Below are 134,208 nucleotides of genomic sequence, written 5' to 3'. Positions count from 1 at the left end.
TATTTTTTTTTTTTTTTTTTTTTTTTTTTTTTTTTTTTTTTAAGAAATCAAAGATTAAATTTATTTATTTTTTGTTCAAGTAGTACATATTTACAAAGTAATAAGACAGAAATTATAGGATAAAAATGTAAAAAGAATATACAATGAAAATAAAAAATATAACAAAAAACAAAGTACATTATCACTTAACATGATTTGTATCTTTTCTGATTATTTCAGGCTACAAGTTTCCTTGAGCATTAATTTCAACCCCTCAGCCAACTCTTGAACAAGTAATTTGAGTAAAAATCATACAAACTTACACTAGTGTCAAGTTTAGCAAGAGTTATGAATCGTAGAAATAGTTCACATCCTGAGACTACCGCTGTGACGGGACAGTCTGTATTTTTCATGACTTCTATGGCGGCTTGTAGGTTGCTATCTAGCTCTTGCACTGTTTCGGCTGAAAATAAAAATAAAAGAAATGTGTAAAGACAAGTACAAAGAATTTGAAACTTCCACTTTTGTGCTGTCCATTGATTTTCCAGTAGAACTGCATTGCGCCAGTGCTAGTGCTTGAGTGATAAAAACTGCAAGCACTTATCAGGGCAACGGAAAAGGAAAATACGAAGAAAGCAAATCCCAAATGGTCGGGGTAAGATTTTGTCCTATTCATTTTGATATTTCTGTCAAAATTACATCACTGTGTCTACAACAATCTGGTTGCTTCCTTGTAGTCTGAAGGGAATTTTCATGGACTTTTTGACACTCTTGAGAAAAGTTCAGATTGAATCCTTAGCAAATTCTGAAAAAACACCAACTGAAATTACTTATAAGAACTCTACATTTAAGAGGTCGTTCCCACCCGTAAGCAATATAATTTGAATGAGAGTGTTTCCACTACACACGACACGATTTTTTCCTCCCAACGACAAGTGGGAACGAGCTCTAAAGTCGAAAATCTTCAAGGAGGAATGTGTTGATTTTTTTTTGTCTGTTTCACCATAGCTGAAAAGGTGTCTGGTCTGATGAACTTTCGAAAAATCATCAATACATAAAGGTACTTATTGGGCAATATCGTTAATTAGGTACATGTTACTTGTTAATTACACGTTACACATTAATTACATGAAAACAAAACTTAACGTTTTGTTTTCAATAGAACTAATTAGTAAAGAATTGGTTGGAAATAATTTTATTATGTTGCTTCTTCCTGTAATAACAAAATTGACATTTTTTTGTCCTCTGTTGACCCATTTGTAACTTGTATTATTGGGTCAGAGACCCATTAGGTATTTTTGGTGTTTTAAAAAAATGGTAAAATTTGAACGTTAGAGTTTTACCTGTTCTTTTTCTTTCTCAATAATGGTGATGCGTTCTTTCTTTTTCACAAACACGGGCTTGAGTCTAGGTCCTGTTTCTTCTTCAGAGTCTGTATATTCTTCATACTCTGATGATTCTTCTTCACTCTCTTCAGCCGAGTGTTCCTTCTCATCTTCTTTTTCTAAAACCTGAGGATCGAGTAAAAATTGGATTTAATACAGCATACAGCCTACCATTAAAGTTTTCTTCTTCCTAGCCTTTTCCTATTTAAATAGGGGCGGCGTTAATACCTTTAAAATTAAAGTATATTATTAATGAATTTGATGGCACATTCGTTTTCTTTTGACAAAATTTTTGATGGCAAATTCGAGGAAATCAGGCTGGTGTCGTAAATTATGACCTGAGAATCGAGTAAAAATTGGATTTAATACAGCCTACCATTAAAGTTTTCTTCTTCCTAGCCTTTTCCTATTTAAATAGGGGCGGCGTTAATACCATTAAAATTAAAGTATATTATTAATGAATTTGATGGCACATTCGTTTTCTTTTGACAAAATTTTTGCAAATTCGAGGAAATGTCGTAAATTATTGGTGTAAAAAAAAGTGGATATAACTTTCGAAATTTTTTGATATTGGCTTGTTACAAGCGCATATTTCGTGAACAGTAATGATCTTATTATATTAAACTGGCTCCTGTAACACTCCTTTGTTTGGAGCTCAGTCAATAAGAGACTTTCTAGTCCAATTTTGTATAATGAACTTTCTCTCTCTCTCTCTCTTCATGCTCCCTACCTCTTGCCTTTCTATTCCTACATCTTCCTTCCTTCAGCTCTAGCTCTCTCTTCCTTTTTTCCTCATCTCTTCTCTTATTTTTCTATATATAAATTCCTCAATCTCTTGCTTTCATCATCTGATTATGTTTTTTTCTTCTCACCTCTTCTTCTTCCTGTTGTTTTTTCTCCAGTGCTTTCTTCTTGAGCATTTCTCGTCTCCTCTCAATTTCATCATCACTGAGATCCTCCTCTTCATCTTCTTCCTCACTGGAACCTCCAACATGTCGACCAGTGTATCGGTCCCGATCTGAATATTCTAAATTATAGAAAGTACTGTGTCTCTTCTTGTCCATCTGATGAGATACATACTTGTATGTATGTACTATGGGATAGTTACCATCTGGGACATCAAGTTTTACCTTACCAGCTATTATGGAGTATAATCAGCCTCGTGAGAATCATTCTTTGGTCATAGTTTAACAAGTGATCTCCTGATTTTCATTCCAGAGTTCAGCCTCGTCAGTCAATCATCAGCCCCAGTTTCGATTTTAACAAGATGGGGATAGGAGGTTTGGACAAAGAATTCACTGCCATCTTTCGACGAGCCTTTGCCTCACGAGTATTCCCACCTGAAGTTGTAGAACAGCTGGGTAAGTAGCACTCTACCTTGATAATGTAGTGGTTAAGGTTGACTTAATGGAATAAGTAGCACATAACCTACTTAACATAGTGATTAAGGTTGACCTTTTCCTGGGCTTTTAACATAGCAAAGAGTGTCCATGAACTCTCAAGAATATGTAAGGTTGACCTTAATGTTGCAAATGAAGTAGCAGTGGAAATATCCAAATTCTGCTATCGTATCCTGAGGTGTTTTCAGACTTGAAAAGTGAGTAAGTGGTTAAGTAAGGTGCTGGTCTAGTTAGCAGAAAGAGCTGGTTCAAATGCCAAGAAAAGCATAAATAGGAGGGCGTAGGTTCAATTTCAACCGAGTTATAGAAATTCCCATTAGAAGACCAGGAATTGTCACGTTCATGAGAGACTCTAGTAAGTCTAGTATGTCTCTCAAGAGATGAGCGAGAAAAGAGACTATACCTACTTGCCTGATTCTCATGTACATAATTGCTGGATCAGCACAAGAACACCAGAAAATAAAGATAGGTTGTGGTTATGTACCGGGATGGGTTAGGTTCGGACTGGTTGAGACAGGATATTATTTCTACATACAGTTTAGCATGGTAGTGGTAACTTAAAAGCAAGGTTAGTTTACAAACCTTGCCTAACCCAACCCGGTACTTACCATAAACTTTATTATAAGATAGACTTTATTACAATCTAATTTGTTATTATTTTCTATCCCCCAGGGTGTCAGCACGTGAAAGGTATTCTTCTGTACGGACCACCAGGTACAGGTAAAACCCTCATGGCGAGACAAATCGGTCAAATGTTGAACGCCCGGGAGCCGAAAATCGTGAACGGACCGCAAGTTTTAGACAAGTATGTGGGCGAGTCCGAAGCTAATGTGCGGCGACTGTTCGCTGATGCTGAGGAAGAAGAGAAACGGGTAAGCCACAAGTGGTGATAGATTTTCAGGCATACTCCTTAATAATCTTATTATATTAAACTGGCTCCTGTAACACTCCTTTGTTTGAAGCTCAGTCAATAAGAGACTTTCTAGTCCAATTTTGTATAATGAACTTTTCTCTCTCTCTCTCTCTTCATGCTCCCTACCTATTGCCTTTCTATTCCTACATCTTCCTTCCTTCAGCTCTAGCTCTCTCATCCTTTTTTCCTCATCTCTTCTCTTATTTTTCAATATATAAATTCCTCAGTCTCTTGCTTTCATCATCTGATTATGTTTTTTTCCTCTCACCTCTTCTTCTTCCTGTTGTTTTTTCTCCAGTGCTTTCTTCTTGAGCATTTCTCGTCTCCTCTCGATTTCATCATCACTGAGATCCTCCTCTTCATCTTCTTCCTCACTGGAACCTCCAACATGTCGACCAGTGTATCGGTCCCGATCTGAATCTTGGTCACTTTGATCACCCTCATCACCACTGCCTTCGAGAACTTCTGGTTCATGGATTTGTCTGGTGGACAAAGGAGAATATGATAAAATAAGGTACAATGGGGAAACTCATCTATTTGTTAAAATAAATAAATAAGCACACTAATTTTATCGGTAACATACTAGATCTTTTTTTGTTAATCACTAATTTGTTTGTTTGTTTGTTTGTTTTTTTTTTTTTTTTTTTTTTTTTTTTTTTTTTTTTTTTTTTTTATAGATTTTCAGGCATACTCACTTAATCTCGCATGTTTTTAGTTAAACTAAAAATAAATTACTCACGCTATACCAATCACTGAAGTTCAGTAACGTTGCGCGTGGTTGATATCCGGATGGGTCACCATTTGGACAATCTCGTCCTGCTAGCTTTTCCCGGCCCTACTCAGACTGAGTGGGATTAATATGAGGTGGCGAGTAGGTTGTCACCGAGTAACGTTGCGCGTGGTTGATATCCGGATGGGTTACCATTTGGACAATCTCGTCCTGCTAGCTTTTCCCGGCCCTACTCAGACTGAGTGGGATTAATATGAGGTGGCGAGTAGGTTGTCACCGAATGGAAGGTAAAATCCTCGTAACTAAAATCCTTAGTAGTTCAGTGAAGTTAAACCCTTTAGGTAAATATACATAAGGCGATGAACTTCCAGCTTTTAATATATATTTTTTAACAGTGTTTCCCTTGGCTCTATTAATTCACAGGCGGGTCCCAACAGTGGCCTCCACATCATCATATTTGACGAAATCGACGCTATCTGTAAGGCTCGAGGTACAGCAGGAGGTAATACTGGAGTTCATGATACCGTGGTCAAATAATAAAGCCAGGTAATACACCAGGATAATGAATAAAGCCAGGTAATACACCAAGATAAAGAATAAAGCCAGGTAATACACCAAGATGAAGACAAGTAATTTAGCAGAATAAAGACAGCACATAACATAGTGATTAAGGTTGACCTTTTCTTGGGCTTTTAACGTAGCAAAGAGTGTCCATGAACTCTCAAGAATATGTAAGGTTGACCTTAATCCTTAATGTTGCAAATGAAGTAGCAGTGGAAATATCCAAATCCTGCTATCGTATACTGAGGTGTTTTCAGACTTGAAAAGTGAGTAAGTGGTTAAGTAAGGTGCTGGTCTAGTTAGCAGAAAGAGCTGGTTCAAATGTCAAGAAAAGCATAAATAGGAGGGCGTAGGTTCAATTTCAACCGAGTTATAGAAATTCTCATTAGAAGACCAGGAATTGTCACGTTCATGAGAGACTCTAGTATGTCTCTCAAGAGATGAGCGAGAAAAGAGACTCTACCTACTTGCCTGATTCTCATATGTACATAATTGCTGGATCAGCACAAGAACATCAGAAAATAAAGATAGGTTGTGGTTATGTACCGGGTTGGGTTAGGTTCGGACTGGTTGAGACAGGATATTATTTCTACATACAGTTTAGCATAGGAGTGGTAACTTAAAAGCAAGGTTAGTTTACAAACCTTGCCTAACCCAACCCGGTACTTACCATAAACTTTATTATAAGATAGACTTTAAATATTGTCCTAGAATAAAGCCAGATAGTATACCAGACTGTCACTAACGTTGTTCTCTCACAGAGACATGCAACATGATTAGCTCTTTTATGAATTATGACAGCTAATTTCCCTCGGTGTTGCAGAGTATTCGTGGGCATCAGGAAACTGCTAGGCCTGATCGATATGGCACGCCAAATTGAAGAGAACTACCGAGTCATGAAATTCCTCACCAAACTAGAAGACGAAGGCTGTTTGGATATGGGCACGTCTATTCTTCACTAAGTGAATCACCCGGTATAATCTTGATGTGAGTGGGACATCCTGTATAAATCAGGTGAGTTGGTCATTGGAGGGTGGAATGGAAAGATCGGTACCGGTAGATATCGCTAAAGGTGGAGGAAATAGACGTCACTATCGGTAGTTAAGTTATCGATGGTTTTCTACTTCTTCTATTGAAGAGAAGTTTTTCCGTCCTACGCCGAAGAAAGACCGTGTTCCGATTTTCTGAATATTTGAAAATCGGAATAGGATGTTGAAATTTTATCAAGTGGTGATTTGTTCTCCCGAATACTTGTAAAACTTTGTAGAGAGGATCAGTATTTCAGATTTGCCAAATCTGTCAGTTACAACAGGAAGAACAAGTTGTTAGTTTTGTCAATTCAGATAATATTTTAGTTGCCTTCTATACTTTCGTACATTCCCGTATTATTTTCGTTTTTCTTCGTAGAACGAAGTCTATTTTTTTTATTCAGCTTATTATTGACTGTTGGTAGCTCATTAAATCCTCTTTATTAGCTCCACCCAGAAAATAAATACATACTAATTTTTTTGTCAATCAGTTGCTGTCTAAAATGGATGGCGTGGAGCGATTGAACAATATTCTGGTCATTGGAATGACTAACAGACGGGACATGATTGATGAAGCCTTGCTCAGACCTGGTCGTCTTGAGGTAAGTGATAGGCGATAGAGAGTAGTATGGGATATAGGACCACAATGGGATTAAAAATAGATAAATACAAACGAAGAGATTTCATAGAGGAAACTAGAACAAAGGAGATCTTATCGTCCCGAAATCGAAGAGAGAATGAATACAAGATAGGAGAAATGCACCCGTTCCGAGAACGAACCTAATGTGTTTAGAATAAAGTTCGCCCCTCGCGGAAATCGAACCCGCTACCTGGCGCTTACAAGGCAGGTGCATTATCCTCCACGCTAACTAGGTTGGCACTAACATAATACATTTTGTTTTCTCAGCTACAAATGGAAATCAGTCTTCCCAATGAAGACGGGAGAGTTCAAATCCTGCAGATTCATACGGCGAAAATGAGATCCTATAAGAAGCTAGCTGACGATGTTAACTTGAAGGTAAATTAAATGAATTCCCATTTTATATCCCCTTTTCATTCTACGAAATTTCCCTGAAGAAATTTTCCCATTCTGTTCTATAAATCACAGGAATTGTGAATTTTCATTGTACAAATTCCGGGAATTTTTAAAATTTATCCTATAAATTTAAGGAATTTTCACATTTTATTCTATAAATTCTGATTTTTTTTTTCAAATTTCAACCAATAATTTCCGGGAATTTTCACATTTTATCCCATAAATTCCAATTTTTTTCCATTTTATTATCTAAATTCCAGGAATTTTCACAGTTTATCCTCTAACTTCCAGGAATTGGCAGCTTTGACCAAGAACTTCAGTGGTGCAGAGCTGGAGGGTTTGGTGAGGGCGGCTCAGTCATGCGCTATGAATCGTCTGATCAAGGCAACCAATAAGGTAGAGGTGGATCCTCAAGCTTTGGAAAAGTTGTGCATAACACGAGCCGACTTCTTGCACGCCCTGGAAACCGATATTAAACCGGTAAGTATAAAGCCAGCTGGTGCTAAATTATGACATGAGATTATTGAAAAAGAAAAAAAATCGTGTATTTCCAATTTGAAAAGCTTTTACACAAAATATATATTTAAAGGATATATCAGGTTACTAACTTGACAACCTGCAAAGGTCATTTTCTTTCTACATTTACTATTTTTAAAGGAAATTATCAACATTTTGTTTTATGGGCAACCATTTCTTGGGAGTAAAGATAGAACGATTAATTCACGTTTTTAAACCTATTGAGCCTAGTTCTTTGAATCGGCCTCACAAGAAAACTAACCCGAACTATAATTCGACTTCCAGGCATTTGGTTCAAGTGATGAATCTCTCGAGCATTTCCTATCGCGTGGCATTTTGAACTGGGGCACTCCGGTGCAGGAATGTTTGGAAGCAGGCAGGATATTCATTCAGCAATCCAAGGACACGGAATCTTCAGGCCTTGTGTCTGTACTACTGGAAGGTAAGATCGCTGTCCTATTTTATGGGGAATCTAGGACAAAATGGTTTGTTGACAGTATTCTAGTGTACTTCCCATTTTAAGAAATTGGAATAAATGGGTAATGTATCTATTTTTCAATTTCAGATCATGAAGATGAAAGTGGACAAAGTTCCAACCGATGAGCTGTCACTCTCTAACTTTGCAGCAGCCAACAAAGATGACTTTGTTGAAGACACCAAGTATGTGCTCTATTCCAACCCTAGTGAATGTAGAGGAAAACTAGCAGCCCTCATAAAATCACCAGTGACTAATACTGTATCTATTTTATTTATTCAGTTACTTTGTGATTTGGTAACTTAACTCCAATAGTTGGATTATTGTGGATTTTCTCAATTTTGTTTCAGACTTACTTAATTGAGAATCTAGAGGTTTTAATTTCTGAGGGGGCACTTATTTCTAGTAAGTAATGGTTTGGAATGATGAAAAAATCAGGCATTTCAATATATTTGAAGGAAAAAAATTGTGATAATAATTTACCTATAACCTGTAAGATGAGATTACTTGTTAAATAATTCAAGTTACTAAACTGCTTATTCTCCCTTCTCTACAGACACATTGAAGTCACAACGGGTCCAGGGAGGCATTACATATTTACCCTCGCCTACAGTCCTGATGTCAAAAGAGGGTTTATTGGTTTCTCACTACTTCAAAGAAAATGGGCGGAGCTCTCTTTACATCAGGACATTGATGTCAAGCCTTTCTTCTTCAATCCAAAAAACACATCTGAGTTCCTATGCACCATCATTCTGGAAGTTGATTTCCTTTTTTTCTCTCTCCCCCCTCCTTTCAAACTATTGAAGACATGATAAATTCATAATTATAAAGAAAACCTACAAACTACAAAAATCTACATATAAATACTAAACCTACTTGTTGCTAAAAATGGAATGAACAAGTACATCATATCGATTTGAGCTTTGAAAATAGAAAAGTTACTGATACTATTTCTGGCAAATTGATGTATGTAGAATGCATGTTTTGTGACGATAAATTGACATGAGTTAATGTCCGTAGAAAAGTTTAAATTCTGCCCGAATTCTAAACTCCAAACTGATTGTCACTTTAAAAAGCACAATAAAAGTTCACCAATACTCTTTGAGTATAAATATTTTATCAGAATACAAATAAATTCGAGAAAAATTAAATTATAAGAGGCGAAATAGGATTCTCCTTAATCCTTATCCATAGCATTCAATTTGGCCAAAATCCATTTTAGAACCTTTCCAAAGCTTTTGACATACATCAACGTGGATTGTGACAGATGGGAGAAACAAATGGAACCTTGATAATAGCACTGCCTGCCACCTGGAGTATTTCTGGGGCTCAAGTATCCGTAGGTTCCTCCCAGGCTGTCGAATACATACTGGAGTAACACAGGGATGAAAACTTGCCCCCCCAAGGTTCAGAACCTGGTCGTCTTTTCCTTCTCGTTTTCAATAGTCGCGACGAATGTCTTTTTGTGCGTTCCCGTGCCTTTTTGTACGGGATTAGCTGCCGAATCGTTCCAGGCTTGGATTTTAGCCGTTCCCAAGAACAAATAGAGGAAGCCGGGGAAGCTTATGACAATGGCGGACACGATGAATACGTTACGCCACTGTTCCATGGTTTCCTGGAAACAAAATCACATTCAGAATCATATCGAGAAGCTTTTGAGTGATCCAAAGAACACAAACCCAACCCAAACTTAAAGCCGGGGAAGCTAATGACAATGGCGGACACGATGAATACGTTACGCCACTGCTCCATGGTTTCCTGGAAACAAAATCACATTCAGAATCATATCGAGAAGCTTTTGAGTGATCCAAAGAACACAAACCCAACCCAAACTTCGGGCTTTGCCACAAGATGAATAGCTCATTCCTGAAGTAAATATAACTGAAAATTGAATCTCTTTTATCTCTTAAGAATTGAATTGGTCCGTCGCTTATTTCGAATAGTTTGACTAAAGATGAGGTTTTAGATTCTTAGTTGATAACAAAGCCGTTGGGACAGTACTTACATTATTGTGAGTGAAATAGGCAACCACTAGAGGTGAAATGAAACCAGGAATAACACCGAGCATACCACTGACACCTTGCAAAACACCTGGAAATAGAAGATTACAATTTAGTAGATCTAATAAACGATCTAATGTTCGGATATTAGCAGTAATCAAATCAGTAATTACCTTACTAGTGGCTCAGAGCAACCGAATCAGAATGAGGGACTCTGAGACCTCCGAAGGTCAAATGAGATCCAAAACTAATCGATAAATTCCTCTTGTATTGAACAGTTTAACATACAAGATGAATAGCTCATTCCTGAAGTAAGTATAACTGAAAATTGAATCTCTTAAGAATTGAATTGGTCCGTCGCTTATTTCGAATAGTGTGACTAAAGATGAGGTTTTAGATTCTTGGTTGATAACAAAGCCGTTGGGGCAGTACTTACATTATTGTGAGTGAAATAGGCAACCACTAGAGGTGAAATGAAACCAGGAATAACACCGAGCATACCACTGACACCTTGCAAAACACCTGGAAATAGAAGATTACAATTTAGTAGATCTAATAAACGGCCGAATGTTCAGATATTAGCAGTAATGTCAAATCAGTAGTTACCTTACTAGTGGCTCAGAGCAACCCAATCAGAATGAGGGACTCTGAGACCTCCGAAGGTCAAATGAGATCCAAAACTAATCGATAAATTCCTCTTGTATTGAACAGCTCCCATCAAAGCCAGCTGGTGCTAAATTATGACATAAGATTATTGAAGAAGAAAAAAATCGTGTATTTCCAATTTGAAAAGCTTTTACACAAAATACATATTTAAAGGATATATTAGGTTGTAGGATATATCAGGTTACTAACTTGACAATCTGCAAAGGTCATTTTCTTTCTACATGTAAGTACTATTTTCAAAGGAAATTATCAACATTTTGTTTTATGGGCAACCATTTCTTGGGAGTAAAGATAGAACGATTAATTCACGTTTTTAAACCTATTGACGTCAAACCCTTTAGGTAAATATACATAAGGCGATAAACTTCCAGCTTTTAATATATATTCTTTAACAGTGTTTCCTTTGGCTCTATTAATTCACAGGCGGGTCCCAACAGTGGCCTTCACATCATCATATTTGACGAAATCGACGCTATCTGTAAGGCTCGAGGTACAGCAGGAGGTAATACTGGAGTTCATGATACCGTGGTCAATCAGTTGCTGTCTAAAATGGATGGCGTGGAGCGATTGAACAATATTCTGGTCATTGGAATGACTAACAGACGGGACATGATTGATGAAGCCTTGCTCAGACCTGGTCGTCTTGAGGTAAGTGATAGGCGATAGAGAGTAGTATGGGATATAGGACCACAATGGGATTAAAAATAGATAAATACAAACGAAGAGATTTCATAGAGGAAACTAGAACAAAGGAGATCTTATCGTCCCGAAATCGAAGAGAGAAGGAATACAAGATAGGAGAAATGTACCCGTTCCGAGAACGAACCTAATGTGTTTAGAATAAAGTTCGCCCCTCGCGGAAATCGAACCCGCTACCTGGCGCTTACAAGGCAGGGACATTCGTACATTCCCGTATTATTTTCGTTTTTCTTCGTAGAACGAAGTCTATTTTTTTTTATTATTCAGCTTATTATTGACTGTTGGTAGCTCATTAAACCCTCTTTATTAGCTCCACCCAGAAAATAAATACATACTAATTTTTTTTTATATAATAATGTGATTTCCCTTACTAACCATTCTAGAGTTCCATAACAGAACGGTTGGAAGATGTTTATAATAACTATGAATTGTGGCAAAATTTCCCCTTTTTATTATTTAATAATATTATATAACTTTCACTGAATATAATAATATTACTTAACCCTGTACACAACAATATGCACAGGGTGTTTTTTCACCTTGTATATTTTATTTAATAACTAGCAATATTAATTAAATAATAATAAATTGATCTCTAATAGGTATCTGTTGGTACAAAATTTGTTTGTCCAAGGAATATCATAATGATGATAATGAGAACGCATTTCTAGTTTTTACTTTTTTTTTTTTTAACTAGGTGAGTGAGATATAGTCTGTTGAAGTTAGTAGTCTTGTGACTCTGCTACTTGTCATGAATAAAATAGTCTGTACAACTTCTCAATTTTCCGTATATTGAGAGTGCACATCCAAGTAAACTTGCTGTTCTTCAAACTTTAGCATAACACAAAGAACATTATCGAAAATGAGTAGCGATAATTGTGACATTTTTTGAAAGTTTCTACTTGGAAACTTCATCAAATCTCAACTCTCAACATCCCTAGAACAACAGTTTAACCAAAATCAATTGTGTCATCAGTGTGCTATCTTTATAATCACAATCAGTTTGTCATGAAATAAATATCGGATTTTATTATTGTGAAATTCTAGATAATCAACAACTAGTGAACTCTGGTCACTAGTGACTAATGTAGAATAGAATGAATCACTCAAGAAAAGATGGATAAATAAACATTCTTTACAAACTTTAGCATAACACAAAGAACATTATCGAAAATGAGTAGCGATAATTGTGACATTTTTTGAAAGTTTCTTGGAAACTTCATCAAATCTCAACATCCCTCCCTAGAACAACAGTTTAACCAAAATCAATCAATAGTGTGTCATCAGTGTGCTATCTTTGTAATCACAATCAGTTTGTCATGAAATAAATATCGGATTTTATTATTGTGAAATTCTAAATAATCAACAACTAGTGAACTCTGGTCACTAGTGACTAATGTAGAATAGAATGAATCACTCAAGAAAAGATGGATAAATAAACATTCTGCAGGAAAGCCAAGCCAAACATATTGTGTGCGTTTGCTAACAGTTCTCTCAGCTACTAACAGAGCTTTGTCGGGTATTTCAATTTTAATTCCAAATGTATTTATTTTATAGCTTCTATTTAATTTATTTCCTTATTTATGTAGATTATAATTTATAATCTAGAAAGATATTTTATCCTGTACTGTAACTAATAAGGTCTGCCCGGAACCACAATCATACTTTGGCAAGTTTTGAAAGATTTTGTTGAGATGAAAATTTCGTAATTGATTTTATTCAACTGCGATTGTTTTCAATACTGGAATTGTGTAATATATGAAATCCTCTCTTTAAATAAATGTTTAAATAGGGAAAATATGACTGTGGTTCCTAGCTAAAAATATAAGTAGGTAGTTGTTTGTTAAATATTGTGTCGACTTCAGTTGTCAAAAACATTTCTTGTTATAAGTATGCGGTAAAATCGTTACTTATACTTAATGAATTTCACTAAGAAAGAGAACACCAAGGGACAAGTTCGAATGGGGCGAAAAACTAACGAACAAAGTTCTTGAGTTGTTGATCTTCTTTGCCAGATTCCATCCAAATAGATCAGTTGCGCTTACTAGGGTGATGTTTTAAAGTCATAGAGCAGGAAAAATGAGGACCAAAGGAATTTTTCTTTTTCTTCTACGATTTCTAGATCCCGGGATAAATCGATTTAAAAAATACCGGTAAATCGTGAACTTTGACGTCACGGCATACGCTCCCGTACACGATGACGTCACATCAAATGTTCCGAGCAAAGCTGCCTCGCAGGCAACACATTAATGTGTTTGTGCGCATACGTTTCTGCGCATTTCTTTCTGCTCCTCCGTAAGCGTGCTTGCATACTAACGCTACCTAGTGGACGAAAAAAACAACTGCGTAAAGTCTGACGTCACACATCTTTGAACTCTTTCATTAGAACGGAAAATGAAAATTGAATTTTCGACCTTTTACAGTTATTTTTCCGGAGTTTTGACCTCGGATTTGGATTTTTCTCAACTTTTTACAAAGGAATCGACCGTTTATTTATAATTTTTACCCATTTGCAACTGCTCCATTGTTTAATATTACCCTCCATTCAGCTACGAGCTATGAGCCTCCTCACATTAATCTTACCCAGCCTGGGTGAGCTGGGGAAACCCCTATGGTCAGTCACTCATCCGGATACAAATACGTTGCATTTTGCATAACTTCAGTGATCCGTTCGGGACTGGTGCGTTCAACGTATTATCACCACTGGCGAATCGAAAGATTGAGACATGTGTTTATCATGGAACCGCGACGGCGCAGTCTAAATCACATCGTTACCAACCTACCTTTTTAGCGGACACCGTATTGCCAAGCGCCTGCTGAATATATTCCTTCTCCTCTGCCGATACCCGTGGGTTTGTTTGTTAAATATTGTGTCGACTTCAGTTGTCAAAAACATTTCTTGTTATAAGTATGCGGTAAAATCGTTACTTATACTTAACTAACTTATCGGTTTTTATTTTTCTTTGGAGAGTTATTTTAATTTTATTCTAAAACCAAAACATTCTGTACATAAGATTCTTCCTTTTATTTCCCAAGTAATTTTTTTTTTTTTTTTAACTGTTATAAATATCTAAATAATTTTATCATAGTGTGATATATTATCTACTAACTTTATTGTTAATTGTTTTTTCTTCTTCTTCCTCTTTACCTTTTCCCACTCAAGTGGGGTCGGCATTTTTAGACAACAATTTCCAGTTTATTGTTCATTGTTATTCCTAGCAAATACATCAACGACTATGTAGATACGTTCCACATTGTAGATGCAATTTTTGAAAAAGAAAAAGTCTTTTTAGTTTGAAAATTTTTACTGTGCACTTTTTTGTCTTGCCGTAGAGCCCTTTGAGGGTATATCTTAATTTTTTTATTACTTCTATTGATACTATCAATTTATCAAATTATGGAGCTATCAATCGAAATAACAAAGCACTACTTTCAGATTTTTATCCCTCTCAGTAAGTCCTATCATTAAATTAATTACTATCATTAAATTTTGTTTGAGAGTAGCATAATTATGTTACACAGCACATAAGGCTCTTATTGACTTCTACCTTTTCCCACTCAAGTGGGGTCGGCATTTTTAGACAACAATTTCCAGTTTATTGTTAATTGTTATTCCTAGCAAATACATCAACGAGTATGTAGATACGTTCCACATTGTAGATGTTCTTTTCATTGTAGATGCAATTTTTGAAAAAGAAAAAAGTCTTTTTAGTTTGAAAATTTTTACTGTGCACTTTTTTGTCTTGCCGTAGAGCCCTTTGAGGGTATATCTTAATTTTTTATTACTTCTATTGATACTATCAATTTATCAAATTATGGAGCTATCAATCGAAATAACAAAGGACTACTTTCAGATTTTTATCCCTCTCAGTATGTCCTATCATTAAATTAATTACTATCATTAAATTTTGTTTGAGAGTAGCATAATTATGTTACACAGCACATAAGGCTCTTATTGGCTTATATAAGACTCACATAGGCCTTTTATAGGTCGAAAATTCTATGTAGATTTTTATGTTGTGAACTTCAGAAGTAGTGTCACTTATTTTACATTTTAATTATAACACTTTTTTCTTCGTTATTGAATGTTGACCTTAGCTTTTCAAGGCACATTATTCTTTATAATTACATGGTTTTACTTAATTTCACTAAAAGTGATCTCTTGTTGCACTTGTACATTAACTATAGTCTGGCTATATTTCATAGGTTTCGAACTCTTTGTACACAATAGTTATTATTTATTGATTTATTTTAAATAATGGATTATTTAAATACTTTTAAAACATCTTCATGGTATTCTAATTTATAGTTAGCCCAAACAAGTTTTCTAACCCAAGGCTGGCCACTCATGTCAGGTTTTGGATGTCATTTATGCCTGAGAGGCATAACCCTGACGCGAGTGCCCGGCCTAAGGGTAGGAATACAGTAGTCATTTCTTCTTTCCAAGTTTCCAGAGGCAACTATAACAATGTGCCCAAAATACATTTTCTCCTTCAACTAGACTAAATTCCATTGACTTCTCTCAAAGGTTTCATTGGGACTTCGAAAGACTTTCAAAGTTCTTCAAAAGTTGAAATAGATTTTCAAAATTCTTCTCTAGGCATAATTTTTAGTTATTAAAAAAAGCGTAAGAAATTAAAAGACACCAATTTAATAATGATGTTAAACGTTTATTTCTTATGTCGTATTTTTTGTTGGTTAAAATTTCAAATATTTGCTTTTAACATAAATTATTATTGTATTACTAAATTAAAAAAAAATATATATATATAAAATATAAAAGTTTATGTAAACTTCTGAATAAATATACTAAACAAAGTTATTGAACAATGTCTTAATACAAGTTAAACATGTCTCAATTGTTTATTCTCGATTCTTGTAGAAAACATTTGGTTAAAATGAAGTTTTGTTTTAGGGATCGAAGTATACATGCTGCTCGAATTACGACCTCTCTCTCTCTCTCTCTCTCTCTCTCTCTTTTTCTCTCTCCCCCCTCCTTTCAAACTATTGAAGACATGATAAATTCATAATTATAAAGAAAACCTACAAACTATAAATACTAAACCTACTTGTTGCTAAAAATGGAATGAACAAGTACATCATATCGATTTGAGCTTTGAAAATAGAAAAGTTACTGATACTATTTCTGGCAAATTGATATAGAATGGATAATGTTTTGTGACGATAAATTGACATGAATTAATGTCCGTAGAAAAGTTTAAATTCTGCCCGAATTCTAAACTCAAATACTGATTGTCACTTTAAAAAGCACAATAAAAGTTCACCAATACTCTTTGAGTATAAATATTTTATCAGAATACCTAGTTGTTAAACAAATAAATTCGAGAAAAATTAAATTATAAGAGGCGAAATAGGATTCTCCTTATCCATAGCATGCAATTTGGCCAAAATCCATTTTAGAGCCTTTCCAAAGCCTTTGACATACATCAACGTGGATTGTGACAGATGGGAGAAACAAATGGAACCTTGATAATAGCACTGCCTGCCACCTGGAGTATTTCTGGGGCTCAAGTATCCGTAGGTTCCTTTCTTTTTATTATTATCTATTTATTTTTTGCATAGGTACCTAAGGTACTTAAAATCATCGTTACAGGTACGTAGACTACCTATTTCATTATCTATGAACTAACAAACCCTTAAGTACTTACTTCCACTGACGATGACGCCATGATGTCAGGGTAATTACCTACCTAATGCCTATACAATACACACTTTTACACCCAAATTTGAACGCGTCATCTTACACGATATTTCAATTATAGCGTCATCAGGTTCGTATCAATTAATTTTAGGGTATGCTGAAGGCTACTCCTATCTTATCATTTAAGAGCAGTTATAAGTGACTTTTAATAGCTCATATGTCACTCCAATAATGACCTCTTTTTTTCGTTGATAGGTCTACCAGATGGGTAGGTAATAGGTAGGGAACTACTTGAGATAAAAACCCTAAATGTTTATCTGTTACATTACGGAGGCTTAACACTAAACGGCACACGGTAATAACCACAGTAAAATTTTAATCCCTTAGTTGATTTTCGTGCCTAACTAGGATTACAAAAAATTTATATACCTACTGTATAAGTGAATTTCATTGCAAGGTGACACACTTGACTTTTTATCTCCTGGCTTACAATCAGATTGCATAATCCATTTTTTGGCATGTGGGTATCTGTAGGTACCAAGAACAACCACTTACCCCTATAACGCCCTGCACAATCCTTAACCCTGCCATGGCCTTGTAGTCCCAGTACGCAGCCGCAGGAAGAGCAAACGAAATGAGAAACATGGCCAGGTTGCTCACGCCAAAAACGACCTTAGTGCCGAGGGATCGCGCTAGAACACCGCCCGGGATTTGCGTGGACCAGTGCAACCAGAAGAAAGAGCCGAGAACCAGGTTCTGTACGTTGGAGTCCCAGTGGAACAGGGAGCCGGAGTCGCCATCTTGCTGAAACAAAACTCCACGTGAGGAGAGGGAAATAGGGGACTGCGAGGGACTTTTCAGTCCTGTTTTTGCAGGATAATGAAAATATTTTCTACATGCCTATAACGGTTACATTACATTACATTGAAATGGGGATCTTTTCTGACGAAATTCCTGTGTGTGGAGTCCAGTATGTTAGGATTATTTCACCCCTGCTAATAAGAGTTACAATGTTTTTGGTCCTTCGGGCCGGATATACGAGTTTGTAATTTTCACTAAACGATGAGTACCTAACTATCAAACGGTATTGTCCGCATTGTCTAATTTGGATGAGTCATACGCATTTCAAGGAGCAAATTGTGCTATATGTATTCTCTTAGTGCTCATAGTATGGAGATATGGCCCTTTGTTTCTTAGTTGGGCATGCAAAAGAAGAATAAAAAGAAGAAGAGGAGGAGGAAGAAAGTAAAAACTATCTGTAGGCTGTAGGTAATAAAACAGTGAACAAAACTAATAACGCTACTGTTATCTATGTCATAAAGTCATTAAATAAAGACGTACTGAAATAGTCAGTAGACTTTTTATCTATTGTTCAATTTGTGTGTCAGCACTAAAATACTGGGTAACTCATGAGTAAGTAAATAAAGTACAAACACATGGATACCTTTAGAAACCTACCCAGGGACGTGTCGTGAGATTATTAGAGGGGGAAGCTATAAATACAGTATGCATGTATACCGATCTGAGAATCCAGGTTGAATAACCAGAAATAAAAATCACTTAGGGTCGGGTCCACCAAGTGAGTTTAAAGTCCTTTTAAGCGGAGGTGCGAAAAATCGTAGAAAGAAAGTGAACAGTGTTTCCCAAGGTTCAATGGAGACCACACTACTGATGTTTAGGCTCAGTAACTCATTATTTATAAACTGAGTCATTGATTTCATTACTAATTAAATCAATCACATCGGGTAATTAGTGCATTTTAAATCATTCAAGGTCGTGATCGATCAGTCTTTCCCATCAATCCCAACAGTTAGAAATTACCTTATTTATACTGTCTGCTAGGAGTGGATAGTGTCATTCCCACAGTCAACGAATCGAAAATGTGAGTAGAATAAAATTAAGGCCTAGGTACCTATTTACCTATAGGTTTCCTCATCCATGGAGCTATTTCTCGTGTAGAATGTAAGGTTGTAATACTCTCGTAGTATGTAAAGTTGTAAACTAGAGGTTCAGTAAAATAATGGTTCAGGGTGTGGTTATGTACCGGGTTGAGATGAGCTCGGCCCCCTCTCCCCTCCTCTCCTATAGGAAGGACAGAACCATTGCAGCAACGGTTGACTGGTTCATTTTATTTATGGGATGATTTTTTATTTCTTCCCGTGGAAAAGTAAATAAATTACCTACCTATGTACATATGTATGTACCTACCCTAGCTATGTAGTAATAGTAATGTATGTATGTATGTACTATATGTGTAGCTTGTTAGTTTTTGGTCAATTGAGCACACACATGTTGGAATTGGAATTAAATGGAGAGAAAGACAACTGCAGAGGGAGGGGTATATTGGAGGAAGAGAGAGCTTGGAGGGAGAAAGGGAAATATCTACCACTGGAGAGGGAGAGAGAAAGAGAGACTGCAGAGGAACCCCTCACTTTGCAGTGGAGAGAGAGATAAAGAGAGAAAGGAAGGTAGGAAGGAGATAGGGGAAGAAGGAGGATAGAGAAAGAATGAAGGAAGAGAAGGACAACCAGTGAAGAGAGAGGGAGAGACCACTGCATAGAGAGAAATGGATGAAAGAGTGGCAGAGGAAAATGGATAGGGAGGGGAGACAGGATCTAGATGAATGGAAGGGAGGGAGGAAAAGAGAGAAGAATGGATGGGGAGAGGTAGAGAGAGAAAAGAGATGGAAAAAGACAACAGAAGAGGGATGAGCTATTTCATTTGATGTATTGTTTTCATTTTCTATATTCTATTACGTTGTCTGATTAAAAAAAACTGTCTCCAAGTACAGAGTTGCCAAATCTATAGGTACTACATGTGCCCTAAATCACCAAAGTATGGAAAAGTATTTACAATTCCATATTTCGATATGATTCGTCCAAATTCAAAATTCTGCTTTTCCATTGGCTATTACACTTGTAAGACAGGTACTTTTCCATACTTTGGTGATTTAGGGCAATGGTCTCAAGGCCCAACCATACGTAAAAAATAGACTTAAGTAGGTACCTACTTACTTCTACCATAAAAAGAGCAAAAATTTCCGTACCTAAGATAAACAAACAAGTGCCTATCTATTTACTAGGTACTAAAGGTAATAAAATTTCGATAGTTTTTTTACTTTCTTTTTATTATTATCTATTTATTTTTTGCATAGGTACCTAAGGTACTTAAAATCATCGGTACAGGTACCTAGACTACCTATTTCATTATCTATGAACTAACAAACCCTTAAGTACTTACTTCCACTGACGATGACGCCATGATGTCAGGGTAATTACCTACCTAATGCCTATACAATACACACTTTTACACCCAAATTTGAACGCGTCATCTTACACGATATTTCAATTATAGCGTCATCAGGTTCGTATCAATTAATTTTAGGGTATGCTGAAGGCTACTCCTATCTTATCATTTAAGAGCAGTTATAAGTGACTTTTAATAGCTCATATGTCACTCCAATAATGACCTCTTTTTTTCGTTGATAGGTCTACCAGATGGGTAGGTAATAGGTAGGGAACTACTTGAGATAAAAACCCTAAATGTTTATCTGTTACATTACGGAGGCTTAACACTAAACGGCACACGGTAATAACCACAGTAAAATTTTAATCCCACAGTTGATTTTCGTGCCTAACTAGGATTACAAAAAATTTATATACCTACTGTATAAGTGAATTTCATTGCAAGGTGACACACTTGACTTTTTATCTCCTGGCTTACAATCAGATTGCATAATCCATTTTTTGGCATGTGGGTATCTGTAGGTACCAAGAACAACCACTTACCCCTATAACGCCCTGCACAATCCTTAACCCTGCCATGGCCTTGTAGTCCCAGTACGCAGCCGCAGGAAGAGCAAACGAAATGAGAAACATGGCCAGGTTGCTCACGCCAAAAACGACCTTAGTGCCGAGGGATCGCGCTAGAACACCGCCCGGGATTTGCGTGGACCAGTGCAACCAGAAGAAAGAGCCGAGAACCAGGTTCTGTACGTTGGAGTCCCAGTGGAACAGGGAGCCGGAGTCGCCATCTTGCTGAAACAAAACTCCACGTGAGGAGATGGAAATAGGGGACTGCGAGGGACTTTTCAGTCCTGTTTTGCAGGATAATCAAAATATTTTCTACATACATGCCTATAACGGTTACATTATATTACATTGAAATGGGGATCTTTTCTGACGAAATCCCTGTGTGCGGAGTCCAGTATGTTAGGATTATTGCACCCCTGCTAATAAGAGTTACAATGTTTTTGGTCCTTCGGGCCGGATATACGAGTTTGTAATTTTCACTAAACGATGAGTGCCTAACTATCAAACGGTATTGTCCGCATTGCCTAATTTGGATGAATCATACGCATTTCAACGAGCAAATGGTGCTATATGTATTCTCTTAGTGCTCATAGTATGGAGATATGGCCCTTTGTTTCTTAGTTGGGCATGCAAAAGAAGAAGAGGAGGAGGAGGAGGAGGAGGAGGAGGAGGAGGAAAAACTATCTCAGATTGTACAAGTTGCGGAAAAAAAATCAAATTTGAATTTTTTGAATGAGCAAATTTGTGAGTAAATTGATGAGTAAAACATCTTCTGATTTGAATTTTTTGAATGAGCAAATTTGTGAGTAAATTGATGAGTAAAACATCTTCTGATTTGAATTTTTTGAATGAGAAATTTGTGAGTAAATTGATGAGTAAAACATCTTCTGATTTGATTTTTTTTAATGAGTAAATTTGTGAGTAAATTGATGAGTAAAACATCTTCTGATTAATTTTTTTTGAATGAGTAAATTTGTGAATAAATTGATGAGTTGGTAGTACTCATATTCAAAAATCTACGCTTCAAGACCTACTACTGATAGGGTATGGGGAGATTAAAGGATAAGGAAAGTAAAAAACTCACTTCTCTCGTCCCGTTCTGCACGGGACTCCTGACGAGGCGCAGAGCCTCCACTTCATTTTCCAAACTCGACACAAGCCGCATAGCCGCCAATTCATTCCCCACTCCTCCACCAGATGTCGCCAGACACTCGCTTACAGAGCTATCTTTGTTGACGGGGCGGCTGTGTACCATGGCTGTGATGGCGATGTTCAAGTTGACCCGAATCATGTAATTGCAGGCGAACCCGAAGAAACAGATGTACCAGTAGCCGCGCCGCACTGAAAACAATACATTGTCAGCTTAGTTCCTCTTCTTCTCACGCTTTTTTCCGTGTTCAGACGGGGTCGGCGTTTTTCGTCACCCTTAACTTAGGGTTATTGCTTGGGGCTGACTTCGTTCAATAAACTGTATAACTTACTTAGAAGTAGGGCCTCCACAGGGCTCCGAAATGTTTATAAAGGAAGGACGTGCTAAAAAGGTATAAGGTACGGGCTATTGTATTCGCTTCGGTGTCGTCTGTCTGTCTTTCTGTCTGTCCCCATAGAAGGACTTATCCAAACCTGGTCGACCTATATATCAAATTAAAGGTTGGTGCAAATTTTGTCCAAAAAACCATAGAAAAGCGAGAAAGTTTTAGATAACACTTCAGTCGATCATTTAAGACCGGATTTAGGGTCACCTTTGTTAAGCTACGCCGAGAAAGGCCAATAATTGATGGGTGACTTAAACATTATATTGGGAATAAAGGGAGAACGGGCTCTAGTCTTTATTTTAAATCATTACATGAAAGTAAAATCAAAAAATCAAATCAAGAATGATAATAAACTGAATATTAAACAAATTAGGAAAAACGAGAAAGTTTTAGATAACACTTCAGTCGATCATTTAAGACCGGATTTAGGGTCACCTATGTTAAGCTACGCCGAGAAAGGCCAATAATAAATTGATGGGTGACTTAAACATTATATTGGGAATAAAGGGAGAACGGGCTCTAGTCTTGATTTTAAATCATTACGTGAAAGTAAAATCAAAAATGATAATAAACTGAATATTAGATAAACAAATTAGGTAGGTACATAGGTACTGATTTTCTTTAATCACGATCGAATAAACTACGGGCTAAAAAATTCCCGGAGGGACATGCCCAGCTTGTTTGACTTGAGCTGTCACCAGGCTTATGTACGATATACCTAGGAGTAGGATATATGTACAGGAGGAAAATCTTACCTGTCCAGGCCATGATTGCTTCAAATAAACTACGGGCTAAAAAATTCCCGGGGGGACGGGCCCAGCTTGTTTGACTTAAGCTGTCACCAGGCTTATGTACGATATACCTAGGAGTAGGATATATGTACAGGAGGAAAATCTTACCTGTCCAGGCCATGATTGCTTCTTATAATCCTGCCTAAAGTAGTAGGTAGATGTAGACTCTCTAAAAAATAAATAATATTAAAAAAATAAATAAGGTTATGAAATTATTTACAAACAATAAAAATAAAAACAACTCTGATAGGAGATATTATTATTACAATACATACTAATTACCTAATATTGGTAGATTAGATAAGATACACAATAGGTACTTGAAATTTTATTTATTTAATAATTGATATAGGTATTTCTTAATGTTTATAAAAATGGGATTATGGTATACTAGCTGAATTCCGTCGCTTCGCTCCGGAATCCCGCTAGTTCATCCCGAGGCATGGCCAAACTTGTAGAAAAGGCATGGCCGAACTTGTAAAAATAATAAGAAATACGGTCGCGCGCAGCATGGCCAAACTTGTAGAAAAGGCATGGCCGAACTTGTAGAAATAATAAGAAATACGGTCGCGCTGCGCGCTCCCTAGATTATGGTAGGTATATTAAGACACACAATCACAAAACAAAGACCTAAGTTTGAGAAAATTTGCTCAATTTTTCTTAAAGAATCACGTGGGCATTAATTAGAGGTGAATTCAAATGAGTCTAATTATTCAACTATTTACAAATCGGAAACTACTTTATTTACAAATTGAAATATCGTACAAAAGTCATTGTATCCGAGAACACCGGGGAATGAACAATGAGTTCTATTTAAAGACACACAATCACAAAACAAAGACCTAAGTTTGAGAAAATTTGCTCAATTTTTCTTAAAGAATCACGTGGGCATTAATTAGAGGTGAAATCAAATGAGTCTAATTATTCAACTATTTACAAATCGGAAACTTTGGAAACTACTTTATTTACAAATTGAAATATCGTACAAAAGTCATTGTATCCGAGAACACCGGGGAATGAACAATGAGTTCTATTTAAAAGAGGAAAAAACTTCATGATGGTTTGGATGTAATCAGAAATCACCTGCCAACGGACGTGTGATAAAACAACAATTTTTCTACGGGCTAAAAAATTCCCGGAGAGACGGGCCCTCTATTTAAAACAATAAGAAATTCTGTAACATTTCTCTAGTTGTTGCATAATGATTTAATGAACTAAAAACACCGAGAAAGCGAATATATCGTTAACAAGCCGCGCGAGACAAGAACAGGCGACGGAAAACGAAACAATACAATCCCATCGGTCAGCCCAAAACAAATAGACTCCCCGATGTTGAAATAATTACACGAAATATGAAAATGAGACCAGCACGCAATCAACTCAGATATAAAAGCATAAATGAGATATCAAAACACATGTGAGATGCGAGAGACACACAAACGCGCGTTTTATCAGGAGGGACAGACGTAACGTAGAAACTATCATGTCGAACGAGATAAAGCGATGGGTCTGTTGGCGAAAGAGGTGCTCGCCTGGTAAGCGGGAGGACGCGGCTTTGAATTCCAACATGGGTAATAAATTTAATGCCCGCCAGCGGTCAAAATACCGCCAACCACAGCACCTATTTTAACCAAACGTTTTGTGTTGCATCCTTGTCACATTTGTGAACTACATACCAAATTTCATGTCTCTAGCTTATACCGTTCCCGAGATATTGTTAAATTACACCGAAAACCGCCAAAAAGCGGTAAAATGTTGGTCGAGAGTGGAACATTTCTCTCCCGCAGTCTCTGCACTCTGTGTATTTCTTATTGAGATTTTAGCGATCAAAAATATTGATCATATCTCAGGATCGGTTTAGATTTTCGCAAAATCCTTTCTTATTGCACACCTAGACCATAATAAACGGCACACGGTAATAACCACAGTAAAATTTTAATCCCTTAGTTGATTTTCGTGCCTAACTAGGATTACAAAAAATTTATATACCTACTGTATAAGTGAATTTCATTGCAAGGTGACACACTTGACTTTTTATCTCCTGGCTTACAATCAGATTGCATAATCCATTTTTTGGCATGTGGGTATCTGTAGGTACCAAGAACAACAGACGGGCCCAGCTTGTTCTGTATTCAGTCTATCTTCGCATTTTGTCAAATAATTAGCTCTCTTTCAGATAGTTTTCCAGGTCAAACTTACATAAGACTTTTTCTTGTCAATTCATAAAGCTCATAAAACCTACTAAAACAATAAAATTTAATGCCCGCCACTAAGCTCAGACCAGGGTCTGTCACACAGACGGAACATGTGTGGCAGAAAAAGCTCGAGATCTATGGGTCTGGCAGACTGCGGTCTGAAGCTTTTTCCCCCACATACACTCAGACAGAATAGCATGAAAATCGGTGAAATCGGCATCCCTATATTGGACGAAATCGTCACAGTTTCTAATTCCGATTCCTCTTTTGTACCTATACTACTTGGAGGAAAATGGGTACCTAATAAAAACATTTACTTTCGTACGCACAATTAGCACGCTAATTTATTGCTCGTGAGCTTTTACCTCATAACTTTTTATGTTGGTGAAAAATGACTCATTGGTGTAAAATTCTCAAATCCTAAATCGGATGGAATGGTCAGGAACTTATTCCGTCGCTTCGCTCCGGAATCCCGCTAGTTCATCCCGACGCATGGCCAAACTTGTAGAAAAGGCATGGCCGAACTTGTAGAAAAAAATCTGGTGTGAACATCACACGACTTTCCTTATCCTATTGAATGATGCTATTTGGGTGTTCTGTTGTAACATTTACAATATCTCTAACCGTTTAGTCGATATAGCTGAAAACCGCCAAAAAGCGGTGAAAATACCGCCAACCGCAGCACCTATTTTAACCAAACGTACCAAACTACATACAACTACATACCAAATTTCAAGTCTCTAGCTTATACCGTTCCCGAGATATTGTTAAATTACACCGAAAACCGCCAAAATGTCAAATAAAAAATTAGCTCTCTTTCAGATAGTTTTCCAGGTCAAACTTACATAAGACTTTTTCTTGTCAATTCATAAAGCTCATAAAACCTACTAAAATATTTTCTATCCCATCTCATTGTTATCACAATATTCCTACATTCCCTAACCGTTATATGAGTTCAACTTCAGATATCTCAGACATCACACTGAAACTGAAACTAAATCAAGTGTTACTTAGTAGCAATCTCTCACTCGTGCGAGAGTTCAACTTCAGATATCTCAGACATCACACTGAAACTGAAACTAAATCAAGTGTTACTTAGTAGCAATCTCTCACTCGTGCGATCTGACAATGTACAATACATAGAAATCAAGTGAGTATAAACAAAGAATTGGAAATGTTCCAGAGAATCAGCCAGAGTAAGATAAATCATACTTTGTTCGATTTCATTCTACATGTACCGAATCTTTAATGTTTTACTTTCTCACGTGATATGTAAATATGAAGTACGTATGTACATACATAATCATTACTTAATATCTGCGTGTACCAACCTAGTTAACAGACTACCTACTAAGGTACTGACAAAGAAAAACTAAACATTTATTGCAACTGTCCGAATACCTATGCCCACCACTCACGCTCAGACCGCGTACCGCACAAGTACGGTAAATATTAAATACATAACATTTTAAATTTATGTACAGTGAGTACATAGTTACATACCTACATATTCATTACATAATTATTTATTATAGATAATATACCTATTATTATTATACATGTAAATCATTATTACTAATTTTAAATATTTACAGGCAAAATAAAATCAGTCAATTAATTTTGTTCGAATAAAAATGCATTATTTACGTATAGAATATTATAGTCCTTCGATAAAATAATAATCATACAAATCTAAAGGTCTTCCCTCCCTTTGGATAGGTCAACCGGCAACAAAAAGTACGGTGTCATGGATAAAAATAAAATAATGATACACAAATGTCTGAAATAAAATAATACTAATGTCTGAAAATAAAGCGTCTACACTATGGCCACTATAGTAAGGTGAAAGAATTTTTATATATAAAAAAAAATCTTCTTCTTCTTCTTTGCCTTTTCCCATGTTCAGATGGGGTCGGCGTTTGTCGTCGGCCTCACAATCAGCTTTAGAGTGATCGCTTTGAATTACACAAATGTCTGAAATAAAATAATACTAATGTCTAAAAATAAAGCGTCTACACTATGGCCACTATAGTAAGGTGAAAGAATTTTTATATATATAAAAAAAATCTTTTTCTTCTTCTTCTTTGCCTTTTCCCATGTTCAGATGGGGTCGGCGTTTGTCGTCGGCCTCACAATCAGCTTTAGAGTGATCGCTTTGAGGCCAACTGGTGTTGGCTAAACAAACTTTTCCGAGTGGGATGCCCTTCGCACTCAACCTTTGCTATTGATATAGCGTGAGGAAAATTTGGAGTAGTCTACTCCCTGTTTACAGTCCCCTAGCTAGACGCTGATCTACTTTCTGTTTATAGTCCCTCACCCAGACTAAGACGCTGATCTACACTCTGTTTATAGTCCCTCAGCCAGACTTATATATATAAAAAAATATTAAAAAAGACATATAAAAAAATAATAATAATAATGACTAGTCTACTCCCTGTTTACAGTCCCCTAGCTAGACGCTGATCTACTTTCTGTTTATAGTCCCTCAGCCAGACTTATGTTTACCTATTTATTTAGGTATATAGTACCTATTTATCTATGCCATAAAAATGAATTAAAAGTTTTATGAGAAAGCAACGAGCAATCAGCATTTCCTTCCTCTAATTGTTTCGTTTAATAATTTGCCTGAATTTAAAATTCATGAAAATTTACTGCACTTCAATTTAACAGAATATTGAAAGCACTTCCTCCTTCAACCATCAGGAAAAGCTATACTGGGTCAGGATTTTTGCAGAATATCTCCATTCCTAGGTAGAATCAAGATTCAAAATAACACAAAGAAAAAAAAAAGACAGACAGGAAGAAGAAGAAGAAGAAGAAGAAGAAGAAGAAGAAGAGAGAAAAAAAAAATTTATACCTACTCTCAACCAGAGTTCCAAAGTCAAGGATGACAACCTAGTATATTAGAGATCACATGACAACACTGTATTATTAAGACAACACTGTTTGAGGGATCTGTAGATTTAGACTCAAAGGCCCAACAAAGTCCAAAAGATAATAACATTAACAACCCCGTATTAAACTAGAAATGACAACCCTGTGTCTGATATGACAACCCTGTATTAGACTTGACATGACAACCCTGTATCATGACTACACTGTATTAGACTCGACATGACAACCCCTATAAAACTCGACATGACAACCAAGTATTAGACTTCATATGAAAACCCTGTATAAAACTCGACATGACAACCCTGTATTAGAGTATTAGACCCGACATGACAACCCTGTATTAGACTTGATATGACAACCCTGAATTAGACTTGATATGACAGCCCTGTATAAAAGTCGACATGACAACCCTTTATAAAACTCGACATGACAACCCTGTATATTCCGTGGATTAACCCGAGTTCCAGAAACATGGGATGCAGCCAAGTGGAATCAAAATGTACAAGAGATGAGGAGTTATGGCATATTAATTAAAAATTCCTACATCACAGAGTTTCGTGTCATACATGTGCCAATTTGAAGCCATTCTGTTTGTTCTAATTGTCATCTTCGATTGCAGGAGGGTCGAAATTTTGACGAATTCCTATGGGGCATCGCCTTGGAAAACGAAAACTTTATTTACCTTTGAATTCTTTATCGCATAGTTTCCGAAAATTCTCCCTCTTTTTTTGTCTTTCCTTTTTCTTGTTCAAGAGTGAAAGTTTTTCCAAGAGGGTAATAGAAAGATAAAGGAGTTTATATGAGTTTTCTTTTCCCCTTCTTTCGGGTGTGTTTTGTTGTTTGGTGAGAAAACAAACATTTTCCGAAGGTATTTTGTTTTCCGGTGAATCGTAAATTTAACTGGAAAACACACACAGGTATTATCCTGTTTGGTGAGAAAACAAACATTTTCCGAAGGAATTTTGTTTTCCGGTGAATCGTAAATTTAACTGGAAAACACACACAGGTATTATCGATTATAAATAGGGGAGGAATGATGACGAAATAAAATATTGCGTTATAGGTATTTTATACTTTTTATATTATAATCAAATAATAAAATATTACAATATACATCTGTATTTCAACAGCAATAAAATTTTGTACACTAGGGGTAGTTAAATGAAGGTGGTTGAGAACCAAGTTACACAAAATCCATTTTAGAGAAAAAATTGGATCGATTAGCAAACATTGTTTCAAGTGATCCAATAATATTTAAAATTCTAAAACAAAAGCACTAAAGGCAGTGTAGGTAATGGCCGTTCAGATTGCACAATTGCACATATTGCACACTAAGTTATTTCTATTGATAAAGCCATTTATGAGTAACAAGTCCATTTGAAATGTGATAAATAGTAAATACCACCGCTGAGCTGAAGAATTCCAAATATTATCTAAGGCCGCGCGGGATTAAACTTTGTTTAAGTTAAACTCATAAATTCTGCAATCTGATGGGTTGAGTTTAAAATTTGGATTCAAATTTAGCCAATTAGAAATCAGTCTGAAACCCAGATTCTACCCCGGTCATATGTATAGGTATTGAGAAATCCATTAACATGATACAGGAAAAAGTATTGATACTTTATGATGAATGTAAATAAACAAACAATAAAATATGTACCTAGAACCTTCCTATTAATTTGAACCTTTTTCCATTAGACGCTTTAACTAAATATGTAGTTTAAAATAGAGCGCCGCCAGCCTAGTTAGCTTAGTTTTAGTTGGTCGTGCATCTGCCTTGTAAGCGCTAGGCCGTGGGTTCGATACTAACCCTTCCATACACCTAGAGTAATTTATTTTTTATTTATTTTCATTATTTCTTCGTTCAAATTTCTCAGACCTGGAAGGGGTTAACTTCCCGGGGGTCTACGAGAATGGACTGCTCAGTCTCTGAGCTAGTCAGGACAGAAAAGCTCGGTGCTATTCGTAAGCCCAATCTCGTCTAAAGTTAAAATGGGATTTAGCTAAAACCCTAATCAAGGATCATGTGGAACAGTGGAAGCGTATAGCCTATTCTGTATAACCTTCGTAAAACTTGTTCACTGCAAGAAGAAAGTGATTTTTTCAAGCTTTTTTCCGGATTGTCAGGAAACCTTCCGCTCATTTCTTTTACTGAATTATAGGGGGAGTCAAGGGAGCCCGGTCCTGCCTCCCTCCTCGAGCTTCATTTTTTCTCCTTTACTGTAGGCCAGACTCAGAAAATTTGCATAGGTATAGGGGGAGTCAAGGGAGCCCGGTCCTGCCTCCCTCCTCGAGCTTCATTTTTTCTCCTTTACTGTAGGCCAGACTCAGAAAATTTGGACCATTCCCCCATACAATACTATTATTTTGGATTCTCAGACTCCCCTCGACAAAATGCTGGCTACGGCCCTGCCATAATATGTGATCTCATCATGACAAAATGTCACAGGGAATGTTTTTGTAGTTCTATCAAATCGGTTTTTGTTAATTACTGGCAATAGATCCCCATACAATACTATTATTTTGGATTCTCAGACTCCCCTCGACAAAATCCTGGCTACGGCCCTGCCATATAATATGTGATCTCATCATGACAAAATGTCACAGGGAATGTTTTTGTAGTTCTATCAAATCGGTTTTTGTTAATTACTGGCAATAGAACATGAGTTTATAAATAAAATAATGACAATGTGCTTGAATTCCGACCAATCAAATGGTTTGGAACCGAGGAACGAGTGTCGACAATGCTCTCCTTTGTCTAGATATGAAAACAGATGAAACCCGAGAAAAGAGTAATCGAAAACATTTTTTTATTCTAATAAGTTGAGCATGAATATCAGACGCGAATACACGGAGGGGAAACTGAGTAAAACCATTAGATTTGATTATGAAGAGAGTACAGCCGGCTATCTTATGCCTATAAAGAGTAAAAACCGATTCCCACAACGCTCCAGTTAAATGCTGTCAAAATATTCTTACTGACAATGATGGTTAAATGGAACAATGGAATATTCACACCTGTCGTTAAAGTTTGATAGCGTAAAAATTAAAAATATTATGACCAGAACAGAGAGTGGAAATTGGGCTTTGCTTTTTTTTTTCAACTCCGTCTGTGGTGCTCTGGTCCTATTGCCAGGAAAACTAACACAATCCTATGCACACCACTGTTAATACAGCACATGTATGTTATGTTAACATGTGATGTGTTAATTGTTAATACATTTCACGTGAGTATTATGTATTGCAAAATGAAGGGTTGACCCTTTAATTTATTCATTTTCTTTGAGCCTTTTGCTACTCGAGATTTCTGTAAAACTCAAGTTACACAACTTCAAAAACAATAAGGATCTAAAAGATTTCACATTGATTAGATTTTTTAGGTGAGGTTAAATTTTGGAATAAATTTCGTTCAATCAGAATTAACTTTGTGGTCCCGCCCATTATACAACTAGACTAGACTAGATTGAATAATATTTTACTCTTAATCTGAACGGCCCTGTACGTTAACCCAACCTGGAGGCCCACCTTCCTAAGATGGGCGAAGTAAGCCTTTGTTTACACACTTTATAATTTTATCTGGAAACCTCAACATGAGAATTTTATCGAATAAAACTCCGGTCTCATTCAGTCAAAGGTTAGAAGACCTTGAACCTGAGTGTACAATGTCTATAATCATCATTTTACACACACAATTACCAGAACAAAAACACAAAAAAGGACATGGGTTGCTTCTAGTTTTCGCAGATTTACGTCATAGTTTTTTTCATCGGTCTTTGCGCACTGATTTCCTGTTTTAAGAATTATAAATAGGGGAGGAATGATGACGAAATAAAATATTGCGTTATAGGTATTTTATACTTCTTATATTATAATCAAATAATAAAATATTACAATATAGGTACATCTGTATTTCAACAGCAATAAAATTTTGTACACTAGGGGTAGTTAAATGAAAGTGGTTGAGAACCAAGTTACACAAAATCCATTTAGAGAAAAAATTGGATCGATTAGCAAACATTGTTTCAAGTGATCCAATAATATTTAAAATTCTAAAACATAAGCACTAAAGGCAGTGTAGGTAATGGCCGTTCAGATTGCACAATTGCACATATTGCACACTAGGTTATTTCTATTGATAAAGCCATTTATGAGTAACAAGTCCATTTGAAATGTGATAAATAGTAAATACCACCGCTGAGCTGAAGAATTCCAAATATTATCTAAGGCCGCGCGGTATTAAACTTTGTTCAAGTTAAACTCATAAAATTCTGCAATCTGATTGGTTGAGTTTAAAATCTGGATTCAAATTTAGCCAATCAGAAATTAGTCTGAAACTCAGATTCTACCCCGGTCATATGTATAAGTATTGAGAAATCCATTAACATGATACAGGAAAAAGTATTGATACTTTATGATGAATGTAAATAAACAAACAATAAAATATGTACCTAAGAATGGAATAAAATTGAATAAAAGCTGTCTACTTTGTGCATATGTACATGAATACACTCTTTGTTTGTCACTCATAATAGATTACGTAGAACAAAATGTATAGTTGTATACCTATGTATTTGATCATACACAGACTACTGGTTCAGCGAACAGTATTATTCACTCAGAAAAAAAGGTCTCTACGGAATCTCCATAGACTCTCAGAATCTCTTGAGAAAAATTCCTTCATGTGTTGAAGCTTTTTGCCAAATTGCATCAAAATCGCACACCACCACTATTATTACTTACCCTGGAAGGCTTCCAGCCAAACACGTATGAATAAAAGCTATCTACTTTGTGCATATGTACATGAATACACTCTTTGTTTGTCACTCATAATAGATTACGCAGAACAAAATGTATAGTTGTATACCTATGTATTTGGTCATACACAGACTACTGGTTCAGCGAACAGTATAATTCACTCAGAAAAAAAGGTCTCTACGGAATCTCCGTAGATTCTCAGAATCTCTTGAGAAAATTCCTTAATGTGTTGAAGCTTTTTGCCAAATTGCATCAAAATCGCACACCACCACTATTATTACTTACCCTGGAAGGCTTCCAGCCAAACACGTATTTGAGATAGGAAGGCCCCTGTGTCATTAGAGTGTGTAGACCCCAGCCCACTCCCCATTGTACTAACATGGTGGACCAGACGGGGATTGAGGTTAGTATAGAACCCCAAGGCACAGGGAGCTGAAAAAAAAGTGAATAGAAATGATAATGGTTCAGTGAGCTGAAAATTTCACTAAGAAAGAGAACACCAAGGGACAAGTCCGAATGGGGCGAAAAACTAACGAACAAAGTTCTTGAGTTGTTGATCTTTTTTGCCAGATTCCATCCAAATAGATCAGTTGCGCTTACTGGGGTGATGTTTTAAAGTCATAGAGCAGGAAAAATGAGGACCAAAGGAATTTTTCTTTTTCTTCTACGATTTCTAGATCCCGAGATAAATCGATTTAAAACATACCGGTAAATAGTGAACTTTGACGTCACGGCATACGCTCCCGTACACGATGACGTCACATCAAATGTTCCGAGCAAAACTCCCTCGCAGGCAACACATTAATGTGTTTGTGCGCATACGTTTCTGCGCATTTCTTTCTGATCCTCCGCAAGCGTGCTTGCATACTAACGCTACCTAGCGGACGAAAAAAACAACTGCGTAAAGTCTGACGTCACACATCTTTGAACGCTTTCATTAGAACGGAAAATGAAAATTGAATTTTCGACCTTTTACAGTTATTTTTCCGGAGTTTTGACCTCAGATTTGGATTTTTCTCAACTTTTTACGAAGGAATCGACCGTTTATTTATAATTTTTACCCATTTGCAACTGCTCCATCGTTACCAACCTACCTTTTTAGCGGACACCGTATTGCCAAGCGCCTGCTGAATATATTCCTTCTCCTCTGCCGATACCCGTGGGTGCTGATCCGGGGTATCGTACACCACAATCATCCACACCACCCACCACACCACACCCAATGCTCCTGTCACGTAGAATGCCGCCTCCCACCCAAGGGTATCGATAACCACCCCGCACAGGGGGTAGGAGAGAGCCACCCCGAAGGAAGAGCCTAGATAGGAGGTGATGAATTGGGAACGTTCCGTGGGTGGGATCCAGTGTGCTACCAGGTGATGCATGGATGGCCATGCTAGACCCTATGGGGGGAGGAGAGACTGGTTAGTCTTTGAGTACAATTTTGAACACCTAATCGTCGGTCCGGAATTGAATGCTAATACCTACATCTTTGTTTAACGTTGATTAGTTCCGATTTGGTTGACTAAAGAAAAATAGACTTTATTGGCATTGGCGAAATGTGCCCTAAATCACCAAAGTATGGAAAAGTATTTACAATTCCATATTTCGATATGATTCGTCCAAATTCAAAATTCTGCTTTTCCACAAAGTGACTTGGTGTATTTCGTAGTCTCTGTAGCAAATACTTTCCAAAAAAATTACTGTTGCTGATTTATTCGGCGTATTTATGGGGTAGTCTAAAAATGGGTGTTTTGTAGTCTAAAAATTGAGTTCAGCTTTCCTTTCCATTATGGGCATTGAACCGGGGTCTCCCAAGTGCATGTGACCTCTTAGCCTCAAAAACTGGCCATTCTGGAAGATAATGAGGTTTAAATTCTGCACAGAGCGTACTATACTGATAAGACAATAGCGCTGATAATAGTGGCTCAATGTTGCCAAATTTGGACATGAGGAAAAAACTTCATGATGGATGTAATCAGAAATCACCTGCCAACGGACGTGTGATAAAACAACAATTTTTCTACGGGCTAAAAAATTCCCGGAGAGACGGGCCCCAGGTACTTTTCCATACTTTGGTGATTTAGGGCAATGGTCTCAAGGCCCAACCATACGTAAAAAATAGACTTAAGTAGGTACCTACTTACTTCTACCATAAAAAGAGCAAAAATTTCCGTACCTAAGATAAACAAACAAGTGCCTATCTATTTACTAGGTACTAAAGGTAATAAAATTTCGATAGTTTTTTTATTATAATCTATTTATTTTTTGCATAGGTACCTAAGGTACTTAAAATCATCGGTACAGGTACCTAGACTACCTATTTCATTATCTATGAACTAACAAACCCTTAAGTACTTACTTCCACTGACGATGACGCCATGATGCCAGGGTAATTACCTACCTAATGCCTATACAATACACACTTTTACACCCAAATTTGAACGCGTCATCTTACACGATATTTCAATTATAGCGTCATCAGGTTCGTATCAATTAATTTTAGGGTATGCTGAAGGCTACTCCTATCTTATCATTTAAGAGCAGTTATAAGTGACTTTTAACAGCTCATATGTCACTCCAATAATGACCTCTTTTTTTCGTTGATAGGTCTACCAGATGGGTAGGTAATAGGTAGGGAACTACTTGAGATAAAAACCCTAAATGTTTATCTGTTACATTACGGAGGCTTAACACTAAACGGCACACGGTAATAACCACAGTAAAATTTTAATCCCACAGTTGATTTTCGTGCCTAACTAGGATTACAAAAAATTTATATATTGTATAAGTGAATTTCATTGCAAGGTAACACACTTGACTTTTTATCTCCTGGCTTACAATCAGATTGCATAATCCATTTTTTGGCATGTGGGTATCTGTAGGTACCAAGAACAACCACTTACCCCTATAACGCCCTGCACAATTCTTAACCCTGCCATGGCCTTGTAGTCCCAGTACGCAGCCGCAGGAAGAGCAAACGAAATGAGAAACATGGCCAGGTTGCTCACGCCAAAAACGACCTTAGTGCCGAGGGATCGCGCTAGAACACCGCCCGGGATTTGCGTGGACCAGTGCAACCAGAAGAAAGAGCCGAGAACCAGGTTCTGTACGTTGGAGTCCCAGTGGAACAGGGAGCCGGAGTCGCCATCTTGCTGAAACAAAACTCCACGTGAGGAGAGGGAAATAGGGGACTGCGAGGGACTTTTCAGTCCTGTTTTTGCAGGATAATGAAAATATTTTCTACATGCCTATAACGGTTACATTACATTACATTGAAATGGGGATCTTTTCTGACGAAATTCCTGTGTGTGGAGTCCAGTATGTTAGGATTATTTCACCCCTGCTAATAAGAGTTACAATGTTTTTGGTCCTTCGGGCCGGATATACGAGTTTGTAATTTTCACTAAACGATGAGTACCTAACTATCAAACGGTATTGTCCGCATTGTCTAATTTGGATGAGTCATACGCATTTCAAGGAGCAAATTGTGCTATATGTATTCTCTTAGTGCTCATAGTATGGAGATATGGCCCTTTGTTTCTTAGTTGGGCATGCAAAAGAAGAATAAAAAGAAGAAGAGGAGGAGGAAGAAAGTAAAAACTATCTGTAGGCTGTAGGTAATAAAACAGTGAACAAAACTAATAACGCTACTGTTATCTATGTCATAAAGTCATTAAATAAAGACGTACTGAAATAGTCAGTAGACTTTTTATCTATTGTTCAATTTGTGTGTCAGCACTAAAATACTGGGTAACTCATGAGTAAGTAAATAAAGTACAAACACATGGATACCTTTAGAAACCTACCCAGGGACGTGTCGTGAGATTATTAGAGGGGGAAGCTTTAAATACAGTATGCATGTATACCGATCTGAGAATCCAGGTTGAATAACCAGAAATAAAAATCACCCAGGGTCGGGTACACAAAGTGAGTTTAAAGTCATTTTAAGCGGAGGTGCGAAAAATCGTAGAAAGAAAGTGAACAGTGTTTCCCAAGGTTCAATGGAGACCACACTACTGATGTTTAGGCTCAGTAACTCATTATTTATAAACTGAGTCATTGATTTCATTACTAATTAAATCAATCACATCGGGTAATTAGTGCATTTTAAATCATTCAAGGTCGTGATCGATCAGTCTTTCCCATCAATCCCAACAGTTAGAAATTACCTTATTTATACTGTCTGCTAGGAGTGGATAGTGTCATTCCCACAGTCAACGAATCGAAAATGTGAGTAGAATAAAATTAAGGCCTAGGTACCTATTTACCTATAGGTTTCCTCATCCATGGAGCTATTTCTCGTGTAGAATGTAAGGTTGTAATACTCTCGTAGTATGTAAAGTTGTAAACTAGAGGTTCAGTAAAATAATGGTTCAGGGTGTGGTTATGTACCGGGTTGAGATGAGCTCGGACGAGGTGACATAGGTAGGATATTGTTTCTACAGTTTTGCATTGGAGTGGTAACTTAAGCAAGGAATGAAAAGTATAATATAAACGTGCAAACTCGAGATAAAAAGTAAAAAAAAAAATCCCGCAAAAACTTGGTTTTTTGGCTTTATGGTTTTCTGGACAAAATTTGCACCACCATTTTCGAGATCCTGGTAAAAAGACCTTCTTCTATGGGGACAGACTGACAGACAGACACCGAAGCGAATACAATAGTCCGTCCCTTATACCTTTTTTATTACTATTGTAATAATAAAGTATTTTTTCTAACCCTCTGTCCCGGCGGCCATGTTTAAAATTCATTTTATATTTATTTTTGTTTGCTTTGTAATTCGCTTGTTTGTAATATCTAATATAAATGAAAAGTATAATATAAACGTGCAAACTCGAGATAAAAAAAAGTAAAAAAAAATCCCGCAAAACCAGTTTTTTGGCTTTATGGTTTTCTGGAAAAAATTTGCACCACCATTTTCGTGATCCTGGTAAAAAGACCTTTAATTTGAGTCCCTTCTACGGGGACAGACGGACAGACTGACACCGAAGCGAATACAATAGTCCGTCCCTTATACCTTTTTTATTACTATTGTAATAATAAAGGAAGGACGGACTAAAAATGAATTCAGATTGTACAAGTTGCGAAAAAAAATCAAATTTGAATTTTTTGAATGAGCAAATTTGTGAGTAAATTGATGAGTAAAACATCTTCTGATTTGAATTTTTTGAATAACCAAGAGTTTGAATTTTACCTCTCAAATTATGTCCCTAAGCCATTTTGTAATTCACCACTTGTTTTCACTTCTGTTTTCTAAAATATATTTTTGGTAAAATGTGAGCAATATTATTAAACTTCAAAGATCTCCTGCATGTTTCTAATTGACATTTTTTAGAGTTTCAAGTTAATCGGAGTTTTGGAAGTTTAATCTTGCTAGACAAATTGCTCCAAAAGTTATTCTAAAAACAGAGGTGTCTTGTTATTCTGGCCATCCGGTATATCTCATATTTTTGTTACCATTTTTTTATTTGATTATATATTCAAATGTACAAATACAGTTATCGTTAAATGTGTATTTTTATACAGTTTCAAAATGCCTATATATATCCGGCGCGAACGACATGCATAAAACATAGTTAAAGCGCCTAATAGAAAAAAAAGTAGAAATGCCTATCTTTTTAAAAACTGAGGTTTCAATTGCGAAAAAACTTTCGTGAATACTTTGCCTATAGGAACCAACTTTGCATGGTATAAAGCAGAATCCTTTTACCTACCTATTTAGTTTGAAAAATTACGGTATCTTTCAAAGTTAAATGGTCGCATTTCCTCATTAAATGAGGGCGTCAACAATTTTATTTCTGAACTAATGGATGGATGGACTTAAAAAAATGTATTTTTTTACCCCCACGTTAAACATCAATATTCATAAAAGGCCCATTAAGCTAGTTGTTTGAAGTAACTATATTTTTTTATATATTTCTTGTTTTAACAACAGTAGACCTTAGAACACCTACTATAAAACTTTTTATATAAATATTTCTTATAAGAATTATATGTTTATATTATTTATATGACTTGTTACTTTCCCCCCAAATATAATTTGTACATAATAAAAAGTACGTTTTGTACCATAAAATAGATTTGAAAGAAATGACGATCTTCTTTATCATTTTCCTAAGAATTTTCTACAGGAATCACAGGATTAAAAATAAATCATCCCCATGGTGGTCACTCCTTCAATTTTTTTCTCAATCTTCCTTCCAAAAAAAAATCAAAGTTTATTATTTCCCATGAATTCGGAATCTGGATTTGGAGCTCCGGGAATAAGAAGGAATAAGGAAGAGCAAAAGACAAGGCACGCATCTTAAATAACGCGTGGAGGCTCTGGTGTCATTGACCCTTTACGCGTATACTATGGGATTATGACGGAGTGATAACGTACGATTCTAGGATGGGTTGAAAATGAGGAGTAAGGAAGATAATGTTTTGTGTACATTTTATCCCCCCAAAAACTCTTCGCGGTGCATTGAACGCCAAGGCAAAAAAAAACAGGAATTTAAATCGTGTTAAACATTCTTAAACACTTATCACAAAACCTGAGGAAGTACTAGTGGGAAGAAGAGGAGGAAGTACTTTCAGGTCCCAGGGAATACTTTAAAAAATGCTTGCCACAAAAGTCGTTCCTCACTTATCTACCTACCTAATTCTCCATTAGTCCGACTTTGATGAAATTTGGTAACCATCTTCAACACTTGTTCTTTTTGGCATTCGGTAGTCCCTCAGTCCCTGTGAGATCTTTTCGTCGGTCTCAGAGAGGTTCTAAATCTAAAGTTCTCTGATTTGTTTCTAAACCGGGGTTCTCAAGTTATAGGAAAATTCTTCTCTTTGAATCAGAGTCTGAGAATCATTCATCGAGCTCTTAGCGATGGAGATTTTCTTATCTCACGCATGGATTTTTTTCTTATTTTTCCCAAATGGGATTGACGTAGTTTTCTTTGTTTTGACCTTAAAAAAAATAGCATCGGTGGGAAAAAACACATGTGCTGAGAGATTATTTACCTATATCATGATTGTACGTGCCTTAAGCAGAATCAGGAGATCTATGAAAGGTAAAAGAAAGCAAACACCGTAGCCTAATAAAGGTCATAGGGGGGTCAAAAAATCGTTCACTCAGCCTTGTGAGGACAACTGACGTCCTTATTAAATAACGAAATACTGGCATAAATTTTATGAACGAAATACTGGCTCTCAAGTAGCACTGAAGTATCAATTCTAAACATTTCAAAACAAGAACATCTCATTGGCGAAAATTAACTTCAGACTGACTTGAGAACGAGATTTTTGTTCATAAATATGGGTGGAAGACTTGTATGAGAGCAGAAATCAATGACAACTTTAGGTGCCCGAGTATACAAGAACCAAGTTGTATTTTGAGCATTTACACAAGAGCAATATTAATATAGGAAAAAAAGAACGTCTTCACTTGACTAGTAACTTTGGAAACTGTAGGCAATTTTATTTCTACAAGAGATGAAATTTCAAAACAAGAGCAATATTTATCACATTTTTCGGGGATATAAAAATGTACATAGGTATAGGTTATAGTTCCGTTAGGTATAGGTATCACTGTGGAAAGAAAAAAAAATGCAGCCGACTGACGTGACGTATTCTTGGCTACATCACTAAAGTTAAGCGACATCGAGGATGGCCGGTGTTCTCCGGGTGACCAAGACGGTGGATAAAAGGTGAGTAGTAAGTTAGGTAAGTATGAAGGTATATAAGTAAGAAGTAAAAAGGACTAACGGATTCATTGCTTCACTCCACCATAGTGAACCATATCAATAAATGCAATTCAGTAAAAGAAATGAGCGAGCGGAAGGTTTCCTGACAATCCGGAAAAAAGCTTGAAAAAATCACTTTCTTCTTGCAGTGAACAAGTTTTACGAAGGTTATACAGAATAGGCTATACGCTTCCACTGTTCCACATGATCCTTGATTAGGGTTTTAGCTAAATCCCATTTTAACTTTAGACGAGATTGGGCTTACGAATAGCACCGAGCTTTTCTGTCCTGACTAGCTCAGAGACTGAGCAGTCCATTCTCGTAGACCCCCGGGAAGTTAACCCCTTCCAGGTCTGAGAAATTTGAACGAAGAAATAATGAAAATAAATAAAAAATAAATTACTCTAGGTGTATGGAAGGGTTAGTAGTAATAGTCCTATTAAATCAACTCATCAACCATAATAATATGTTTTTTATTATGATTTTTTTTTTTTTTTTTTTTTTACTTATCTCCGATTGATTTCAAATTCAGTGGCGCAGATGATGGACAGGTAGAACGATTCATAAAATGCTCAGTAAACGCTGAGAGCAAAAAAAATCAATGCTGAGGGCAGAAAGGAAGAAAATTTGGGACAATTTGCCTTCGAATTATTCTTTTCCCCGAACTAGGGACGCGGTAAAACAGGCTTCAAATGTAGTAGCCCACTGCTGGAGTAAAGGGACTTTTCAGTCCTATGCGAGCAGTATAAATAAGCACTATTATATTATTATTTTTATTATTATTATTTTGTTTCCTTTGCCTCTGGGTCTTTTGGACCTAGCTTTGGATATTAAAGGTGTTATCCAGGGCTCTGGTTTTTAAAACTCAGGATCAAAGGGTATGAAATTGCGGCAGCATTTGAATATGACTGTAATGGTAGGGAGTGTAACATAATTTTATTATCTAAGTACCTACAAATCAAATTGCGAAAGACGAATTAAAAGTGTTGTAAAACACAGTAGATAAGGAAAAAATCGGTATTTGTAACACATCCACTAAAACATATATCCCTCTCTCTCTCTCCCTCCCTTTCAATTTCGAAGACCCAATGAACCCTCGAAAAGGACATATAGGTTGTACATGGAATTTTGAAGACTGTTCTCATAAAAAAAGCCTAAGAATGACCCTAAAAAGGCTCATGTTTACACCACTGGTCAAATGAATAATAAAAGATAAGCTTTTGAGTCATAGTGAGAAGTGATATAAATCTCTTACGCATTTGATTTATTTATAAAGTCATAATAATGAACTAATAATAAGGCTTATTAAATAAGTCAATAGTGTAATGATGATTAGTGTTAAGAATGCACGCCACTCGATGTCGATGTTTTCTAAGATGAGTTCTGGATTTAGGCGAGTTTTGCCTACGATGCTTGTGAGTCAAACTCGTTTCGTGCAAGCTGCATCATCAAATTTATTTTCCCCGAATTAGGGACGCGGTAAAACAGGCTTCAAATTCACTACTTGCCTTGCGAATGCATACTCCTCTCAATTCAGCTTTAGGCTAAAAACAGAGTGGAGCGAAGAGCTTAGAGCATGGCGCATAGAGCATCGAACAGGGAAGGGACGACAGCTGAAAGCGACGAGTTCAACTGCATTGAGCTGAGGGAAAAATGTACTCCTCTAAATTCAGCTTTAGGCTAAAATAAAAACAGAGTGGAGCGAAGAGCTTAGACTCTTAGAGCATGGCGCATAGAGCATCGAACAGGGAAGGGACGACAGCTGAAAGCGACGAGTTCAACTGCATTGAGCTGAGGGAAAAATGCTCCATACTCTTTGCCCTCAGCTCAATGCGAATTGAATTCGTCCCTTCTCTGTGTCGTCCCTTCACTCTGCGTGTTCAATGCTCTATGCTCTTTGCTCTCTTTTCCTCTCTGTGTTTTCTTTAGACGGGATTGATGGTCTCAAGACAAAAGGGTTCTGGTGACATATCCCCCCCTACCGGGCATTGAACCCAGGACCTCCGAAATGAAAGCCTAATAATGTGAAATGAGTGCACTCTGCCATAGAGGTTACTCGTACCTAGGAACCTAGGTATTGTATGCAAATTATTATCGAAATAAAGAAATTGACAAGAAATCAAAGACTTCATTTTAAAAAAAAAAAAAAAACTTTAATTGGGAGTGATAAAATAGAAAATTAGGTATTGAAAAAAAAAATCCCTCCCTACTTAAGAAATCAAATTAAAATAATTATTATTACAGGTACTTATCGTGCGTATTGGCATGTGAAAACAAAACTCGATAATGCGTATAGATATTGAAGTTAAGATAGAGGAGAAAAAGTCCCCCTTTTTCATCGAAGCAAAAGTTGCGCAACTTATGCAGTTTTTTCGACACAACCCTTACCATAGCCTACACACCTAGATTATATTGCTTTAGGAATGAGCTCGGGATTTTCGTTTTTAACTGTGAATTCACATCTGATTTGGGTACTTTTGGAACATTTGGCATTTGGCAAAAGCTTTCAAAAGTAGGTGCCTATCTATATGTTTATGCTAATTATTGTTGTTCTTCTTCTTTTTTCTTTTTGCTGTCGTTTTGGGCTACTGAGGAACACAAAGAAGTATTATTCTAAAATTAAATAGGTAGAAAGAAAATCTTGGATTCTTTTAATTTTGATATTCCGGGTAAACTCCCATATCTTAAGAATACCTACCTTGTATAAACAGGTTCAAATCCAGGAAAATCCCAAGGTAAATTTACCCCCTCCTTGATTTTGCACAAAAAAAGACCTCCTAAAATCATAAAAGGCAAAAGAAGCTATAAAAAAATCAACTTTACACGAGTGGTTCCCTGTTTACGAGCTATAATCCCCTGGGAACAAGGGAATGCCCGTGTTCATCCCTTAAATTTTAGGGGAAGCACATCAAGGAAATTCCAAGCACAATGCTCTCAGCATATACGCGATTTTGACTTATATTGGGTGGAGTAGGACGAAAAAAAAAATATAAAAAAAAAATTGTGGACAGTTTTTTTTCAGAACGGCAACTTTTCGGGCATATCATTTGAAATACGAACCTACTTAGCTTAAGCCCTTCTAGAAAATTAAGTACAAAACTTCAAATTGTGACCCAAATAACCCACCTGAAATGTCTTAAAAGGAGATGTTATTTTAAATGCAGTTTACTCACCTATTGTAAAATCTTCTAACAACCGTGGGCTGCGAAAAAAAAAGAACACGGACAACAACTTTGTCGAACTTTCGTGTGAATGTTATTTCTCAAAAGAGCGACCTTCACCACCCCGTATGCTCCTTTGTTATTTATCCCTTCACCTTAAGATCTCACCCTAAGCTTGAGATCTACCTTTGTCTAAAATATTCCCCCCTCCAACATTAAATACCTATAGTTTTACGCGTCTTTAGTACAATTCAAGACTACTTGAAGAAAGAAAGAAATACAAAAGAAAAATCCTAAAAAAAAAAAAAAAACTAGGGTCCTGGCCTAGAACTTCTATGGGCAAAAACAAGTTTTGTTCCCATTAAAAATTTAAAATATTGGAAGGAGAATATCCTTACTATGTATGTGGGGATATATTGTTTGTACTTACTCCTTGATCTAGCTTTGGGAAACTTTGCATTTCATCGCTGGACTGGTAATCCGGGGGATGTGGTTCGAACACCAGAAAGGACTTGAAAATTTAGTAGCGTCATTTCGTAGTTGACTTTTGTAAAAGCCTGGCTTACCACCTTTCTGTTACTTCGAGTTTTAATTCAGTATCTTCTTCATAGATGGGTGCCAATTTTTTTGCTAGCTAGGCGTGGGTGTGTGGTTTGTCACGTTGCTTACACAAAGTGCCAAATTTGGTGCCAAATTAGGTTTGCTCCTTTGTCCCTTGCACTGAGGAGAAATTTGGCTTCAAAGCAGGAAGACTTACCAACTGGTTGAGGTAGGTTGCAAGGACTCAAATCTTCCCAAGACCAATCTTCCCCAAAATTTGCTCATCTAGAGGAAATTCTTCCCAAGAAATTCTCGTATTTCTGGAAGCTCGTCCTGAATTCCTATATTCCTTGATAAAAGCAATGTGCGTTCTAAATTGCGACCTGAATTCAGATGTTTATTTTTAAACTAGGTCAAGACCAATCTTCCCCAAAATTTGCTCATCTAGAGGAAATTCTTCTTAGGAAATTCTCGTATTTTTGGTAGCTCGTCCTGAATTCCTATATTCCTTGATAAAAGCAATGTGCGTTCTAAATTGCGACCTGAATTCAGATGTTTATTTTTAAACTAGGGGAATACGAGGATTCGAGAATAATTTTTGTTTCTGGTAGCTAAAGAATCTAAAGATGTCACCATGATCGTGAGTTTCTTGTTTTGTTGATTGTTTGCCTGAAGAATTCGATCTAGTAAATTTGTATGCTGCTTCCGTGTTCAATTGGAACTCCTAGAATTCAAATAGAGCTCCGACTGAAGTCTAAGCAAGAAAAAAAATCTTGTTGGTATAATGAATAAAATTGATAATGAGGTAATTTGCCAATCCAAAACCCAGGCAAAAAAAAAGAACATCTTCCTTCAAATGCTAAATGGTAGGTATCTCCGTCGAAAAAGCTTGTTTGGTAGTTAGAACTGTACAAAAGACTTTTGTCGCAAACTCAAGCCAGTTATTCATTTCAAAATGTCGAGCGATTAAAGATACATGAAACTTTAATTAGAGTCTTATATTGAAGTTGGAGTCTAAAATTGAAGTTTCGTGTCTGTAAAAACAGATTGCTCCTGACCCACTGTGCATAAAGTATCTGATGTCCTACTTCCTAGCCTACACTAGACCCACAAACTGTGTTAATAACAAACAACATGATTTGTGGTCCACTGAATTTACAATACAAACAAAATTTTGTTTAATGTTCAGTGCGATTTTAAAGGAATAGATTTGTATAGGTAAGTATATTTATGCACGTATACTCGTATTTATTTTATAAGTTTCCATTTATTGGTTTTTCAGAACAACTCTCTCATCAAATAAATAGTTAACAAATGGTATACCCATCCGTAAAAGCCGGAGCTTGTGCTTGTGCTTGTATAGTTTGGGCTAACAAGGTAGAGTAGCTCAAGTTACAGTACTTGGAGGAGGGAAAAAAAATCATATCTAAATTACAAGCATAGGGCCTAAAAAATTTGGACTCTCCCAGGAATCGAACCCGGGACCTCCAGTGTACATGTGGAAAATCGTATATTTTATTTTTATCTATTTATGTGTTTGGTTTTCCCCTACTCTGCGTTTTCTGATTCATCTGCTTTTCCAGATTTCTCAGCTTTTCAGAGTTGAAATCCATAAAACGTCGTGTCTCCGCATTGAAGTAGGTAACTTTTGTTTTCTGGGGTACCAGACAAAACGGCCATAGTTAAGTATAAGCAAACAAAAATATTTGATGAGTTTATCGTCTCAAAAAATGTTACTGATATTACTGATAAGTCTATAAGAATATTAAGCCTAATTCATCCTGAAACATAGAATCAACCTGACCTACTTAGCAGACCGTCAGATGTTCCTGTGGTCAACTTGGGACTAATCAAAACCTTGTCATGTTCATTGACATTAACACCAATTTTGTAGATGGGTCAAAGCCTCAAATTTAACAATTTTGTAGATGGGTCAAAGACTCAAGGTTAACAATTTTGTAGATGGGTCAAAGACTCAAAGTTCAACACCAATTTTCTACCGCGTGGACCAACCCCGTGGCAGCAACCAATTTCCTAGATCTGGAAGATGATTGACTGAACGTTGTCATTGACTTTAACAACAACAACAACAACCAATTTTGTAGATGGGTCAAAGACTCAAAGTTTCACAGCGCGACACAATTCCAGTTTATCTTCTCAGATAAAGCCACAGGTTTCGTAAACACAATTTCAGAAGTTCAGAAACCGCGGTTGAAGTCGCTCGCCGGTTTTCGCAATGCCAACTCGGTGAACTCTGACTAAGGTTCATTCTCACAAGAAGTTTCTGGATCTTGTTGTTCCCCTACTTACCAACTTACCATTGGGGTCATGTTCTAAGATCATCGCGGTGTGGAACCTCAACAGGGGGGGAAGGCAGCACCCTTACCATGTGGCTGTGCAGATGTCTTGTAGTAAGTACACTGAATATCTTGTAGTAAGTACTGTGGAATTATTTATTCAATGAGGATTGGTTGGTTTCAAATGTTTTGTTTCATGTTTCTAGACTGATGTTCCTATACTTATGATGGAAACTATGACGGGCACTATGTGCTCTGTCTTTGGACAGCATTTTCCCTGCACTATGCTGACGCTCCTCCACAACCTTAAAAATTGCTCTTCTAAGCATACGTATACCATGATAGCCGTCTACTTGCCGTATAGAAAAGACCAACTGAACGTAGGAACACACTGCCAGCATCCAACAATTAGTATAAGTAGTGCTTTATTTAGAATGTCAGCTTAGAACATTGTTCGACTCTCAAATCGACACATCTTTGGCAATCTCAGGGGAACGAAGAGGCACGAAAAAGTGCGTGCGTACAAACGCATATTGTGTGAGAGAGACAAGGCAGATGCTCAAAACAATAAGGACGGAGAATCCACGCGTACTGCTTAAATTAGGTCAGGCGGGACCAATGACCAACTGAGAAGTTCTTTGGCAAAGCACAATAATTCTTATCTTCTCTCGAAACGGAATGCTAAGTGCATCCCGAATGATTTAACCCTTGAGATGTTGCGCCCACTTGAGTCAATTTACGCACTACGCACTGTTTTGTTAGTGTGTGAGACCAAACTAGCTTATAGTTTTTACTTATGTAGCTAAATTTTCTTTAGGGATAAGCTATTTATATTAAACCTAAATGAGAAGTTTTTTTATTTATTTTTTATAAACAGTTACTAGGGCAGGTATGTAGATAACTACTACTCACTTATAAAGATCTAAAGTATACGCTGTCCTCAGGAGCCTATCTTGAGGGCATCCAATCCTAGTGCTGAGCCTAGCTGATTAGTGGATGTGCCAAAAAGACAAAACTCTCCTGCCTCTGTGGTGTAGTAAGACGCTCACCTGGTAATGAGGAGGACGTAGGTTCAATTCCAGCTGAGGTCTGGATTTTTTCCTCCACATTATTTGAAATTTTGAACACAATAATATTTATGTAGAAGTAGCCTACTGCTAGAATAAATAAGGGACTTTTGGTTATAATTATTGGCATATATTATTTGGTTATAACATGGTTATAAAATATGGCAGTACAAATCATCATTATGAATGTACTCTCGTATTTTTTATTAAAATTATTGAAATAAGTTCAAATAGACATACACCTCCACATCCATCTAGCTAGCATCTGTTACGAGTATGATATTGACTCCATTTTGGTCACACTCACACTCGGCTCTCGTGAATCGTTATCATTATCATACTTCTTCTCCGACACGGAAATCAGGTCACCAAAAAACTCACAAGGAAATTCAAGGTCACGAGAGAGAGAGAGAGAGAGGAGTTGATTATTGGTGGATGTGTCAAAAATACCGAATTTTTCTGATACAGGTTGGAAAAATATAGAGAGAGCTTAGAGATCATTTGTTATTTTTAGTGGATGTGCTAAAAACACCAAATCACACATCTGAAGAAGAGTAATCAAATTTCAGTTTCCAAAGTTAGTGTAGAGATCATATTTTTAGTGGATGTGTTAAAAACACCAAATTACTTACTTCAAGAATCGCAATCAAATTTCAGTTTTCCAAAGAGCAAAAACAACAAAATTACTTCTCGGAAAAAAATGACTAAATTGCTTGGAATTGTTTAATAATTGTTTATTTTTTATTTTATTATTATGTATTAAATTACAATTTAATCACAGCAAGGTGTACCTATTATTCCTTGAAAAATCATCCCTACTATTCCCGTAGGAATAATTTCATGGGGGATAAAATGGGATAAATTAATTTCTCTAATCTTTCAGAGTGGAGGGAGGGGGATTACTTTTCTCATACGGAATGAATAAAATTAAAGCTCTCTTTTCTCATCCTAGAAGAAGTAGAAAAGGAGAATGATCAGAAGAAAAGAAAGAAAAAACAAGATAAAGAATAATAAAAACCGGTTTTGTTTATAATATCAAATTAATATTATATTCAAAAGGGTTACCTTATCCTGGTCCAGGGGGTCATGGCAGGGATCTGCGTATACCTTCACAAGGTGTTTTTTGATAACAAATGATGATAAGAAATGCGTAAAAATAGACTAGAATAAATGTATTTTTGGAACGATGTGCTTTTTTTTTTTTGACCTATACATAATATTTATCGAAACACATAAGTAGGTATGTACTCTTTTAGGTTTCAAGGGTGGGATAAGGTATTCAGCTTCTTTTTAATGTACCTACCTATCTACCTACCATTTTAATACTCGTAGGTATCAATGTATATCATATTAATATGCAACAATGCAGCATCTAATAGGGCAATGAAGAAAATGAAAAGTTCTCTAGTAGGTTAAGTAGGTACCTCACTAAAGAGAGGAAAATCCATTTTATGGGAGACATAATGTTTATTATGAATTGTAAAAAAATAAATTTTTAAATTAATTTTTTCTTCTTCTGCTTCTTCTTTCGTCTTCGTCTTCCACAGATTGTGTCTTGGGGGGTCATCGAAAAGCAGGAAGGAACGACCAGAGAAAATGCAAATCAGAGGAAGTTTTGCTACCCTACGTTTTGGAGATGAAAGAAAGGTTCTACGTGGCCTTCAAAGTGCTCCCTGAACTTTACCATGAGAATGAGGATCCGGTTTTCGTTGTGTAATTTTGAGCAATCAGCATTTTTTTATGATCAAAGATGTCTCAGGCACGCAGCCAAAATTTTCGCCTGGGGTCTAGGGAAATAAAATTTACCTATTTCAGGCAATATTTTTTAACAAATTTTTACTTTCCTTATCCTATAGGAAGGAAAGTAATGTAATCGGGTCAAATTTTAGATGGTCAGTTTTTAGTGCCAAAACACGTTTTGAGGTCCCTAGAGCCTAAATACAAAGTTTCAACCATTGGTCCATGTGTCTGTCCTTCTGTCTGTCTGTCTGTAAACAAAATATCTCGAGAACGGTAAGAGCTAGAAGCTTGAAATTTGGTATGTAGATGTCAAATGTGACAAGGATGCGACACGAAACTTTTGGTTAAGATCGGTGCAACGGTTGGCGGCATTTCCTAAGTAGGTCAGGTTGATTCTATGTTTCAGGATGAATTAGGGTTAATATTCTTATAGACTTATCAGTAACATTTTTTGAGACGATAAACTCATCAAATATTTTTGTTTGCTTATACTTAACTATGGCCGTTTTGTCTGGTACCCCAGAAAACAAAAGTTACCTACTTCAATGCGGAGACACGACGTTTTATGGATTTCAACTCTGAAAAGCTGAGAAATCTGGAAAAGCAGATGAATCAGAAAACGCAGAGTAGGGGAAAACCAAACACATAAATAGATAAAAATAAAATATACGATTTTCCACATGTACACTGGAGGTCCCAGGTTCGATTCCTGGGAGAGTCCAAATTTTTTAGGCCCTATGCTTGTAATTTAGATATGATTTTTTTTCCCTCCTCCAAGTACTGTAACTTGAGCTACTCTACCTTGTTAGCCCAAACTATACAAGCACAAGCACAAGCTCCGGCTTTTACGGATGGGTATACCATTTGTTAACTATTTATTTGATGAGAGAGTTGTTCTGAAAAACCAATAAATGGAACCTTTTGTGTAGTCTGTAATTTCCTTTTAATATACTAAATAATGTTCAAATCGTGCTGTACGATTTCGCCTCAGAAGCGACGAATAGGTACATTGTGGAAAGTAAATAATTGATATGTTATTATATTCAAATTATTTTTATGATGAAAGAAAATGAACAAGCGTAGAAGTGGTTTACTGTGTAGTACCCACATACCTTGATGCTAAGAATGAAGAATAAACGATGATGTTTTGAAATTTCAAACAAGCTAAGTATTTTGTAAATATTACGAGTATACAATTTATTCATGAACGTATGTAAATAGGGTAAGTGAATCATGAAACAGATTAATGATAGGGAGAGTGATTATTTGGATAGTTGGTATACAATTTATTCATGAACGTATGTAAATAGGGTAAGTGAATCATGAAACAGATTAATGATAGGGAGAGTGATTATTTGGATAGTTAAGCCAAAGAAAGGAGAAATTTTTGAGCAATGAAAGACGAAAAACCAGAGAGAACAACAATAACAGCAAGCTATATGAACTGTGCAGAAGATATGTGTACAATAAATGGTATCATAATTGTATTAGGTGTCAAAAATCAGAGATTTTCTACAAATGCGTTAAAGGCGGACCACGATATCAGTTCAAATTTTGATTCAGTATCGATTGGTTCACAATCTAGCACTCAGATGAATAATGAAATTATTAATCCAAGAGGTAAAGTTAAACTAAAACACTGATTGTGGTCCTAGCCGTAAAATATCCTGGGTAGGTTTAGGTACTCAGCGATAGTAATATCACTCGGTAGTAGCTCATACACCGGTTATTATTTGCTAAAAATTATTAATCCAAGAGGTAAAGTTAAACTAAGTTTAAACACTGATTGTGGTACTAGCCGTAAAATATCCTGGGTAGGTTTAGGTACTCAGCGATAGTAATATCACTCGGTAGTAGCTCATACACCGGTTATTATTTGCTAGTAATTTATTTCCAGGAGGAGAACAATGTGTAATTTATTTAGGTACGCCAGATTACGCGACACGAAATTAATGCCTATGGACACACGCTCGCAGGAAATATTTCAGATAATGGGCAAACGGAAAATGATTGCCATGGGTTAACCCGTACCCATCCGATCCTCTATTTGTCCAGATGAGGAAATTGTGAACCAAACGATAGAGAAATGAGCCGAAATGAGTGGGACTGTGGCAAAGAAGTGCTGAGAAGACCAAAGCATCCACAAAACAAATTAATTAAAACTCATTTTTAATACTATCAAAATAATTTGACTTTATCAAGGTAGTTTCTTTGGGATCCAGCTGATGTCGATCAAAATCGGTGGACGGTAGGTGCAGTTTATACTAATCTTTTCAGAACCACCAAAAGGGGAGTCATGGCACTTCTTTTCCAATAGTCAGTAATAAATACTAAAGTGAAATAGTTTTTGGTTTGAATAGAATGATTCACATAAGTAAAAAAGAATGGAGTGGAGACCCGTAATAAAATATGAGACTTAAATGGGTTGATCCTAGAATATGTTTAAATTGTTTACTCAACCAAAAACTAATGAAAATTTTTTTTGGTTTGAATAGAACGATTCACATAAGTAAAAAAGAATGGAGACCCATAATAAAATATGAGACTTAAATGGGTTGATCCTAGAATATGTTTAAATTGTTTACTCAACCAAAAACTAATGAAAATTTGTCTCTCTGACCTTCGGCCTGAATTCTGCCCAAATATGACGGCTATAATTCTTTTTACTGGCATTCTACAAAAATTTCAACGTCCATTCAGAATGTTCTGATAAAATGTGTACCTAAATAGCGTATTCTATTTACACACGTAATTAGGGCATGATCTGACCCAGCACATTGTGTTTGAATCTGTTCCATGAAAATAGTAAATACGGAGTTTTGGTGTATGCTATTTACACACGTAATTAGGGCATGATCTGACCCAGCACATTGTGTTTGAATCTGTTCCATGAAAATAGTAAATACGGAGTTTTGGTGTCTCCACTAATTCGTGAATTTTCTCTGACTCCTTAATACTCGGTCATCGGTCAATAAGTCAACATCATCATACGAGTATGTACAATTGTAAAAACTACATACATACTTTACATTTACAATTAATTTGCAGCACCTGACGCTATTCCGTTAATGTTACGAAACGAAAAGGCCGGCGAAACATTGTGTTTTTCGTGGAACATCAATTTGAGATTGCTTAAACATGTAGGTGATTCATTCGGATGTCCATTTCTCCAATTGGGAATGCTACTGTTGATTTAAATATGCTATTTACACACGTAATTAGGGCATGATCTGACCCAGCACATTGTGTTCGAGTCTGTTCCATGAAAATAGTAAATACGGAGTTTTGGTGTCTCCACTAATTCGTGAATTTTCTCTGACTCCTTACTTGGTCATCGGTGTAAGTCAACATCAACATACGAGTATGTACAATTGTAAAAACTACATACATATACTTTACAATTAATTTGCAGCACGTGATACGCTATTCCGTCAATGTTACGAAACGAAAAGGCCGGCGAAACATTGTGTTTTTGGTGGAACATCAATTTGAGATTGCTTAAACATGTAGGTGATTCATTCGGATGTCCATTTCTCCAATTGGGAATGCTACTGTTGATTTAATTTACAATCAAACCAGGGAATGCTTGGTGGGCGAGAACAATTTAAGCACTGTTACCCTGCGGTCATCGGTATAAGTCAACATCAACATACGAGTATGTACAATTGTAAAAACTACATACATATTTACAATTAATTTGCAGCACGTGATACGCTATTCCGTCAATGTTACGAAACGAAAAGGCCGGCGAAACATTGTGTTTTTCGTGGAACATCAATTTGAGATTGGTTAAACATGTAGGTGATTCATTCGGATGTCCATTTTTCCAATTGGGAATGCTACTGTTGATTTAATTTACAATCAAACCAGGGAATGCTTGGTGGGCGAGAACAATTTAAGCACTGTTACCCTGTCCTTCCCTCTCTGTATCAATTAATTATACACTTCCGTAGCGCTAGTCTATTCTTCTACACAAAGTATTTCTGTCGAATGTAAGTTTTATTGGCTTCCATCATCAGAAGGCGTAAGGAGAATAGAAGATTGAATCATAAAAGTCTCGTTAGACGAGAATTATGACTTCTGTTATCTCGATATGTGTAGTGACATGTTTAATTATACTCCTCAGTGCACACGATAAACCATATGTTGAATCTCGATGCATGCTACATTTTACTTATGATAATTTCTATACATTATCAATGGAACTATGGTACAATATCATACATATGAATAAACCATATGTTGAATCTCGATGCATGCTACATTTTACTTATGATAATTTCTATACATTATCAATGGAACTATGGTACAATATCATAATGATACACTGATTCAGTGTAGCGTACAAAGTTGAGATTCCTTGTGACGAATGCGTGGATCTTTGAAGGATTCTGAAATATAAAATAGTAAATAATTATTTGTATAGCCGACGAGAAACCAAGAGGCGAGTGAAGCGGAGAAAATTATTTATTAAAAGAAGAAAAAAATCCGCCTTGAATGTCTTCATGATTATCAACATTGGGGGCTACATTTACATATGTAGCTGAAGTGAAAAAAATACCAGTATCTATACAAATCATCCTAACGCACAAAACTCAAATCAGCGTCGGGATTTGAAACTGGACCTCCAACTTGACCTTCCTGTGCCCTAAATCACCAAAGTATGGAAAAGTATCTTACAAGTGTAATAGCCAATGGAAAAGCAGAATTTTGAATTTGGACGAAGCATATGAATAAACCATATGTTGAATCTCGATGCATGCTACATTTTACTTATGATAATTTCTATACATTATAAATGGAACTATGGTACAATATCATAATGATACACTGATTCAGTGTAGCGTACAAAGTTGAGATTCCTTGTGACGAATGCGTGGATCTTTGAAGGATTCTGAAATATGTAAAATTATTTGTATAGCCGACGAGAAACCAAGAGGCGAGTGAAGCGGAGAGAATTATTTATTAGAAGAAGAAAAAAAATCCGCCTTGAATGTCTTCATGATTATCAACATTGGGGGCTACATTTACATATGTAGCTGAAGCGAAAAAAATACCAGTATCTATACAAATCATCCTAACGCACAAAACTCAAATCAGCGTCGGGATTTGAAACTGGACCTCCAACTTGACCTTCCTGTGCCCTAAATCACGAAAGTATGGAAAAGTATCTTACAAGTGTAATAGCCAATGGAAAAGCAGAATTTTGAATTTGGACGAATCATATCAAAATATGGAATTGTAAATACTTTTCCATACTTTGGTGATTTAGGGCACTGGTCACGGTGACCCAATGAATCAGGCCAAGAAAATTTCAACTTCTAAATCGTCTCTAACGGACACATTGTAGAATCCTATTTGGAAATCAATGAATTTCCTCATCCGAATGCAATGATTTCACAGGTTAACAACGGTGCCCGGACAAGGTACTCCAACACGGTGACCCAATGAATCAGGCCAAGAAAATTTCAACTTCTAAATCGTCTCTAACGGACACATAATAGAACCCTATTTGGAAATCAATGAATTTCCTCATCCGAATGCAATAATGATTTCACAGGTTAACAACGGTGCCCGGACAAGGTACTCCAATCCCCTTCAATCAACAAGTACAAATGTTTGAGGAAACTATGGAAACAAACAAAAAAAACGCAGCTGTCAGTATTTATTTTAGCTCGAACCTGGAACCTGTTGCACTGTAAACAATCACCATTTACGATGACTTCTAACGGTAATAGAATCCTATTTGGAAATCAATGAATTTCCTCATCCGAATGCAATGATTTCACAGATTAACAACGGTGCCCGGACGAGGTACTCCAATCCCCTTCAATCAACAAGTACAAATGTTTGAGGAAACTATGGAAACAACAAAAAACGCAGATGTCAGTATTTATTTTAGCTCGAACCTGGAACCTGTTGCACTGTAAACAATCACCATTTACGATGACTTCTAACGGAACCACTCAACTATTTCTTTTACTGAATTGCATTTATTGATATGGTTCACTATGGTGCAGTGAAGCAATGAAGTCCTTTTTACTTCTTATTTACCTTCATATTTACCTAACTTACTACTCACCTTTTATCCACCGTCTTGGTCACCCGGAGAACACCGGCCATCCTCGATGTCGCTTAACTTTAGTGATGTAGCCAAGAATACGTCACGTCAGTCGGCTGCATTTTTTTTTCTTTCCACAGTGATACCTATACCTAACGGAACTATAACCTATACCTATGTACATTTTTATATCCCCGAAAAATGTCATAAATATTGTTCTTGTGTAAATGCTCAAAATACAACTTGGTTCTTGTATTCTCGTGCACCTAAAGTTGTCATTGATTTCTGCTCACATACAAGTCTTCCACCCATATTTATGAACAAAAATCTCATTCTCAAGTCAGTCTGAAGTTAATTTTCGCCAATGAGATGTTTAGAATTGATTCAGTGCTACTTGAGAGCCAGTATTTCGTTCATAAAATTTATGCCAGTATTTCGTTATTTAATAAGGACGTCAGTTGTCCTCACAAGCATACAATTTATTCATGAACGTATGTAAATAGGGTAAGTGAATCATGAAACAGATGAATGATAGGGAGAGTGATTATTTGGATAGTTAAGCCAAAACCAAGCAAAGGAGAAATTTTTGAGCAATGAAAGACGAAAAGCCAGAAAGAAAACAACACTACCAGCAAGCTTTGAACTCTGCAGAAGATAATAAATTGTACCTAAAGGGTATCAGTGTAATAGGTATCAAAAATTGGAGATTCTCTGCAGATGCAGAGCATTTCCGATTAAAAGCGGATCACAATATGACTTCAAACTTAGATTAAGTTTATCGATTGGTTCGGATTTTCGGAATCTGCCACTCAGACCAATAATATTGTTAGGTCGATCCAAGAGTTAAAGTTAAAGTAAGTTTAAACCTTCAAACACTAATTGTGGTCCTACCCTAGCCGTAACATATCCTAGATAACTTCAAACTTAGATTAAGTTTATCGATTGGTTCGGATTTTCGGAATCTGCCACTCAGACCAATAATTATTAGGTCGATCCAAGAGTTAAAGTTAAAGTAAGTTTAAACCTTCAAACACTAATTGTGGTCCTACCCTAGCCGTAACATATCCTAGATAGGTTTAGGTACCCAGCGATAGTAATATCACTCGGTAGTAGCTCATACACCGGTCATTATTTGCTAGTAATTTATTTCCAGGAGGAGAACAATGTGTAATTTATTTAGGTACGCCAGATTACGCGACACGAAATTAATGCCTATGGACACACGCTCGCAGGAAATATTTCAGATAATGGGCAAACGGAAAATGATTGCCATGGGTTAACCCGTACCCATCCGATCCTCTATTTGTCCAGATGAGGAAATTGTGAACCAAACGATAGAGAAATGAGCCGAAATGAGTGGAACTGTGGCAAAGAAGTGCTGAGAAGACCAAAGCATCCACAAAACAAATTAATTAAAACTCATTTTCAATACTATCAAAATAATTTGACTTTATCAAGGTAGTTTCTTTGGGATCCAGCTGATGTCGATCAAAATCGGTGGACCGTAGGTGCAGTTTATACTAATCTTTTCAGAACCACCAAAAGGGGAGTCATGGCACTTCTTTTCCAATAGTCAGTAATAAATACTAAAGTGAAATAGTTTTTGGTTTGAATAGAATGATTCACATAAGTAAAAAAGAATGGAGACCCGTAATAAAATATGAGACTTAAATGGGTTGATCCTAGAATATGTTTAAATTGTTTACTCAACCAAAAACTAATGAAAATTATATGATCTAGACTTCTAGAGACTTGAAATTTGGTATGTAGTTCACAAATGTGACAAGGATGTAACTCAAAACGTTTGGTTAAGATAGGTGCTGCGGTTGGCGGTATTTTGACCGCTTTTTCGCGGTTTTCGACCTTTTTTGGCGGTTTTCAGCTATACCGACTAAACGGTTAGAGATATTGTAAAAGTTAGGGTATTAGAACAAGAACAACCAAAATAAGCATCATATAATAGGATAAGGAAAGTTGTGTGATGTTCACACCAGATTTTTTGAGTCCATAAACCCGATGACCAGATAGTTAGGTAGATGTCTCAAAATGATGAAATTTTCATAAACCTAATTATTGAGGAAAGTTCGAGATGTGTAGTGATTAAATCGATCGATAATTGAATTGGTACCGAAAATATCAATCGCTACAGGGGGGGGGGGCTCTTCCCGTAAAGACAACGGGTAACCCGCCCTTTAAGAAATGAGAATCGTACGACTTTTCCAGTCACCTATTATCTCGTCCATATCGTATAACTTTTTAGCGTACTCTGTACGACATTATTACCTTAAGGTCGTTCCGTCGTGTCGTGAGTTTCATCCGATTTTTTTTCCGAATAGCCTGTATTATAGGCAATGTAATTTAAATGAGAGTGTTCCCACTACACACGACACGATTTTTTTTTTCCGAAGATCAGTGGGATCGGGCCTTTAGACCCGTGCCTGATTATGTACAATTATATCAAGAATGTGTCAAATGAATTTTCTAAGGAACAAACTCTTTGTGTGTGCCTTTTCAATTTCATCTTTTTCCCTAGGGGGAGACGGTAGACACTCCATGTAGGAAAATTAAACAGTAGCATGCGAATTTTAGATGTGTGGGTATCCACACATCTAAAAACCTATTTAAAAAAGTGTTTTCTGAAATTTATATTTTCCTAGGGAAAAAGATGAAAATGAGGCCATTTCATCTTTAAATAAAATCTGTGAATTCATAATATGCCCTATCTGAGATTCTATGCCCAAAAGAAATTCTATGCTGGTAGGATTTTTATGTAAAAAGTTTTTAGTGTGGACGACCTAACCATAATGCTGTCATAGTTTTCATGTTAAATTTCCCCCTATTTCCGACAGGTGTGAAGGGAATTTTCAAATCTACCTGCTCACAGACATTCTGCATTTTAACCTTTGACTTTCTGGGTTAAAGAACTTGGACAAATATCATTATGGCTGTTCCAGACTTGGTGCCTTAAGAACTCGACTGATTTGATTATGCGTTCATTCATATTCATGAGAAATATAGTTCGCGATCTTTATAGACGAAATTTACACTCCGTGTAATCAAAAAGAATGGAGAATAGCTAAATAGGTGAGCCAACGCCTTTATACCAGTTTTCGTTAGAACACTGATGTTAAGCTACGTCGATTGTGGCGTGTATCTGATGAGTGACAGTTTTGGACTCGTACTTAATTTTATGTAAGTATACTTATGCTATCTATCATACAACAAAAGCTCACTGCGAGGCTTAGGTGTAGGAGCCCTAAAGGACGGGTTAAGTTTCTACGAATACTTAATTTATTACTTAACCTAAAGTGCATACTGCTGATTAAATGGGAAAGCACTCATTCGAAGACAATCATATTAGAACTCTATTCCAGCAGCACCATTAAGAAGGACCTATTAAAGTATGTGTCCTAAAAAAGGTAAATGAAAAAAAAATTATTAATAATAATAATAATAATAATAATAATAATAAAAAATACTTAATTTCAATGGAAATGAACCCAAACTCTCCAAACCCCCGGTAGTTTTTCATACCAGACTGGCCTACTTATCATACACCCTGTACCACCAGGACGTAACACATGGTGTTAAAAAGTGAAAGCTCGAGATGAAAATTTTCAACACTTGGAGTTTTACGCATGATTGTAGCTTTGATATACACAGATTATAGTTTTCAGACGAGGTGCTAACTGGTAGTTATATCGCAAGTGGCAGTTTTATCGCAAGTGGCAGTTTTATCGTTAAATTGAATTAAATAGGTAAGTCAGTGGTAACTTATTTCAGCTCAAGGATACGTCATAAAATCGTGTTCTAAAATTGGCATTTTCATTGAGTACCTACCTAGTAGAATCCTGGATTTAAATTCGATAAATGAGCGCATTTCATTCCAGGATTCTTAGGGATCACCCAGTTCTGATCTCACAAGGAAAATACACGTAGTGTTGGAAGTATTGGGTTGAAATCGATATGAACAGAGGTGTCGACTTCCAAAGAATCGATCCGTAGACGACACATCGAAGTTCCAGGGACTCCCCGGTACCTCGTCGAGATCTCTGTAGGATCACGAGAGACTTGTAATCTGGCATTCTCGTCTAGGAAGGATGGGTTCAAATCGATATGAACAGAGGTATCGATGTCTAAAGAATCGATCTGAAGACGACACATTGAAGTTAAATAGGACTGAGGTATCGATTTCTAAAGAATCGATCTGACACATCGTAGTTCCAGAGACTCCCCGGTACCTCGCGTCGAGAGAAACCCAGAATTTCAGCCGATTGTTCAGATTCTCCTCTGAAGAATGAAAGGATTCGGCCGTATGTCCTTGAATGAGTGCTTTACTCGCAGTGAACTCAATAACTTTCACTACTAGGTAACTCCAGCTAGAATCTATGCACAGACTTGAGTTAACCTACTGCCGTGATGTAATAACCATGATACCGGGTGACGCAGACGAAGTGTCCTGGAGTGGAAAAAATCTTTTGTGGGACCACACGATATGGTAGAGCGCCCTAATATGATCTGCCAATTTTCTACCATACCGTGTGATCCGTCTTTGTTAACATGACTTTAAATTTAATATACACCTGGAACGTCAAATATTTGCTTCGCACCATAGAAAATGCCAGATTACAGTACCTGTGTCGCTCTGCCAAATAGTGTGATACTACGTTAATGTTTGTATCAGAAAAGAATCATCTAAATTGGAATAGCTGCCCGAATAGGACCGAAAATTTCCTTTACTCTTTATTGACCTGAATCTGTGTTCGACCTTTGACAGATGTTGGATGTTCCGTGTTCAATTACTTTCGGCCCAAGGACAGCTTGGACCTAGCGACACAAGCGACAAAAATCGTAATCATAATAAATATTATATTCGGGTGTTATTATGAGCACTGTTTAGGAAAATTTGTGTCTGTCCTCACCGATCTGATGAGGGACGAACTACAGAATCACCAATTCCCGAAGGATTACTTCAAAACTTTTTTTTTTTTCCTTTAAGAGATTCGATAAAGAGAACTGTATAATTGCTGCTGTCTTATCGTACCGAAAGTGAAGAGAGAAGGAAGACAGGAGAGGGGAAAGCCACCCGTTCCGAGAACGAACTTTACCCGTTTAACTTTGAGACAAAATCCGCCCCGGGCGGGAATCGAACCCACAATCTAGCGCTTACACTTCCAAACGTTGTTTGCTAGGAGGAAAAACAGATGAAACACAGGCTAAAAAATCCACTCCGCCACAAATGCCACAACCACTGTTCACACTTGGTGGGTTCTTGGTTCTTGATATTGGGAATTCAGATTCCAGGCCAAACCAAACCCGACGCAAACTTGACTGACTGAACCAAACAGGACTCGTACATACTATTAATCTACTGACCAATTTAACTTATGTAGGATATAAACATAATGTTAGTTATGTATAAGATTCTAATGTATTTTATATGTAGTTTACAAGGTGGTGCTGGTGAAGATGGCCTGTAAGGAGGAGGAACAAAAGTTAGAGGGAAAAGTTGGAAAGTAATATTGATTGACTTGGTGAAAAAGGGATTTGGTTGGGTTCGAGTGGATTGGAACACATCATAATATGCCATTTCTTTATGTATACTCTATTATATGGTCAAATTTTGTCACGTGTCAAGGATAAAGAGAAAATTCGAAGTTATACTAAACCATCACGCCCAATTTTTCAAAACGAACAAAAAATAATATCTGAAAAACGCGCCCAAACTGAATAAATTAGATAATTTAAAATTCACTCTTAATTTTAACGAATCAAAAATAATTTTGTGACTGTCACACCCTGAATCAAAAAATAAAAAACAAAAGTGAAAATACAGCTTACTGAGTAGGTATACAAGTATTATGTTTTGATAAACTTGACACTAAAGTAATATTTACATTAAAAAATCGGTTCAACATGCTTTGAACTTTGTGGGCCAGTAAATTTTAAGGGTATTCCGATTCTGGGACTATTCAGATTTGAGGAAAAAAGCATTAAGGTCCATACTCTAGAAATTCCTGTACCTGTGAGACAGATAATGCCTACCTATCTGAAGAACATAAACAGTCTTGGAAAAGAACTGCTTTATGGAACAGCCCCCAAAATCAAGACTCCTCAAGTCCTCAAGCCCTCAATGGTGGAACCATCTTGAAATTGGGTGTAGTTCTACCGCAGAAAATATGAAAATGAGAAATTGGGAGTACGAAGTAGTTCGGGAAAGAGACCCCAGGATTACAGTTCAAAACGTTAACTGAGATCCCAGTAGGTAGGTACCTTAACTTAATTCTGAATCTCCCAATACTTGTATCTTAGGTACATCAGTCCTCTCCTCTTTAGTCAGAGTACCTTAGTTTACCTTAGTCATCAGAGTACCTTAGTCCTTCGTATCTTAACTCTCAATCTCAGAATACTTGTATCTTAGTCCTCTCCGCAGTACCTTAGTCCTCAGTACTTGAATCCTGAGTAATTAACGTGGCGGTTGCGGTTCAAATATTCCATGTATACAATGTAGGTCAGAATGTTTAAGCATCCGAGCAGAACGGTTTATGCATTTATCGTGAGGCTATTGAATTGTGTTGATCGGGACTTCTTGAGAGCGAAGCTGAGCGGAGACAGTCGCGGGGAATCGAACTGGTTGGTTGAAGAGCTCACGAGAATGAGAGACTTGCCAGAAGGCGTAAAATACTAATCGTAAAAAAATAATAATAATGAAAAAAAAAAAAAAAATGTAATAACGAAAGAAAATTTTTATTTTTCCTCATATTAGAACCAATTCTAATTTCTATAGGGCAAATTGGCCCTAAAATGCCCCTAAATAAGTTTGATTTTGCCCAACTGAACACACATCTCTGCACAATCTATCCCCAATTCTTGAAATAACCAGGATAAAGTAGGTACACGAGATATAAATAATAAACTAAAAAAATAAAACACCTATAATGAATAATATTGAAAGAATAAAATAAATATAGAATAGAATAAAAACACTCCTCAGAATAGGTACCTACCTACTTCTCTTGAAGCTTGGATGGTGTTTTTGGGCTCCTGCCAACTGTGCAATGTGCATGACACCAAAAGAGCTATGCTAGGATACCTGTCTGGAAAGAACTAGTTATTTTTAAGCCCGATACCAGAGTCCTTTTGGCAGGTACAAATTTAAGGGATCTCGTATTTAAATTGGTCTATTTTCGGATCTTGACCAATCAGATAAAGGACACTCTTTTTAGATATTTTATTTAAACTAACCAAAAGTGACGGTGGAATATTTATTTAAACTGACCAGAAGTCACGAAATATTGTCTTCTGACTTTCAATAATCCTGCCAGAAGGTTCTGTAGTCTTAGGGAGGTTCTATATTTATTGTTAAAAATAAAGTAGAATAATAATAATGAAAATGAAAATAAGCATAATAAAATTGTATTAGTTCCGTTATTTGAAAAACCCGTACCTGCCATATTCTGCACAAAGGTTACCATAAACCTGACTCATCAGTGGATATGGATAGGAATGTTGAGTTGACATAGGAATGTATTTGCCTGGGGCAAATATCATTGATTTGTTGTATTGTTCGACATCTAATTTGTCGAATGAAGATATTTCTCCGATCAAGCATGTGAAAACGTCAAGTGGAATGTTGGAGTGACAATATAAGATCTCTAAAATGTCGCTTCGGAATGAGGACGTCAAAATATGTAGAACACTTTTACGGGAGTGTTAGAGAATCGGTGACATTTGGCTTACTCTGAGTCAAATTCTAAAGGTGTGTCCACACATAGTCGACCGGCCATCGATCGATGTCGACTGAACCCTACACACTGCCTCGACAACATAGATTCACCTCGTCAATCGACGGCCGGTCGATGTATGGACACACCTTTAGAGTCAGAGAAGAAGTCAGTTTCTTCGAAGACAGATTGACTTGGGAAAATCACCTTTGTATGTATGCCTGTCTGTTACCTATTTATCAAATAGATATAAATTAATTTAATTATTTTCCTTTGCATCCTCTTGAGGTGAAAATTTCTGATGTAATTAGTGGCTAAAGTGTCATCATCATCATCATCATCATCATAGCACGGTGGAATTCGGATCGGGAGATTGGTGGTTCGAGTTCAAATTAAGTCATAAAATTGATCATCATAGCACGGTGGAATTCGGATCGGGAGATTGGTGGTTCGAGTTCAAATTAAGTCATAAAATTGATCAAATTGGTGAACGACATTTGTGACAAGCATTCAACATGGGTACCTGACACAATTAAAATTCCTTCAAAGTCCCCAAAAGTATACATTAACCTATTTAAAGACACTGACCGTCAACTTTGGCTTGACATTAAATGGTTAACTTTGGAATCTTGTCTGTTATCTCATCTCTCCCGCAACAACTACGGGAGACTAGGTAAACTTGAGAATAAAAGTGTGCCAGCAGCAAGCATCAAACGCTTGATACTTGGACTCCTGAACTTGGAATACTTCGAGGCGGTTGCGTAATGGACAGGAAAGAGGACTAAACTTGGACTGGAGTTTTGAATAGTCAAACAGAACCAGCTCTCATGGAGTCGTGGTCATTGCACTCGCTTAGCGTTTTGTATGCGGGAGACCGGGGTTCGATCCCCGATGGAAAGAAAAATTCCAACTCTGTAAATGATACTCGTAGTTACTTGTTCCAAATTGTGACTGGATGTGCTAAAAAAAAAAAAAAAAAAGGGGGAAAGGGGAAATATAAAAAAAAAAATGAAAAAAAAAAATGCTAAAAAAAAAAAAAAAAAGTAGGTAAGAGGTAATATTAAAATTAAAATTGGAAGAAAAAAAAAACGCCAACTACATCAACAAATTAAAGTTTTTTTCCTCCCTTAATCAATGATAAGTGGAAAATAAAATGGGGAAACCCTGTACTGGCTAGTCTCTACCTAGAGACAAGTGAAAGGAAAAGTTTTCCTCATGAACCACGTGGTTTGTCTAGAATTCTAGATGCACGATAGTTCCAATGATGGAACCGGGAAATTCAAAAACGGCCTTGGAGTGTGATTTTGTAGAGCTAATCCGTTCAAATAAACTAGACACTACTGTGTGTTTATTAATTTGTTTATGAAACAAATAAATGACCATAAAATGGTGCCTTGAATGTGATGAATCAGCTAGTTTGGCCTTAAGAGCCGGGGTTGTCCTTATCATAAATGTCGTTAAGGATTGAAAAAAAAAGAAGAGAAAAAAATGGATGCGGTTAGAATTCTAAATAAAAGACAAAAAATTCGAATAGTCCCAATTCTAATGTTTGATTCCAGTGTTAATTATTTTCGGTTTTAAGCATTAGGGATGTCTTGATGAGTCATCTCCGGAGGACGAAATAGGAATGGGTAGCTCTTTAAGTCCAATTTTCTGTGTTTGTCATGTGGAAAGTCATGCCCTGGTTTTCCACCTGTGGACAGGCGGTTTCAAATTGATTAAAAAGGGCAATTGTTCCCGATAATCTTTCCTGCCTATTTCACCATGCAGTTTAGCGTACAAATTCTTATTCCTCGATTGGCTCCATTGAATAAAGTACGATTTTCCGTCTGTCAAGTAGCCTAAACATCGGATATCGGATAATCCATACCTATAGAAGAAACCATGTCAAGAAACGATGGCCATAAAATTAGGACACATCAAATGGCATCCAGAAACTTCAAACATTCCGAACCTAAAATCGAGAACGACGGGGTTTTCTAAAAATAAACCCAAATCCGCCCGCGGTCACAGGTGCGTGTGTTTTCTGGAATTCCAACTGCATGTCCTGGTCTGTCCTGTATAATAGACTAAAAATCTCAACGTGCACCACCTTTACCTTTACGTGGTATTAGATCATTCAAAACTTGTTTGGAATGGATTAAGCATGAGCAATAACTTTCACTAGCGACCTACTTCAAGCCTCAACTTAAGCTTGCTTTGTATATAAGCCTAAAATATTCAGGTGCACCCCGGACCGCACATTGCTCGCTCAGAAACTTGTGAGTTTTGTCTTCCTTGTTTGAACCGGAGATGCCGATTTTCAGTATTTCCATTCCTGTAAGTTCCCTGAAGAAGCATAACAGATGTGAGGATCAACAGCCCACTTTACTCTGCTAAAATCCCCCTTAGGGTGGTTGGGAAACCATCCGGATCTGGGGACTAGCCCTGCAAGACATTTGCGCCTCTCTGCCAAAATTGACCACATATACCCAATGACCTAAGATAAGATTTACAAAAGGACCTATAAGATTCACACACACATTTAAATCAATCCTTCTCATTTTTCTGTCGTTTCAGCAGCAACAGAAGTGACTCTCATTGGACAACACCTCGAAGCTGCCATCAACCAGAAAGAGGAGAACAAACCATCGACTACCTAGTGACACAGTTCTGCCAGCGATTACTTAATACTAAAAGTAACATCTATGGATGATAATAATGGCCTCTTCATATTCTCGGTCTGGGGAACCCAGAGGAAGGTCTGAGTCAGAATCGTTTTCGACCCACTCAAATGGTCTGAATTAGATTACCTTCCTTGTTATATTTTGTGGCGGGCCAAGGCTTTTCAGCTTGAGCCCCAGGTCGTCTGTCTTTTGGCAGCTTTCCCTATGGGTTTCCATTTCCTTGTTCTGAAATAAAATCGGGTAGATGTAAATTTCGGGACCTACTTCATTAAAATGTCCCCGATTTTTCGCCTTTAGAGAGGGCAGGAATTCACAAAATACCTACCTCCCTTTTAAGTTTGTTTTCTCCAGTTGGAAGCATCTTTTTTCTATCTGCCCCCTTTTCCCTTGCCTTCCAGAATCTGGTCATAATCAGGAAGGTATCCCTATTCATCCCGGCTCCTCCGATCTTCCCGAATTCGGACCTTTTGAGACCTTCCTCATTTGATAGTCTCCTATTCCCTAATTCTCTAATGCTAATGATTTCTTCCATAGAGGACTGAATGGGACGAGTGAGGTTTTAATTTAGTTTCACTTTCCATTCTACAATCCCTACCATGTCCTACTTTATGTTCTCCTTACTATCTGCACTCGAGAAAAATGGCATCTAGCATCCATTGCTGAGACGACTGCAGACTTGCAGACAGTAGGACAATGCTGAAACCGAGGCTGAAATTTTATTATTCCGCGAGTAAATAGATACCTAGAGCTGACATTTCTGGCAGATGGAGAGAATACTTTTTTTTATGAATTGAAAAAAAGCAAATATTTTACTAGTACAGGAAATAGGATTCTGAAAATTGGCATGAAGTCATTTAGTAAATAACATGAAAAGACAGCAGTAAAATAATGTTGGTAAAATGGAAAACTCAACTCAAACACTCAGCATTTTTTTTTTTTTTTTTTTTATTAATTTGAAAAAAAAAAAAATTTTTTATAACCACAGAAATTTTTTTTTTTTTTTTTTAATGAATTGAGAAAAAAGCAAATATTTTACTAGCACAGGAAATAGGATTCTGAAAATTGGCATGAATTCATTTAGTAAATAAAATGAAAAAGAGAAAAGTATTTTGTAAAGTAAGTATTTAGTAAATATAATGAAAAGATAGCAGTAAATAATGTTGGTAAAATGGAAAACTCAATTTAAAAAATAATAATAATAATAATAAAAATAAGGATAGAATATTATCTATTTTCATTGGTAATACCAAACATCAAAAGCTTGATAGTCAGGCAGTAGAAAATGCCGTAAGCATTCGTCGCTAATACCATTATTAAATATTGTCTTTTTCCTGAGGGCATTGGAATTATGTAGATTATTGTAATTACATCTACTTTTCTGTTAGATAATCTGGAGCTATTCGAGAAAGAAAAACGCGATGAAAGTTTTCAATTAGATCTAATAATTTATATTCTCTCTAAAAAATTAATTGAAACGAAAAAAATTCCAGAAACATAGCGTTGGGTGTGGTTGTATTTGTTGGTATGAATGGCCACCTGATACGAGCTGCGAGGAATAAAATATAAATTCATAGGTACACTATCTTTATCATATTTTATCTAGGTAGATAGTTAATTACCTATCTATAGGTACCTATCTTTTTATGTATAGGATAGGACATACCTACGTTTTATATAGAAGGTATCATAGACTATCAAAGCATTACAAAGTAACTTACCTGACTATTTTAATAATGATGAAAAAAAAAAGATTTTAAATTAAAAGTAAAATTAAACATAGGTATGTAGGTACTCCTGATTTTTTATCTTGAAGGGTCAGCTCCTCGTAATAATGATTTACTTTTTGGTTTTATCCTCAGAATATTGAGTTCATCCCAAATTTTAAGAGGAGTAGTAAAACTTTGACTATGCCGGAATTTGAACCCGGGAGTTTGGGATCAAACCAGGAAATTGTAATGACTAAGCTACACACTTACACAGCTACACATAGCTTTTTTGATTAATTTTTATCTTTATTATTACAAATGTTCCAACTGTAGTGCATTATTTACATAAGATAGGACTTGAGTAGTTCCATTATGTCAACAGCTTCTACAATGTATCAAATGTCTTATTCCTAGTCGCATTTAGGTTCCTATTAAATGGCAGCATAATAGATGTGTCTATCAGCAGATTTTCTATCAAGACCCTATTGATGAATGTTTCTGAAACGTTTGACATTAGTATTCACATGGAAACTCCATTTCCATTCAAAAGCTATTAAAGCTATATTTGATGTGTAGCAACAATTATCTGTAAAGAATAGGTTTTGCACCTGAGAAAATCTGTAGCATCAATATGTGTGCAATCTACAAGGTTATAGATTGATTCACGCAGTAGGCATTCCAGTGGATTCAGTAAACAGTCTACACGTCTTTTTAAGGCACTGACCACTTGGTGGAAAAAGTTGTTGGGAAAATAAACTATGATGTCTCTATAGGTATAGTTTGTACATCTGATCTACACTTGAGTGAAAAAAAAAAAATAATAATAAAATAAGAATAATCCGGACAGTTAGCATTTCCATTCCTCTGACAGCCTTTTCTGAATATTTCCGAAATATTTTTAAGGTCAAATTTTACCACCGTCGATTGTCTCAGGATTGAATTCACTCTGAGGTTGACCTGGCTATTAAGTATAGGGAAATCCACGTTTCATCTCAATCCCGAGTTGGTAAACCCCAGCATTAATGTTTTTTGACACTACTTACTTCGTTATTCGGCCATGGAGGTACAAAACCTGCTCTGATGAGCCTTCTCCACTTCAATTTATGTGCTGCCTTTTCTTGTCTTTAATATAGGTACCTTTGGTTTTCCACTCATTTACCTAGCTTGGATTTTCCTTGTCAATGGATTTAAGAGTCCTATTGAAAAGTTTCAAAGTCAATCTGTCCCCAATTTTTGCACGTGAGTGTATGTGTTTTCTAAGCGCAATCTGAGCTCTTGTGGTACCTTGGTATTTTCTATCAAGGTTCTGTTCGACCAGTAAGGGACGAGCTTACCAATTATAGTTACACGATGTTTCAACACTCAGCTCGATTGTCCGGCTCCGTAGAAAAGTGAGTGTAGCACTCAGGAAGATCCAGATTCGATTCCCGGCAGGGTGGAAAGTTTCCAGAACTTTTTGGATAACTCGTCATTGTACTAAACCCATACATGTCGCTTTTTCGCTGACATGGATTATTTTTATTTAGTTCAGATCTTTTCCCTCTAAATTCAAGTTTAAAACTAAAGATGTACTTCAGAGTCTAGGTCTCTAATAGGACTATTGTTTACAAACAAATACAAACCATAACTACTGAACTTACAGGGCACCAATACCTATACACTATAGGTACAATGTACATAGATATATCTAACACGGATTTTGAATGAAACAACATAAACATCAGTAAAATCTTTCATGTGTCAGCAAGAATCCTTTCGAAATTTCATTGGAAAAATAAACTATTATGTCTCCATTTCTATTTTTACTGACAATGACAGTGTATGGAAGTTTAGAAGAGCTGGTATGTCCATCATGTTAGCTGTACATAAATAACTATAAATAGGTATGTATCTTTTTTTATATCCATCTAATAAATAACTTGCAATAAAGAGAAAAAATAACTTGCAGAAGTTGCACATTATTATACCTAAAGTTTTCATTTTATGGTTTATCTTCGCGTAAACTTCCATTAATTCCTTGGAAATGCGAACAGAAAAAAAAAACTAATTGAATAAATTAGGTGTTCAATTATAGATTATACCATATCTTGGAATATTGGGCCTATGCTTTTAGAATATTTTAGATAATAAGCCATTTTATGTAATGAGGAGTTTTGGCACATCCACTATTTCGTATTCGAAAATTCGGTGCTTATGGCACATCCACTAAAAACCAAAGTCTCTCAGAGTTTCTTACTCCTCGCATTCTCTAATCAGTATTGGGAGTTTTGGCACATCCACTGAAAAATTCAAGTCTTTCTCCTCTCAATCTGTAATAATCACAAGTAGGAGTTTTAACACATCCACTAAGGAAGGGTGTAAAATGGAAGAGAATAAAATGTCCTTAAAAAAAGTTCATACCTAGGTACTACCTCATTTTCTCCGAAAACAAATTTTCCCCAAAGCCCAATTTTCCCTAGTGTCGCCAAAGCTGCCACATTTTCTCACTGTGGACAGTTTTTACATTTCAGCCAATCCGCGGAGACCATAGCCAAGCATGCTACGAAGAGAATGCTTGCATTATGTAACGTTCGTGGGAAACATGATTGTTAGCACTTAGCGTTATATTCTTTACTCAGAAACCAAAAGTGGGACTCGTGTCCGCTCTACTTTCCATTGTTATCTTGATCTACTTTACTCCAACCAAATCAAATCTACAAACCAATAAACTAATATTCGACTTGGTTTATCCACATTGGCGAGAAAACATCGCGAAGATGGAAACATAGGAGCGAGGAAACACGAATGCAGGATGGTGTGTTTTGAGATTGGCCGGTCGCAAATTGGTAGTCGCTTTTAGAAGCGCGTCTCTTTATTCTCTATCATTTTCATAGGTTTGATTTTGCAGGCGACTTCGCGCTACTAAAAGTCGCGCGACTAAGATTAAAAAATGCTGCGCCTGCGTTAGAGATTAAGACGGGCCTAAATGCTGCGTCTATACCTACACTATGGAGGTTTTGACTGGGGGCGAATTTTCAACAGACTCTTGAGTGGAAGGTAGCCTAAGCTAGGTGAACGCCTGAGGCGTTCTCTACCACCTAACCCTTAGGGCTCTATATATTTTGGTCAAATTATCTAGGTAGGTATATAATATTATTAAACGCGGAGAAGGTACCTGATCTACGTCAGTAGGTACTGATTTCTTGGAAAAGTTGTAGTCTTTCGGGTGCGAAGAAGAAAATGTAAACAATCTGGAATGAAGCTTCTCCTCATTCATTATGATAAAAAGAAAAGAAGAAGAAAATGGGATTCTATCTTGAGCAATAATGTAGATATTACGTCTAATAAAATAACTAAATAAATAGGTACATAAATAAATAAGAAGGTAAGTCGGTAAGCTCGTACTAAGATCGGAATGTAGATCGTCAATTGACAAGATAGGGAACTGAGACTGATTTCAGAAAAGAAATTTCAGATGGGTAGGTATAAAGGTTCTTTGCTAAAAGGGAAATGTTTTTTCAAAAGAAGGCAAATGAAAAATAGGTAAGATACCTCTAAAATTCCAGATGACTGCATTGTTAGTTTTCATTGTCTAGTTTGACTTTTTGGTGGAGTTTGGAGACAAGGCCCTAATCTTAGTATATGACATCTGAACAATTCAATGGTTGACGCTGACTTCTGATAAAGCACAGTAAGGCTGTTTTATCGACGGAATCAGCCGATTTTCGATCGGTCTGCTGTCGCTGTCTAGTCTGGCTAATTCGTCCATTGTTATCAGCAAAACAATTGCTAATAATGACAGGAAAGGAAGCTAGATAGAGGGTATTGCAAGTGCATTTAGTTCTCTGAAGAGCTATGAGTATTGAGTATGAGCCATATATTATCAACTGCATAGACACACAGAGACGAATCTCTGGTACTATCTTTGGCCGTTCAGTACCAGGCGAATAAATAAATTGTCATTGGTTGCCAATCGGTGTAACTTTACGAGACAAAGGATTCACAAGAGGGCTAACTGAAAAAGATTTGATGTGTAACTCTGAATTCGCCTAAAGAAGAAGAAAGATATATACCTACCTTTTACAGTCCTGCCTACTCATAGGTATGTCACTGTAACTATCTCTAATACCTACTGCATTTGAATAGGTACCATTTGAATATTAAAAACAACTTTATGCCAATCTTGTTCAAACCTCATATTACCTTTCTGAAAAAGATACTGCTGAAAGAGAAGATGAATCACTGCTATCATTTTCAACTAATGAATGGCACTACATGATTGATGTGATAGGAGATTCCAAAACCCTCTGATACAACAAAAAGGGTTTTAGGTTTTCCACAGGAGAAGCCAGGATGAACATTACGAGTGGGTAACTTTCGTTGGTAGACACGCGAGATTTCGTCCGCGAATGGTTTACTTCTTTGTTTAGAGATGACTGTAAAGTTCAAAGTCCGTTCTCGCCTCATCTTGGCAAGATGGTCGCAAGTAGCGAACGTATCATCATAATCAAGGCCATATATTGCACTTGTAATTGTACCCGCTGGCCTTGAAATATGCACTTCCTGCTTTGATTTGTTTCGAATCGTATTTCTGTCACATGGATGTAAAAGCATCCCTTTATTCTTGACTAATAAAAAGATCAGGTTGCGTGGACACAAGTATTGGTACACCGTTAGAACAAACACATTTTTCTGCTGCTGCCTTGTAAAGTTGGGTTAATAAATCGAGAACTTGGATTTATAAACCTAGAAGTTTTTCCTCCGTCTTGGAAGTCTTAGGACTGGAAAATGTCTGGACTCTGGAAAATGAAGCCTTGTTTTTCTGTTTAGATGCATTATCTTCCATAAACTTTACATACCTACCTATACTGATGAATGTTGTCTGTAGAAAAGATGGAAAATCCCTTTTTCGACAGAAAATAAAACTTTACCTAAAAAGTAAAAATTGGCTGCATGCATCGTGCTTTCGGAGTTAGAAAACCGTTCTCCCAGAATGTAACCACATGGCTTAGATCCTATAGTTTCTTTTAGATCTGCGAATTCGGGTATTTTTTTGGGGGGGGGGGGTTATCTTCTCATTACTTTTCCTCCACTTTTCATAATTTTCGCAAAAACAAATATAGCAAGTCGAATACGCTGGTTTCTGAAAAATTTTCAAAGGGCCTCACATCTCAAAAAAAAAAAAAAACTATTATTGCGCACAAAGTAATTAAAATCCCCAAAAGTCCCCAGTTTCCTATTCTTCCTTGAGAATCCCCTTTCTCCCCCCTAGAAAATAATCTTGTTCCTATTTACATTGTAGTTTCCTACCCCTTTGAAAAAAAGTCATCCCGGAATTATAGAACACAAAGGGAAAATGTTTAATTATGCTAGAGAGTTTTCTCTGCAGAATAAGTTTTATGTGTAGGCTTTCAAATATCACCCCTTCTCAAAAAGGATTTTAGGGGCACCTGTAGGGGGCTCCATTCATTATGATTTTTTTCTCACATTATATTTTTCTATCTTTCATATTTTTTCCCGACTTTTTTTACAAGAGCACGGGACAAAAGTACGGTTTATGTTTCTAGGGCTAACTGCTGGAGAGACCCTTTTTATTTTCCCCGTCTTGTAAATAGGAGAGCGAGTGATCGAATCCAAGCAAATGAGAGAGAATTTCCAAGTGTTTTTTCCATCTTGGTCTGCGTGGTAGCATGCTCATCCCGTAGTATGTATTTATAATCTTGTATAGGTATTTATAATCTTGTATAGTTAGAATGTATTGTACTGTATTTTTTATTGTTTATCTTCGTCTTTTTCTTCATCATCTTTGTAAGATGGGTGGATAGGTATGTCACAACGTGAGCTAGGTAGATATCATAGGTAGGTACCTACGTAGGTATACAACAATAAGAATTTATTATCTATAAAAAGCAGGCAACGCGCTATTTAATGAAAACTTTTTACTGTAGGTAACCTAACCTAACCCAATAACTTAGGTACCTACCTACCTACTTGGTTTAAATTTGAAATCTTGTAGAGGTAGGGAAAAAATGGACAATACCCAAATAGGTAGGTAGGTACCTACATACCTAAATAAATTTATTTTTTATCCATGTTTATTTATTTATCACCTAATATCTAATTTAGGCCCACAACCATAATAGGATTCTATCCGGGTAGAACCCAGATAGAATCGGGATAGAAGGGAGGATTTATCCGATCCTGTATCGGATTCTATCGCGACTAGGTTTTTTTTTTTTGAACGTACCTACCTAGCCAACCCTCTGGCCATTCACCCATCACCGTACCTTATTTACCCAAGTCAGTTTGACGATGACGAGTGACGAAATTTCAACTAGGTACCTACCTAGGCAATGAATCATAACCACTCTGAACAATTTTATCAGATTGTCTACCTACCTACCTACCAACTAGGTACATCAATATTATTGTTTAATACACTTATTCATTTTCTCCTGTGTATGAAGTTTCCGTAGTGTAGTGGTTATCACGTGTGCTTCACACGCACAAGGTCCCCGGTTCGATCCCGGGCGGAAACAAGTTTTTTAGCACACAGTCAGTACCTACCTCTGCTTTCTTCCTGTTCTAGGGAATTTATCCTTCGTTTTCAAAGGGTTTTGCCATTTTTTTTCCTTACATTTTTTTATCTAGTAAAAGTGTCAGCTCTGGTGACAGAAGGTTGGTTAGGTTCTGACTGGTTGTTAGTTGGTTTGTAAAAAAAAATCCTTATCCAGGTATCGATATCATAAAAAAAAGAAGAAAAATTGCAAACTAAAAAGGTAAAAAAAGGCTGCTAAAACTCACCCAAAAAATTGAAAAAAATCTGTCATCCTTTCCTCGTCATGAAACGCGTTTCACATCTCACCGGTTGATCCACCATTTTCATCGGATGTATAATCAGCTGATTTTTTGTAGTACGCACCAAAAACAAAACAAAACAGACAATGCTCAAGTGAAACTTTCTGCATGAAATTGAAATGTTAAGGAATGCAAACTTTTTAGCAAATTCATCAAGAAATCCTTAAATTCCTTAGAAAATGTCTAGTTATCATTTCGCACTGGAATAACTGACACAATGCATGGCCGGAATTAGTTTTCCCTGGGAAATTCCACATCTTGTAAGTATGCCATTTTAATCAAGTTCTAAACGCAGAAGTTCAACTTCCAGTTGTTAACAACTGTTGCAGTTGAAGGAAGTTATTTATTGCCTAAGCAAAGCACGGAAAATAGTAAGAAAGTCATCAACCTCCATAAAAATTAGTGAAAAACTAAAAAAAATGTTCTTAGTTTGTTAAAGAATGTACTATGGTACGGTATGCTACTTTTAGGGTGATGATATTACCAAAATCCTGTAGAAGGCTCAATGCAACAAGTCTCAAGAGAGAATTGTTGAATCACAATCCAGTTGCATGGTTTTATTTTATCGTTAAAATTGTTCTTATGTTGCTTAGGGCACACATTCTTCCAATCACAGAACTAAAAACTTTGACTACTGAGAATCAAACCTGGGACCTCTTGTGTGCAAGCCTAGTGTAATACCCACTCTGAGATTGCTTTCTTCAAGTTTTGGTACTTTTTCAGAAGTCACACCAATGGGAAATTGATACAAAAGGAGCTGTCACAAATAAGAAGTGACCAATGTTATTATAGGATTAGGTTAAATGCAAATGAGCTTTCACAATTCGAGCAGTGACCAGAGTTATTATAGGGTTAGCTGAAACACAAAAAGGAGTTTTCTGTTTCATTGTTATGTCTTCTTAATAATTTCACTCCCAGGTATGAAGTTGAGCTGACAGAAGATAGTGATAACAAAATCATCATGTCTTCCAACATGGCGACCTCTACAGAAATTGAGGAGTTTCTAAAAGGACCTCTTGTAACATGGGTAAGTATGTTCTTCTTGGGGCAGAAATTCATGCAAACTACAAATAATTGGATGCTAGTATTGGGTTATTAAGTAATTGTAAAAACAAAAGTTTTAGAAATTAATAAAAATTGTTGGCTTAAGGGACTTCTCAGTATAATGGGAGCAGTAAAATAACCTCTACAGAAATTGAGGAGTTTCTAAATTTATGAAAACTATTGAGATGCTAAAATGTTTAGATGCTAGTATTGAGTTATTAATTGTAAAAATTAAAGAGTTTGAAAAACAAATGAAAATTGCTAGGGCTAACTTTTCAGTATAATGGGAGCAGTAAATCGAGATACAGACCCACTTAATAGTATTGCTGTCTATTTTGTTTCAGCTCTTGTCATGTTTAAGTAATCCTGACAGATTGAGTGACTATGAAGATTTGGCTGATGGAATTTACATTCATGAGGTTTATTTATTGATGTAAGTATTGAATAAATTCAATATCTTGGTTTGAAATTCAATTTCCAAGATTTGTAAACTCAGGAACCTCTTGTGAATGTGAAGTTGCAGAAATACCTACAGGATTTTTCTAGTAGTTGTTGTTTTTGTCCGGTCAGCATAATAGCTCTCCTGAAACCCAACAAACCAACGGATAAATCCTCATCATACCGTCCAATCTCTCTGCTGTCCCCCATGGTGAAGGTATTTGAACTACTTATTCACGCCATTCTTCAAGATTGCCTTGACATTTTTTCTAGTCATGTGGAGTAATGCCCACCAGTTCAAAAGCAGTTCTTGTTCTTTTATTTATTATCTGTAGACGGGTGTAGCTGCACTGGAGAGTAGCACTGCTCTTGTGATCTTTTTAAAAATATTTTAAAATAATTTTCTAATTTTTTATATTTATTTTATTTTCTACTTATTGTGTAGGTATTTATTTTTGTCTCACCTGTTCAACTTTTTCTTCTTCCAGTGATCCAGAACCTGTACACCAGAGTGTTGTGCCAAGTTTAAGAAATGCTTCTGTTAGAATTAAGAACTTCAACACCATCGTGAAGAATATCAAGTCTTTGTATGAAGAGGAACTGTGTCAAATTGTCCTGGTGCTACCCGATGTGCTCATTATTGGCAGAGAGCCAGAAAGCAAACAGGGACTTGAGAACATGAAGCTGCTTCTGTTACTGCTTTTAGGTAAGTATAACCCTAAATGTAGGAATATGCACCACTTTCTAATCTGTTTGATTTACTCTAATATTGAACCAAAAATGGGAACTACAACATCATCATTAAACTTGCCCATTTTAATATACACTAAAAAATATCTGTTGAAAATTTGGAGCATTCCTCCCCCTAATAAGTCAGTGGTTGTATTCCCTTCCCCCTTGATGCTAAAATTCTGGATATGGGCCAGACACAGAGTTGTAATCCCAGTCATATTTTTTCTCTTTCTTCAGGTGAATTTAAGGAGAAGGTAAATAAGACATTTTGGAGAGTATATTACTTACTTATTGTATAAAAGTATTACCTATTAAAAACAAATGAAAAATCTGGTAGTCTGAAAATCTGCTGGATTATCTAAACTCACTGTTACAATCCCCCATTTTCTTCCTTCTCTCCCAGGCTGTGCAGTCCAATGTCCCAACAAAGAAACGTTCATCGAGAGGATAAAAGAGTTGCCCGTGGAATCTCAACATGCCCTGGTCGATTGCATCAAACAAGTGACGGAAAACCAGGACATTGTGCTGTCTCTGGATAACTGCGAGGGAGTGCCTACAGAAGTGATGGTGTCGAATGTGAAAGCCTTGGCCAAAGAACGGGATCGCTACTTGCAGACATGGCGATTGGTGGAGGAAAAGAGAAACCCCAGTATAGGTGAGCATTAGAAATATTTCGGGCCTCTTAGGGTTGACCAGTGGTTGACACGTCCTTTGTACGCGAGAAGAGGCATAACTTTGGAGATCCGCCATTTTGAATCACAATGGAATGTAGCAAATTTAAGTAGCCCATGTTACCCTCCGCCCTCTTCTTAACAACCACAAAAAATTTATCTAAATCGGTTGAGCCTTTTTCTCCTGAAAAGAGGACAAAACAGGTCTTTCAGCGTGACTGACAGACAGAATTCTAATGCGATCTTTGGCATCCTAGATGCAAAAGGAGTAGGAATAACTAAAAAATTCACGATTTCAAGCAATGTACTGTCAAATCTACAATTTTATTTAAGTAGGTATTATAGATTTATTTTATGTGGGCGAATTTTATGCGATACTTCTCCATTCCTTTCCAGGAAACAGCGAGTGTCAGCATTTGGCGGTGGAACTGGCAGATTTGAAATCGAAACTTCGCAAGCAGCGTCTCGAGTTGGAAGAGAAATCCGAGCATTTGACCGAAAGCCGGGATGAGCTGGAACATCACAAGGCGTTGATAAATCGCATGAAGGCGGAGATGTTAGAGCTCAGGGCGGAGGCTAGGTCGGGGAAAGCGTACAGGGATGAGGTGGATGCCTTGCGGGAACGAGCGGAACGCTGTGATAGGTAAGTTCATTACTCACCTCTGTGGCCGAGTGGACAAGAGCACTGACTCTCAAGCCGGAGGTGCTGGGTTCGAATCCCTGCTAGGGCGGAAATTTTCTAACCAGACTCTTCCGTTCTCGGATAGGCATGGATGTAAAAGAATGTGCCTTGAAGTAATGCGAAAACGTACCGAGATACAATCTTGAAAAAAAAGAAAGAAAAAAAAAAAAAAAAAAAAAAAAAAAAAAAAAAAAATGAGACTTGAATAACGGGAAAATTCGCAGGTAGAAACAACCAGATCATTTTGAAGAGGACAAGTTTTGTAGATAGTAGAAGCTACCTAATAAGAGGGGTGATTTGTGAACAAGTCACACGAAAAAGTTAAGAAGATGTAAAAGGACGCTACATTTTCTTTTTATTTTTTGAAGGAAAAAAAAGAGGCTTGCAACTAATTGCAAGTGAAACAAATACTTATGGCCTTTCCGTCCTAGTACTCAGCAACTTCTGTGTTTACAGATTAGAATCAGAAATTCAAAGGTACAAAGACAAGCTGACGGATCTGGAATACTACAAGTCTCGCGTTGAGGAACTGCGACAGGACAACCGAGTTCTGGACGAAACTCGAGAGATGCTGGAAGAACAACTAGCCAAAGCGAGAAAGCGCGGAGACCACACCCTAGAGCTGGAATCGACTATACTTCAATACAAACAGGCAAGGAAACAGAAATATAAACAGTGGAATAAGGCCTCTTTTATTTCAGGATGAGTGTTTCACCGCCGTTTTTATTTCGTAGCAATGAAACAACTGCTACATTAGACGCATGTGGTCTGTGTCGTAGCATGCCCATCCCATAGTATACCTCTCATCAGATGGGCGAGAAGAAAATCGCTTGGCAGCAAGCATGTGCATTAGGGGCAGTAGAAGGAGGTGGAAGAATGGTGAGAACTTGTTGGGATTCGAAATTGGGCCAATCAGTTGGTAAATTTATTTTATTTATTTTAATTGCACTACCCAGAAAAAAAACTGTTTTTTTTTTGCAATTAAAAGAAATGAATAAAATAAATAAATGGAGCACGTACCTGCGAGCACATCTATTCTGTAATGAGTTGTTAAATAAAACGTTTTATGTTCATACAAACAGGCAATCAATGAGATAGCCCTGGAGAGGGATGCGAATGCTGAAAAACTGCAGCAGTTGATAGAGGAGAATACGAACCTGTCGCTTCTGAGCAAATCAAATCAATGTGTGGATAACCAGTCGGTTAGCTCGGTGGACTTGAACGATCTGGCTTCACCAGGTATGGTTTTATTTTATGTTCCTAGTAGGTTAGTAATTTTTGCTAGCATTATTAGGTCGTTTTGTGAATGAAATTAGAGATGGATGGTCAAGAAAGAATCTGAAATATTGAACTTTTGTGGTTGAAGGTATAGAATACAAATTATCAAGTAATGTCTTGATTTCATTTGCTTTAGAAATATAACATGTTGTATGAGATGTAGGTACCTAGTGTTTTGTTCGTAACATCGCGTTTCCTTTTGTTTCTCAGGGTCTGGAGACAACAGCCTTTCCGAACAACTTACCAGCAGTGCCCAAGCCAAAGCACTCCGACTAGAACTAGAAAACAAAAGACTCCTCTCGACAATCGAAAGTTTACACGAAAACGCTTTCTACGAGAGTGGTGAGCGAATTTTGGAGCTGGAGAAAGAGAAAAAGAAGCTTTCCTTGCAGGTGGAGGACTTGGAGGAGACCAAACGACGGCTGAGTGCCCAGTGTACCGAATACGAATCAAAATTTACAAAACTAGAAACCGAAATCCGGAAAATCAACGAGTCATATCAAAATTTAGAGTTACAAATCCAAGTGAGGAATGACGAGCTTGACAATATGAATCGAGAGAAGCAAAAACTGGAGTGGAAAAACAAAGAGCTGGAACTGAACATGGAAATCAACAAACAGCTGAGTAACAACACGGAAGAGATTAACGAGTACAAAACCAAACTAGCAAACTGTGAGAAGGAAATTAAGAAGTGTAAGGAAGCGTTGGAGAGCAAAGCAGAGAGCTTGGACAAGTTGACGAATAAGTTAGAGAGTATGGAAAAGGAACATGTCAGTCTAACCAAGCAAATAGAGGACCAGGAGAATGAACTGAAGAAATACAATGATCTGAAGAGAGAAATGGATGAGCTAGATAGCAAATACCAAGTGGATAAGAACACTCTGAGTGTCCTGCAGAATGACTTGGTTAATGAAAAGCTCAAGACAACTCATTTGAAGAATAGTTTGGATAAGCTGGGACTTGCTATGGACGATCAAACTGGTAAGTGATGAAATGTAATTCCTTTTCAATTGTAATAAATTTTTATCCAGTTGTAAATTCGTATAACCTTAACACATCTTTAAGGACTGTTTGCCCCTACACCTTAGTCTCAAAGTGGTCATTTTGTGTATGAATTCTAGCCATTTAAAGAACCCTCAAAGAACAGAGTGAAATACAGATTACACATTACAGAACCGAAAATAGTTTGAATCATCCGGTGATTGAACTCAGGACCTCTAAAGTACAGGCCTAGTTATGATAACGCTATTCCAGGGAGGTTACGTAAAATTCAAACTATACCTATTCCATTCAGGTTCTCAGGTATTTTCGGAATAAGGCTAAAAGTCCCCTTTACTTTTCAATGCTTTTTTCAGACGCCGAAAACATTCTAGAGAAAATTCTCTCCAGTCCTGAAATCCTAAACGCTGTGAAGAAGAAACTGGGTGTTGAACATTTCAATGATGAATCATCTCTGAACAACGCCAAACTAGAGGTAGATTTGAAGACGTCGCAATCCCAAATCTCATCCTTAACATCCCAACATACAGCATTGCAGCTGGCGAACTCACAGCTGGTGGCTGAGAAAGAAGAATTGGCCAAAGAACTAAAACAAGTAAGATGTTTTGTTCCTTTCCCATATATTAATTGACCGAACGATAGTGAGGTCTATGTTTTAACTCGACCGTTTTGCATTTGGTTTGGATGTCTGTCTGTATGCTCCTCTATAACTCGCGATTGCCTGGTCTGATTTTGATGAAATTTGGTACATATGTTCCTTGAATCAAGGCACGTCGCTGATTGAAATTTGGGGTCCCAGAAGTGAGCGGGGTCAGAACTGAGGGGGATTTTATGTTCTGCACGTTTCAGAGTCCAATAGGTGACTCATTCATAACCCATCTCTATATACATAATAACCCATCTGTATAAAAGAGAAATATGGACGGGTTATGTATGTCTGTCCGAATTGTTTAGAGAAAACTATGATAGATATCGAAAAAGTGTAAACGAAGACCCCCAGTAAAACTGTCGTATCTACCCAAAATAATTATCAGACCTTTAAAATTCCCAACCGTTCCCGAGATATTGACGTTTTTTAGTCCCCCCATAAGAAATGCCCGGGGAACACACTTTGAGGCCAGCAAAACTTTTCCTACGTTTAATATTTTCTCTCGCTTTCAGTTTTGAGTTTTCATTTCTTCGAGGTTTAGTCCCCCCATAAGAAATACACGGGGAACACGCTTTGAGGCCAGCAAAACTTTTCCTACGTTTAATATTTTCTCTCGTTTTTAGTTTTCTGTTTTCATTTCTTCGAGACAAGACTCAGGGACGGTATTAGTCTTCAACGTTTAGTATTTTGCTCTCGCTTTTAGATTTCAGTTTTCATTTCTTCGAGACAAGACTCAGGGACGATATTAGTTTTCAGGGGCGAAGCAAGGGGAGCGCGAAGCGCGACCTCATGCACACCCCGCGAAGCCCCGGGAGCGCGCAGCGCGACCGTAAACAAGGGAGCGCGCAGCGCGACCCCATGCAGAAGCGCAACCTCATGCACAAACCGCGAAGCTCCGGGAGCGCGCAGCGCGACCGTTTCCTACTGACGGAGAATTTTTTTCTTACTAAAATATTCTAAACCGTGGTGAAGCACGGGCACAACAGCTAGTAAAGTCATAAATCATTGTATTCTCTCTACTACAAAAAATATTAGACCCCAATTCTTGGTAAATCTATTTTTTTTTTTTTGGTCAACCATTCTTAATCTTTTGAGAGATTGTAAATAAAACCTGTTGATTCTCTGTCCTTTTTATTACATAAGATTACATTGACCCAGCAACTCTATCTTATCCCTTCAGATTCTAGCCAATCACAACGAGCTCCTTCAAGATCAAATGACCATGACCAAACTTCACGAACAACTAAACATGGAGTACGAGTCTGTAGTGAAAGAAATCAAAGTCCTAAAGTCAACACTGCGAGATGTGAAGAACGAGAATAAAACCGTCAAAGAACAATACAGTCAGTTGAAAGTTTCGTATGAAAGCTTGCAAGCGGAGATGGAGCAGCTGAAGTTTGAATCTCATTCGTTGAGCAATCTGCGAGCGGAGCATTCTAAATTGAAGGTAAAGAAATTGGTTGGCTTAGGAGCTCTGGGTATCTGGGTAACCCGTCTTTTGTACGGGGAGGGGTGGTACCAGTCAATTATAAAATTAATATAGATTCCGTGCCGATTATTTATGGACCGATATTAAATTTATAGCTTTCGGTATGTTGTATCGACTGGATCGTTATATCGTAAAAAGAGGACAAAAACAGGTCTATCAGGGTATCATACACACAGAACGTTTCACTATCCTAAGCAATGCCACAATGCTTATTTTGGTCCTTTTTAAGTACCGTAAAGAACAAAATAAGCGCTGTGATATTGCTTAGAATAGTAAAACCTAGAGATTTAGTGCAGTTTTAGCAAATTAAGCAAATAGAATACGTGTATAATTTACTACCAAGTTTGTTTTTCCTACCAGAATGGCACTGTAAAGTTCTTTGAAGTCTGCAGTCTCAACAAGGTCTTTTATGTAATTCTTTCCATTTTCAGGATGACTTCCGAATTCTTTTCACGGCGAACGAAAAACTCAAAGCGGATTTCCGCGCCCTCCAAGAAGAACACAAGGGAAATCACATGGAGAAACGGAAGCTAACCTTATCCTTGACCGAACTAGAAGGCGAACTGGCCAATAGGGATGATGCTATATCGGCCTTGTCTGTACAGCTATCCAAGTATCAGAATAAATTAGAAGTAAGTAAACTTAATTTAGGTACTTTTTTGTTGTTGTTTTTCTGTAACTGCTAAGGTCTTATCGTCCCGGAATCGAAGAGAGAAGGAAGACAGGATAGAAGAGAGCCAGCCGTTCCAAGAACGAACATTATCCCTTCAGGATAAAATCCGCCCCTGGCGGGAATTGAACCCGTGACCTAGCGCTTACAAGGCAGACGCGCTACCAACCAAGCTAACTAGGCTGGCTCAACTAGATTTAAGACAACCCATTAATAAATCGATGTTTTGTTTCAGATGGCAACCAAGATGAACGCTAACCTGGAGGACGACAGAAGAAAACTGATGGAGCACGTTACAAATCTTCTAGCCCAGTATCATGAACTCCTAACCCATTCCTTGGAAGATAAGGACCATTATCATGAGGAAGAGAAAAATTTCTCAGGTATGCATTTCTGAACAAAAAAATCGGCTAGAAATCAACCCCACCGGCAAATATTAGGAACTTAATGTGCTGAATCTATAAACCAAATAATTGCTGCTCTACATAAGTAGGAGAGAGGATTCCCTCTTTCAAGTGATCCAAGTCTCAAAACAGGCTGGAGCGGAGAGCATGACTTCAAACAGCATAGAACTGAGGGCGAAAAGCTCTAAAAAACAGAGTGGAGCTGAGCTGTTTTTAGCCTAACTCAGATGTTTTCTATTTGAATTGTTGAGAGAATGTTTTGTAAATAATAACTTTTGTATTTTACGAGCTTTAACGCTGATATCTAAACGCGGTGTCTTTAAAAACAATCCCCTTTTTCAGATAAACTAAACAATCTCCATCGTCAGAAGGAAAAGCTGGAAGAGAAGATCATGGAACATTACCGCAAGCTAGACTCGTGTTCTTCCTCATCCAAGAAGAAAAGTTTCGGCGCCAACCTCGTACGTAAAGTGCGGAAAGCTGGCTCGGAGCTCATCAACAAAAGTCGAAAGTCCTGGCACGAGGACAGCCTGAGGAAAGATCGGGGGACGGATTCCGATACTAGTCTGGAAGATGTGAGGTCCAAACAAGGAGGTGAGAATGGAATTATTTATACCTTCTTCTGAATTATTTATACCTTCTTCTTCCTCGCCTTTCCGTTCAGATGGGTTCGGCTTTTTTTCGTTAGCCTGGGGGAGTTTGCTATGAGCTGACATTTGTTTTTGGCTACAAAAATTTACGAGTGGATGCAATTCGCACTCAACCTTTGCTATTTCTTCAGCAAAGGAAATTTCAGGCTAGTATCCTTCCTGTTTAAAGACCCCCCACCCAGACTTTATTTGGAGGAAAATGGACAAAGAAAAAGTGGATAAAGTAGACAGACTGCAACTGCTCCTTAAGTGACTCACAAAATCCTGAAAAACTATCAGACCCTACCCACCGAACTATATTCCAGGATTTTAATAATAATAATAATAATAATAATAATAATAATAGACTCTTGAGTGGAAGGTAACCACTAGGCGAGGTTAACGCCGGAGGCGTTTTCTTTATACATAGATCGGTATTAGGTATGTATTTATTTTGTAAATTGGTTTTCTTTTTTCGAAAAGAAGACAAAATCATTTGACATTTTGACATGAAAGTTACAAGAGATTTTTATGTTAAATATGATGATATTGGTGCCCTCTAATATCAAGTTGGTCAGCAAGTTAGCAGGTAGCATTGCGGAAATGGCGGTTACGAAAAAAAGAAATATAGGCATAGAAGAACTTTGTGCCGATGGCTGTAAACACTTTGGAACCGTGGTGTGAAGAGATTTGATCACTGGATTTTCTTACCCAGAGGATAAATGTTTGATAAGCAGGTAGCATTGCGGAAATGGCGGTTACGAAAAAAAGAAATATAGGCATAGAAGAACTTGAGACACCAATACCTGTTTGTGCCGATGGCTGTAAACACTTTGGAACCGTGGTGTGAAGAGATTTGATCACTGGATTTTCTTACCCAGAGGATAAATGTTTGATTGCGAAAAGGACTCACTGAACAACAAAGATTTTATTTATTTTAATAAATTAATAAAATGATCTAATGGTGAAGAAGAAGAGATATCATTAAATGAGAATACATATAGGATATAGGTATTAAAGAAAAATTAGGAGACTCGAGTGAGAGGTAAAGAAGATAAAAAATGAGTGCGTGTGTGAATGAGAGAGAGATGGGACGAATTAGTAAATGTAATTATTATTATTATCATGTTACAAATGAAAAAGTTAATCCTATACAGTCCAATTCTAATACTTCGGATTAAGCTTATCCGATTAACCCAGTAGCGCTACGTACCTTTGATGCTGTTTCCTAACCCCAATTCACACCGTTCATGGTCACACATTTCCTTTCGTTCTGGAGAGACGAACTTAAAACTACTTAAATCCAAAATCGTATGCAGAACTCACTTCGTGGGATAGGTACTAAATGTTTACGGAAAGACGGGATGGAAGAGGGAATCACATATAATTTGAGCAATCCTAAGTTGCTCATTAAATCATCTGGCACAAGATTAAACAATTTCATCTTCACACTATCACATACAGTGGGCGAGTAGTATTTTATTTTTTGAAGGATATAGTAATAATATTGTGGGGGCTTTCATTTAAATTTCTCAAAAATTGACTTAAGAAAAAACATCCAATGGTCGAAACTGTATTCTGGGATTCCGGCATCATCAAACGATTGGCCATAACCCTTTTTTCCTATCCTAACAATCAGAGTTGAAAATTTTTTAGCCGTTCTAAAGTTAGGGGGGTTCAGAATTACTTCTGGAACCCACTGTATAAATATCAGCTTAGTGATCTGTCCCATAGACATCCACGTAGAGTGTAGCTTAAGTTCAGAATTACTTCTGGAACCCACTGTATAAATATCAGCTTAGTGATCTGTCCCATAGACATCCACGTAGAGTGTAGCTTAACATGTTACAAACACAATGAAAATAATACAAATTATATTAATATGTATGGAATAACCTCTTCAATATCCATGAGTCCGAAGTTTGAATCTTGGCATTCTCAAAACTCACTGATGGGTACAACAGTAACAGTAATAGGACTTAAGCAAAGTGAAATCATGTTCGTCAAAATTATTTAACAAACAAGCTGGGTCCGTCCCTCCGGGAATTTTTTAGCCCGTAGTTTATTCGATCGTGATTAAAGAAAATCAGTACCTATGTACCTATGTAGCTTAACCTGAATAATCTGATGAGACATTATTCCATACTGGTCAAACACAAGGTGAGTTTTGTCCCTGTTTCAAATCAAGTATGAAATTCTTGCATCTTTATCTCTCTTGAAAAAATCTGCCAACCAAAGTAGTACAAAACCCTAAAACAGGTAGCAGAATATTAGAAGGTTTTTTTTAAAGGTATTATTATTTGCATAATTAATATCGTACTTTCTTTCATGTGTGTTGGTTTTAGCGATGTACAAAAAAAAAAGACCTGAAATTGGTATGTATGTATATGGTGAACTAAGAATTTAGTGTTCCTCGCTCTAAAGCTAGTAGCTACATAGGTATAATGAAAACCTTTCAACTCAAACTCTTAGATTAGGAAAGCATCATAAATAAGTACCTTTCACAAAATTATTCACAAGCTTCTGTATAAAATGAACAAGCAAAATTCTACAACACATTTGGATTTCACTGGCTTATTTGCCTCTCTTATAAGGCAAATGTTCTTTGGTCCCCTATAACTAAGTCTTACACCCCATTTTATGAACAAAAATTCTTGCACTCGTAAGTCAGACTGAAACAAACTTTAGCCAATCAGATGTTTGGAATTGATGCTTCAGTGCAGATTGAGAGCCAGTATTTTGTTCATAAATATGGCCCTTAATGGATATAAATATGTCACAAATCGCAAGCACTAGCTTCTCTTAGGTTTCGCTTCTGGTGAAGGCCTCCTGTGCCATTAATGTGAGGTGCTCATTAAAGATACCTTCCAAACTCTATCTTTTGGCGAACTCTATTAAAAGCAAGTTTTTCGGCGAAATAAAAACTAAGAAAAAATAAAAAATATTTGGATCACATATTTGGAAATCAAATCAAGTATGAGCTTTCCTACTCAGTCCCAGACAGAAAAAAAAAATGATTTGGTTCACTCAAGGAAAATGAACCTTTAGCACTCAAGGAAAAAGTATACACGCCTCTGCTTAGGGCTCGTGGTACATTGGAATCGTAGATGCGCGACCTGTCGCCTGAAAATTTAAACCTATGAAAATGATGGAGTCTATAGGGTCCCTATCATTTTTTTAGGTTTGGTTTTTCAAGCCACTACGATTCCAATTTCCAATGTACAACAGGCCCAAGGGTTGTTCAGTAATACCAGCCCAAGCTCAGACTACTCCTTAGGCTCACCATTGACCCCCTACTCTGTGTTATGTATATGTTCAGATCTATGTTGGTGTACAATCGCTTGACCGCTGTTCTTGGGTCTCCCACTTCTTCCCCTTACTCTTCTAATGTTCCTCCAGCCACAGAGCCGTCTCAGGCTGGTCTCAGTATGCAACCCCCTGTCAATAACCCCGTGTGGTATGAATATGGTTGCGTATGACCCAAGTATGTACTTCTTTCCCATTTCGTTGCATGATGGACGACAGTTTGGGGCATGATTTGACGTCTATCATTGGGCAGATATAGGTCCGTCGCACATTATAAGCGTAGTCGCGCGACTGTAGCGCGTAGTCCCCTGAAAACCCAAATCTATGACAATGATAGAGACTCTCTATCATTTTCACAGGCTTTTCAGGCTAGGTTCTACTAAAAGTCGCGCATCTACGCTTACAATATGCTGTGGGTAGCTTCGAGAAACGTTATTTAAATTTCATTTCTACCTCTGCTTGCACTGGCCATTTTCTAACCCTTTAGATTTTGCTTTCTTTTCTAGTTGTAAATAACTGCATGATTTTGCACCCCGCTTTGGATACCTTTTTGTTTGTAAATAACTTTATTTATAACGTAGCTTCTCTTAGGCATAAGCACAACATCAATATGATTTCATACTAACAAAGGTACTAACTTGATCTTCGGTTTTCCAGGATAGTTTGATACCAAAGCAGGTTGTCTTTAAACTTTTCGCTAATCATTTTCTTTTCCTTCCCTCTTTCGTTTCTTTCTTTTTTTTTCTTTTGAACCTTTCTATTTTCCTTCATTTCTCTTTCTTCTTCTTCTTTTCTCTTCCCTTTCTGAGAAACCTACTTCTACATTTTTACTTTCTTTTAGATACTCGTTTGTGGTCCCTAGTTTAGGACATGGATTGTTGTTATAGTTGACAATTTTAACATGTAAGAAATTTCCTTAGTAACAACTTTTAACTCATTTCATTTGCATGCAAACATTTTTTCTCTTTTCCAGTGGAGGAGCATGTGTTGTTTTTAGAGAATTTCTACAGATCTTCGTTCAGGTTCACTTTATTTATTTTAAAATGAAATAGGTAGTTAATCATTTGGGGCGGAAAAAAACATTGAATGGGCGGTACCCGTGTTAGCAATCAATTATAAGATTCACAATCGAAGCAATCTTGATTCAAGCTCTAAGACCTTGAGATATAACGAGGAATCTTGAACTATCAACAGCAACTTGCGTTTTGGAGAATAGAATAACCGAAACAGCTCTGTACTTTACAATTATTTTACTTCTAGAAATGATAGGTATAAAAATGAGATGAGGTTTTGTAAGACGCTAAAACTTTGGTTCCGAATAAAAAAGTAATAATGAATATTTTTACTTCACAGGTCACTCAAAATCATTCCTTAGGGAAATTCACTGTGGAACTCCAGATCAAATGATCATCAATGCAATCTCACTTATATTTCACAAAACACCCAACAGTACCTAATGCTGTGGGTGGTGTGCGAACGTCAAAAACTACTATTTTACAGGAATCACTACTACCATGTCTTTTCATCTTTTTTATTTTATTTTTTTTTCTACTTTTCCACAACGTTTTTTGAGGGTAAATCAATGTTCATTGTTGTTTATGTTTTCATCGAAATCTTAATGTTTAATGTCTAGTTTTATTTTTGGAATTTTCTCTGTACTTATTGTGCCTTTATGTATGTGTACATGTGCAACTTTATTCATAGTTTTGAACGGTTTCGTGGTTTCATGAAATGTTTTTACATTTGTTATTTACTCATTTCTCAATTTGAACAATTGGACAACAAACATGGTGCTAATTCAGTCAGGGTAGAAAGGTATATTCCCAGAACACTAATGGTCGGGACCACTATCTGAGTTCTTTCTGAAAACTACACCCCTAATTGTTCTTGTATAGCTAGTTCCTTCACAAATCTAAGTCCAGACTTAAATGGCATAGAAAAAGGTCCTGTTTTTTCAAGGTAATGGGCTTGTATTACAAATCGATCCTATACATACAAGTGATTCTCCAGATTTTAAAATCACATATTAAAGTCGACTTGAAATACAAGATTTTTGTTGCTTTGGAAAATGGGGCCGTCTTGCACTTACCTAACGGGGTACAATTTTTCTTCTCCAGAACCTAAATAGGTAGGGTGCTCTTAGAAAAAGGTTGGACACCCCTGGTCTAAATTATTTCCTATTTTTTATTTGTATTTTTAATTTAACTGTGCATTTTTATTTTTTGTTACTATTTATTTTCGTAAAAGATGATTCTAAAAGACTAATATTGCCTTTGTTGAGTGGGGCAGTTGCATGGGTTTTTATTCCTTCATTGACAAAGCAATATATTAAAGACTTTTTTTTTATTCATGCTACTGTCCCATTTGAAGTGACTATTTTTGTATTAAACACCAATTTTTTACATGTTGTACGCATAGAATCTTTTTCTTTCAAATTCCGCCAAAGTTACAGAAATTAGTGATAGAAAAGTTTTTGATTGAAAAGTCTGCTGGTTCCCGAAGCAAAAAAAATTAACTATGTATGTCATATGTGATGCCGTAAATACTCTGTAAATTACAGGGAAATAATAAAATGGGGTAAATTACTGGTAAATCTTAAATTAAAATAGAGATACTTTATTTCTAATAATAATGTCCTAAAGTACAATCACAGTTTTAAAGAATAATGTGTCCAAAAACAAAGAACTCCTCACAAAAGAAGAAATTCCAAGTGCTCAAAGCAACCAGGCTTCTTGAGATGTTGGTAAAATTGTAGGCAATACTTTAAATTTATTTTCAAGAAGATTTTCAGCAGTGTTTGCCACAGACCTATTTTTTGATAAAACTATTGAGCTATTGCACCGGTTAAAAAATCACAGATAAAATTCAGCACCCAAGATTTGATTTTTACATTTAGGTATGTGTTTTGCATTTATTAGTAGCGTAAATTAGAGGCACTAATAAGTTACAATACTATTTGGCAAAATAAATGACAACCAAGCATTCATTTCCCCGCCTTGGTGTGTCCTAACCTCAGCAATAATAAAGCAGGCCCCTAGTCCGCTGGAAAAAAAAAAGGATAATGCTCGTAGTTGACATAAACACATCAGTTCAGTTTACAAGCTTTGGTTTTAAAGTCAAGTGCTCACTGAGCCTCAACTAATTCTATTAATCCACTGTTCATGTCTCATATACTCCTAATAAGTAGGTGCCTATCACTGGAGGCCAAGCCTTCAGTACCTATATAGGTACGCAATCCTATTCATACGGTTTTAGCCACTCTCATTAACTTCTCTTTCAATCTACTGAAATCACGAAATTTGGAAGAGTTATTTAAGGTATCTGAAAATTCGAACAAAGCAGTGACTCATGTTTGAAATTACAAATCGATCCTATACATACAAGTGATTCTCCAGATTTTAAAATCACAGATTAAAGTCGACTTGTAATACAAGATTTTTGTTGCTTTGGAAAATGGGGCCGTCTTGCACTTACCTAACGGGGTACAATTTTTCTTCTCCAGAACCTAAATAGGAACAAATTACGGGCAAACAGCTAGTCTTCAATAATTGAAAGATTAATAACAATACTCAATTTATGACTTACTTGTAGAGGACAGAAAGTAAAACTCAATGAATGTTGTGTGTTTACAGATTTAGAAACTCCAGGAACAAGGCGAACACTGTATTACTCTGGAGATGAGCACGCTTCTAGTTCCACCAACGTAAGTTTTAATAATCAGAAGAGCGTGGGTTCAATCCCTGCCGATGTATGAAATTTTATCCTCAACATTATTTGGTATGGCTGAGGTATGGCATTTTATCTTACCAAAATAATGATATTAGCACGTTAGTCTACTGCTGGGGCTAAGGTACTCTTAAGTCTTATCCGAGCAATGCAAACAAGCTATATCTAACCGACTAATTACATCCAACGAAACGAAAAAACATCCAACAAAAGAATAAAATGCAACCAACGAAAGAAGAAATAAAAATCATCAAATCGTGGACTCGGAATAATAACAATTTTCTGGATCTTTGGATTTCAGGAACAGGAAGAGAAAATGTCTCGAACTTTGCTGGACAAAGATAAAAAGCCCACAACCCAAGAGCCAGGGTAAGTGAAAAGCACATTTTATTTTAGCCTTACAAATTTCTGATTCGTTCTCCCTGACCCCTCTAATGATGTTGTTGATTTTATTAGTGCAGATCTGCAGATTTATGTATATTTAGCTACCATTCATTACCCAATTTTCTTCATGTTCACATAGACATAGAGTCACTAGCAAGGTATAAAATTCTATCTGTGTTAATTCGTTAATTGTTGAAACCCTATCCGTTGTAGACAAAATTAACAAGTACCTAAATGTGTTCTAAAAGGAATTAGTATTATTATGTATGTAGTTTGTGTGCAGGTGTATGTTTGTGCATATGACGTTTATAAAATACCTATAACACACAAAACATGTAATAATAATAATCTGAAATTCTTTCATGTTTCCTAGGGAAATTTGATAAAAGTGCCGCAGGACAAAAAAAGAAAGAAGAAACCACTTATTTTTACTCCTTTTTCACATTGTCACTTCGCAAGTATATTAAAATGTCAAAAAGAACAGGAGAAAGGTTTTTTGAATATAAAGACACGAGAGAAAAAATTACTCCACAGTGACTACCACTTTTAGAACATTTTTTGTCATGTGGTTAAATCAGAGTGGCTTTTTTTTGGAAGGGATATTTTCAAAGGATTTATTAATGATCCTAAAGCTTTTCATTTAATATTCTGGACAACAAGTCTCTTAGGCACAACACCAAAATTTACTTAACTTTTGGAACAACAGACGAGCATTGCATATTATACGATTTTCGTGTCATAAATTTTGAACGAGTCAGTTTTGCTTGAATTATTATTATCATTATGTTTTCCCTGGTGCAAAGGTGTTACAAGTGTATCCACAGATAATTTTGAAAGAGGAAACATTGTGTAGAAATTTTACGTATTCTTGAGAGTTCATTGCAACGGTCAATACATTAATTAGACTTACTTTATCATGGACACTCGTTGCTATCTTGAAAGCCCAGAAGAGGTTAGGTAGTAGAACAGCCGCGGTAGACAGTAATAGTACACAATAGTGGAACGAGCTGAAAACGACACCCATGAACTATGAACAAAGTGTTCGAAAATTAGGGATTTTTAATGTTTTAACGTTTTTGTGACAAATTCGGTATATATTTTTAATTTATTGTAAGTTCTGTGTAACGTTTCGTTTTCGTACCCTTCGGTCTTCGCGTGTTCTTCCGTCTTTTTTCTGTGTACTATTACTGTCTACCGCGGCTGTTCTACTACCTAACCTCTTCTGGGCTTTCAAGATAGCAACGAGTGTCCATGATAAAGTAAGTCTAATTAATATCTTTTGTAAATTATACGTCGTATATTTCTTTGGTTAGTACCTACCTACTAGGTACGCTGGGTGACAAAATTAGAGGAACGCTCTTATTTTTTGGGTTTTCTCAGTTGTGTTCAAATTTGTTCGGTAAAACCATTATTAATGCTATTTGTTGTAAAGTTTAAAGCTTATTCCACAAGACCGGATACCTACATAAACTGTGAGTAAAAAATAAATAATTAAAAACAAGGATCAGTTTTATGCTGAAAATCATGCATTTTTTTCTCCATATTTTTACACCATTTTTGAACCAGGTGCTTTAGAAAAGAATACAGAAAATTAATTTACTACTGGTAAAAAATCTGGTGTGAACATCACACGACTTTCCTTATCCTATTGAATGACGCTTATTTGAGTGTTCTTTTACGCTAACTTTTACAATATCTCTGACCGTTTTGTCGCTATAGCTGAAAACCGCCAAAAAACGGTCGATAACCGCCAAGAAGCGGTCAAAATGCCGCCAACCGTAGCTTCTATCTCAACAGTTTGAGTTGCATCTTTGTCACATTTGTGAACTACATACCAAATTTCAAGTCTCTAGCTCACACCGTTCCCGAGATATTGTTAAATTACACCGAAAACCGCCAAAAGCGGTAAAATGCCGCCAACCGTTGCACCGATCTTAACCAAAAGTTTCGTGTCGCATCCTTGTCACATTTGACAGCTACATACCAAATTTCAAGTCTCTAGCTCTTAGTCGTTTCAACATCATCTCCAGCACAACAACGAGCTGAAAACGACACCCATGAACTATGAACAAAGTGTTCGAAAATTAGGGATTTTTAATGTTTTAACGTTTTTGTGACAAATTCGGTATATATTTTTAATTTATTGTAAGTTCTGTGTAACGTTTCGTTTTCGTACCCTTCGGTCTTCGCGTGTTCTTCCGTCTTTTTTCTGTGTACTATTACTGTCTACCGCGGCTGTTCTACTACCTAACCTCTTCTGGGCTTTCAAGATAGCAACGAGTGTCCATGATAAAGTAAGTCTAATTAATGTGTAGAAATTGATCAACCAATGATTACTAGGAGAGGATCTGATTGGAATGTTGAATTCGGGAAATAGGTATAGAAACTTTCCTGTTTGTTCACAACGGACAACGTATTATTTCACTAGAAAAGTGTAATCAGAACTTGAATGGTTGAGCTCATCATACCACAGCTTCTTCCTGGAGTTGGAAGTACCTACACAAGAAGAAGAAAGAAGCACGACGGGAAAATGTTATTGATAAAGAAGGGTCGTCAACAACAATCAATACTCTTTCAAAAGAACCTTTTCATTATCTATGAATGAATAATAAAAGTAGAATGAAGATTTTTGGAGCCTTTGCAAGATGATTATTGCTTCGATGTCCTTTGACTGGGATCACGTGGGTTGATGTTACAATTTCATTGTTATAGGGTGAACTATAGAACTGATGTTAGAAGGTAGCTGTTAAATCGTTTTAGTGAAGAAACTTACAGACTAGCTAGGATAAAGGTATAAGAAATCTTGTCTTTTTAAAGTAGCATCTCAAAATTTTGATTGGACCCCAGGTCCAAAAGGAAAGCCGAAAAAACAGCGCCTCTGCTGGGAGTGGAACCTAGTTGCTGTCGAATTCCAGCTTACAAGTTACTGTGTACTGTCAAAGATTGCGAGCAGCATTGGCATGTATTTACCAATTGACCTGGACACAAAATTGGAAACCCTAAATTCCAACAAGGTCCCCTTTTGTTGCACTCAAGTTTATTGAGTTTTCATTAACCCACCCTGAACAACAATCATATTGTAGCCAGTTCATTAAATTAATAACAGAAGCAGATGTGACAATTGTACTTTCTTTACATTAACATAACAAAAGTATTCCTTTTTTCTTCACTTTTGTATAAAAAGGGAAGAATTTTCTTTATAATTTTTTATTTGGGTTTTGAGCTCTCTCAAAGTCCTTCATCATTTTTACACACCACAATACAATGGCTTTGTACTTTTAGTTCTAGCATTTCAACTTTCCACAGATAAATTTCAGCACGTGGAATGATTGTAAATATTATAACCATATTCTTTACGGATCTAAGATAGATATTTTCTCGATTTTTCCTTTCTTCCATCTGGTAAAATTCATTTGAATCTTCGATGAACTTTTCGAGTTTAAATTTTATCGAAAACTAGAGTGCTTTCTTGCGATACCCATTCAAAAGTAAAAAAAGCAGCTACAAAATAAACATTAGTCTGTTTTGAGTTGTCAACAAGTCAAGAAAGTCCCAAACAATTTTATTATTGTGAGTTCTGCATTTTCTCTCTATAGGTATTTAAAACTTTCTTCCAAGTTTTCTACTCACTATTTTGTCCTTGTAGATTGCAAGGACTGTCAAATTGTAGGGTATTCTCTTTATACTTACCCAAGATTCTGTATGTGTGAATGGGGCCATTATATTGTATAATTTCTATTCTAAACCTTTGTAACATTTGAGGGCCCCTCATGTGCTTTGTCAAGTGAATAATAACAGTCTATTAATTTCTCGAGTGAGGATTTTAGGGTGATCTTTTGTATGTGTGTTATAAAGGTATTTTAAAATTTGACGGTTCAAAGGTAAATTTAAAATTGATTTCTTAAGCACTTCTGCCACGTTTTTCTTACCTGAGGTATATCGATTCTCTCTCTTTCTCTCTCACTCGTTCAAAATACAATCTTGACCCACCTCAAAAAATGTAATTTAACTTCATCAGGCATCATTCAGTATGTACTAAACGTAGAATTGCTGATGTATAATTAAAAAACTAGAAGTAGATACAGCGTGTGTTGAATGCTATAATCGAAACATAAAAATATATTTGCTTGCTAATGAAAAAAAAAATCGAGCTTTTAGCAATAGCCACCACCCCGTAAACATCCCTGCTGTCTATCTCTATAGCTATACTCGCATTGAATCGCCGCGCCGTCCTATATGTAAATTAATCATCCCTTTTCGCAAATTGCTAACACGGACACTTCTGCTTTAATTATTATGACTGCAATGTGCATGCATTCAATATTATTACAGTCTGTTAAACTACCTACGAGTACGTTTTGTATAGAGAATTCCATTGGAAATGTAAATATACACCAAACACTTGACTGAAATCAAAATAAGAAAAGAGCAGATTGATAGTTTCATTTATTTACCAACACCTGGTCTGAAACCTTTCCGTTCTTCCGACCAAACCGTTATACTTTTCGTCCCTCTGAATCTATTCTTATCTTTGGCTTCCTGGAGTCTGACAGACTGGGCATTGGAGAAATAAAAGGGTTTGTTGGAAATAAAAACGACCATCGTACTATTGCTGAACTTCCAATATACTAAGCCACTGATATTAGCATGTCTTTTTTTATATTGTGCACAATTTTACTGCTTTTTAATACCCTGGAAGCTCTACTAAATCTCTCTGGCTATTTATTTGGCAGTTCATGAAAATGCTATACTCAGAGTGTCATAAAAATTTAACATTATATTAGAAATAGTTAGTTATTAGCATTCTGTTAGGAAAAAAAAAAAAAAAACGAAAATGAAAAAATATTTCATAGCTTCCAGTGGCGAAGAAAAGTGCAAGGGAAAATCCAAAGTAAAGTTAACTGAGGGTGACAATATTCAATTCGACAATTTTATTTTATTAATAATTTATTTTCATTTCATTTTCATCATTATTGTTTTTGTGAAATCATGTATCCACATAGGTAATTCTAAACAAACAAAAACAAACTGAATCAAGAGACTCAAATGCATTTCAATTTCTAACCAACCACCCTGCACCACTGATACCTCATCCATCGTAAATCAAAATAATACAGAAAAGACGTGCTGGCTTGAGAAATGTCAAAATGTTTAATAGTTGTGTAAGAGCTAAAGACTTGAGACCAGTGAGTGCTTGGCTATTGTGATTAACAGTTCATGATCTTATTATATTGCTAACAAACACCTCACAAATAACCCCTCCGTCCCTTGGGTGAAATAAATTTAAAACAATTTTGCGAGGTCAATCCTTCTTATTGCAAAAACTTGGAACTTTGGACAATTTCTCAGAACTTTGACGAGAGTCGCGTGTATTTAAAACAGCCTCAACAAAACTGTAAAACAGTTCAGCCTTCCAGAATTTATTATTATACATACCAAAATTAAAAACAAATTCGCAAATTAAAAGAATTTTAGTCACACATTTTGAAGCCAAATATTACAACAATGAACGGAGCAATAGAGTCATTGAGACGTGAAATTCGTTGGGACTTGATGATATATGATAATTCAAACTTTCAAAAGGTATGCGAAGAAATACATATTTCAAACAGCGTTCAATTCTTTGATTCGAAAGAAGAATTGGGATCCTAAGAATAAATGTGTTTGAAAAATAATAGAAAGTTCTTTCTCTTTCTCTCTCTCTCTTTCTTTCTTTCTCTCTATTATTATTATTTTTCTCGTAAGTCGATCTTTCTAATAGAAAGTAAAAAAGAAGAGAAATATTTTGGATACATTGACACATCACAGAATTTACTTCAGTCGGTTTTAGAAACAAATAAAAGACAAAAATCTGACCCCGAACGGACAACTACCCCGAACAATACGTAAGAAAAGTATGGGACAAAATCGAAACTCCTCAACAATCAAGACCAAGACCAATTACAACGATATCAAATGAAATATTAATTTGAAAATATAAAATATGCCTCCTACGAGAGAAAATTTTATCAAGCAGAACGCCTAGGCAAAAGTTCCCTTCTTTCGTGTAAAATAGTATAGTGCTACTGCTACGAAAGTACTACTACAGTCTACTTTGTGTAATATAAGTTCGAGTATTGATTCCAGCTTTGTTTAAGCTAGAGGAAATTGTTGAGAGAGCTTCACAAGTAACCATGTTAAATTGGGACTCTTAGTATGAATTTATTACTACGGAACGCCTCTATTGTGCACAATGTTTGAAGATTCCTATTTACAAGCTAGGACCGAGAATATAAACAACCCAAGAATGGTGTAGGTATGTGTTTAGCTACTAATAAAATTGTTCGAAAATCTAATTGATAGTCCAAGTTTTCAAGACGTAAATATTAGTATTCGAAAACCTAACATTCTGGCTCTGGCCAAAAAATATCATATGACTTCATTCACACATAAAATTACTACACCCAGCGAGAGAGAGAGAGAGAGAGAGAGAGAGAGAGAGAGAGAGAGAGAGAGAGAGAGAGAGAGAGAGAGAGAGAGAGACTATATTCAAACAGGAAAAAGCAAAATGAAAGGAGGAGAAGAAGAAGAAGAAGAAGAAGAAGAAGAGAACTAGAGTTGTAATTATGATTCAGAAATCGCTGGCTGTCACAAAGCAATAATTTTCATCTCTAATGTGCACGAGGCAACCTCACCTAACAGGATCTGAGAGCTCTTTGATTGTTGGGATATCTGATTTAACGCTCAGCTAAATGTTAAATAAATATTTGGGGGTCATGGATAGGCTTGCCAAACGTCCCGAATTGGCCGGGACAGTCCCGAATTGCAGGGGGTGTCCCGGCGTCCCGTTCAGTTTTTCATTTTGGGGCGTTTTGTCCCGAATTCCATAGATATAAACTTATTTTAACTTTACCTTTTAACATTGTAATGAATGTAATGATGAATACAAGAAATCCAGATCGTCGTGGAAACTTTGTTCCAATAGGAAGTTGGGAGCGAGCTAATATTGATGTACAAGACAGGTCTAGATCACATCACAACAAAGAGCTCAGCATATTATTATCAACAATATGCCTACTAGCATCTCAGATCTCGAGAGTTATTATAATTAGTTCAGTAAGAGATTTATTATAATCCTATTAAAATAAATTCTCCTCCTGACTTCTTATAGGGTGTATTGGATATCAAGCGTTCATCGTTATAGTCATAATAATATCCAAGTCTGTTAAAGATACACCCAGTATCAGTAGTATAGTCATAATAATAGGCACCTACCTGGGACCTAAGGAAGTTCTTTATAGTAAGTAGTCATCATTATTATTACCACTACATAAGTATCTCACAGAATATAGCTAAAGCAAAGAACTTCAATACTTCCATATTCTGAATGCAACTTTTTTTTTCCTATGGAGCAGAGGTTCTCAACCGGTGGTACGCGTACCACTGGTGGTACGCGGATACATTTTATGTGGTACGCAGTCATATATTAATAATAACAATAAAGAAGAGAAATATTTTGGATACATTGACACATCACAGAATTTACTTCAGTCGGTTTTAGAAACAAATAAAAGACAAAAATCTGGATTCAAAGTTTAGAGAAAAGGTGAAAAATATCATGTAGAGAAGCGTGATGTTATACAAATTTCTAAGTTCATTATGAATAAGTCTGGGCCAGGTATCCATGTGACATCAATGAGAAGAGTTTAAAATTGAGGGGTAAAAGAACGACTGTGTAAGGTAAGGAATATTAAAGAATTCAAAGGAAAAGGAATCTTCTCTCCAATAAGAAGACTCTGTGCTTTGTGATTGTGGTACTGGTACAACAAGCCTCTGTTTATGGGGGTTAGTAGGTACATGATTGGATTTATCATGGATTACTGGATTAGATGAGTAAAAGCCTTTATTAATGTGAGGTCACAAATACAGGGTTCATACACTTTTCCCAAAATGAAATTCCACAACTTACTTCTAAATTGTGCATAGGGTACTACAGTGTACACATTTAAAGTGACAAGACAGAATAACTGTACAATCCAGGAATAGATCATCCAAAGATTAGGGTTCTTAATGTTGGTTTCAAGTATTAAAACGATGTCCTTTTCGTATATGGTAGAACAAAAAAACAATAACCGCCCGACGCGACGTTTCTTAACTCTTCTTATGTTTATTTCCTATCTTATAGGTATTCCTAGAAGATTTTGCAGCTTTAGAATATTGTCCCCTCAATCCTCAATGAACATTCTTTTTAATTTACATTACAAGCTCGTTGCAATTCTGTCATGCAGAAACATTATTAAAATTATACGTGAGATTAAATTGCATACTTTATACACTTCCTTTACACCAAAGAAACTGCACTGGTGCTATCTAAAATCTGCAACCTTGATCAGTAAACTTCAAGCCCATGTCTTGAGTAAATTCATAAAATAATATATTTTATCAGTTTTATTACACACTGTCAATATTAATTTAATTATTGCTTACTTATTGAATAGAGAATTGTGCCTTTCATTCATGGAAGATAAGAGCTCTATTGGATTTTAATTAACATGCAATACTTTTACAATTTTCACAGCATTCACGATTCATTGCACTGAGGTACTTTACATATGTACGAGTAAAAGCACCCTCAACTAGCTCGCAAAAAATGAAGCAGTTTTTTACGTGTGTATATTATGTTGGGGGTAATAATACTATTACTCCAGGCTAGGGTAGGTACAGGGGCTTAAATTTATTGAGAGGTTGTTCGAATTCCACAGATTGAAGTCATTAAGTGATTATGGTAAACTATACATTTACCAGATACTTGCCTATTGTATCCATAATATGTACCTATGCTGAATAGTTTAACTTTTCCGTACATGAAGCTCGAGTGGCCAGTGTGCACCATGTAAGTGAAAGGCCATAGGACAACACCATGAAAAATCAATACGCCAAGAACGTGTGGGAAGAACTTCTTTCCTCTAAATACGTTACCTAAGGGTTAAACTTTATTGGCATAATGGTGAAGGAAACTGCAGTACAGCAAACGCCCTAGCAAGAGAGGTTTCATGCCGTAAAAAGGCAACAGAAATTGTTTATGAGGCTTTATAATGTCGGCGTAGAACATAGACTTTTGTTTTATTTTTTTCAACTTTTCATTCACTTAACGTTCTTTTTTCCTGCTGTCTATCTAGTTTTCTAATCGATAAAGTACTTTTTAATAGCGACCGTTTTGTTGCTTTATTGTCAGTGTAAAAGTTGATGGGCGAGGAAACTGTAATAATAATAATAATTCCGACAAAGCCTATAGACTAGCAGACGATATGCTAGATGAATTATGAGGAAATCATGTATGGCTCCCAGTGTCTTGGGTTCACAACTGTAATGTAAACACAGGAAGGTCACTATGGAAAATGATGTAGCCTAGCCATTAATTACAAGATTTAACATTGGATGCATTCTTGTCCCAATAATCTTGGAACCCAAAGTCATTTGCTTGGCTTGGAATCTTGTGTTTATTCCGCCCATGGCTATCTTATTGACTAATTAATAAAAATGGAGAGTAATAATCAAGTGAACAGAGCAACCTTAATCAGTAACGTTTATCTATGTCCATATTTAAATTAAAGCCTTCCTGGATTGCATTTAATTAGGAGCTTGAAAACTCACTAGCCCTCAGTGGAAAATCAATGACCTAAAAAGGTACAAGCTTCGGATTATATCTTTTTAACCTGTCAACTTTCTCAATACTCTTTATTCGTGAAAAATTATTAGAAAAATAACAACTCTTAATGTAACATGCAATTAGGTAAATTGTACTGAAGCTATTTTCGAGAAATGCAGGTGAAATGAAGAATAAATAGAATATTACAGAGGGCATCAAACAAAACAGAAGATAGAAGTGAATTGAAAATGACGCACAGAATATAGGAAACAAATCGAGCTTCTGACGCAAGAGAAAAACTAAAGAAAGGCAAATGGTTTTTCTTTATATGCCAGTCATAAATCTCAGGACGGGAAAGCAAAAGTATAATGGCCAAATTATGCACCAGACAAAGACAAATGTCGAAGATTGATTTTTATGCCTTCTCTCTCTTTCTCTGTCCCTCTCTTTCTTTCTCTCTCTCTTCATTTGCGTGTTTCGGATTGTAATGTCAGCAAATAAGAAGAACAAGTCTGCATTTTCTCCCATTTTCTTTCATCCCCAATGTTTGCCTACATCTGAGGACCAATTTAGGAGAATCCAGGGTATGGCCTATGGCTTTCATTATTCCGAATCGACATTTTGGATATTTGGCAAGCCTAGTCATGGATATTTGAAACGAACATTCCACTCGAATCCAAATTAAACACAAGCTTCATAGACACATAAAAGGACCACTAATTTAATCACACATTTCCAGAGTTGACCTAAATAGAGAACTCGCACCTTGAAAAATTAACATTATAAATAAAGAAGATCTCGTCAGTCCCAGTTTAATCAAAACACATTGACCAAATAAAAGCTCGACTGAGTGGGCGGCTCAGAGTTGATATGTCGAGCTACCAAACCCCCCCCAGATCGCTTTCATTACCTTTATTATCTCACTTATCTCTCATTCTCTCTGCCTGGCAACACAAAAACCCTGTGCGGTTTACATCTTCACGTAGTAGTTTCGTACATGAGAGGCTGGAAACCCTCCCCAAGAAGAACAACAACAAAATCATATTGCTAGGCAACCAGGGCGGGAAGGCAAGACACGAAGCCATTATAAAAACACATTACAAGCAAAATCTAATTCAGACTAATTAATATGCAAGCCTAATACAACGGGCAAGCAATATTTTGTGAGCCAAAGCAGCAAGAAACGGGGCATAAACTACTCGAAATACATGAAATACACAATCGTCCCTTAATATTATTAGGAGCTTCATAAATAAATAAAGCTTTTTTTATGAACCGTTTGACCCGTTCGTTCTTTCGTTCGAGAAAGATGAAAATTTCCATAGACTTATGTACTTGTAATATCACTTGTGAATCTCTTACATAGTTATCTTTTTTATTGAAATCTCACCTCTGAATAGCACACCACTGACAAAAATGATAATGTCTGAGCAAATCCTGCGATGATAAGAACTAAACCTCCCTTCACACCCCGTAGGAAATACTCAACGGATTTCTGCTTTTTTTTTGTCCAGAAGAACTGAAAGGTCTTTGCAAAGGCCAGGCAGTTTCCCCTCTGTAAATGTTTTGACTTTTGTCCCTCAGAGTTATTAATATTTCAGCCGGCATCGGCATTATCCACTTGCAACTACTCTCAAGAACACTACCATGCAGTTTCAAACGCTTATACTTGCGTTTATTATAAAACAATTCAGTGCACACTTAATGTATCAAAAAAGCAGATGAGTGTTCCCCAATGATATACTTAATCCTTCTTTTTTTTTAACTAGTTGGGGAACGGATCGTCAGCATTAGGATTCGAACGTGGTCACCGAATCCCAAAGGAATTGGAAGAAGAAACACAGAATATGCATTCCCGTTTTCTCGCTCCATTTGAGCGTTTTCAGTCATCTTAAAGTCACCTCGGAGGCAGCGTTAACTTGCAGCACCAAGATACAATCATACTACTGCCATTCTTTGTAAATCTCCAAGCAGCTGTCTCATGAACGTCCCATTACGTCTTTAATGTTATCCTCAAAGTAATAACGTTACTTTAAGTAATAATATTCTTTCTCCTATTTTACAAAGAAAGTCCCGAGTTCATTTTATGTTTTATCAGGCATAGAAGATAGGAGAGAAAAAATATATGAAATTACCTATGTGCACTAAGGGCTATAGTACTAAGGGCTAAGGGTTTCTCTTTTTCTCCTATCATAAACTTGGGAAAAACAAAAGTTTGCAACTTCTCTCTCTCTCTCTCTTTCTTTCTCTTTCTCTCTCTCTCTTTCTTTCTTTCTCTCTATTATTATTATTTTTCTCGTAAGAAATGAAATATTAATTTGAAAATATAAAATATGCCTCCTACGAGAGAAAATTTTATCAAGCAGAACGCCTAGGCAAAAGTTCCCTTCTTTCGTGTAAAATAGTATAGTGCTACTGCTACGAAAGTACTACTACAGTCTACTTTGTGTAATATAAGTTCGAGTATTGATTCCAGCTTTGTTTAAGCTAGAGGAAATTGTTGAGAGAGCTTCACAAGTAACCATGTTAAATTGGGACTCTTAGTATGAATTTATTACTACGGAACGCCTCTATTGTGCACAATGTTTGAAGATTCCTATTTACAAGCTAGGACCGAGAATATAAACAACCCAAGAATGGTGTAGGTATGTGTTTAGCTACTAATAAAATTGTTCGAAAATCTAATTGATAGTCCAAGTTTTCAAGACGTAAATATTAGTATTCGAAAACCTAACATTCTGGCTCTGGCCAAAAAATATCATATGACTTCATTCACACATAAAATTACTACACCCAGCGAGAGAGAGAGAGAGAGAGACTATATTCAAACAGGAAAAAGCAAAATGAAAGGAGGAGAAGAAGAAGAAGAAGAAGAAGAAGAAGAGAACTAGAGTTGTAATTATGATTCAGAAATCGCTGGCTGTCACAAAGCAATAATTTTCATCTCTAATGTGCACGAGGCAACCTCACCTAACAGGATCTGAGAGCTCTTTGATTGTTGGGATATCTGATTTAACGCTCAGCTAAATGTTAAATAAATATTTGGGGGTCATGGATAGGCTTGCCAAACGTCCCGAATTGGCCGGGACAGTCCCGAATTGCAGGGGGTGTCCCGGCGTCCCGTTCAGTTTTTCATTTTGGGGCGTTTTGTCCCGAATTTCCGTTTTTGTCCCAGAAAAAATTCGGGACGCGTTTTTTAACTTTAAAATTAGGTACCTCTATAAATCAGAATTTGTTCTTAACTTGTTTAAATTTGTCATGCTTTCATCAGTTTGCTCTTCCACTTTGCTAAACCTTTATAAACGAGAAAATGGTTGTATTAAACCGCCTTAAACGAAAAAATGAGATGGTCCCTTGGATTCTCGTTTATCCAGGTTCGACTGTATTTTGTTTATCTGTTTTTAATAATAGGTATGTTACCTATCACCTATCGTACCTATGTACATATCGTACCTATGTGATTTCGCGATTTCGCGATCACTATTTCTATAGCAACAAGAAAAAAATAATATCCTAATCAATTTGTGAAGGAAGACTTTAAATGGACTAACATCAGACTAGGTAGTGTCTATTGTTCTCTTGAAAAGCACTACTTGCATCAGAGATGGCTGTTACAAATGTCATGCTGCTATACCTGGACTAGATCACTATTTCTATAGCAACAAGAAAAAATAATATCCTAATCAATTTGTGAAGGAAGACTTTAAATGGACTAACATCAGACTAGGTTACTAGGTAGTGTCTATTGTTCTCTTGAAAAGCACTACTTGCATCAGAGATGGCTGTTACAAATGTCATGCTGCTATACCTGGACTAGATCTTTTCTATTATCCCTGTTACTAATAGAAATAAAGGTCGAACCTATGCCAGTGTATGTACAATAATTTATGTTTAGTACCTTCAATGTAATTGCAGAGTAATATTGGCAGTCCCAAGTACCTCGTACAGCTGGAAAAATATTGAGGCTAAGTACTTACTTCGTCTAATAACTTCGGATGTTTTAATTAAATTGGAACTTAAAAATAAATTAATAAATTGATTTTGTTTCTTTTCACGGAAAAGGTAGGTATTATTATTTGCATAATTAATATCGTACTTTCTTTCATGTGTGTTGGTTTTAGCGATGTACAAAAAAAAAAGACCTGAAATTGGATCCCAGACTTTGTCTCAAGTGAACCGAGATCTAAGTGGACTTGAAATGTGTTATGCTGTTATTATGTTAGGTGTACAATATTTCATGGTAGTCACTTTGTCTTGGCATGATCTGTCTGGTGAGGTTTCAGACTTCCGGAACTAGTTTGGTGCTTTGTGAGGCTGTCTTGTGTACTCCAGTTTCTAATTCTTTTCCTTCTTTTATGTTTTTTCTTCTTCTTTTTTTTTCGAGCAATATGCCTGAAATTTCGTAAGAGAAAGTAAAGTATTTGTTCTCTGCTCTTTAGCCTCTGAACTGAATGACTCGTAAAATCACAAATCCCATAAACTTAACATTACTAGAACTAAATTGAATTTTCATATCTAAATGTTGAAATCGGAGGTGGGGGTTATAACGAGCAATACTCGTATGCCTGAAATTTCGAAAGAGAAAGTAAAGTATTTGTTCTCTGCTCTTTAGCCTCTGAACTGAATGACTCATAAAATCACAAATCCCATAAACTTAACATTACTAGAACTAAATTGAATTTTCATATCTAAATGTTGAAATCGGAGGTGGGGGTTATAATTCAATTCACAAACTAAAAACTGTGACCTTTAAAAAGAGACAATCAGAAGGTTACAACAATTATTGTAGTTATTGATTCATCAAGTAACCTTTGCGCCATCCCTATATTTTTACAAAAGCTCCTGAGACATCTACGTCATCAAAGCAATTACCTCAGGTGCAGAGTCAAGTCGTTCTTTCCTATATGCAGAAATATGTTTACACGATGCAATTCCAAACTTCCTTCCCCTTCAGCAAATGTCTTATGCTTTCGTATCATCATAAATCACATCTCTTTGTTAGAACTTCGATTTTTTTTTTTTTTTTTTTTTTTTTTTTTTTTTTTTTCATCTTAATTAAAATTTTGTAAAACTTCATTAAAACTTTAAAATAATCATCATGTAATAAAAGTTTACTTTTTTATGACCCGGGTTACCGGGGTACAATGGGATTCTCTTTACACTGCGCTGATCTTTGAGCAGTAAATTTAATAATTAAATTTAGTTTGGATTTATCTTTCTGTACTAACCATAGTGTGAATACGACTGTTTAATTAAAATTCTAGCCCTTTTGACTACCAGTGTGCTTTTTTGTCTACTTACAGACCATCGATTAAATAATCCCCGAAATATAGACCGGGATCAGGATCACTTACCTAAAACAGAAAAAAATTATCAGAGTTAGTATCATAAAAAAGAAAACAATTAATGCAGAAATAGAATAACGAATTTTACATTATATCGAAACATAAACACGAGGAAAAAAATTAAAAAAATTGGGTATTATTTTGCTTAATCAGTTTAAAGTAATGCCAAATCTTACTGTTCCTAATCGAGTAATCGTACAACAAGATAAACTTGCTGTCAGTATAAAACAATACCCATCCATACCCCTACACTCAGTGCATTGTTCGTACAAAACTTAAGTACATCAAGATAAACTTGCTGTCAGTATAAAACAATACCCATCCATACCCCTACACTCAGTGCATTGTTCGTACAAAACTTAAGTACATCAAATTAAAAACAAATTTGGGGTGTTGCATGAGTTTTTATTTGGTTTTCAAACTTTTTCTATGGTAGTACATAAAAAAGTTTAAATGGGGTATTTATCTGTCCGCCATTCAGGGAAGAAATTTCTCATTGTTCTTCAAGTTTTCAACTTAACCTCTTCAAGAACAGTGTACTCAATTGAGGAAAGAAAAATATTCACACATTACGATGACGAAAGTAAAATCAGAAGTAGATAATATTTATGTATAGATACTATGTAGCATTATTTGACTGGTGAAAATGTAAAGATAACGAAATAAAACCAAATATAGACACTAACAGGTAAGAAAGAGGAAGGCAAAGTAAGGATGAGAACCTGTGCAGACATATAATACGAGTAAAGATACGAAAAAGTAAGGAGCTAATAAATAAACCAGTATTGTTTACGATGGTAAATGTGTCAAGGAAAAAGAAAAGCTAAAGAAGGTAGAGTAAAATACGAGGAGAGCAACATGTATAATAAATAATGTGGTTCTAAAGAGGCTCAGAAAAGATAAAGATATTTCCCATTAGTAGAGTGATTAAGTAATTTTTGGCTGGAGAAAATTAAAAACATAATAAAAAGAAATGATAAAATTCCAAAGGGAAATACATAGGGCAAAGGGTTTATGCTTAATTTTTGGCTGGAGAAAATTAAAAACATAATAAAAAGAAATGATAAAATTCCAAAGGGAAATACATAGGGCAAAGGGTTTATGCTTGAAAAGTATTACCTACATCGCTTATTCGCTTAGGTCCTTAGACTTATATTAGGTAGGTATCTTTCTTTTGAAATATTCTAATTTCACTAGTACCTACCTCTCTAGTCTATAATATTACGTTCACATTTTGCACTCCTTTCATCTGAGGCCAGCGAGGACACTCTGTATATGTACCTTGGTAATAAAATAAAACAACACAAGAGTTTAAGACTGAAATGCTCGTAAATCGTATATGTTAGTAAACTTTACTGTTACTGAAAATGTTATGGAAATATATATATATTATTTTTTATAATGACCTGTCCTGATGCAGAAGTCGCCCTCAAATTCAACAAGCCATTATTTGAATGTATATAATGTGTAGTTATTTTCATAGTTAGTACTTATAAAATAGATTTTCATATTGAAATGAAAAACACAAAACCTCCTGGAGGAGCTTTTCTACCCAACCACCGCACCGGGGGAAAAAGAGACGGAAATTTTCAAGAAACCTGGTTGAGACTTGGACACCCTGTATATATAATACACTCAACTTTTGTAATAATATATGCATGAAATGTGCGACATAAAAATCGATAATGTGAAGCCCTTTTTTGTGCACTGTTCTTGCTCGTGCAGTACAGAATTGAACCTAACCATCTCAGTGTAATAAAGACAAGAGAAAAGCTTGGTAATCAATAATAATTTAATATTATGTCCACCGCACAATTAACCCTTGATGGCATGAGTAACTTGCTGTGAGACTCAAATGTTACTCAAATATCTCCAAGTCAACAAAGTAATTTTATTCCCATAAAGTTAGACTCAATGTGGCTTAAAGGTTTAATACTGAAAAGGAACTTTGATATATTATGTATAAATATATTTCTTTTTTCCTTTCTCTGATCGCAATTCACATATTTGTGACGACAGTGACAAATAAATCAGTCATGTTAACTGAAAGCTCACTGGTTCTCAGGGTCATTCAATATTTGCTCATCACAAAGAAGGCGTGATTATCTAATCAATAGAAACTTACAACTATCGACAAGTGGGATATTTATCACGATGGATGCTGATTATTATTATCTTTTGTATAATAATGGAGGAAAAAAGTCAACCTACATGTTTCAAATGTCAGGGTTCAAGCAGAAATATTCTGAACAGAAATTCAAATAATTTAATTGTTCATAAAGTGTGTGATGAAATGGAAAAGCCAAGATACTTGTACAAGAATGAGAATACCCTTGATGGTGAACGGAGATAAAAATGCTTGTGTAGGATAACAGGATATTGAGTTACAGTCACATACCTTAGTAATTTATCTTTAGTTTCTTTTCAGGCTATTTTTCCAAGCTTTTGATTTTCTTCTATACATATTTGTAGCAGACGTATTTTCCAATAGTTTTGTGACTAGTATCTGTTAAAAAAGTAATATGTATTAGAATTAAGCTTTCTCATGCTTTGACAAAGTAGTCAATATGTACGTACAACTTCCCAATTAATAACTACCACGTCAGTAATATTTCCCATTATCTTATTGACAATTCACAAACCGCGAGATAAATGTGAGATTAAAGTTGTTTAGATAAATGTGTGCTCGTACATTTTTATAACAAAAACCATTCTATTTTCTCCTTCTCTTCCTAATCCTTCTCCTCCTCCTCCTCCTCCTCCACTTACCCCGTTATGTGTTAACACCTCCTCGGTCCCTGAGGAAATTAAACACACCATCTTTCCGTTCGAGTTAAGAGATCCTCCTGAGAAGAAGCGAGAGAATTTTAGTTGAAAATTCTTCTACACCTCTCAGTAAGTTGGCTAGTTAGACATTGCTTTACATTTTACATTGCGGCAGTCTACACCTACAGTCGCGAGGAACCTAATATACTATTCTTGTTAGTGTCACTTGCCTAGTAGCGGAAACAAAAAATTTAATATTGCGCAATGTATTTAATGCATAGGCTGTATTGGGCAGTGGTAGATCTAAGAAGTCTGATCTCAGTAGTGACTTACTCGTATGGCCTGCGATGTGTGGAATTAGCCATTATCAGCATTATCTGGAATTCGCAATTTTGAGTGAGTTCTGCAGCTCACTGAACAACACTAGTGTACATAAAATAATTCCACTAGAGGCTAAGCTGCAAAAGACTAAGAAAATTCATCAAATTTAAAATAAAATAAATATTAACAAAAGAAACAAAGAAAAGAAAAGTTGATCCTGTGTTATTGACACGGTGTAAAATTATGAACAGCTTTGTAATTTTAATTTAATAAGAAAAGAATTCTTTCAGGGTAACAATGCGGGAACAACTAGAGATCTCATCTCAGCTCAAGTCCAGTGGATCCAAAGTCCTTATAGTCGCAGTCGGTACAAGCGGCTTCTCAAATAGAAAACAATATAATTGATCTCTATCATGGCTCCTACTGATTTGAATAAAAAAACCTTGCCTTCTCAATGTAGAATTTATTTATATTTGGTTTTGTTTTAACTACATACATTACGTGTTTCCACTTCAGTATACTACGACCAAGCCACAGCTGAACTGTGATAGCGGTCTGTCTATTCCTTGGAATTTATTTTAAAATTTGTGAAGAGAGATTCGAATGGTAGATTACCATGGTACTGTGATGTTGTAATGACTATACATACTTGGTCTTCAAGTTTCAACAAATTGATAGTAAATCACACGATATTCCCAATGATTCTCTCTATCTCTCTTTTAACTTTAATTTGGTAAGAATTCAATAAACCTCTCGTGTCACCTATTGTGAGTTACAGTTTCTTTATTTACGTCATGGATGTTCCTAAACAAGTTGATGGTTTCTCTCTATTAAAATAGGCACCTATACGTACCTATATAGATTCCAACCTAACTGTTTTGTTAATATGTATTATATTTAAAAATAAAAACAAAACAAACAAAAACAAAAGACTGAAGACTCCGTTCGGATTATTGCATTTATCATAAAATATGTATATGTATGTAATACTATCGGACTCGGAATAAATTTCACATTTCATGTTATTTGTTCATGTAGGAAAACTTGGAGATCAAAAACTGCTGCACATTAGCATCCAGGTTTCAAACTGTGTATAGTACAAGATACCTACGCTACGGCCTCAGAGACAAATACCTGATAAAACTTAAGTATTGTTCGAAACTTCAACTTCGGGGCTTGAGAAATGTCAAAAATGAGCAACTATATCTTGTGATTTTAAATAAAATATGTATTGTTGTTGGACATTGATAACTGCGTATTCATATAATCATTCACCGGTGAATAGTGGAAATTTACTATTTCAAGAATTCACCAAATAGGTAGTTAAGGTGAGTAAAAAAGTCGCAGTCGCTTGTGATTTTAAATAAAATATGTATTGTTGTTGGACATTGATAACTGCATATTCATAGGTATAATCATTCACCGGTGAATAGTGGAAATTTACTATTTCAAGAATTCACCAAATAGGTAGTTAAGGTGAGTAAAAAAGTCGCAGTCGACTAATAATATTCTCACGACTTCGAATTCACAGAAAGATATACATACTGTATGGTAATATGTTTCTACATATTTACTGTATGTTAATATAGGTCAAGACTTTTAGATAATGATATGAGATACCTTATTTAGAACGCGGGGGTCTACATCAAATGATTCATGATATGAAAATAAATAATTATTCCAAGTTTAAATACGAACCTAATTTGTTACTGAGCTTCTGCAAGGATCAAGTCGTCTAACATGGAAAACAAACTGCCTACCTGAAAGAGAGAGAGAATAAGTTTCTGAACAATTTATCCATGTTAAAGTTCAATGCATAATTGTATTTTTCTGTACCTAAAAGCTACATATATGTCATATTTTCCTCGTATGCGATATTGTCCTCGCTTTTTCAATACATAATTGGATGAAGAAAAAAAGCTAATAATACCTACGCATACGGGCTTGAAAACTTCATCTTTCATGTTTGTAGATCACGGAATTTGACCTTTTCAGTATAATTGGGAGGAGATACAAATTACAACAATATTCCGTAATAACAAGCAAAAAATATAGCAAGAAATATTGATACAGAATTCAGGGACGTCTATAATATTGCCAGCCAAATGTGATCATTGTACAGAATCTTTAGCCTTACAGTTCGGGATGTTAAGGTTGGTAAAATTTTCTGTGTTTTAGAAAATGACATGGGTACACCCTCAAAACAAACTTTTCTTCCATATGTAGGAAACTCATGGGTCACGGTTTTAGAGATCTCATCTCAGCTCAAGTCCAGTGGATCCAAAGTCCTTACAGTCGCAGTCGGTACAAGCGGCTTCTCAAATAGAAAACAATATAATTGATCTCTATCATGGCTCCTACTGATTTGAATAAAAAAACCTATGTCTTAATTTGCAAATAGTCACATAAAAGTCAGTATCTCGTATTTACTTTGGAGAACACTTCCCTTATCCCTCGTCAGCTAATTCTTCTATCAGACCCATTGAACTGTAATCAGCTAATCCGTATAGGTACCTCGTACTTGCAAAATTGTCTTGAAATTTTTATATGGAAACGTGTAAAATTTTCGACTTGACTAAGATAGCACTTTGGACGTGCTAGCTCTTTTCTCCAATGAAAACCAACCATCTAATAAGAAGAAGTTGGTTGATATTTTTTAAATTAAGTTATATTTTTTACGTATATCTACCTACCTTGTGCTCAAAATTTATGGGAAAGTTAACATTGTAAAGCTCGTATTAAACCATTTACCTTGTAAATAGTGCTGTCAAATTTGACTCAGATGTCGGACTAGAAGTTGTTTGAGTAGTTTTACATCGATCCTATCCACTAGCTAGAATAGCTTCCTACTTATAAAACGGTAAACCGTCTTGAAAAGCGTTCTAAAACGAAGAGAAAAAGTAAACTACATATAATAAATTAGGATAACCGAATGGACGGGGTTAATTGTAGATGAACCCGTAAGGCGCTGTTAAATTTCTACTAGTATTTTGGCGAATTCTGGAACATTTGAAAATAAAATCTCTGTCTCAAATAAGACTCGAATTAGCGTCCTGCTCATTGTAATTACGGCAACACGTAACACTAGTTTCCAATCATTGCTGTACAGTGTACACTTGTACAGGTACAGGTACACCCTCACCCCTCAGAATCCTAATCTCGTTCACTTCCTTTCGTTTTGCTATGAAAATTGCAACCTGGCTCTGCTAAAGCGGAATAAGTTCGAGTAAAAAAAAAAAAAAAAAATCAGGCGTCCTGCTCATTGTAATTACGGCAACACGTAACACTAGTTTCCAATCATTGCTGTACAGTGTACAGTGTACACTTGTACCGGTACAGGTACACCCTCACCCCTCAGAATCCTAATCTTGTTCACTTCCTTTCGTTTTGCTATGAAAATTGCAACCTGGCTCTGCTAAAGCGGAATAAGTTCGAGTAAAAAAAAAAAAAAAAAATCAATACAATAATTTATGTTTAGTACCTTCAATGTAATTGCAGAGTAATATTGGCAGTCCCATGTACCTCGTACAGCTGGAAAAATATTGAGGCTAATTACTTACTTCGTCTAATAACTTCGGATGTTTTAATTAAATTGGAACTTAAAAATAAATTAATAAATTGATTTTGTTTCTTTTCACGGAAAACTTTACTACTTTAAAGCTATTTGTAAACTAAAGAAAGTAAAAACTAAAAATAACAAGTCCTGGGTATTTTCAAGAGAAAACTGATTTTCAGGGAAGCGGATCATAAATGCATTGTTCACAAGGAGAAGCTGGTAGTTAAGTTACTATCATAGTTTCCAATTACCCAACAAAAAATAATAAATGCTTACATCATATACAAACTATATGGTTTAGCTCAAGAAATTATTAATAGAATATAAATGTTGTTTTTCTTTTGATTAATAGCACTAGCTTCTACAGCAAAATATAAATATGGGTAAGTTTCCCCCTGTACTGGTATTTTAACAGTAAAATGATAAATAGAGCTTGGGTATCACATTATTATTATCATTTTTAATTATTATTATTGTTATTATCATAATCATTATTATTATTATTTACAGGTACCTAGATACAGCGAATAAAAATATACATAGGTAATAAATAGAGATAAGCTGGGAGAAAAAGTTTATGACTACATTTTCCATAATTTTCAGCGTAATATAATTTTATCATGTAGCGGTAGTAGTTCATTAGGTTTACTTAACCCTTCAGTGCTTCAGAGTCTCTGGACTCTAGAGTAATATTTTTTTAGTTAGGTATGAGAATATTTAACTATGATTAACTAAAGAACTCGAACAGTCTAACTTGATCTCAGTTTACCAATTCGTATTAGTTAAATAATCCTCTTGTGAAACTAACTCAATCATACCAATTCTAACCCACTTCTAAACGTATTAGAAACAAGCGGTTTTCACCTTTCGACGCCATCCTACACGAGAAAATTTGAAAACCCCAAATTTCCTGACCGTCCGACAACGTCCCCATGATGAATTATGGCCATTTTTGAACGCGTCTTTTGAAATGTGCAAACCGAAGGACAATTACTATACCGCATAAATTATTTAACCCCTCGAAGCCAAGAGAAAGCGAAGGTATCATGCCCCCCCCCCTCTTTGAGCTTCTGCAAGGATCAAGTAGCCAAAATGAAGTCTCCACTATGAAGAGTGTGACAAATCAAAATAATCCAACATTCCGAGTTGTGACACTTTTACTTAATTTGTACGGAGAACGTTACAAAAGAAAATACAATGTAGAAGGAAAAGTGAAACTAAGTTTGCTCTAGGGTGGAGTTAATAGCTGCGGTATTTTCTTTGCCATTTGAAACCTTTTTCTACCATTCTAATAGCAGTTCTACTTTAATGTTTAGGGAGAATTATCAACAAGTTTCTCTCCTCATGCCCGTTTTCGGATGTTTTCTTTTTTAAATGGGAAAATCTGGTGATGTTTACACAAAAGAGGGAAAAAGACAAAAACGCAGAGGGATTTATTTTCATACACTTAAAATAATAATAATAATAAAAAATCTAGACGCTCACGTTGAACTTAATTCCAATATGTATCGAATGATTATGTTATTCCTATCAGAGAGATTCATAGGGCGACAAAAGAAAGACCACGAGTTCTAAAAGAAATATATCAAGACGAAGTCCAAGAAAAAGATGAAAACATGTCATAATAATATGAAATATGTATAATAGATTGATCAATAGATAAAAATTGTAATAATGAACAAGGATACGTCTAAAATTTATAAAATAAAAAAAAAGCAAAAGAAATTAATGACAGGAAAGATTGGAAAATTTGAAACAAGTAGATTGAAAAAAGCCATTAGCCCGACTAAAAGTCACCCTTCACCACTAGGGTTCCATAGTAACTCAGTTATGCACCTCCTACACTGAGGATCCACAGTGAGTTGTTCTTGAGTGATTTATAAAACTGACGAAATCCTTCCCCACAGAACAATGTTTCTATGAAGAACAACAAGAATTGAAATAACAAGTGGTGTTATTTATGAAGACGAGGTGGTTAAAAATAGACACACAACTCATGTTGGGAGAGGTTTTTGTCTGAACGACCGTGGCAGCCAACAGCCAAGCGGTCTGTGGCTCTTGGGAACTGATGATCAGCAGTCCGAGGCAGGAATGCCTGTAGTATCGTGCCATATCATGAATGAAGGTCCTCAGTTCTATATCGGAAGTAGGTAAATGTCAGCAAATAGAAATTGGATTTTTAAGTAGGGTAATATAGGTGACAGGGACATGCATCTGAGATATTTATTAGGACTTATATTATGCATTATACGTCTAATATCGATCCATAAATACCTTTATTTCATCTTTTATAAATCCCAGTGGCGTAGCGTGGTCTAAATTCAAGTGTAAGGCGTGTAGGGTACTAATTTCCATCATCCATGCTCTTCATGGATTGGCATAGAAAGAGAAGAAGATATTTTTAGGAATTTGAAATCTAATAAGTTAAGGACCGAACTCGAGACATAGTGCGTGCCAAATGATTTGACTACCACCCCCTTTATTAAAGCAAGAACTGAAGTTCGTCTAGTTAAAATTCACAAAAACATGCGTATCTTATTATAAAAACCTCCTCACGCATTTATTATATCCAATAAATATCACTTTCAAAATAAAATAGAATCCTCAACATGGCAGTTAATGAGCTGAGGGTGCTTGGGCTTCAGAGACCACCCTTAACGATGAAATATATTTCGGGCTTGTTTTTTTGACTAGTCCTCAAATTCCATAATTTTTCTCTACCCTTGTGTTTGAAGGGGGCATATTATTTTTCTTGTAGCTCGTATATTCCCCAACATTCATGTCTGCATGTGATCTGAAGTCTCAGGGATTAAAGAATTATTACATTTCTCCTGTACACAACATGTCCTTGCCATATCAAACAATATGAGATGAAATGTTTCAACAGCTTGAGGCAATAATTTCGACTTTAATTGAGAAAGAACGATGTGCACCTCTCCTTGTAATATGAAGTAATTCATTTGTGTTTGTGACGGCTCGGCTCCTTCAATGTGACTTTTCCCTCCTTTATTTCCTTCACAGTACAGGAAACAGGCTTTCTATTTTATTTACCCTTGAGATCCAAACACTTATATCTATGCAGGATTCATGCAATTTTAATGATCACTACATATTTGGTGGATTGGGCGTCAGTCTAAAATTCTCAGAATTCCGAGTAATTATATCTAATCTATAAGTAAATGTATAAGTCTATAAGTAAATCTGTATCTAATCTATAAGCAAAAATCTAAAATAAGTAAATGAAAAGAGAAAGTAGAAAATCCTTCCTTATTAAAAATAAATAAATATTATTTTATTTGACAAGAAGTTATTACATTCTAACTAGATATAGATATAAAACATTACATATGTAATTACATCATTATAAGCTAGGTAGGTACCTAGCTACCTAGGTATTATGCAACAATAACCAACCGCACAAACAAAAGTAAACTAGGTAAAATTATCTTCTCATCAATGAATAGAAATCACTATAAATACAAAAAGAGGGTGTATCGATATCCACATATGGACTTTGAAGAATTGTTACAAAATCCACATTATTTAACATTTCAAGTTTCAAAGGGTTAGGACAAAGGTGGCAACTATATCGCAATACCAGTGGAAAAGTGTCACAACTCGGAATGTTGGATTATTTTGATTTGTCACACTCTTCATAGTGGAGACTTCATTTTGGCTACTTGATCCTTGCAGAAGGCAGAAGCTCAGTAACAAATTAGGTTCGTATTTAAACTTGGAATAATTATTTATTTTCATATCATGAATCATTTGATGTAGACCCCCGCGTTCTAAATAAGGTATCTCATATCATTATCTAAAAGTCTTGACCTATATTAACATACAGTAAATATGTAGAAACATATTACCATACAGTATGTATATCTTTCTGTGAATTCGAAGTCGTGAGAATATTATTAGTCGACTGCGACTTTTTTACTCACCTTAACTACCTATTTGGTGAATTCTTGAAATAGTAAATTTCCACTATTCACCGGTGAATGATTATACCTATGAATATGCAGTTATCAATGTCCAACAACAATACATATTTTATTTAAAATCACAAGATATAGTTGCTCATTTTTGACATTTCTCAAGCCCCGAAGTTGAAGTTTCGAACAATACTTAAGTTTTATCAGGTATTTGTCTCTGAGGCCGTAGCGTAGGTATCTTGTACTATACACAGTTTGAAACCTGGATGCTAATGTGCAGCAGTTTTTGATCTCCAAGTTTTCCTACATGAACAAATAACATGAAATGTGAAATTTATTCCGAGTCCGATAGTATTACATACATATACATATTTTATGATAAATGCAATAATCCGAACGGAGTCTTCAGTCTTTTGTTTTTGTTTGTTTTGTTTTTATTTTTAAATATAATACATATTAACAAAACAGTTAGGTTGGAATCTATATAGGTACGTATAGGTGCCTATTTTAATAGAGAGAAACCATCAACTTGTTTAGGAACATCCATGACGTAAATAAAGAAACTGTAACTCACAATAGGTGACACGAGAGGTTTATTGAATTCTTACCAAATTAAAGTTAAAAGAGAGATAGAGAGAATCATTGGGAATATCGTGTGATTTACTATCAATTTGTTGAAACTTGAAGACCAAGTATGTATAGTCATTACAACATCACAGTACCATGGTAATCTACCATTCGAATCTCTCTTCACAAATTTTAAAATAAATTCCAAGGAATAGACAGACCGCTATCACAGTTCAGCTGTGGCTTGGTCGTAGTATACTGAAGTGGAAACACGTAATGTATGTAGTTAAAACAAAACCAAATATAAATAAATTCTACATTGAGAAGGCAAGGTTTTTTTATTCAAATCAGTAGGAGCCATGATAGAGATCAATTATATTGTTTTCTATTTGAGAAGCCGCTTGTACCGACTGCGACTGTAAGGACTTTGGATCCACTGGACTTGAGCTGAGATGAGATCTCTAAAACCGTGACCCATGAGTTTCCTACATATGGAAGAAAAGTTTGTTTTGAGGGTGTACCCATGTCATTTTCTAAAACACAGAAAATTTTACCAACCTTAACATCCCGAACTGTAAGGCTAAAGATTCTGTACAATGATCACATTTGGCTGGCAATATTATAGACGTCCCTGAATTCTGTATCAATATTTCTTGCTATATTTTTTGCTTGTTATTACGGAATATTGTTGTAATTTGTATCTCCTCCCAATTATACTGAAAAGGTCAAATTCCGTGATCTACAAACATGAAAGATGAAGTTTTCAAGCCCGTATGCGTAGGTATTATTAGCTTTTTTTCTTCATCCAATTATGTATTGAAAAAGCGAGGACAATATCGCATACGAGGAAAATATGACATATATGTAGCTTTTAGGTACAGAAAAATACAATTATGCATTGAACTTTAACATGGATAAATTGTTCAGAAACTTATTCTCTCTCTCTTTCAGGTAGGCAGTTTGTTTTCCATGTTAGACGAAAAAAAAGTCGAATTGTAGAGTTTACAGTGTTCACATTGTAATTGTAATTTGTTTATTTGCATCAATTATAGATTACAATATTGCAAGGGTATATACACAAAAGAAAGTGTAAAATGGAAAACTCTGCCAGTTCTGAGCCCATTTGTGTTTTTAATTTTTAGTAGGGTGGTATTAGGTACTTATATTTTTCATTAGGGCACAGAAATTAATGGATGCTTGTGGGATGGAAATAAAGTAACTTGTGACATTTCCTTACGCGGTTTGTCGTCTCAGGCGAATTTGTGTCCATGCTGATGATATGCGTTCTAAAAGCTGCTAATTTCCAATTCCTCTACATATACATAACATGGAGGCTAATGTGTGACAGAGCTATCATTTCAGGTATACACCCCATTAGACAAGACCCTCAGACCCTTTCCTTCTGAGTGATTAATCTTCGGGATCTGCTCCCTCTTTCACAAATTTATGAGGTTTCTTCAGTTGTGATTTATCGGTCTCGATTTTGCTAAATCCCACTCTGCGAATGTGCCTCTTTTCCATGTACCTACATATGTATAATATACAGCTAATGAGATTCTATGGTTTATGGGTTTTATTTTTATTATTATTTTTTCTTTTTCTATCATTTTCAAACACATTTAACTCCTTTGAATCTAGAACAATGAATATGGATGTCTTTTGTCACTCCTTTTTAGATGAATAAAAAATATCCGATTAGTGAAATCTCCGATCCAGTAATTGATGAAAGTGTATCATGATATCATCATGAGAAGGAGGAAAAAATAATAGAAAGTAATAAACGTCAAAAATCGGCAGGTATAAATTCACCATTATGTTGTATCTTGCTCATAATATTATTGTATAGTATTAAAAGATAAAGACCATCATTTGGATTCCCCTTCCACTTTTACATCGGATCTTAATCTTCTTGGAAAAGCTCGATTGATACAAACTGAACCTAAAAACTTTAATCTTGCTGACATGAAGCATAAACCCTTTGCCCTATGTATTTCCCTTTGGAATTTTATCATTTCTTTTTATTATGTTTTTAATTTTCTCCAGCCAAAAATTATCACTCTACTTCGAAATTTCTCATTGCTGAAACAAAAGGGAACACAGTTGAGGCGGAAATATACGAAAATAATACTAGGGAAGGGTAGAAAATCAAGGTAAAGCCTTGGAATGGAAAGACAGTAGGAAAATGAGAAGCAAGAAATAGACTGATAGAAGAGGGGGTGAAAGGAAGGATGTGAGAGAGAGCTGAAAGTTTTCGCTGAGATTTGAGGTTATACAATGCAAGGGGTAGAATACCTATACGAGTATAGATTGACTTGTTGAAAATCTCAGTTGATTGATTACTTCTTCTCTCTCTGTATGTATGTATATCTTTGCCTGAATATCTCGTGCACATTTTGGAGGAAACTTGTGTCTATCACATATAATGCAAAGCGGTGGATAAGGATACATCACATTGTTTCTATAGTTATCCTGGTTTCCTAATTGTAAAGGGAACAGGGTTAAACAGTACTTTAAAGGACATATGTATTGTTCAGTATCGCACGACCCTGTACAAATCTGTATGTATGTATATCTTTGCCTGAATATCTCGTGCACATTTTGGAGGAAACTTGTGTGTATCACATGTAATGCAAAGCGGTGGATAAGGATACATCACATTGTTTCTACAGTTATCCTGGTATCCTAATTGTAAAGGGAACAGGGTTAAACAGTACTTTAAAGGACATATGTATTGTTCAGTATCGCACGACCCTGTACAAATAACACCATAAAATTATAGATAACATAGATTTTATATAAAGCTGCCACTTGCATGCGACTTTAACTGCACCCTCTAATTTAAAATTATATTTTATATATAAAAAAACCCTAGTTTTAATACGAGAATAAATATGCTTCCTCTATACCCTTTCCTTCTCATTCTCCCTCTTCTAACGGGGATTTCACCTTCCTCCCTTCTATTAACCCCTAATTGTGGACTTCCCTTCCCAGTGAAAATCCTGGCAGAAAATCCTTCCCTGCAAAAAGCTTTATGAGGAATGACAAATTCTACCATTTTAGAATGTGACATTATTATACGAGACGCTTTAAATACGTCTCCATTAAGGAATTCATTTCAAAAGTAAATTAGTATTTCCCTTTGACTATGGATATGCTCCACAAAAATGACCTAATGTAAGGAAGTTACATGTGTAGGTGATTTATTAATCTGATCTAGAGACTCGGAGAAATTACGTAGGTGAATAGGAAAATTGATAATAATTATGCTAGGTATCCACGTTTTATGGGGGAAAAACCTTTTCGTACTATAGGTAGCAATTATGTATCGCATAGGTATTGTATTTTTTCCAAGTCACATTCAAGGGTATGCATGCAGGATAATTATTGTACTTCGACTTGATCATTAGCAATAGCAATACAACATACAAGCTAAACCCAGCAATACCTAATACATAGTAGGAACGGTGTCTCGTGTCTCAGTGTGTTGGTTGTGAAGAAAATATTATATGAATATAATAAAACAACAAAGAATAGCAGGATATCAAAGCTAACAATGTCAACAACCGTAAAGAAAATGTAGGTACATCAGGAATTGTATATAGGTAATGGGCAAAAAGGTACGTAATAGAGATGGACTAAAGGTACAATATAATTATGTAGAAAAGGTACGTCTAATTGGCAGGAAAAGAATCTAGGCTTCAAAAAAGTTACAAAAAGGCTTGTGTTTATATCATTGATAGATATTTCTACCACCTTTTCCACATTGTGCCTTCCAGGATAATTGAATGAATGTTCTCTGTTGTAAGTTACTAATGATAAGCCACTTACTTATTGATCAGCTCTAGCAACATCATCATGAATGAGGACCCGTCTTTAAAGCAGTTGAAATGGGGGGAAATGGAAAAAAATAATAATAATTTGGTTTATTATAGCACCCTTAGAAAGTGAGCGTCAGAACGGTAAACAGTTGTAAAATCAAGAAAACAGGTTTTTCACCCTTTTACCCCATTCTGAAAGTTGTAGAAAGTAGATACTACATTAAGTGATATAATATATGTTTGAACAAAATCGACCAAATGGAAAGTAAACAGGGCAAGCTTATGTCTGAGGATAAAAAAGTCAATTTCAATTTTTTTAGGATTTCCCCGAATTTAAAAGGGGTGAATGAAATGATGAGCCACTCACACAAATTGATATAAATGTTCACGAACATGGATCTCCTACCCTCTGAGTGGTGAAATGGTGAATCATCGCACACGAAGATTCTTGCTGGATTTTCCCTTGGTTTGCCATTTCCTCATCATATTCTCTCCCTTCTTGTCTTGTACATCACTCATCCCTGCCAGAGTAAACACAAATCCTCTTCCCCATTCTCTTTCTCTCTCTTTCCACACACTCTTCCCCCTTTTTTGTATTTTGGAGAAAAGCTTCACTCTTGCCCCCCCCCCCTCTCTCTCGCTCTCTCTCTCTCTCTCTCTCAAAGGTCTTGGAGTTCACTTTTTTCTCGAGCTGTTGATATGGGTCAGACGTAATTGTAGGAAATTGAAGTTCCAATGAAAATTGGGGGAAGAGTAAAATAATTCGACTTGGGCACTTGGCAAAATAATAAAATACACAAGCAAATTTGTCTTCTCGGATCATAAATTTGTGCTCTGGTAATTCCAAAAAGAATGAAAGGTTCCCACTTGAAGTACTAACCCCTTGGAAAAATGTTAATGTGCAAAAAAAAAAAAAAAAAAAAAAAAAAAAAAAAAAAAAACAAATTTTTAAAAATTTTCTCTAAACAACGGACAGACATACATAAATACATGAATGACCCGTCCATATTTCCCTTTTATATATATAGATTTATAATTTGTAAAGTGTGTCTTTTTTATAATAAAAATGTAAATAAATCACAGGGAAAGAATATCTGAGAAATATTCTTATTATAAAGAGAGAAATTTATCGTATTTTGGATATCCATAATGTGTGTGTGTGTGTGTGTGTATATTGCCCTTTATCATCCTCATCTGATCAGGGTGATAAATAATAATCAGAGGAATCGAAAAGATTCAGACTTGAACACATACAATACCTGTATGTTACGAGCCATGCTAGGAGTAAATAAACTACTTACTGCCTACTGTATTTCTGGTCGTATTCATTTGAGATATGACCTCGGTAATAAAAAGTTGAGGTTTAGTTTAAGTGTTAGGTGGTAGAATATGTCCTGGGCATTAACCTTTCACATTGGATACCTGTCGATGAATTAAGATGGCATTTTTAACATGCGTGCCGAGACTTGCGTTCAGAAACCAAAAGATTCCGAAGGTATTGTGACCAAGAGAGGAACAAGAAGTCGAAAATAATAATATACCAAATTTTTGATAAAACAAACTGATAAGTGTTTTAATATTTGTTTATTTATTGAACAATATCTGGGCCAATGTTGAATGTCGAGAGTGGGTATATTCTCCTGTATGCTTTACTTCATTATAATATGTTCTGCCTATAGTATAAGATTCCTATCAGAGTTTATGACTCAAGAATGGTTGTTTCTCGGGTATGATTTTGCTTATGGACCCCATGCTTCTTAAATTTTATCTATACTGACCATGTTTTTGATGTTTTATAGTCAGCAAAAAATTAGGACAACTGATCTGTCTATTGATAAAACATTTCATGTTATATGATAAGTAGATATTTGATAGCAAGGTTTCTTAAAGAGAACTTTGGCATTTGAAGGGTTTTCAAAATTCCGACATGTATCGAAAGTGATTTGTGACATATTTTCTTCTGTCTAAATCGTGACAGGTTTTAGTTTGAGCTTCTCTAATCTGCTATCAATACTTGATTCTTTTGACACACATGACAGCAGTTTTACAAATATTAATGATAATATGGTTATTAGGTAGAAAATCTCTCAGTATACATATCTTAATGATTTTTTAATTTAAATCTTAGAATTATAATAACTTTCACGCATTTACGTTGCGTTTTCCGCCTAGCTTAATTCACTCACCTTACTAATCTTCGGATCACAGTTACAAATTTCTTCCTTCCCTCTCCCCATCTGAACATACCGTGCAATTATTTCACCTACCAAGTAATTTATTATTAATTTTTCTTCCTTCCCCTTTGTGGCTCTCATGGCAGAGAGGTACTCGAGGGAAAGGAGCGAGGTACAAATTTCTACTTTTCCCAGTCCTCATCAGTTGAGCTTTATTCCCTCAGTTCTGGGTGTTTTCCGTATAGTTACACTCATCACGTCATAGGGAAATTATACATACTTACAGGGTGACACGGGTGTCACACATTGGGACATTCCACTACACATAGAGAAAAGAAGAGAGAAATCTTCCCACTTCCCACTTTTCATTTATTATTAAGGTCAAGAAAATTAAAGTTACTTCAAAAATGCATAGTTCTTGTGTCCGAGTATTATTTGAAAAGTCACTGGAGAAAAATCGGAAGGGGTCTCATAAGTGCCTCTTGCTCAGCATTGTATATATGTTTAGTGGATCCTGAACAGACATCATGTAGATATGCAGGTATATTCCATGCTATACTGAATTTAATTCCATGTATACTAATGATAATACAAAAAAGTCACTGGAGAAAAATCGGAAGGGGTCTCATAAGTGCCTCTTGCTCAGCATTGTATATATGTATAGTGGATCCTGAACAGACATCATGTAGATATGCAGGTATATTCCATGCTATACTGAATTTAATTCCATGTATACTAATGATAATACAGTAAATTTAATTAAAAAAATATATAATATTCCCTCTTCACAATTCACACTCATGCTTTTCTCTTTTTTCTCTCCTCTTTCTCTCTCTCATACGTTTTTCTCTCTCCCTTCGTTCTTTATCTCACTTTCACTATCCCTTTCTAGTACATGGAGAACAGCTCTCGTTCTCTGTTTTGCTCAACAGCCAACAATGAGGGAAAGAGAATCGAAGAAGTATGGAAAAGAGGAAATAGAAAATTATGAAAATTATATAATTGAGTTTTCTTGGTGTAATGACTGCTTTGATACGAAAGGGTGGAGAGAGTTCTTTTACACGGTTAAAAGCCAGAGAAATAAATAGTAGTGAAATGTCTCTCATTACTCTTATATTCTTTATCTTATTATTCCATTCCTTTGGCTCTCTCGTTCTCTTCTTTCCACGTGGTAGTCAGATTCCTGCGCATTAACAACAATGTTCTCCAGCTCCACATTTAAACCAAGACGAACATTCGTAACGCTCACAAAACATACACAATTCAAAGCTAGGCCTGTGTGACACATTCTAAATAAACGGCCCTATGCATTCCTGCGCATTAACAACAATGTTCTCCAGCTCCACATTAAAACCAAGACGAACATTCGTAACGCTCACAAAACATACACAATTCAAAGCTAGGCCTGTGTGACACATTCTAAATAAACGGCCCTATGTAAATATCTACCTATGTACCGTACAGATAAACATGTTACCTGCTCCGAACACACCTTGTTCCGTTGTAAATAATAGAAATTAAGTTATAAATTAAAAATCATAATATAATAATGAGTTGTACATATAACTTTTCTATATAAATATCCTATTTTGCTTTTATACATATACAGAGTGGTTATAAAAGAAGGTTTCAATATAAAGATGTGTTTTGACCCATATGATTTTAGTACGATGTTAATTATCTGGAGACTACTGCCTTGTATGGGAAGATGCGGATTTTTTCGAAGTCAATTTCCCCTCTAGTTAAATTGACCAACCTAGCAAAGGTATTTAAGCTTGTAGTATGTTCCTATCAAAAAATTGTTGGGGAAACAGTGTTGTATGAATTATCATCATTTGTCAGTGATAAATCAACTTTGCCATAGCCAGAACCACTCGGTATAATATGAAGAGACAGTGGAACTACACATTTGTGTATATTTCTTCTGATGCATAATACAATGGGAGCAATGAACAATCTCACATAAACATACTTTTTCTTCTTCCTCTTTCTTTTGTGACGGACTAAAAAAAAGCGACAAATGCTACAGGGTTAGGTCTGAGTAAACCATCCTGTCTCTCTGACAAAATATATAATCGATAGTGCGTTTGTACTGGACCAGGTCTCAAGCCTTACCCTGTATATTGAAATTTAGTCTGTCAAGTTTTATTTAGGAAATTATTTATTTTTATTATTCAAATTCGTCTTTATTATTTTGTGGACATAACCGGCTTTCTTTCACAATATCTTCATTCCTTGCCGCGGTTTGCCGATGCAACTGATGTGTGGTTAAAATTCGTGGACTTCCAGTTCAGAGACCACAGCTCAAGGCTTTCTTCGTCAGCTCCTGTGCTGTATGTATGAGTTTAGCGTATGTTTTATTTATCTATGTAATATCTGTTTCTGTACGTTTTTTCCTGGCCTTGTTCTTGGACCGAAAATAGTACGTGCTTTCCTTCAAGAATAGGAAATTCTCGCTCGCATAGCCGACTGATAGTAATGATAATCATTAGACTGGCAGGCTAATAACTATGTCTAACTCATGCGAATGTGAAAATAATTATCACCGGACTAATATGAAACCCTCCACCCATGGCCCATAGTACATACTTGATACTTGGTACCCCAGGTTGTAATAACTTTGCTTCTTACGTTCAAATCTAGTCGTACTTTTTATTATTAGGTATGATTTTTTTTTTATTCCGCCGATATTATTTCACTCAGTCTCTTCAAGTGTTAAGGGTCACGGCTTGCTAAGTAATCGAGCATACCTACTGTTTATTCCGCCGATATTATTTCACTCAGTCTCTTCAAGTGTTAAGGGTCACGGCTTGCTAAGTAATCGAGCATACCTACTGAGGATCAAAGGAAAATTAGACGATGCGATGGAGCAAAATACCTTGATTACTAAAAGCTAAGAGATTAAATTGAGGGAAGCCTCCTGTTTTGGCCGTGATTATTAAGATTAAGAAATCATTTTAAAATTAAAGACAATCCATACTGAGAGGTTCACATTCTACTGAAGAGGCAATTATTATATTTTTTCTACTGCCAGTAAAAACTAAGAACTCAATTTATGACTGGGAACTAAATTGTTCTCTCGGTCTTGAAAGCTGGGCTAACAGAGTTTACTAGAATAGACAAATCTGAGATAACATATAGTGTGATTTTTCACATGTGCCAATATTCATTTAGGGAATTCCAGCGATTTTTTCCTCTAAATATCTTTTGGAATTGGCGATAGTTCTGCATTGAACGGTGTGAATTGGGGTTAGGAAACAGCATCAAAGGTACGTAGCGCTACTGGGTTAATCGGATAAGCTTAATCCGAAGTATTAGAGTTGGACTGTCAATACGAGTATGTATAAGGGATCGCTCTCAGAAGAGCTCACTACTTAGTATTTGAAGAGCTTGTTATTTTGTACTTCGATCCCTTCATTTTACAACTCTCGATTGACTTATACATCGAGTTACAAATTATTCTAAGCAGGAATCATAAATAAGCCCGTGTAAAGTAGGAACGATTAGAAACAAGCAAGTGAGAAGTGAGCTCTTAATTACATTTGTCATCGGTTTTATTTCAAGTCACAGATATTGTTTAAGACATCTTAATTTTATTTCTCGCTTGAACGCGCCGGCGAAATCAATTTAAAACTCGTAAACAACTCAAAAAAGAAAGGGACATCAAGTTAGAGCGGGACTTAATCAATTAGGAGACACTTGTAAGATCTGACATTAGTGTCTATTTAGTAGATGAGGAAGTGCGTGGCTGGTCCAGAGGGGAAGACTTCAACAGTTTTACAATTTCGAGTGTGATTTGACAATCAATGATGCAACAAAGTTTTCAATATATTTGACATCTCTTTCATATCCACGAAGGGGTTTATGATTTATGAAGCTATCAGCAGAAAAAGGAATGAAAAATCAAGAAGAAAGAAAAAGGTAGATCCAGTGCTGGCAAGATCAACCATTAAAGGTACTTTATGGAGAAACTGGTAACTGAGATACTTTATGGAGATCTGATCTCACATTATGTCATTGAGTTGGAGTCATTTGTTCTAAATACATAAATGAATATGAACTGCCAATAATGTTATTTATTTTATCTTCTCATGACAACAGTGCCTCATATGCATAATCTTCAATATCAATATAATGTAAATCGTTACACAACTCTGGATTTGTAATAACTGAAGTAAGCTGTTGTGTACATGTATAGTACATAGATATGTATGATTTATTGTAACTGTAGGGTGCAGGGCAGATAGGGGTAAATTTTGCCAGATTCAACTATGCCAATAATCTACTGGTAAATTCTTTTCATCACGATATCGAGGGGCACTTTAGCTTGTACCTTCCGTTAAAGTTAGGGGGGGGGGGGGGGGTATGAAAAAAAAAGTCAGGTAAAGTCCCCAACCGAGAGACCTTTGTGTAGACATTGCTAATGTAATAAGGAAAGTTACAAGGCAATACGAGTGTTGGACTGTATAGGATTAACTTTTTCATTTAAAAATATGAATAACACAGGCTAGACTGGTCACTTGGCTAAACCCGTTGCATTCCCAGGGTGTTCTGTTGTAACCTCAAGGACATTTATGGCGCACCTGAAGTGACGTTATCTCGTGGACACCCTAATGTCGCCCTAATCCACTGATTTACAATTATCATTTTACCACCATCATTGCTCATTTGCGAAGTTTACACCGAAATCCTGATTTATTACGAAATCTACTGCTATTGGTGTACTTATACTATGGATATGTAACTTGTTAACAGTAGTTTTTACTACTAGGGTTTTCATTTTGACCTCAATATGCCTAATCTACTGCTATTGGTGTACTTATACTATGGATATGTAACTTGTTAACAGTAGTTTTTACTACTAGGGTTTTCATTTTGACCTCAATATTGTCTCCTCAGGTCTCGTAAGTATTCAAGGGTGCCCTAGGACAGGGGACGGGTCTTTGTTAGAAGATTTTACTCTCTATATCCGCAACATCCACAATATTAGTATAAGGATAAGTAAGGTAGATAATTCAATATTTGTCAATTCAAAACTTCAATTCTGTGTGACATTTCAAAATGAGCCCTGTACGATCGAGATAAGTATTCAAGGGTGCCCTAGAACAGGGGACGGGTCTTTGTTAGAAGATTTTACTCTCTATATCCGCAACATCCACAATATTAGTACAAGGATAAGTAAGGTAGATAATTCAATATTTGTCAATTCAAAACTTCAATTCTGTGTGACATTTCAAAATGAGCCCTGTACGATCGAGCTATACTGTCCGTATAATTAAAGCGCCTTAAAGAATTAGAAAGCCCTGGTTGTTATTTATTTATGCTTTCCATTATAATTTAAAAACTGGAAACATAAATAATAAATTTATCAATTAGTTTTCTGAACTTATCAAACGTACGATCATTCTTTTGATGAATATCATCTTCAGAATCCTCCAATGTATTTATTATACTTTTAATTTATGAAATCCATTTGAGTTCTTCTTCATTTTAAAATTAACACTAATTTGGCTCCGTTTAGTATTTTTTAGGGATCTCCGTTTATTCACAGAAAAAAAAGTGTTAGCATTAAGTCCCCAAACATTAAGACATAAATATGAACTCTTGAAAATAAAACCAGCTTCACATTTAATAAAATGATAGCGTCTCTGTTGATAATTCTTTAATCCTTACTTTAACCTGTTCATAACTTGAGTCTATACGTAGGAATAAAAGAGCTGAAGTAAAATTCCACATACGACGAGTATTATCATTATCATTAAATTTATTAATATTATTATTGAAGGGAATTTCTGATATCTAGAAAATTTGATTTACCAACCAACTAGTACCTACTTTTACTTTCCAACTATACTCGTACAAGTACCTACCAACTTATCGTAGTCAAACTGTTTTGGTCAGAGCAGGGTTAACATTGTGAAGCAAAGAACACAAAATGTGTATCTTGCCAGGGCTCCTATTTGCCCTCATTATTCTAATCCCAAAACCCCAGCATACCTATTACCTATACGAATGTTTGGGGGGAAGCATAGCAAATAAAGTGACTGTACACATTTGTGGAATAGGGATAATACTTTCTCTTTACGAAAGGCTTGCTGGGTTTGTTTTTAGGGAAAAAACATTAGTTCTGAAATAATTGTTATTGGCCTATTGCTTAGTTCGCAACAGTTAAGTTCTTTTTTTCCAAAAATAAATTTACATAGGTTGTGGGATGAAATTCTTCTTGTAGGTAACGGTGTAGCTGTAGAGTCTAATCCGAACAATTCTGCTAAGCTTTTCAGCTATTTTAGCTTTTCTAGCCTATCCTAAGTTTTGGACTTTTGTTAATATAGGGATCATGGGAAAATTGTGGCACAATTAAAGACATTAAGTAAGCGATCATATTTATGAATCAAAGAAATATTTTAGCTTTCTCAAAACTGCATTAACAATACAAATACTCGTACTCCCAGAAATCATGGATGTACGAAATGAGTAAATGTTGAATAAATAACGAGTCTAATCCGAACAATTCTGCTAAGCTTTTCAGCTATTTTAGCTTTTCTAGCCTATCCTAAGTTTTGGACTTTTGTTAATATAGGGATCATGGGAAAATTGTGGCACAATTAAAGACATTAAGCGATCATATTTTTTTATGAATCAAAGAAATATTTTGGCTTTCTCAAAACTGCATTAACAATACAAATACTCGTACTCCCAGAAATCATGGATGTACGAAATGAGTAAATGTTGAATAAATAACGGAATTATTTACTAATGAGCAACTGATATTTTGCTAATCTGTGAATACAAGCTATATAACCATAACCGTTTTAAAAGCTTCTTTTAGATTTCATTTTAATCCTTCGTGAACTCTAATTTACTCTTGATAGAAAATCTCCATAGCAGGGGTTCTCAACCTTTTAGTAAACACGTACCACTTGAAATTTTCAGAGATTTTGACGTACCACCTTATATTTATATATGGCTAGCAAGGTGGAGGTTGCAAGATCAAGACCCCACTTATGACATTTTTTTAATGATGTTTCTTGATTCGTTCAATAATAAAATCACGATTTTTTTAGTTTCTTATCAATTATTTTGATTAATTATAGTCTTAAAACCCCACCATTCAACATTTTTTATTGTTATTATTAATATATGACTGCGTACCACATAAAATGTATCCGCGTACCACCAGTGGTACGCGTACCACCGGTTGAGAACCTCTGCTCCATAGGAAAAAAAAAGTTGCATTCAGAATATGGAAGTATTGAAGTTCTTTGCTTTAGCTATATTCTGTGAGATACTTATGTAGTGGTAATAATAATGATGACTACTTACTATAAAGAACTTCCTTAGGTCCCAGGTAGGTGCCTATTATTATGACTATACTACTGATACTGGGTGTATCTTTAACAGACTTGGATATTATTATGACTATAACGATGAACGCTTGATATCCAATACACCCTATAAGAAGTCAGGAGGAGAATTTATTTTAATAGGATTATAATAAATCTCTTACTGAACTAATTATAATAACTCTCGAGATCTGAGATGCTAGTAGGCATATTGTTGATAATAATATGCTGAGCTCTTTGTTGTGATGTGATCTAGACCTGTCTTGTACATCAATATTAGCTCGCTCCCAACTTCCTATTGGAACAAAGTTTCCACGACGATCTGGATTTCTTGTATTCATCATTACATTCATTACAATGTTAAAAGGTAAAGTTAAAATAAGTTTATATCTATGGAAAAAATCTCGTTTATCATTGGCCTCTGAAACTTTGTCTCTTCCATCAAAATCTACGGGAGAATAAACTTTTCGAACCAGGTGGGAATAAAAGCAAACTGTGGGATAAATTTCTGGGGGAAGTTTCGTTCGGCAACTCAAAAATCCCTCACTTCTCCCTCGACCGTTTTTGCAGTTCCTTTGTTTGCCCTAATCCTCTTTATGCATCTCTCTATCGGGAGATAGGGAGCATAGAACAAGATGGAGAAAGGGAAGGATAACAAATACTCTTTTCATTATATTTGGAGTAAAAAATAATCGATGAGAGAGAGAGAGGGAGAGAGAGAAATAATAGAGTGTGACATGGTAGAGAAATTGAGATGTTGCCAAAATGTTTGTTTTGTTTTCTATATCGCGGTATAGTCTGCTCAATATGTTATACCAATACATATTACATAGTTGAGTGAAGTTGTGGAAAACGGCTCTGTGCCTTTATCCGTGAGAGAGAAAGAGAGATCGAAGAGGAAGAGCTATGTACCTATACCCCGCGAAAAAATTACCAGGTACATACATACTCGTATAAGTTTACCAATGTTAATTTCCGCCAATGTTAAGGAAGAGGAAAATGTACCAATGTACCTATACCCCGCGAAAAAATTACCAGGTACATACATACTCGTATAAGTTTACCAATGTTAATTTCCGCCAATGTTAAGGAAGAAGAAAAAAAAAAGTCAGGTAAAGTCCCCAACCGAGAGACCTTTGTGTAGACATTGCTAATGTAATAAGGAAAGTTACAAGGCAATACGAGTATGTATAAGGGATCGCTCTCAGAAGAGCTCACTACTTAGTATTTGAAGAGCTTGTTATTTTGTACTTCGATCCCTTCATTTTACAACTCTCGATTGACTTATACATCGAGTTACAAATTATTCTAAGCAGGAATCATAAATAAGCCCGTGTAAAGTAGGAACGATTAGAAACAAGCAAGTGAGAAGTGAGCTCTTAATTACATTTGTCATCGGTTTTATTTCAAGTCACAGATATTGTTTAAGACATCTTAATTTTATTTCTCGCTTGAACGCGCCGGCGAAATCAATTTAAAACTCGTAAACAACTCAAAAAAGAAAGGGACATCAAGTTAGAGCGGGACTTAATCAATTAGGAGACACTTGTAAGATCTGACATTAGTGTCTATTTAGTAGATGAGGAAGTGCGTGGCTGGTCCAGAGGGGAAGACTTCAACAGTTTTACAATTTCGAGTGTGATTTGACAATCAATGATGCAACAAAGTTTTCAATATATTTGACATCTCTTTCATATCCACGAAGGGGTTTATGATTTATGAAGCTATCAGCAGAAAAAGGAATGAAAAATCAAGAAGAAAGAAAAAGGTAGATCCAGTGCTGGCAAGATCAACCATTAAAGGTACTTTATGGAGAAACTGGTAACTGAGATACTTTATGGAGATCTGATCTCACATTATGTCATTGAGTTGGAGTCATTTGTTCTAAATACATAAATGAATATGAACTGCCAATAATGTTATTTATTTTATCTTCTCATGACAACAGTGCCTCATATGCATAATCTTCAATATCAATATAATGTAAATCGTTACACAACTCTGGATTTGTAATAACTGAAGTAAGCTGTTGTGTACATGTATAGTACATAGATATGTATGATTTATTGTAACTGTAGGGTGCAGGGCAGATAGGGGTAAATGTTGCCAGATTCAACTATGCCAATAATCTACTGGTAAATTCTTTTCATCACGATATCGAGGGGCACTTTAGCTTGTACCTTCCGTTAAAGTTAGGGGGGGGGGGTTTGGTAGCTCGCCATAAATCGCCAAATCCGCGAACAAGATCGCGAAATCCGCGAACATAATCGCCAAATCCGCGAACAAGATCGCGAAATCCGCGAACATAATCGCCAAATCCGCGAACAAGATCGCGAAATCCGCGAACATAATCGCCAAATCCGCGAACAAGATCGCGAAATCCGCGAACATAATCGCCAAATCCGCGAACAAGATCGCGAAATCCGCGAACATAATCGCCAAATCCGCGAACAAGATCGCGAAATCCGCGAACATAATCGCCAAATCCGCGAACAAGATCGCGAAATCCGCGAACATAATCGCCAAATCCGCGAACAAGATCGCGAAATCCGCGAACATAATCGCCAAATCCGCGAACAAGATCGCGAAATCCGCGAACATAATCGCCAAATCCGCGAACAAGATCGCGAAATCCGCGAACATAATCGCCAAATCCGCGAACAAGATCGCGAAATCCGCGAACATAATCGCCAAATCCGCGAACAAGATCGCGAAATCCGCGAACATAATCGCCAAATCCGCGAACAAGATCGCGAAATCCGCGAACATAATCGCCAAATCCGCGAACAAGATCGCGAAATCCGCGAACATAATCGCCAAATCCGCGAACAAGATCGCGAAATCCGCGAACATAATCGCCAAATCCGCGAACATTATCGCGAAATCCGCGAACATAATCGCGAAATCCGCGAACATATTTGCGAAATCCGCGAACATAATCGCGAAATCCACGAACAAAATCGCGAAATCCGCGAACAAAATCGCGAAATCCGCGAACAAAATCGCGAGATCCGCGAACATAATCGCAAAATCCGCGAGCATAATCGCAAAATCCGCGAACATAATCGCGAAATCCGCGAACAAAATCGCGAAATCCGCGAACAAA

At 36.1% G+C, this 134,208-nt stretch overlaps 5 protein-coding genes, 2 long non-coding RNA genes and 1 other non-coding gene across 12 annotated transcripts in view; 4 read left to right on the top strand and 4 right to left on the bottom strand.

Moving 5' to 3' along the window:
• The window catches only part of LOC103508426 (microfibrillar-associated protein 1), a 13,812-nt gene extending 11,384 nt beyond the window's left edge, over window positions 1-2,428 (bottom strand). The window contains exons 1-2 of the mRNA XM_008472970.2: window positions 2,237-2,428; window positions 1,323-1,490 (exon numbers count right to left, since the gene is read on the bottom strand). Coding sequence (XP_008471192.2) covers window positions 1,323-1,490; window positions 2,237-2,428 — 360 coding nt within the window. The remainder of the gene's footprint in view (window positions 1-1,322; window positions 1,491-2,236) is intronic.
• A 159-nt stretch (window positions 2,429-2,587) lies between these two features.
• On the top strand, window positions 2,588-9,401 carry LOC103508425 (vesicle-fusing ATPase 2-like). The gene is made up of 9 exons (XM_026823032.1): window positions 2,588-2,725; window positions 3,437-3,636; window positions 4,831-4,940; window positions 6,484-6,598; window positions 6,904-7,014; window positions 7,324-7,512; window positions 7,834-8,001; window positions 8,114-8,284; window positions 9,291-9,401. The coding sequence occupies exons 1-9, from the start codon at window positions 2,632-2,634 to the stop codon at window positions 9,399-9,401; spliced, it is 1,269 nt and encodes a 422-aa protein (XP_026678833.1). The 5' UTR covers window positions 2,588-2,631.
• An 11,359-nt stretch (window positions 9,402-20,760) lies between these two features.
• LOC103508423 (sialin-like) lies at window positions 20,761-24,635 on the bottom strand. Of its 5 annotated transcripts, XM_026823036.1 has the most exons (5): window positions 24,345-24,635; window positions 24,175-24,222; window positions 23,297-23,357; window positions 21,947-22,203; window positions 20,761-21,087 (listed from the first exon to the last, which is right to left on the bottom strand). In XM_026823036.1, the coding sequence occupies exons 3-5, from the start codon at window positions 23,307-23,309 to the stop codon at window positions 20,776-20,778; spliced, it is 582 nt and encodes a 193-aa protein (XP_026678837.1). In that variant the 5' UTR covers window positions 23,310-23,357; window positions 24,175-24,222; window positions 24,345-24,635; the 3' UTR covers window positions 20,761-20,775. The 5 variants fall into 5 exon arrangements, with proteins under 5 accessions (XP_026678837.1, XP_026678838.1, XP_026678839.1 ...); XM_026823037.1 differs by lacking the exon at window positions 24,175-24,222 and having other exon boundaries at window positions 24,534-24,624; XM_026823038.1 differs by lacking the exons at window positions 24,175-24,222; window positions 24,345-24,635 and adding an exon at window positions 23,471-23,565.
• Window positions 23,470-24,006, top strand: LOC113467078. Its single transcript, XR_003391281.1, has 2 exons — window positions 23,470-23,573; window positions 23,786-24,006. It is a non-coding gene; the product is annotated as an uncharacterized LOC113467078 (long non-coding RNA).
• An 8,650-nt stretch (window positions 24,636-33,285) lies between the features above and the next one.
• On the bottom strand, window positions 33,286-46,783 carry LOC103508422 (sialin-like). Its single transcript, XM_026823030.1, has 4 exons — window positions 46,772-46,783; window positions 35,937-36,281; window positions 34,128-34,433; window positions 33,286-33,465 (listed from the first exon to the last, which is right to left on the bottom strand). The coding sequence occupies exons 1-4, from the start codon at window positions 46,781-46,783 to the stop codon at window positions 33,286-33,288; spliced, it is 843 nt and encodes a 280-aa protein (XP_026678831.1).
• A 27,376-nt stretch (window positions 46,784-74,159) lies between these two features.
• Trnav-cac lies at window positions 74,160-74,232 on the top strand. Its single transcript has one exon. It is a non-coding gene; the product is annotated as a tRNA-Val (tRNA).
• A 538-nt stretch (window positions 74,233-74,770) lies between these two features.
• Window positions 74,771-91,731, top strand: LOC103508415 (girdin). The gene is made up of 16 exons (XM_008472959.2): window positions 74,771-74,811; window positions 75,470-75,578; window positions 75,940-76,028; window positions 76,522-76,739; window positions 77,169-77,420; window positions 77,833-78,079; window positions 78,575-78,770; window positions 79,201-79,357; window positions 79,607-80,377; window positions 80,752-80,990; window positions 82,225-82,491; window positions 82,965-83,165; window positions 83,439-83,586; window positions 83,950-84,201; window positions 91,175-91,245; window positions 91,570-91,731. The coding sequence occupies exons 2-16, from the start codon at window positions 75,513-75,515 to the stop codon at window positions 91,639-91,641; spliced, it is 3,246 nt and encodes a 1,081-aa protein (XP_008471181.1). The 5' UTR covers window positions 74,771-74,811; window positions 75,470-75,512; the 3' UTR covers window positions 91,642-91,731.
• Window positions 91,732-104,924: 13,193 nt separating this feature from the next.
• On the bottom strand, window positions 104,925-114,304 carry LOC113467077. Its single transcript, XR_003391280.1, has 2 exons — window positions 113,194-114,304; window positions 104,925-105,178 (listed from the first exon to the last, which is right to left on the bottom strand). It is a non-coding gene; the product is annotated as an uncharacterized LOC113467077 (long non-coding RNA).
• Window positions 114,305-134,208: the final 19,904 nt, after the last annotated feature.

Source organism: Diaphorina citri, unplaced genomic scaffold (genome assembly GCF_000475195.1).
Source record: "Diaphorina citri unplaced genomic scaffold, Diaci psyllid genome assembly version 1.1 scaffold398, whole genome shotgun sequence".
Taxonomy (NCBI): Eukaryota; Metazoa; Arthropoda; class Insecta; order Hemiptera; family Psyllidae; genus Diaphorina; species Diaphorina citri.
This window is presented reverse-complemented; position numbering and strand designations above follow the sequence as displayed.

Excerpts from the sequence above, each read along its gene's own strand:
- LOC103508423 (XM_026823036.1), bottom strand. Across the intron at positions 21,088-21,946 it reads TGCAGAACGGGACGAGAGAA|CAAGATGGCGACTCCGGCTC; the intron begins GTGAGTTTTTTA and ends GTTTTGTTTCAG.
- LOC103508415 (XM_008472959.2), top strand. The coding sequence starts at position 75,513 with ATGTCTTCCAACATGGCGACCTCTACAGAAATTGAGGAGTTTCTAAAA. Across the intron at positions 75,579-75,939 it reads AAGGACCTCTTGTAACATGG|CTCTTGTCATGTTTAAGTAA; the intron begins GTAAGTATGTTC and ends ATTTTGTTTCAG. Across the intron at positions 78,080-78,574 it reads CGAGCGGAACGCTGTGATAG|ATTAGAATCAGAAATTCAAA; the intron begins GTAAGTTCATTA and ends CTGTGTTTACAG.
- LOC103508425 (XM_026823032.1), top strand. The coding sequence starts at position 2,632 with ATGGGGATAGGAGGTTTGGACAAAGAATTCACTGCCATCTTTCGACGA. Across the intron at positions 3,637-4,830 it reads CTGAGGAAGAAGAGAAACGG|GCGGGTCCCAACAGTGGCCT; the intron begins GTAAGCCACAAG and ends ATTAATTCACAG. Across the intron at positions 6,599-6,903 it reads TCAGACCTGGTCGTCTTGAG|CTACAAATGGAAATCAGTCT; the intron begins GTAAGTGATAGG and ends TTGTTTTCTCAG.
- LOC103508422 (XM_026823030.1), bottom strand. Across the intron at positions 34,434-35,936 it reads TTGTGCAGGGCGTTATAGGG|GGTCTAGCATGGCCATCCAT; the intron begins GTAAGTGGTTGT and ends CTCCCCCCATAG. Across the intron at positions 33,466-34,127 it reads ATACGGTGTCCGCTAAAAAG|CTCCCTGTGCCTTGGGGTTC; the intron begins GTAGGTTGGTAA and ends CTTTTTTTTCAG.